Below are 106,563 nucleotides of genomic sequence, written 5' to 3' on the forward strand. Positions count from 1 at the left end.
TGCTGACTTCATGCACACCAGAAGACCACACTGGACCCCAGTACAGATGGTTGTAAGCCACTGGTGGTTGCTGGGGATCTCTGGATGAACCATCTGTGCTCTCACCTGCTGAGTCATCTCTCCAGTCCAGGGGGATTTCTTTACGGTCTCATGTTGTATCTTAAAGCACTAATCTCGTTTGGTGTGTGTTTGGGAGAGGTGCGTGTCACCACAGGCGACCCTTGTTTGTGACAGTTTTGTTGTCACTGTGTAAACCAGGCTAGCTGGCCTGGAGCTTCTTAGACGCATTTATTTCATCTTATGTTGTGAATGCTTTGCTTGCGTGTATGTCTGTGTAACACTGAAGTTAGTTACATGGTTGGGAGGAGAACCTGGGTCCTCTGTAAGAACAAGTGCTCTTGGGCTATGGACCATCTCTCCAGCCTCACGATTCAGTTCTTGGAGAGCAGGTTCTAATTCTCCCTGACTTTAACCAGGTCGAAGTCCTACCAAATTACTTCATTTGAAACAAAATTTATTAATTATGAATAAAACCTCACATTCAAATGTATTATATTTTCCCTGAGATACTAGATACAAAGACAAAAGGCTAAATTTCTTTTAAATTATTTTATTCTTGTATAAGCTAAAAGGAAATTTACACACTCAAATCTCAAAACCCTTGGGCATGCACATCAACCTTGTTAGAGGCTCTTCTACATCTCTCTCTTTTTTCCATAGGAATTTCCCCAAACATTTAAAATCCATAGTTTTTTTTTTCCAACTGTATATACAACCTAAACCATAGCAATCTATGATTATGTCATTTTACACTGTGCAAAATCCTCAAAAAATAGTGGTATGACAGAACAGGAAGATCTCTACAAACTCAATTTTAAGACATTCATATAATTTGGTCCTTCTCCAAATCACACCAGTTAAAACAGGTACATTCTCTTTCAAGCCCCCAATCATGTCCTGACAGTGATCCACACTCCACAACCAGCAAGCATCGATGGCGTGACCTCAGAGAAGGTCACACAGCAGAACGCCTGATGAAGACTGAAAACAAAGCCCAGGAAAGTGAACGAAAGCCAGGTCTTAAACACACCCATCACACACAACTGAAAAGCAAACAAGAATTTTGCAGCTTTTTGTGATAGTAAAAGTAACAGACCATAGGACAGGTAAGTCAAGAGCTGTCAGGCACGGGGAAAGACTGAAGGGGTTTCAGACAGGAAAGATTTGAGGTTTTCATTTTCTTTTTTTATTTCAAAAGTTTTTAAGAAGGACACCACCAGTGTATTTCACAAAGACATAAATGTATACACCCCAGCAACACAAAAGAATAAATCTTCAAAAATGTTCATCCCCAATTATTTACATTTTTTCTAATATAAATTTAGGACTTCGGTATGTAAATAAATATACATTACTATGTATACCTTTCTAGTGTGGCTTACCAACAAATCATCTGACTTGAATGATTTTATTTCTAAATTACAGCAGATATGCTTTTGATGGTAGGGAAGGGGTGGAATCAAGGAAGGTGTATTTAAAACTGTCCGATGGATGCAAGCAGCTACGCGTCTGCTTGTTCTTGGGAGCTCATGGAAGGTGTCAGAGTGGCTGGGAACATCAACACCTTGGCATGCATGAAGGTCAGGTCTGGAAGGCTGGCGATCACCTTCATGGCTTCCTCACTCAGGTGCTCCTCTCTTTTTGGTTTCCTATCAGCCAATGAGAAAAGACAAGCATGTTAAGGGGACTGTGCTGTAGAGCAAATGGAAAAGAATTCGTTGTCAAGGTCTGTGGTCCTGGGCGTCTGACCAGCTTCTCCTCTCCTAGCTGCGGAGAATAGCTGTTGCTGGTCCTGAGATCAAGCCGCAGACACAACTGTCCACATGCACATGTACTTCAGGCTGGAACCACCTACCCAGCAATAATGTTACCAAGCACAAGGAGAGCTGCGCTAAAGTCTTGGTAACAGTCTGCCACCTGGATTTCCCCTGCCTACTGCAAAAACTACCAATATTACCTAACTTGAAAGGTGTGGTGAAGCATGGTAAGTCATTTAACCTCAGGCTTTCTTAACCTAACGGGGAATTCCAGGAGAGAAAGCCTTCAGCTAAACTGGGATACGGGCAGCAGCATGAGAACTGGGTACAGGCAGGAACCTGGGGGTGGCAGTGGGGGGAGAGGGGTTTGTGTAAACCTTAAAGGCCTCTAGCCTTGTTGATAATGTCTATTTAACCGTATCTCCCCTCACTTTAACAAGCAGTTTGAAGCATATTACATCATGCACAAAAACTCTTGGTGAACTAGTGGGCAGGCTGGAGAAAATGCCCAATGAGCATCAAGCGCGACTGAACAGTACACAAAGCCATCCACACCATCCAAGCCCATCCAGGTTGTTCAAGATGCTCAAAGTATCATTATAGTCACACAGTTAATTTCAGACCAAAGATACCTTGAAAAGAAAGCCAAATTATTTCTTTTATGGTAATTGTACCAGCAGAAGAATCAATATTCAACTCAGTTTCTTAGAAAAACACAATAATAATCCTATATTTTAAAAAACTTAAAATTTACATTTTAGATTACACTTAATGGTAATAAATCAGTGGATGCTTGAGGAACTAGTAGATAACTGCATCACTTCAAAGTCAAACAAGCGTCCTGCATTCTAGTGTCAATCTTAGCATCACCAACAAGGCTTAGGGGGTGAAACGGTCAGTCTACAGCCATGCTGTCATGGAGCCTGCTGTCAGCAGGTGTCAGAGTCTTCTGATGTGCTGTGAGACCTCTGATGTACTCCAGCTGAAATGTTACCCCTGTATTCACAGGCCTTTAGATATAATTTCCAATTTATAGAAAACGGGGGGACTAAATAACATGGTGAACATTACTTGCTGAAAGCCCCAGAGAGAACAAGCCCTGTGTGCGTGGATTTCCCCATCTGTGAAGTGCAGGCAGGTCCAGGAGAGAAAGGCAAGGAACGTTCTTAACTACCAGACAACTGTGCAGATTGCTCTAGGTTCCACCAGTGGCTTTCAGAGGCAATATGAAACTGAGTATAAAAGTTTACACAACTGTAAGTTTGTGCATGCATTTGTAGTTATTTATGTCAGATATCCTTATTAAAATACATAAAGCAGATGCTTGAGAATTTGAGAACAATTGTATCGCTCTCTATTGCTTTCTCGCCAAGATTTATCCTTTTTTGTTAATGGACTGCATACAAATGAAAGTCCAGAAAGAGTGGCCTATGATCAGTTCATGCGCATGTGTGCGCGCACACGCACGCACACGCATGCACACATACACACACACACACACACACACGAAAAGAAACATGACAAGACCTTTTAAAAAGGGGAAGAAACTTTTCAAAAAACCATCAGGACAACTGGCTAGCCCTAGGTAGGGCAGAGGAGGGGAAGCGGAATGTAGACTTCTCCCACCTTTCACTATATTAAAATTCATCTAAAATGTATTTAGAAGTGGGGAGGAGGTAGCACATGTCTTTAATCTCAGCACTTGGGAGGCAGAGGCAGGCAGGCAGGTTTCTGAGTTCAAGGATACTGGTTTACAGAGTGAATTCTAAGACACTCAGGGCTACGCAAAGAAACCTAGTTTCAAAAATCGAACCAAGCAGCCAATAAGAACCCAAGACAAACCCAAAATGCATTAAAAACCCACAGGTAAGAGTATAAACTATAAACTCTGAGGTGTAAGATCTTCCTAATTCTGAATTAGACAATCATTTCTTCAACCAAAGCACGAGTAACAACAACAACAACAAATTGGGTTTCATCAAAACTAAAGGCGTTTGAATGTCAACACAGGGTGTGAAAAGTGAAAAGACAACAGAGCAGCAAATCCTGACAAAGGTGTGGACTCCTGAAGGCAGCAGCATGGACTCTAATAAGCTCATCAGAAGAGCTCAACAATTTTGCTACTAGGGAAATACAAATTACAATGCTGAGATACAACTTCTCACCCACGGGAATAGCTACAACCTATTTGGAGGAGAGAATGTGGAGAAACTGGAAAGCTCATGTTACTGGTAGGAATACAAAACATTATGTCCCAGAGCTCTGGAGGTGAATGGCAAGATGATCAGGTGTTCAAAGCCAGGAGGCAACAGGAGATCCTGTCTCAACCAGACACACAGCCATGAAGCCCCTGAGTAGTGTGCACATCTGCAATGAACCTAGGAGAGTGAGGAGCGCTGAGATTGAGATGAGCCTGAGTATGATCCTCCCAGGGCCCCTCTGACCCCCAACTCCCTTCCCTGGGCCCACTTTGCCATGTTGTACCAGAGTTCAATCCCAGGGTCTGTGCATGCTAGGCAAATGCTACTGCTGTGCTAAAACCCCAGCCTGAGACCTTAACTCAGGACAGAAAACCCACACCCACACCTACAACTGCAATAGGCAAACGTGTACAGGGGATTTTTATGATAATAAACATTTTCTGGGGTAATTTAATGATGAGAGTTGCACAACTTTGTGAATCTACTAAAAACTAGTGGATTTACAACAGTGAGAAGGACAGGTTTCATTTTGTTAATTAAATCAATAAAATCCAAAACTGAAAGCCCCAAAGTATGTCTGTTAGCCACTAGTTCTTTAGCTTATATAAATGTCACTTAGTGGCCTCTCTGTAGCTACTAACCAGCCGGCCACACACTAATTTAAATTAGAAAATAACCTTTTTCCATGTTAGGTCAGTTGGGCAAGAAGATGGAAGGATTTCACACTAAGAACTTGGATTTCTCTAACAGCAAAGCAAGTGCTGGTGATGTAGGTCCATGGTGCAGTGCTGGCCTGGCATAGCTCGGGCGTTGCTTGTACTTTGATGCTAATTCCGCTTTCCCAGGAGGGACTGCAGATCAGGAGTGAATCAGCAGTGAACCTCGCACACAGGTGACTCCTGTGAACTTCTCCCCACCTTAACTTGTAAAATAAAGGCTATGGCTGGTGACTGGGCAGTGGAAGGGAAGCTGGAGTTGAAAAGTTTCGGGGAGAGAGAGGAGGGAGAGGAGGGAGAGGAAAGAAGATGGAGGAAGAAGAAGATGATTCAGATGCTGCGTGTCTTTCCATAGCCACAGCAGCTATGAATACCATGCACGGAAGGAAAGACTAACTGGGGTAACTTGTCTAATCTAGGGGGGCAGTTTGTATCATTATCAATTGGCTCTGAAATTATTGTGTGGGCATCTTGTCAATTGAGAATTTATTGATATATAAATCTGACTGTTCAATTATCAACTTCTAGAGTTTTGATTTACTGGGTTAGCTTTCCTTCTACAGGGCCCTGGGAACAATACCCCAGCACAGCCAGGAACAGTGGCACAAGCCTGTAGTCCTGGTGGCTACTGGGAAGGTTGAGGCAGGAGGATTGCTTAAGTTCAGGAATTCTGGGCCATAGTGTGGTATGCCAATTTGGTTTGTACAAAGTTTGATATCAGTTGGTAGGCACTCCAGAGTTGGGTACCAGGTTGTCTAAGGCTCCAGGCAGAAACAGAGCATGTCAAATACCTACCAGCAATAAACAGGAGAATAAATGAGAAGACTGTATCACGCTCCCTCACACACTCAAAGGCTCTGAGACAAGAGTGTGAGGGAGGGCCCTCAGAGGGCTTAGCCGCACAGAGGCTTGCCTCCAACAAGCCTGACAGCTTGAGTGTGCTCCCTAGGACCCACATGGTGGAAGAGAGCACAGACTCCCACAGGTTGTTTTCTGACTTTCCCCTGTGCATCAGTGCTCAAGCACAGAACCCATCACCCCTGACAAAAAATAAACACGATTTTAGAAATAGAAAAAAGAGAGAAGTATTCCACGTCAAATCTCCTCCCCTAACCCAACTATGGTTTCTTCGCTCTCAGAGACAGAGCTTTGCTTTCTGGCCTAGGCTGGTCTCAAGTGCTCCTCCTGCCTCAGCTTTGAGTGCTGAAATTACAGGCTTCATCAGTATATCCACTGCAACTACCGCTTTAACCCTTTTTTATCCGCTAGCTCTTCATTCCACTCTACCTTTGATGTACTGTCAAGAGCCAAGACAATTTTGTTAACTTTTACTTAAAAAGAAATAAATCCTACAGACCAATACACACTGAGAAAGCCTTTTGGAATCATACTGTGTGCCGCCCGCCTGTCTTCCCCATACAACTAAGAATTGCTCACACTGCTAGGGCTGGAGCTCTGCTGTAAACATCTGCCCAGCATGCACGAGGCTTTCGGTTTGATTGGGGGGGGGGGAGAGAAGAAATAAAAAAAAATAACAACTTCTGCTCTTACAAAACAGAAACAAAACCACCACCTCACACTCCTCTGGTGATAGTTTATAACTTTAAATTCTAATAGTAACATGTGGTTATCTTTCTCACTATTTTCAAACAAAACCTTCTTCCAAATGAACCCCAAAGTTTGTAGCTTTTTTTCAGCTTACTTCATTTTAAATGTTCAAATGGGTCTGAGAAAATAGCCCAGTAGTAGAGTCTAGAGTCTGCAAGGCTCTGGGTTTGTTGTCTAGTGTCCTAACAGCAGAAAGGTCACATAATTATCACAGAGACTCTCTTTGGCAGCTACAACTTCCCTCCTAGATGTGTGCTGCAATTTTATTCTTTTGTTTCAGAAGATGCAGTAGCAACACGTTGGGCAGTACAGTCTGTCTAGGAGCCTTAAAGAAATGAAGGCACAGGGCTAACAACGTGGAGTAGAGCGCCTCCTACTGGCACAACAGTTGAACTCTCATGACTGCAGGGAAAGGGAAGCAGCAGTGGGACTGGCTCAGAAAGTAACAGCATAACTCCCACAACCAGGGTGCCAGCAGACGGCCTGCAGTGTCAGGGCCCAATGCAGGTCAGTGACAGCAATGGAGTGCACCTGTGGACACAAGGACCTACATGCTCCAAATCTATTTCCTGGAATGGTTAAAGGCACCTACAGCCATCAAATGAGTAACGGCAGCAGTCTTTAAAAATTATTAGTGTCTGCAGAATGGACACCTGTAGGGAATGAAGTAAAAGACACAACAATTCTTTAAGTCATGGTGGCATGGTGGCACACACCCTTAATCCCATCACTTGGGAGACACAGGCAGTTGGTTCTAAGTCCAAGGCCAGCTTGGCCTATATAACAAGTTTCATGACAGCTAGGGTTGTGCACCAAGTCCTTGTCTCAAAAACAAACCAACAAACAAACCAAAGAGATTGCAATCATTCAAGTTTAAGTTAAAAAGAATAAAAAAAATAAGATTTTTTTTAATAAAAGAATTAACTCTAAATGGTGTCTGTTATTCAATAGGAAATTCTAAAATTCCCAAAGTGGGCAACTGACACATACACATCTGGAAGATACAGATGGGTGATGATGATTTGGGAAGCAGAGAAGACAGCTGACCAATCAGCTCCTGCCCTGGCACTAGTGATGTCCTCCTGTCTGAACCACCTTCTACTAGGAACTGGCTTACCTGTGTTTAATTTGTCAAAGCACGGGTTACTTAACTGTGTTAAAGCCTAAGTATAAGGTCCACAGGACATTCCTTGTCTCTGGCTCTGACAGCAGAAGATAAGACTGTCCCTTGAGAGGCTCCCTAAGTTTGGTAAAGAAGTTGATGATAGCTCAAGTTAGGTGCACATAGTGAAAGTTCTGAAAATTAAAATATCTTTACTCTGTCTTAGCTTCAAAGTGAACACAGAGGCTAATGTAACCCCAGGAGAATAAAACTGGTTCTGGAAAATGCTTTCCTCCATAATTATGAAAGGATAGGGATGTTCCCAGTGGCACCAGAATCATCTTCTATGAGGGTGGGGAGAAGAAAACGTCATCTGTCAGTCATTTCCAACAAAACTCATCATTAAACATCCATTTGACATTCTCTAGGCTTTACGATACAGCGTAGCACACAAGCGCTGCCTCTTGCATACTTTGCTTGTGGCCATTTAAACCAGGATACAAAGTTAGGGCTAAGTTCAGGTTCATTTACCTGGTTGACGTGCTTGTCTTTTCCACTGTAGACATGAGCTTCGCAAATGCATCAGTCACTCTGAGGCTTGAGGTGGAGGTCTCCAGCTTAGCAGTTGTTAACTCATACAACTCTGGATCCACACCTTACAGCACAGAATGACAGTGAGTGAGGGCAAGCTGCATGGGTCATAGCGAGCGAGCGAGCGACAAGATGTAACAGCAACACTCTATCCACATGTGAGTCTGCATAAGCACCGCTCACTGTCATTGTCAGAACAAGCGCTGCTCTTCTGAATGTGAGCAGTCATTACTAAGCACGCTACATGAGGGCACACATGCTACAAGTGCGTGGATACCACATTGCAGCTGGTTCTGACCGCCCACCCTTACAGGGTTCCTGGGGATTGAACTCAGGTTACCAACTTGGATAGCAGGCACCTTTACCCACTGAGCTCTCTGTGTTCATCTAATTTTATCTTGTTTATGTGTATCTGTCTGCATTTATGTATGTACATCGTATGCATGCCTCCTGCCTGAGGAGGCCAGAAGGGCTGTTGGAGTCCCTGGCACTGGAGTCACAGACAGTTGTGAGCCACCACGTAAGTGTTGGGAATCGAACCCAGGTCTTTTGCAAGAGAAGCTTGTGTTCTTAACCACCGAGCCAATTAGCTAGCCTCATGTTTTTCTTTATTAAATGGTAGGCTCTGAAGTATCTATAAAAGGAATACATAAAAATCCCATTTTGAAATACATGTTGCATGTAGCTGATGCCTTTCAAATACCTCAAGAATTTCTATTCTATCAGTCAGTTTTGTATTCATTTCTGACACATAGTGTTTATAAATAGGAGTGTGCTGATATTCTCAAAATTTTTTATCTTATTTTAAGACAAGGTCTTACTCTGTTGTACTTTGTTGTGCTTTGACTCATGACAATTCTCCTGCCTTAGCTTCCTGAGTGTTGAGTTACCACACCTGACCTCCAACATTCTCATTTTTAAAAAATGTTTATTTTTATGTGTATTGGTGTTTTGTCTGCATATCTATCTGTGTAAAGGTGTTTGGATCCCCTGGAATTGGAGTTGAGACTGTTAGGAGCTGCTGTGTGGGTGGCTGGGGATTGGTTCCAGGGCCTTTGGAGGAGTGGCCAGTGCTTTTAACTGCTTTCTCCAGCTCAATATCCTCAATTTTTAAACTGGCTAATGAACCTAATTTTGAACCTTGCTCTGATCTCATCAAAAAAATTTTTTTTTCTTTTAAGACTTGGGTATTTTTCTTCCCGTCAGAGACTTGGAGATTAATATAAAATTGCTAGTATAGAAAGTGATTTGGTAATTTGGTTATCTTAGACATGACTAAAAAGATGCACAATTATTTAAAGCATCAATTTAATACTAAAAACGGATTGCATGCTCTTCAGGTAAGAGGTGGAGTGGCTAAGAGCACTACTTTGGGAGAAATGAGGACCCTTGTTCCCAGGACCTGTTACACATGTGTATCTGATGTAAGTCTGCTGGCCTGCAGCTACAGTAGTCAGCGAGAGGAACAGGGAGGAAGCTAAGGTGGGGCTATAGTTAAGCATCCCTTTACAAAAAAATGCTTAATAGCGTCTCCATTTTTTTTTTTCTTTCTTCTTTGAGACAGGCATTACAATACCACTCTGGCTGGTCTCCACCTACTGAGGTTCAGGTGATCCCCCTGCCTCAGCTGGGACTACAAGTGTGCATAGCTATACTTGGTTCAATTTTATTTTCTAAGAAAAGCCTACGAGATTAAGTGAAATGTATAATAAACTCATGAACAAGTTCTCTCCTTTCTGAACCAATTCTTCGATGAGCACAGATGGATCTCAGATGTTAGAAAAATCAAACAAGCAACAGCTTCCACAGTTACTGAGTCCAACGAGGAGGAAGGTGCACATTGACTCCCAAGGTCTTAATAGCTCATTAATGTACACTTTCAGGACATACTTTAAAAACCTCAGTTTTTCTACAATAAGCATACAGGCCAAAGTTAAAATGTATAAAATTGTAAATGTGCATATAAAGAACAATGAGCCCAAACTGTTTCGTTCTCTCTTCCACTGTTTAAGGTGAGCTTCCAAGTGCCCACAGTATTGAAGGTGAGGTCTGTGTGCCATGCAGAACAGCTGCATCCTGAGTGGCAACAGCAGATTATCCAGCACTGGACCCTCAGCTGCCAAGCAGTAAATGGCAGATTGAAAACAACAGCACTGACAATGACAGAAGAAAATCTCCTACCCCACACAACTCCCCTCCCCTCCATAATCTGCCCCAAACCAAAAAATGATTGAGATCTCTAACAATTAGAGTTAACGTTTTTTCAGAAACAAGCCAATTATTTACTATAAACTACCAAGAGTTTTTAATGGAATTTTTTTTAAAAGTAGAACCTTAATGAGGCACAGCTTAATTATACAATTAAAGTAGCCAGCCAAATTTTATGCCAACCTCAAAAAAAAAAAAAAAAAAAAAAAACAAAATCACACACACGATAGTTAACAGCAAGCTAAGAAAAAATGACTTTCCCATAAACAAGTTAAAACAAGGACAAATAAGTGGTAAGACTAAACACTAAAGAGGGGATTGGTACCTGAAGCTGGGGGAAGTTTTAATGAAACCCAGAGAAAGCCAAGGCAAATTTACTGTAAACAATTTTACACACCAGTTAGAGCATACTGATGAAAACCCAGAGTTTAAAGGTTTCCCAGGGCAGAGTCTGCATTGGACCATGCTGTGCTCACACCCACTGCACCCTTAACCTTCCCAGTCTTGCAGCTATACCCTGAGCCCAATTATCAGGCCATCTCCGCACTTCTTTAGGCAACCAGGTTATTTATGCTTCTATCAACGCTTTTTAAACAAATTTAAAATATAAGCACATTTGAAATCTAATCCAAGCTTTCTGTAGCCAAAAGAAAAAGTGACCTCTTTTTCATTATAATGCAGATTGATTAAATTTAGCTGAGAGAAAACTCGAATAACTCTTAGCTTCCCCCTTTATCTCTAGTAAGTATCATGACAATTTTAGCTCCTCCAGGCTGTTCCCCAAGTCAGATATTCTTAGTAGAGCTTTTAAGTAGTAAAGTATCAAATTGATGTAAGTAACAAGACCAAATACAGACTTTTTTTCATATACTCTCAAGAATTTTAACAACAATGAAAATGAAAACTAGGAGCTTAGATTTGAGAAATCTATTCATTCCACCTGAGATCTGTGGGCCTTCCCTGTGGCAGAGGGGTTCCCTAGCTGGATATAAGAGAAGGGCACCCTGGGGAAGGATCGCCCTTAGCTGACTTTGTTCTTCCTTCATATTTGTGGCTGATAAACCATTGACGTGGGTGGCTGGGCTCCCTAATAAGACTCACCCCAAACAAAACACCCCCAATTCTTAGGAACCCAGGGCTAGCTACAGAACTGGCCACCAGTGAGCAGATGGGGATCCTCAGTATGCATCCCCGGGCATTTACCCCAGCAGCTGTCTGAGCATCAGTGAGGACAGGGATTCATTAAAATCATATTCAATAAAATATAAACATTAAAATGCCATTATAATTTTGATCTTTTATTCGGTTAGAAAATGACAAAGTACATTAGTCCTTTGGTCAATGAACTAGGGCAGAACATTAACAGGTACTAGAAAGCTTAGTTTTTAGCTGTTAGGTTCATAGCAATTACTTTCTACTACTAACTTTTGTTAACATTTTTTATTCTCCATGGAGGCTAACAGTATGCTTTCTATATAAGAGCTACATAAAAATAGTAATTTTTAAAATATGGGACTATATAACTACATGCTAGATTCCAACATTTTTGATTCAATTTTGTATTTAGCAGCACTAGTAAGAACTAATTAAAATGTTAGAACTTGTAAAAGTTACATTACTATAGACACTATAATATGAAGTCATCTTTGTGTACTAAACGTTCTTATCTCGCTAGTGCTATTTTCAAATGGCTTTATAGAATATGCTTTCAAAATAAGCATATAAATACATTTTCCATTTAGAGTGGGTGAAAACCAAAACATCCTTAGCTGTCTAAAGCCATTAGGGTCATATTATTGCAGAAACTGCTTTCAGCTCTGAATATAACCCTCTGAGAAATTTTCCTTAGAACTGTATTTTGTGTAAGTAGTTTCTTGCCATCAGCTGTCAGAAAGGACGCTGGATGAAGGAAAGGCAGTGGGGAGAACACCGTCTACCTGTTTGCTTGTTTATAGGAAAGTCAAACGTCGTCATGCTTTTAGTAAGTAATCACAACTATGGTTAAACGCTCTGCTGACCTGGGATTGTGCTGCTGCTAGAGCTACTGTCATCCACGGGCCCAAAGAAATCAAGGTTCAGGAGAGTGGAACCTCCACTAGCTTGGAATTCAGTGACCGTGTTGGTGGGCAGCCACACAGAAGGTAAGCCAAGGGAGGAGGGGTTACGTGTGAAAAGGGGTAAGACACACACTTGAACATGCAGGTTATAATTAGTAGTCATTACACATTTTAAAAATCAACATTAAAACAATGTGTACAGCATTAGGTTTTTATAACTAAAGTAACAATTTAACTCAATGTAGATTTCCTTGTGTACAATGTAAATAATGTAACACTTTGTTAGGTTTTCGTGAGAAGTCAGTTCTTTCAATCCAAAATGAAAAGTATCAGAAAGACCAGAGAAGGCACACTAGTTAAAGGGAAACAACACTTAGTCTTAACCCAGCATGAAGTCACTACATGCCCCATCTTTCATGTTAGTTTCTAGGAGCAATTTCTGGTTTCTAATGAATGCTTTTCAAAAGAATGACAAAGTTGTGAGTTTCAGGACATGCACCAATACATGAACTTCTTTAACATAACGTAATATAGATGTAGTAACTGCCCTGCCCTGATGCACACGCTCTACTGTTCCCCTTTAACTCCGCAATAGTAATCACAAATAGTATACATTTTTAAAGAAATTGTTAATAAAGAGCATGATGATTTGACTAAAGACACCAGACAACAGCGAAAGGTACATCCAGGCTTTCCTTCAGCAGGACATTCAATAGATGGTTTCCAGGTATCCTAGGATCCCAGCTCTTAGGAAAAGCTGGTAAGTGTCTCAGGCAATGGCATGCTAAGTACCACTGAGATGACAGTGATAGTGTTCTAGACAATGGCTCAATTAATTACATAGCAATTATAAATCAGGGTCCATGGGAAAGCCACAGCATGGACTGGAACACTAGCACTGTGTGTGAAAGTTCCTATGGTACTTGCATAAGTTACTCCCTGTTTAGAGTTTAAAAGTCCTAAGAAAAAAAATCACTGATTTCTGGAACTGCTCTGTTAGCATTTGGAGATAAGTTTAAAAATAATCATGAAAATCATTCATCTTCCATTTGCATATAAGTACTCTATAAAACGCTACAGAGTCTGAAGACTACATTACGTCATAATCTGGATCTATCTGCACACTGGTCTTGGTTAAGTGAATAATTGTGCTTTGTGCTTTGGAGCAGCCGCTAGCCACAAGACTGTGTGTCCAAGAACAGTTCACAAAGGGAGGCTATAAAACATTCAAACAAATTGGTCCTAGCTAAAATATCATTTAAACTATCTAATTTTGACTTAAGATAAAGAAACTAAAACTTTACCTTATTCTTACTACCATTACTTGAGCATTAATATTGTTGGTAACATTAATGGCTGGTATCTTGAGCAATTGCTATTTAGAAAGAAAGCCTGAATTTCCAAAGATAAGAATAAGAAGTTATGTTCAAACAAAAAAGGAAATCAGCAGAGAGAAGTCTGTCTGAACTGTGTAGCTTTCTTAGCTCTAGCCCTGGTGCTAGAGGCTCTACGGAGAGACGTACCATCTAAAGGGTTAGTAAGGCCACTGCTACTCCAGTCAAACTGGACAGGTGGGAGAGACTCCTAGAGTTGAAACCAAAACAAAAAAACAAAAACAAAACAATCAAAATTAATCAGTATAGGTAGTAGCAACATAAAGATTTCTTAAAACAAAGCAACTCCCTCAAAAGTACAATAAGACCATTATGCAACAATGTACGTATTGACAAATTTTGGATAACTACAATTTCAGGCTATTTGCAAATATTAACAAGCTGAAATTGGAAAACTTATAAACAGTATGCTTATTGATACTATGTTTTAAACTGTTAAATTTCAAGAAAAGGATTTAAAACAGACTTTTTTGACTTAGTGATTATCTTTATTTAAATACTAGTCATGTAACACTAACATAAAATACAACATGGCAGAGAAGGAACTACATTGAAAGTGACATCTAAGATGAGAGTAATTACACTAAATACCTCATTCGAGATGGTCTTTACTAACTTAGCTCGTCTCATGACACCCAGAACAAGGAGGAACAGAGCCCAAGGTCTAGTTCTTTACAAGTTTCCTTATTGCAAAAGAAAAGAAACTGTGCACCAAAAAATAGGATGCACTTTTTTTTTGTCTGTTTTTAAGACAAGGTCTTCCTAAGTAGTTCTGGAGTACAGCTGGCCTGGTACTCACTCTGCAGACCAGGCTGGCCTCAAATGCAGACATTTACCTTCCTCTACCTCCTGAGTGCTGGGAACAAAGGCCTGTTCACCAGCACTGGATGGAATGTTCATTTTTAACGTGTTCATTTGCAGATATTTAATTTAAAGTGCGTGCGCATGTGTGTGTGTGTGTGTGTGTGTGTGTGTGTGTGTGTTGGGGGAGGGCGGAGGGAGAGGGAGAGGGAGAGGGAGAGGGAGAGGGAGAGGGAGAGGGAGAGGGAGAGGGAGAGGGAGAGGGAGAGGGAGAGGGAGAGGGAGAGGGAGAGGGAGAGGGAGAGGGAGAGGGAGAGGGAGAGGGAGAGGGAGAGGGAGAGTGCAAGGCCCAGGATCCTCCAGCCTCTGTCCTGCAGAGAACTGGGGTTACAACTTCAGAATGACATACCCTTTTTATTTGAGTGTGGGAGATTCAAACTTAGGTCTAGATGCCTGCACACAGGCAAGTATTTTTAACCCACTGAGCCATACCTCTAGCCTAATTAATATATTTTTGAGACAAGGTCCTGCTAACCTTCTCACGACAGTTTCAAACCTGTGGTCCTCATGCTTGAGGCTATTCAATAGATGTAGGTATATGCCCCACAACAGGTCAGGTATTTATTCTAGTCAAGTTCTCTGACTTAGAAATTACATGAAATCACATTTTTTTTTTTCTTTTTCATTCTGAGGCAGAGTCTTATTCAGTTGCTCAGGCTGGCCTTAAACTATGTAAAGACAGGCTGGTTTTTAAATTCACACTCCTCCTCTTCAATCCTCCGAGTGTGATCATAGCATGCACAACCATACCTTGGGAGATTTATGAAATAATGCACTGAATTCTTTTTTTGTTGTTGTTTTTTGGTTTTTCGAGACAGGGTTTCTCTGTATAGCCCTGGCTGTCCTGGAACTCATTTTGTAGACCAGGCTGGCCTTGAACTCAGAAATCTGCCTGCCTCTGCCTCCCAAGTGCTGGGGTTAAAGGTGTGCGCCACCACACTGAAATGAATTCTTATAAGTGATTACTACTCTAGGGTTTTCAATTTCATAATATAAATGGAACAACAGTAAATAGTGACTAGAAGGTAGCTGGCAAATGTTCCTCACGTTAAGTTTTTGTTTTCTCTTTTGGTGGCTATGCTGACAACACGTGTGGAAATAACTTGTGTTCTATCAGGCATTTCCACACCAACACACTGTTGCTTATTTCCTTGAATGCCGTTGGCACTGCTGACCATGCTTCCCTGTGAGGAAGGCCCTGTCACAACAGTATACTTACTTTTTTTCTGAGTAAAGACACTATTACCCGTAGGACAGGAACATGAATTAGTTCTTTGGAGGCAATATTATAATTGTCTTGGTAAAATAGGGACAGGTAGACTAATAAAAATCAAGTTCAGCCTGTCCAGCTTGGAGCTGAGAAGGATGTATAATCCCAAGTAAAAGGCTAATCAAGAGATGCCTGGGGTGGAGGGTGGATGGGAGGGAGTGTGACTGTGCAGTGTCTCTGTTCTATGTCTGTGCTGTGCACTAGCTCCCAACCTGCCTTCAATCCTCAGCTCCTACGGGAGCTCTGTGGGGAGTGAAGAGTTTTGTATGTTGACTGCAGGGCGGTACCTGCATTGACACCTGTGACCAAGATATATATAACTATATATAAATGAATCAGTATCTTATTCCTGACTGTACCTTATATCTATTGTAATTATATGAATGGTAGCCAAAGGCTACATAGGTAGACACACAGGTCTTTTCTTTGTTCTACCTTTGCAATACCATGAATATCTAATAATTTCATATAAGTTAAAAATAATGCTAGGGAAACCCTGGGTTATAACCTACCTGAAGATTAATAAAAACTTAGAGGAAAAAAAAATTAAAAAAAAAAAAAAAAAGCTAACTGTAGAGCAAACACACCTGGGCAGATCTAACTTACTCCATTTTTGGAAAAGAGAAACCTTTAGTGGTTATGTTCAACAGTGAATAACTGGGCAGAATGTAGGTTTATACAATAACATTATTTCTGGACAAATGGCTCTTTTGTAAACATTTATGTAAGTGATATCAATGAACTGGATAATTAGAAATATTTCATTGATTTGGTGGAATTTTGGCTATTTATGGATGTTTATGACATCTTGAGAACAACCAAAATTATGATAATGAGCCACTAAGTATGAATCAACATTTAGTGGAAATGAGGAAGATGAAAAACAGACTACTTTAACAAGGTGGTAAGCTATAATGACTTCACAAGTCAAGCGACCCAAAGAGAAGCGTGTGGAGAAAAGCCTTTGCAATAGCTTTATATGTAATGTGCAATGGATGATTCCTGCAGAGACAGAAGCACTGGAGAAACCAGACTGAAGAAACACAACAGAAACACGGAGGCTGGAGAAAGGAGCCCTCATTCCAGTCCTGCTGATCCACTGATTTGCAGCTTTGGGCACATTAACCTTTCCAAGTATGGTTTCTTACTGAAATGGGCACATGGTATGAGATAATCATCCTTGAACTCGGATTCACAACTAAAATAGCTCCATCAAGAGGCTGAAGCTGCTACTGATGATGGGTGGATACTATCAGTCTGACTTGACTTGAAACATGAGTTCAAGACACCCGTCCTCTGCAACAAAACAAAACAACAAAAAACCCACCCTGGTGTCCCCTCTAAGACTTTTACCTTTTGTTTGGTTTTATTTCTGATCTACTGAATTTCATTCTCTCAGGGTGTAATTATTAATCTCCCTCTCTCCTTGAACTCAATATTTACCTGCCTCAGTCTCCCAAGTGCTGGAATTACAAGTGTGTCAGTACACTTGGCTCCCAAGTTTTAAAATCCCTTAACAAGGGAATGCAAAGGTTGCAGAACTGCCAAATGCTGCTCAGATTGAGAGGGGAAACCCCAACCATAAAACAAGTGTTTACACTGGAACAGGGTATGGAACTGACAAGGACTTATGCAACTGTGGTTTGCTTGACAGTGCTGTTCAGTGATGCTGAAAATGAAAGCACACAAGGAATGTGTGGTACATGGTTTCTGGGGGTGAGTGGGGAGTGGGTGGAAAGACAGGTATTCCTGTCTGATATAATCTGCAGACTTCCACCATTACAGGCTATGGCCATTCACCTGAAAAGCACAACCACCGCAAGATGCAAGAGGGTTACTCTAGGAACCAAGAAAGCGCATAGATATTACACCTGGCATGTTAGTGGCTACATAAGACACACCGCTTTATACGAAGAAAATCCTTATAATGCAGTCAGGTGCTTCTGTTAACCTGAACCACAGGTATGGAGGCAAGCAAAGACTGTGCAGTCTGGTTAGCAGTTAGCAGCTCAGCACAAAATTCTAAATTAAAATACATGTATTTCATTTGGTCATCTGAAATATGCTTTTGGTTAAGGCTAAATTAAGCTATTTAAGAATATAACATGGCATAAGGTCATGACTAGAAGATAGGATGCTTCTAAGGTGTAGAGGCAAAATGACAAGCAACAGCTAACCAATGAAACAGGCAGTAGTTATGGGGATGCTGTACAGAAAAGGAAAGAGCAAAGAGGAAAGACTAACTAACACTCAGTGTCTCAGTATTGAAAATGGAAGCTCTGTTTCCAGTAAGTATGGCAAAGCAGCTACCACTGTAGGGATGGTGATGAGGCAGAAGTGTGCTGTGGCTGATGATGTAGGCCACAGACAGAGTAGGCTTACGAGTGTATGAGGGCAAGGAAAGGAGACGAGGCACACTGCCCAACCACCCATAAAGTCAGGCAGCATGCATGACAGCCTGCCACCTCCTAACACCAAGCCTGCAGTGCTCTGGCTTGGAAATGAAGTTTAATTTATGTTGTGCCCAGAATAAACCACGGTGCCTGGAGGGGTGGTGCACACCTTAATCTCAGCATTCAGGAGGACCTCTAAGTTTGAGGACAGCTTGGTCTACAAAGCAAGTTCCAAGATAGCCAGCCAGGGCTACGAAAAGAAGCCCTGTTTCAAAAAACCCAAACCACAACAAAACCCACAGTGGCATATAATAGTAAAAACAGATGTTTCTTCAAACACACTTGAAAGGGTTGGACCTATATTTATACATCATTTTCTAAAGTATGTTCTTCAAAACACTACTTCCACAAAAGTATGATCTTCTCCTCCTGAACCCTGCAAAACCTGTGGTCAAATAAATTTGAGAAAGAAATTAAAATTAAATAGCATTTACTGCAGGGCTCAGGGGTACTGAATGTGTATTGTGAATCTCCAAGGGTGGTTGTGAGGGTATAATATTTTCTCCAAACTTACTTTACCCTGGAACAATGCTTTAGTGGGCTACTGATATAGAATATACATTTTGGGAAGAACTGTACAAACATACATTTGTTAGATATAACTTGTAAGCGTTAGTACAAATGTTGTGTTTTCTAGTGTTTGAAAATCTGGCACTTACTATATTTGTGTCGGTATTTATGATCTTAAAAACTAAGACTGTGACTTGGACTGGTTTAAAACTTACTAATAATAAATCTTGTTTTGTATTTTATCTTCTTATTTTTAAAAATTACAGATTATTTCTTCACTGTAGCCTAAGAATGTTAAGTAACAATCTAAAACATGTCCACTTTCAAGTTTTACAAATATAAAATGAAAGACATATTAAGAAAAATAAGCCAGCATGTGTGATTACGCGTCTGTATAAATGCATAGCCACTTGCATACACATGGACAGCTTACCTGGAATGGATCAGATGTACACGTGTTTATTTCTGGTGTCATAACGGTTGTCTGACCAATAGAAGCAATTTTTTCTGCAGCAGATAGTGGTTTTAATGGTTCCTTGGTGGGCTCTAACATTCCCTGAAAAAGATATATTAGTCATTAATTGGAAATGGATAGATACAAAGCTTATAATAATGGCAATGTAAGAGAAAAGAAAAAATTCAAATAATATATATATATATATATATATATATATATATATAAAAGATTATTTTAGAATAAAATGTTTTGAAGTCAAATCTATTTTTTTAAATTTTTAATATTTATTTATTTATTTATTTATTTATTTATTTATTTATTTATTTATGGTTTTTCGAGACAGGGTTTCTCTGTGCAGCCCTGGCTGTCCTGGAACTCACTCTGTAGACCAGGCTGGCCTCGAACTCAGAAAGCCACCGCCCAGCTTCCATTTTTTTTTTTAAAAAATATTTATTTATTTTATGTATATGACCACACTGTCCTTGACACTCCAGAAAGGGCATCAGATCCCATTACAGATGGTTGTGAGCCACCATGTGGTTGCTATGAATTGAACTCAGGACCTTTGGAAGAACAGTCAGTGCTCTTAACCGCTGAGCTATCTCTCCAGTCCCAAATCTTCCATTTTCAATAATATTTTATTTTATGCTACTTAAGACACTAATATTAGCCAGGTGGTGGTGGCGCACGCCTTTAATCCCAGCACTTGGAAGGCAGAGGCAGGTGGAATTCGAGGTCAGCCTGGTCTACAAAGTGAGTTCCAGGACAGTCAGGGCTACACAGAGGAACCCTGTCTCAAAAAGACAACAACAACAAAAAAGACACTAATATTATATGAAAAGGCAATTATTTCTAACATAGTGGTATGTTGAAAGCATATGTCTTTTAGTGTGAATTTAATATGTTTAAATCTGAGCTGGTGTCTCAGTACTTAGATTCTGGGTCTGGCAAAGAAAGTATAGACAGACTGCCACTTCAGAGGGCAAGACACTGTATGTACTCCACTGGATCTGAAACAATTCAAACATACTTTTTTAAAGTAAAAAATGAAAATATTGTAGATTGATATGGAAACAAACAAGCAAATCATTTGGTATCAAGGTTCTACCAAATATGGAAATAGCTAACTCAGGTTAACAGCACAAAGCAGCAAGGCTTTGACATATATAAACCACAGCTGAGGTCCAGGGTAAATGTTTATGCTTACATCTTCTGGAGACCAGCCAAACAAAACCAAACAACCTGATGAGCTCTGAAATATTTATTGGTTTATATTTCATACAAAAATCATTTTTAACTATATGTGTGCATGTGTATATGAGATCAAAGCTACTAACCAGTAATTTCAAAATCTGTACATTTCTAAAACTGCCTTTCAGGAGACTCCCTACTCTCACTGAGGTAGAAACTAATAAAAAGCAATTTACACAATGAACTCCTCTTCTCCCCAACCTCCCAATTCCTAATGTTACTACATGTGGCAGGCCTCCTTCCATGCAGTAGAAGATGAAAGTAAGTTCATGGTCAAAGTGCTACACCACGTATATTAAAATATGCCTTAAATGCTTCTTAATTCGAACTACGATTTAAACCAGTGGTGCCCAAGTTGTGGTTGCCAATCAACAGCACCTAAAACCTGATCAACTGTATAAATTCTCAAGCTCTGCCTCGGATTATAAAAAAGCTTAAGATAGTGTGTCTTTTTGATTTTTGTTTCCTCTTTCTTTTTCTTTTTGAGACAGAATTTACTCTGGGCAGCCCACGTTGTCTGTAGATTAGGCTGGCCGGCCTTGATTTTAGAGATCCCCTCCCTAGTACTGAGATTGAAGGTATGCACCACCAAACCCCACCCACAGAAACCTGTGTCTTAAATCTTCCAAATGACTCTGATGAAGTTGGAGAACCAGACACTGAAATGACTATTTCAGGTGCAGTCTTCCATCTGAGATGCACCACAGAAGAAATAGAGGTGTCGTTAAGCTTTGTATCAGAGACATCACTGGAAAAAGCACTGGCCTGGCAAGCATGAGGGGCCTTACTTAGTTCACTGCTTACTCAAGTAAAAAGGGAGGCATGGTGACACTTGCTACAATTCCACTACCCACCCATAAATCTATTTATATTCACTAAATACATTTAGTGTTTTAAAACCTTAAAAGTAGTAAGTTTTTTATTATTACAGGCAATAAAGTTCAAAAATGAAGTGTAAGTTTTACTACCAACTCCTTAAAGCCAGCTAACGTGCATCAAGAAGCTACTGCTGGCAAGCTTACCAAATTATCTACAAGTCCCACTTAGACTAAGAGACTACACAACAGCCTCTGGAGTCCTACTGTCTGAGAAAAAAAGAAATCCAAGTAACCAACAAGTTAAAGAAAAGTTCTGGACTGTATTCATCTAGAACAGAGAAGCATACAATACAAGGTAAGTAAGTGAGCAGCAACTAATTTAAAAACAAAACAAAACAAAACCTCAGGCACAGAAAATTCCACAACAAACTGAAAAAAATCATAATGTTCCAGTTCCATGCCAATAAAATTAGAGCCTACTCACAGAAAGTAAGCTGTGGATAAAAACAAAACAAAACAATTGTACTTTACAGGCACATATAAGTGGTAGAATTTAGACTTCATTTTACAGTTGCTTTGTTGTTGTTACTTTGTTGTTCATTGAAACAGGGTTTCTTTCATGTAGCCCAGGCTGAACTTGAGCTAGCGTGAGAGAAGGATGAGTCTGAGCTCGCTCCCTCCTGACCCTCCTGCTTTCACCTCTGTAGTGCTGGGATTATAGGTCTGCACCACCACACTTAGCTTTCTTGAGTTTTTAAACCACATTTTCCCCTTACATTCAATTTACTCCTTATAATAACATGAGATTTTTGCTTAATAGATAGGACATTTTCATTTAGCAATAATTCACCCACAAACACCAAACTTTATACTATAACTCAGAGGCTGGGCAGATAGCTGTGTTTGCTGTGCAAACCTGAAGACCCGACCGAGTGCAAATCCTCAGGACCCACCTAAAAGATGGGTGCAGTTAGCTGTTCATGCATGCCTGTAATCCCAGCATTGTGAATCCTGGACAGAGAAAGCTGGGGCTTGCTGGCCTGTAGCCTAGTCCAGGTTCAGTGAGCAATCTGCCTCAAAGGAATAAGGACCCAATGTCCTCGCCTTGACCACACATGTAGACCCACTCCCCACAAGAGGCAAAATGTGACTGAATCTTGTTAAAGAAGCATTTTTCATTCTATTCTTTAACAAGATTCAGTCACATTTTGCCTCCCATTTGCTAGAACTAACTGGAATATCTGGGAAAAAAAAAAAACCACATTAACAATATTAATGGAAACGGTAAGGTCCTGGCTTATTTCCATATATTCTAATTTGGTATTTTCATGTTCCTGTGGACATCCACAGTCTCAATGTTGTTTTATTTAAAATTAATAACTGAATTAAACATATCTCTAATGTGCCAGGCATTTTATCTTCCATTTTTCTTCTTAAAAGTTTAGAAAAAACAGGCTGGGAAGATGGCTCAGCTTTAGTGCTTGCCTTATATGGGTGAGGACAGAGTTTAGATCCCCAGCTTCCATGTTTACACGGGCGGGTAGGAAAGCACACCTTTAATCCCAGCACCTTTAATCAGGAGGCAGAGACAGAGCCTTAGAGCAAACTAGCTAGCTACATTAGCTAAATTAGTGAATTCTGGGTTCAAGTAAGAGACTCTGCCTTAGTATGTTAGGTGGAGAGCAATTGAGGCTACCTGATTATCAACTTCAGGTCTCCACATGCACATGCAAACACAGATACATGTGTCCTACCTATATACATGCATACACACACTACATACACATGTAAAAAAGTTTAGAAAGAAAACCCATCAAAAGTATATTTTAGAAAGAGTTAAACATAAACATAATCTTCCATTTAAAACAACACATGATCTATAATGGAATATAAAAGTGTCTCATGTAAAGACATGAAGGATATATATTATGAATATTACATAAATATGTACCCCCTAAGATTACAACACCAAATCTTTAAAATATTTAGGGAGTTTGAAGAGACTGCTCAGTAGTTAGGTCTTGCTCTTGTAGAGGACCCAGATTCAGTTTCCAGCACCCACCTGTAACTCCAGTTCCAGCAGACCTGAAGATCTCTTCTGAGCTCTGTGAGCACCAAACACGCATGTAGTACACACACACACACACACACACACACACACACACACACACACACCAATCACACACATAAAATCTAAACTTTCCTTTTTGTGTTTCTGAGACAGTGTTGGCTGTCTTGGGACTCATTCTGCAGACCAGGCTGTCCTTCAACTCTGAGGTCTGTCTGCCTCTGCCTCCCCAGTGCTGGGGTAAAAGGCAAATGTCACCACTACCTAGACAAATTTAAACATTTTTAAAAAACAAAATTTACATATGTGTGCATGCATGTATGTACACATAAGCACAGGTTCCCATGGAGGCCAGAACAGGGTACTGATTCTCCTGAAACTGGCATTCTAGGTGGCTGTGAGCTGTGGACACTGAGAACCAAACTCAAGGCCTCTCACGCACCAGAGTTTTGTGTTAGTCAAGCTAGTTTAGAACTTATGTAGCCTGGCTAGCCTCAAACTTGTGGCCATACTCTGCCTCAGCCTTCCAAGCAGTGAAAAGCAGAGGCATCATACCCAGTCTTGAAATGCCTCTTAAAGCACACTTTCTAGCAAGTGTAGTGAAACACACCTTGAATTTTAGCATCCAGGAGGCAAACTCAGGCAGGCAAATCTCTGTAAGTAAAGGCCAGACTGTTCTACATGGAGAGTCCTGTGCCAGCCGGGTCTACATAGAAAGACCATGTCTCAAGATAAACTACTTTTTTTTTTTTTGCCATGCTATATAAGATGATTTTTTAAAATAAATGCAATAAATATCCTGTACTTACCAATCCTGCTGCATACATGGGCACTATAACAGGTTGCTTCTTATTGCCAGTGAATAGCTGTGTATATTAGGGAGGAAGAACATGCATTTAAAGAATGATTTGTCTGTCATACAATAAAATTATTTCTAGTATGCTTACAATGTTTTATTATACTGTGAATAATGAACTCAATAAGCTAAGCTTTATATATGGCTCATATGTACTGCATACTATATGTGTGCATATATACACGTGTACATACATACACGTACATACATACATATATGTACACATGTGTATATATATGTAACTTAGTCCAATTTTTTATTTTATAGTTAAGGGAAAACAAAAATTTTCAAAAATAAGAAGTACTTAGAGCCGTGGTTCTCAAACCTGTAGGTCATGACCCCTTTGGAGGTGAACAACTCTTTTACAGGTGTCACCTAAGACTATCAGAAAACACAGATATTTACATTATGATTCATACATAACAGTAGCAAACTTACAGTTATGAAGAAGCAATGAAAATAATTTTATGGTTGGAGGTCACCACATGAGGAACTGTATTAAAGGGTTGCAGCATTAGGAAGGTTGAGAACCACTAACTTCAGAGGAACATTATGATGTCTTTTTGGTTTGGTTTGGTTTGGTTTGGTCTGGTTTTTTCGAGACAGGGTTTCTCTGTGTAGCCCTGGCTGTCCTGGAACTCACTTTGTAGACCAGGCTGGCCTTGAACTCAGAAATCCGCCTGCCTTTGCCTGGAGAGGGCTGGGATTAAAGGTATGTGCCACCACCGCCCAGCTCATTATGATGTCTTATAATTGCCTAATCAAAACAAGTTAGCGTTTAAGCCAATCCTTTCTCTGTAGAGCTAGATAATCACAGCGTAAACAGGAAAATAGTAAATTTAAAAACCATACAGGTTTATTAAAGAATTTTTCAAGATTCTAACAAACTCACAATGTTTCGAGTGTCTATTCCCAAGGAGCACAAAAGCTTCTTGTTGCTATGTGAGCCACCCCACTGGTACCGCAAACCATGTGCATCATGGATGTCCTGCAGTTCGGTCCATACACCCCTCAACTCACTGTAAAGGCCACAAAGAAGACAACAGGTTACTCCAGCCCCTTCCCCGTAAACTTAACCTTCAGTACACTGATGATACACTATGCACTGTAGTGAATATCATATCTAACCTATCTGTGTCAACTGTATCTCAGTGCAATCAAGAGCTAGCACTAAAGATCATTAGAAAGGTAAGCTAAATTTATATGAAGGGATACAGTCCAGGAACTAGCCTGCTTTAAAAAAAAAAGATTATTTATTTTATATGTCTAGTGTTTTGTCTGCATGTGGGTATGTATATGTACCACATATGCGCCCCAAACCTTCAAAGGTTAGAAGAGGGTATAAGATGCCCTGAACCTGGTCAGCTGTGAGCTAGTGTTTTGGTTCTGGGAACTGAACTTAGGCCCTTTGCAAGAGCAGTAGGTGCTCTTAACTGTTGAGCTGTCTCTCCAGCTTGTTCTTTTTTTTTTTTTTTAATTGTAAAAACAAACAACAAACCCCAACATTTAAGGGCTGGGGCTATAGCTTATTGGCTGAGTTCTGCCTTGCAAATCCCTGGGTTCCATCCCCAGCACTTAGTAACTTGGCATGGTGGTGCAGGTCACGATCCCAGGACTAGGGAGAAGGAGGATCAGAAGTTCAAACTCAGCCTTGGCTACACAGTAAGTTCCATGTTAGCCTGTTATACATGAGACATTATTTCAAAAAATTAACATTTAAAAGAAAAAAATCACTCGGCATCCACCATTTTAATTTACTAGAGTTACTCAATATTTGGGTGTTTATTATTTTTGTGGTGTGAAACAGGTCTCACTATGTAGCTCAGGTGGGCTACAACCTACAGCTCTCAATAAGATATCTTTTACCATTTGGTTAAATATTATTAGGCTGGCAGTGACCATCTTTTAGTATTTTATTGTGTATATGATTGTATGGCATATTATTTCCTTAGGCTAAATCTCTTGGAAAGGAATTTGTACACCTTGTTCCCTCACCCCTCCCCATCCCCTTTTCCTTAGAAATCCCTAGACAAGAAGAAAAAGAACAAAACCCAATCTCAATCTTGAATGGAATCAAGACAAGTGGACACCTGTACAAGAAATGCTGCACCATAAGGAGAAACTAGCAAGTTACATGTGACTTAGTTAATGGAAGAGAGGAGACACTGGAGAAGGAAAGGATACTTCCAGAGGCAAGAATGAGAAATTATAAAAAGACTGGCCAGAAATGGAATGACTTCAAAATCAAATAATTTGCAGGAACCTAGGAAAGGGACAGAGGCCTAGGCGAGACAGCAGTTGTAAAGGCAAAACAATAAAGAAGGGTTTGCTTCTGAGGAACAAGCTACCAGTGGAATGCATGGAAAGACTCACATCTAGGCAGTTCACTGTAAAACTTCAGATCAGTAACAACAGCGTATACATCTGTATTAACAGAACATAGTAAACGCGCCATGTGCCTGGGAAGCCCTGAGGCGACAGTTATAGAGAGGCCTGGGCTGAGCCACTCTGAAACTTCGAGGGTGAGGAGGGATGACAGCCTGCTAAGTAAAATCTCGTCAAGTAAAACTGTGTAAATAGCTCTTAGGGGCAGAGAAAGATGTAGAAAATAAGACAGAGACTACGTGAAGTGCTCGGGAGCAGAAGGGTGTCAGGTTTCAGACTGGTTTAGAGTCTGGAATATCTATATAGACTTTATCAGTTGGGCATCTGAAATGCTCCAAAATTATAAACTTTTTAAATATAATGTCAATGTTCAAAAATGTGTAGATTAAAAAAGTCAACCCCTTCCTTTTTCAGTGGCGGAAATTAAACCTGGGGCCTTGCACAAGCATATCAGCAGGTAATCTACAACTGCTCTACACCTCTACACAGCTCCCACAAGTGTTACATGTCATAGCACTCCAAAGAATGGATTTCCAAATTAGGGATGCTCATCTTGCATAAGGTTTAGGAAGACACTGTATAAAAGAAAACAAGTGTGCATTTAGCATTTATACAGTTAAAAGGAAAATACAAGATTTAAACATTTTATCAGAAGGTGAGATATGTGTATATGGAGCTGGTGAGAAAAGCAGGTCTACACTGTCAGTTAAGCCAAGTGTGTGACACACGTGTAATCTCAGCACTTGGGGGCTCTTGAGTTTGAGTGCAGCCTGGGTTATATAGTCAGATAGTCAGCACAGTCTGAATACACCCCAAATTGTTTATCACACTAGGTAGTGCAGAGGTGACATAACAGGCTGATTCAAATGTTGATTTAAAGACATCAAAAGAAACATCTCAGAAGTAGAGAAACAGCGATTTCCCCCTTAAGTCTTTTTACACGATTAGGTCAATAATTATAGTATTTTAAAACAATGCTGTTCAGATAGCTTTACAAATTATAACAACTAAAACTAACAGTCACAGTTCTCTAAGAACAGTTTCTACTTACCCACGGTCAGCTAAGGCCTCTCTTGTTTTTGCTGGCGAGCTGTGTGTCTCCAGCAAGTGCTTCAGGGAAGAAACCTCCTCTTCCACATCAGGGACAAACACAGACGGAAAACAGGCTTCGAAAATTCTCTCCAACCGGTTGAGTAAAGCTGTCTGAATCAACCCCCAAAAAGTTCACTTTCATTTCTTCAGTTTTAATGATGACTCAGTTTTAATGATCTCACCCCCCCGCCCCCCCCCACCACACAGAAGGAAATCACTACTCAAGTACAGAAAATAGTGTCAACAACTCCACTAATTGATTAAGTAATCATGTTGTTGCTGCAGCAGGTGGCAAGGCCCCACTGGCGCTTTCTATGTCGTGTCTTAGTCTGTCACACAGTTCTACAGAGGAAAAGCCATTACTCTGTCGTCTAGTAAAGACAGTAACTTCCAAGTCTAAAAAATCTTCCAAAAGCCAAACAAACCAATACCCCCCCAAAACAAACAAAAAACCCCCAAAAATAAAAACAGAGCCCAACAATAAAAACCCCAGGCACCATTTATCTTCTCCATTACCCACAGCACAGCGAGCACTGAACGGTGCATGTAGGCTACCATGGCTAATAAGAATTACTTTTCTTGACATAAACCCTTAATTATGAAAGCCTTTTTGAAATTCCACTGCTGCAACAAATGAAGAACACAGTAAGAAAGAGGGTCTCAATTACAAAAAAACCCAAAAAACCAAAAAACCAATTGGGGGACTGAAGTCATTAAGAGCACTTGCTGCTCTTCCAGAGGCCGGGGTTCAGTCCCCACAAGTCCAGCTCTGGGCTTCTTGGGCACCTGTACTGACACGCACACACCTTACATTTTTACATGTATTTATCCCCTGTGTAGTAATGGTGGGTATGCTGTGGTGGGAAGCTGGAGGTGAGAGGCCGACTGTTGGGAGATGGGTCCCAGGAATTAACCTGAGCTCTTCTGGCTTGGCAGCAAGCACTTCTACCCACAAAGCCATCCTGCTGGCCTGAGCATCTCAATTTTTACTAATAAGAAATTCACCAGCTCTTCATCATTTTGACGTTCTATATTATCTTTAATAAATAAATCTCATTTCTCTACTTACCTTGAGGTAAAACCTACATATTTACTAGAGTATTTTTCACCATAAAATAAACAGATGAATTTACTTGGCATTTTGAGTATTTTTTATTATTAATTCAAACTTCTTGGATTTCAAATAATGATTTTTGGGGGGATATCACTGTATTTATTAAATATGTGCAACCTTACTCCCATTGTCCTAATTGTTTTCATATACATGTAAGATATTTTAAAACTGAGTACAATTTATTGTTTAAACATTAAGTAGAAATACAAACTGTTATAAATTAAAGCCTATTGGAAGAATAAATGTACTACTAAAATTGATAACAGAAAAATACCACAATATTTATTCCTCGTAATTGACACAAACAAGCTAACAGTTGATTTCTCCTCTGAAGTAGTCAGTAAGTGAAAGAAGAAACACAAAGGCATAATTTCCATAATCACATTTTCCAAACCCAAATTTCCCTTTTGGAAGCTGCACTAGAGCAAGCCATCATCACATTATAATTAGTCTCAAGGTACTCCTTTGCTATCTCTGCCAAAGTTCTCTGACACCCTCATTATATTCACGGGAGATGAGAAAAAGTCTCACTTTCAATTATGAGCCCTAAAGCAAAGGGTAGGTAGACTTCGGATCCCCAGGCTCTTGAAACTTGAGTGTGTCAAGGGGACCCAGCACTGACTGACTTCAAGGGGAAGGAAGGGACAGCCATGACTTTGAAGGAGATCAGATAACTATCTAATTGGAAACCTGATGAGCACTGCCCTCCTGGGCAAGGAAGGTAAATAAAAACTCACCTAGGACCACATTTTATTTACCTGAAAAGTAAATCTTTACTGTTACCATCTTTATTATCTTCTTAAAGTGAAGGGAGAAAAAACTCAACCTGTTACCAGAAGAAAACAGGAATCCTAAATACAACTGGCTAAGCAGTACTATACATAACACAGGTTTTAGGCATACTAGTGTTACCATGAACAAGTGCTCAAATGACTGCAGTGTATTTGAGAGAAGGAAATTCCATTAGCCTAATTACTTCAGGGTTTTTTTTTTCCCCTTCGAGACAGGGTTTCTCCGTGTAGCTCTGGCTGTCCTGGAACTCACTCTGTAGACCAGGCTGGCCTTGAACTCAAGAAATCCACCTGCCTCTGCCTCCCAAGTGCTGGGATTAAAAGTGTGCGCCACCACTGCCCAGCTCATTTTTTGTTGTTTTTCCTTTTTCCTCAGCATTCCCCCACAAATGATAGAAGCTACATAAAAAAATTTAAAACTGAGTCTAACATATCTTTAGAATTAGACATAAAATACAGCTGCTTCCAATCTTTTGTTAAACGAGGCAACACAAGGTTTAGCAGCAACCTTTTCAACAGAGAACGGTATAGATACTTCAGGCTTTGTAGCTCATCTCTAAAAAAGCAAGTATGAGTGGGCTCTAGAAAAAACTTATGTACAAAAGCAAGAAGTAAGGGACAGATTTGTCCCCTGGGCCATTCTTTGCCAACCTCTGAACTGGAGCAATAAATAAATATCAAATAGCTAACAGCATCAGCCACAGGGAAAGAGCTTGATACAACAACAATAACAACAACAACAAAAAGAACAGCTAAGAGAATTAAAGATTTTTGATTAAATTAAATTTGATGTGACATTTATTTTATTTTTTTAAAGCGAGAGTCTCATTGTATAACTTTGCTAGTCTAGTAACCACTACGTGGAACAGGCTGAGCTTGAACTCAAGAGACACTCCCTACCTTGCCACTCTACCTCTGCCTCTGTGTGCTAGAATTAAAGGCATGTGCCACTACAGGGCTTTTACTCTTAAAATAATCTATTTCCAACTACCTATGAAACCAAGGTTGTTGTCAGTACAAAGCCACATGTCTGCAGTACTACAGTGCTGACACAATTGTGCTGACACCTACAGAGGGGGCTGCACACCAGGCACTAAGACTCAACTTCTGCAAGTATAATCTAGAGATCTCAGGGCCCACCCCACAAAATAGATGAACAAAGAGACTATTAAATACTTTTGGTACTCAGTGCCAGTCAGAAGTGGCAATTTGTATCAGTTATTCTTAGTATACAGAAGATTCACATAACAGAAATATACTAAAGAAAAAGAGTCAAAGCTAGGCCCACTGCTCACCATTGATGCTTTCTAGCCCTATTTAATATTCTAAAGCATAATAAAAATCACTTGGCTCAACCTAGTAATTCCTATCACATAGAAATGTAGCAATAAATTAAATTCAACTATTCTGTATCTTCCCCCAAGAATCAGAAGTTAGCTTTTAAGTACCCTCCCTTTATTCCGTCCCCTGACCCCCTTTTCTTGTTTTCTTTTTTCTTTTTAAATTTTTTTTATGTATTATTTTCTTTATATACATTTCAAACGCTATCCTGAAAGTTCCCTATACCCTCCCCCTACCCTGCTCCCCTACCCACCCACTCCCACTTCTTGGCCCTGGTGTTCCCCTGTACTGGGGCATATAAAGTTTGCAAGACCAAGGGGCCTCTCTTCCCAGTGATGGCCGACTAGGCCATCTTCTGCTACATATGCAGCTAGAGATACGAGCTCCGGTGGGTACTGGTTAGTTCATATTGTTGTTCCACATATAGGGTTGCAGACCCCTTTAGCTCCTTGGGTACTTTCTCTAGCTCCTCCATTGGGGGCCCTGTGTTCCATCCAATAGCTGACTGTGAGCATCCACTTCTGTGTTTGCTAGGCCCCAGCATAGCCTCACAAGAGACAGCTATATCAGGGTACTTTCAGCAAAATCTTGCTGGCGTATGTGACAGGATTTCTCTATGTATCAGTCTTGGATGTTCTGGAACATACTCTAGACCAGGCTGGCCTGGAACTCACAGAGATATGTCTGCCTCGCCTCCCAAGTGCTGAGATTAAAGGAAGTGTCTCCTCTTAAGAGAGAGAGCCTTTTGTTTAAACTCTTGTTTGAGGAGGCTACTCCTTGCATATTCTAAACTTTGGATATCAGTGGATGATTTATTTTTAGTTGTCTTTACTGTATTACAAAACACAACGTGTATGAAGCATACAGTAGATATGTTTAAAATATTTAACTTTAAAATTAATTTTTATTATTTTATGTGTATTAGCGTTTTGCTTACATGTGTGTAAGTGACCCATGTGTGTGCCTGGTGACCCCTGGGGTCAGAAAAGGGAGTTAGATATCCTGGCACTGGAGTTACAGACAGTTGTAAGCCACCACGTAGGTGCTGGGAATTGAACTTGGATCCTATGCAAGTTTAACTATGTTCCTAATTGCAGAGCCAACTCTCCAAATCATAAGAATATAACCAGTATACTCAGAAGAAAAGAAAACTACCAAAAAGAATAGCTTCATTGTGACCCGATAGATATTTTCCCCAAGAAATTGATTTTTTAAGACACTATGATCAGACACTACTTAAACCAACAAGCATTTTTTTAACCATTAAAGTTTGAGCATTAAAATGATCACATTAAAGACTAGAGACGCTGAAGTAAAACACTGAATTTGATTTACTTTAATGAGTAAAAAAGAACTTTCTTTATACTGACCTATCTATATTTCAAAGCAAAATATAACTGGTTATTACAGAACATTTATTTCTACTTCTGACTTAATGGGACACCACCCAATATTTAAAAGTTGTAACTTATAATCTAAATTGTGACCTAAAAATATTTAAATTGTATCCTATGTGTATGGGTGTTTTGCCTGCATGTATGCCTGTGCACTACATGCATACTTGGTGCCTGTGGAGGCTAGAACCAGAATAATAGATGATTGTAAGCTGCTATATAGATGATAGAAATTGAACCCAGGTCCTCCGGAAAGGCAGCCATCTTTATAGGCCAAACTTTTTTTTTCCAAGTGGCTCAGCCTGGCCTCAAATGTGGAATTTTCTTTTTTCTTTTTTTTTTTTTTTTTAAGATTTATTTATTTATTATATGTAAGTACACTGTAGCTGTCTTCAGACACTCCAGAAGAGGGCATCAGATCTCATTACGGGTGGTTGTGAGCCACCATGTGGTTGCTGGGATTTGAACTTCGGACCTTCAGAAGAGCAGTCGGGTGCTCTTACCCACTGAGCCATCTCACCAGCCTGTAGAATTTTCTCTTAGCCTCCCAAATTCTGGGATTATAGGCATATAATACCATGATTGGCTGAACAGTGACATTTACTAACATACTCAAATACATATGAACTTGAATAAAGAATAAAACTCCAAAAATTTAGACTGGCTAAGCTCTAGTTTCCATATATAGGTAAGATGACATTTGTAAAGCAGACAGAATCAGTACAGTTCTGTTTAGAAATGTGAGAAACTAAATTTGGCAAAAGACCAAAGGTCTTTTCTCTGAAAACAGACATGGAATAGGCCTGATATAATGTACTAGAGTTTTTGCTTAATAAATCATACTTACATAGTACTTGCCATGTGCCAGACATTATTTTAAATGCTTTACAATTATTGGCCCATTTAAGGCATATAAGAAGCATTCTGGAAGTAATTATACATTATTTATTTAGTATGTATATGTATTACCATGTGCATGCAGGTGCCTAGGTGTTTGTGAGCCACATGGTGTGGGTGCTAGGAGCCAAACCCAAGTCCTCTGTAGAAGCAGCAAGTGTTCCTAACCACTGAGCAATCTTTCTAGCTCCAAAAGTAACAATATTATGTCTACTTCCTAGTTGAGAAAAATGGAGCATAGAGAAGTTACATTAACTTGCCTCAGGCCACATAAATATTAAGTGGGAGGAAAGCAGTTTTATTGTTGTTTTTGAGACAAGGTTTCTCTGTGTGGCCCTGGCTGCCCTGGAACTCACTCTGCAGATCAGGCTGGCCCTGAACCCACAGAGATACACCTCTCCCTACCATCCAAGTGCTGGGATCAAAGGTATATGCATCACCACTGTCTGGCCATGAAAGCAGGGTTTTTGTTGTTTGTTTGATTTTTGATTTTGTTTTTTTTATGTATCTTTGACTGTCCTGGAACTTGATGTGCAGTTCAGGCTGGCCTCGAATTTACAGAGATTGCCTGCCTCTGCTTCCTGAATGCTGGGATTAAAGGTATGCACCACCACTGCACAGCTCATGAAAGCAGTTTTAAGTTGAGCTTCTGAAAATTATAGGGGCTTTGAGGGCACAAACCACATCTTTAATTCTTAAATCCGGAACACAGTTGGGAGGATAATGTAATCAATGTATATTACACTTCATTTTAAGACTGCTCTGTCTGCAAAACTTATCTTCCTGTAAGCTATTTAAATCTTTTACATGCATGGGTTGGCATGTTTATCTAATTACAATGTACACTGGTAATAAGAGCTTAATGCATTCTTTGTATTGTGCTATGATTGATATTAGCAGTAGATTATGTGATGAATCTTTTAAAAGAAACCCCACCAGCTTGCAAACTGGTCTAGCCATGCTAAAAATCAGTGTGGAGAATTCTCAAAAAGCTAAACGTAAATCTACCATATAACACAACCACTCCTTGGCATATACTGAAAGGACTTAATACTGTACACTACAGATACTTGCTCAACCATGCTTGCAGCTAGTCTACTCACCACAGCTAAGAAATGGAAACAATCTTCAAACAATGAACGAATAATGGAAATGTGGTACATATACAGAATGGAATAATATGCAGCTATAAAAAAAAAGGAAGTCACAAACTTTGCAGATAAATGGATGGAATTAGAAAATATCGTGCTGAGTGAGGTAACCCAGATCCAGAAAGGCAAATGTCACATGTTCTCCCTCACTGGAAGTTCCTAGTTCTAAATCTTGAGATGTGGATACATATCCTGGAGTCACTGCAGAAACCAGGAAAGTAAAGTGGGACCACTGGCCAGAATAGGAGGACTGGAGGACAACAGAGAGGGGAGTATCGGGGTGGAGGAAAAAAAGGGCTGTAATTAGGGAGAGGAGAGGGAGATAAATGCAAAAGAAATAGAATAAAACAATAGGAAGGTGTCTGAAAAAAATCATAAAGAGTCATACTATTAATTATCCACATAAATAGCTCTAAAATATGCATGTATATATATGTGTGTATATATATATATGTATGTGTATGTATACACATACACACATATATACATATATGCATACCCAGGAGTGTGCTTGTGTGCACACACAGTTTAAATGAACATTTCTCATCCTGGCTGGCAATGCTACATCAGTGAGCCAAAGACCATCAAACAAAATGGCAACATCAGACGTGAGAAGCCCTATTATCAGTTGTTAGTCATGGTTGTCCAAGAGACTCTCCAAATATTACAGGTTATTTATTGCAATTGCCCTTGTTTGGCCCCAGAGCCCCTAAACTAGAACTGACCTGAAATGCTTCCCTCTGAGGACTAGCTTCAAGGTACCAGAAGGCTCCATATAAGCTTTCAAAAGAGGGAAGCAACTCACAGCCCTACTCAGCTACGAAGCATATGAATGACCAGCATGGCACAGTATCACAAAGGATGCAGTAGTGGCACCAACAGCTCTCTAGTTGGACTTAAGACCACTAACACCAGGGAAATCATGCCCGATACTGGAAACCAAGTAGAGAAAAGCTTAGGTTCAGGAGTGGTTTGTACATACCTTTAATCCCAGCATACAGAGACATGCAGATCTCTGAATTCAAGGTCAATCTACAGAGCAAGTTTGAGGACAGCTAAGCTTAGGCAGTGAAGAAGTTGAAAAACAGAAAGTAATGTAATAGAACAAGGGGCCATGTTCCAGCTCCAGTAAGCAGCAGAACTCAGCAGCTTTGACCATGTGGCTCTGGCTTTCGAATCCAGAGTAGAAGACTACTTTGACAACTGATGCTGGCTAGCTGGAAGTAAGAAATTAGCAGTGATTAGGAAGAGACCAGCATCACTGAGATGAGATCTTCTGGGAAGTGGTGAGAGCACCAAGATTCTGTGTTACAGAGATAGCCAAGTTGTTCCTTGTGCTGTAGCTGAACTTGCTAATGTGTAAGGATCACCCAGGTGGTACTGGTTTTGAAGGCATGAAGGGCATGACAGCAGCTGAGACTTGGCACTGTGACAGGCCAGGAAGATGACTGGTGAAGATACAGCCTCAGTTGAAGTTGATGGCCCAGGACTTAAGGGGTCATGCAAAGAAGTTGAGGCTTGGCATCATAAAGAGAGCCCACAAGAAGTTATTGATGAAGCCTAGCTGCAGTGGAAGACCCAAGTTTATTGGAGATGCCAGAACCATGAGATGATCATCAAGAATAGTAGCAGCAGTGGAGTCAACCAGAGCCTAGAGTGCTATAGAGGGCAGAGCTGGAGAAATGACCCAAGCCTTTTTGAGAAGCCCAGAAGATTGTGCGTGGATCCCAGATACTGGAACAAGAAGCTGTGTAGCTGAAGTTGCCTTGGATACCAGTGTGTTAGAGATGCCAGAGCCATGGGATACCTGCTGAGGAAAGCTGCTAACAGGGAGTGGAACTAGCCAAAGAGAAATAATTGTGTTGCATTAAACAAAGATCAAATGAGTTGGAGACCTGAAGAGAGCATTGACATACAGATGCTGAGTTTGGAGTTTGCCCAGATGCCTTTTGGTCTTGCAGTGGTCCAGTATTTCCTCACTATGGCATTTTGGAATGATAATGTATATCCTGTGATGTTGGAGGTAAGTGATCTACTTTTTATTTTAATTTTATAGAGGATTACAGTTAAGTAACTGGATGAACATCAGAAGAGACTTTGAACTTTGGACTTTTAACATTATTGAGACTATTATTGTCTATGGGGACTTTGTAGTTGGGCTAAATATTTTAGCATTATGCTATGGCTATGTATGGCCCCCATAGACTCATGTGTTTTAACAAGCTTATGGGGGCCAGGGAGTGGAACATGGTGGTCTGAATATACTGTGCCCAAGGAGTGGCATTATTAGGAGGTATGGCCTTGTTAGAATAGGTGTGGCCTTGTTGGAGGAAGTGTGTCACTGTGGGAGTGGGCTCTGAGACCCTCCTCCTAGCTGCCTGAACACAGTCTGCTCCTGGCTTCCTTTTGCTGAAGATGTAGAACTCACGATTCTTTCAGCACCATGCCTACCTGTATGCTGCCATGCTCCTACCTTGACGACAATGGACTAAACCTCTAAACCTGTAAGCCAGCCCCAATTAAATGTTGTCCTTTATAGGAATTGCTTTGGTCATAGTGTCTCTTCACAGCAATAGAAACCCTAACTAAGATACATGGATTGTGAAGTCATGAATTTTAGATGAGAACCTACAGTCACTACTTTATGAAACCAGCACAATTCCTAACTACATTCTAAATATTTGTCCTTATACCCTCAGAAAAGTGTACTACCTCACCCCTCATCAAGGAAACTCCTCTTTGCAACGGACAGAGACCACTACAGAAAACCATACCAATCAAAATGCAGCCTAGAGCCCAGTTCCAATGAACACATCTACAAAGCTGGACACAACACCAGCACCTAAGATTCAGAAGAGGGTGTGAAATGGTTTTAAGAGACAGAAGATAGGGAGTTTGCTCTGAAACTGTGTCTCCTATTAATGTCAGAAGGTACCCCCAGTAAGTCTTACCAACTTCAGTAAGTTGTAAGTTCAGTAAGTGTTGTTCAGCTTCTCAGCAGCGTGAGTGGAAGGACCCTTGAGATTTTATACTCTGTTCTTCTACTACTGAAATGCACATCTCTTTACAATATCTTGAATTTAAGACAAATTTTAAAAATCCTCTTAAGTTTATTTCCAATTATTTTTCTTTTTTGCTTATGAAGAAATACTGTTTTTTCTATTGTCAATAGTTTTGCTATTGATAACACTAAGTCTTACACAGAAGAAACTTAAATCAGAGTAATTTAATCTTCCACTTCAGAGGATACCTTATGCCTAGCCATCATTAAATATTAAGTAAGATATCAAATACAAGCTACACTTGTACACTTACCAATTCCTAATTTCAAACTAAAAAAAGAATGGCTACTGTAATATTTACCAGACTCTGAAAAGACAATTTGTTCCCTCTGTAGTCTCTGGACAAACCTAACATAGTACTCCTACTTGGTATTAAAGGCCAGATTGTCAAATTTTGTGAGGGGGAAACAGTAAAAAGGAAATACAATTCAACCAAATATTTAGTAAACAAAAATTGATAAATTTTACTATTTGTTTGTTTGTTTTTTGAGATGGAACTCACTATGAAGCTTAAGCTGGCTTGGAACACTCTATAGAGATCAAGCTGGCCTTGACCCCAAGTCCTTCTGTTTTAGCCTCCAGGGTATTGGGATTACTGGAATGAGCCATCACATAAAATCTTAATTCCTTTATTTTGATACTTCTATTTCCAGATATAAATTCAAATGTGCATGCAAAAGTCAAACACGCACAATGTTGGGCAAATGATTACAGAGGAAAAATGATCTGTTATATTCAATTTGAGAATGCTGATTTTCTGATGAAACACTAGTAACTTAATCTCAAAATAGCATAAGCCAAAATGTTTTTCACCACCTCCTTTTTTTTGTGATATCTTTAATTTTTTTGTAAGCAGAGAAGGTTTTTGTTTTGTTTTGTTTTTTTTTTTTTTTTTTTTTTTTTGTATAGTTGCAAGGGGCATGGCATGGCAGTAAAGAAAGAACTGAAGAACTGCCAGCCCACACCATTAAATTTTACTTATGTAAAAATTTTAAGAATTTATTTATGGGTATGAATGTTTTACCTGCATTTATTTATGTGTACCATGAGCATTCCTGGTGCCAGTGGAATTCAGAAGTGGGCACTGGTGCCTGGAAATGGAGTTACAGATGGTTGTGAAGCTCCTATGTGGGTTTTGGGAATCTGTACTCTCTACAAGAGTAACAAGGGCTCTTAACTGCTAAGCCATCCTTAGGTTTTATAACTTTATTTTCTCTTATGTTTACATGTGACTCCATGTGGGTATGTGCACATAGTGTAGGTGCAAGCGAGGGAGCCCATGTCCGTGGACTTGGAGTTCCAGGCAGTTGTGAGTTATTTGGCATGGATGCTGGGGATGAACCTGAATGTTCCAAAAGAGCAGCTCTCTCAACTGCTGAGACATATCTCCAGCCCCTGTATACCCTTCATTCTTAAAGTTCTCAAATTTCATCTAATAACTTTTTCAGTAATACCTGTTAGATGGCTAATAACAAAAAATAACTCATACCCTTCCTTCTTGAAGAAAATCTTAGTATTTACCAATGACCTAAATTCTCAAGTACCACTTTGAGTAACATGTAAGGTTTTCTAGGAGTTCACAGCTAAATCAATGCTTTGTTAAAAAGGCCTTTTTGCTATTTAATCAAGATTGCTGGCCAGATGTGGTGGCTCATGCCTGCAACCCAGTGTGAACAGGCTGAGAAAGGAAGCTGACTACCACGACCAGGAGACATTTTAAGAAAAACATTAACAAATCTAATCCCCTCTCAAAGGGCAAGATTAGGACTAATGTACTTTTTCAGCAGAATCTGAAGTCCAGGGAGGAAAGTCCAGGCCAGTTTCCTTCAGAACATCAGGTGAGGATGTTTAATCTGTCCTCACTTCTGACTCAGTCAGCTAGCAGGTCTATTGTATGTCCCCTTCCTTAGTAACGAAAGTGCGCGAAGCCTGGGCCAAAAGATCTCAGCACTTTTTAGTAAGTATTTTTGCTATCTCTATGCAGTTTACATTTTATTTTCACATAGCGAAATCCTGTTTGTACAGATTTTTCCCTCATTATACCAAACCATAAATAAAGCTTTCAAGAGTTTGTCAAGATGCAAAATCACATGTCACATTCCAATGAAGCCCATATACATGTATATCTATATGTGTACTCAATTATTAAATTACATATAAGGAAATTCAACATGAATGATGTAAGAAATTTCCATTTGAAGTGGCCATACTTTTAAGAATTCATTATCTGATGATGTTAAAAGTTCTAAGGCTACAAAGTAAAGATCATCCAAAACCACGGCCACCCTATACTTTACTGAGAAGAGACTAAATAGGAAAAGGGTTAGGTCAAAGCAACAGTCTTCATCTTGTATTAAAATCAGTTAATTTCTTATTTAGAATTATAAAGCTCTTCCTCAATAATGAATTATTAAATACTAACACTACACATAGCTAAGCCATGCAATAATTGAATTAGCAAACAAACTATTCAGACTCTCAAAGCGAATGACAAGCAGTGAAGTATAATTATTTCAATTAACAGACTGGTGAAATACTTTCAGTTTAGAATGGGTTTCTGTGCAAAAGACAACTGGGAAAATAGAGCATACTACCATACTCACAGTATATTAACACAAGCCTATGGACAAGATGTTCGCACCAATCACCACTATAAAGTAGTGACTTTTCTTTTCAAGAAAATGCCCTTTTTTTTTTTCACCGCCTGGGCTGAGGAATGGTAAAAACCAGTACAGAGAGTATAACTCAGGATTGGGAAACATTGATTTCAAGCGTCAAGTACAGGTGCTGTATTAGATTAAAATAAATATTAAGGAATCTTTTCTGAAAGAGAATTATCCAGAAAGAATTGTACACAGGTGCTGAGTAGTAAAAATATCTTCCCTGATATTTCTACTCCATAAGAATTGTCATAAAGCAAAAGCTACGTATACACATAAGCAAGAAATGATATAAATAAATTAATATGACAACAGCAGGTTAATCCACAGTCACTTCTTCCAGGGCTACTTTAAATTATCTCATGCCAGATCTTTCTGTGGCTGTTAAATCATGGAGTTTTAAGTCCCATTAGCTCTCTACAATCAAAACTGTACTTCAATCTAATTTTTAAGAGACAGAGTTAGCTGACATTTTATTTAAACCTCTAAAGCTTTTTGTTTGTTTGTTTGTTTTTTTTAAAAAGGAGTTAGTCGCCGGGCATGGTGGCGCATGCCTTTAATCCCAGCACTCGGGAGGCAGAGACAGGCAGATTTCTGAGTTTGAGGCCAGCCTGGTCTACAGAGTGAGTTCCAGGATGGCCAGGGCTACACAGAGAAACCCTGTCTCAAAAAAACAAAAAACAAACAAACAAACAAAAAAAGGGTTTTCCCAGTTGTCTTTTGCTCAGAAACCCATTCTAAACTGAAAGTATTTCACCAGTCTGTTAATTGAAATAATTATTAAAGATAAAAACAGAAGGAAAAATGGCTACTATTTAAAACAGATACTATCCATGGATAATTTAAATTGATAAATTCCTGTTAACTAGTTAAGACACTCCCTGTGTAGCAGTTTTACAATTTTTCAAAGGGTTGTGAAAAATCTAACTAATGTGCAAACCAGACCAACAAACCTCATATATCACACAGAAACCTCTTTGACAGATACTCAGGTAATTTTGTTTAAAGCTGTATTAGAAGTCTCCTTGGCAATTAATATGTTCTACAAATCAGAGGCAGTAAGTACATACCTGAACTGAAGTGCCTGGTTCCTGCAAATGGCCACTAGCAACTGCTCCTTTGGAAGCTGCTGAAGAAACACTGTGCATCTTAGGGGTTCCCAGAGTGCCCATAGTTTCATCTGTCCTCTGTGACTGCCAGACTTCCTTTAGATGATGAGACTCAGTCTCCTGCTGATCCCCAAAGGCAGCCCAAGAACAACCATCTTTCTGTTCATCCTCAAAAGCATTCCAATCTACAGCTTGGCTAGGACCTGCTGAACTGAAGTCTGCAAAATCATCCGAGTCTTGAAAAGCACTACCTTGAGTATTTGGCACAGAATCAAAATCTCCAAATTCACTGTCTTGACCATTTTTCAGTTTTGAGTCAGGTTTACTGTCTTTTCCACCAGACTCTCCTGCCAATGGACATTCCTCTGATAAGCCATCAGAAGTCTGTCTTAGGTCTGACTCAGTAAATCTCATTTCCTCTTGACAAGAAACAGCATTTGTATCCTCAAATTCTCCAAAATCATCACCTGGTTCACTAAGATGTAGAAAATGCTCTGAGGAGTCTTCAAAAGTGACGTCACTCATTGAATCTTGAGTACTAGTAACAAAGGGTGGAGTGGTGCCATTGGCTGTACCAAAGTCACCAAAATCATCCTCATTGGTATCATGACAAGTCACAAAGCCATTCCCACTGTCACCATTTTTCATGCTTGCAGCAGAATCATCCAAAGCATTTTGTCCTGTGGGATCAGGGTCTGGGCTTTTGGGATTAGTCAGCTTTCTGTTTTCTTCTTTGGAAGAACCAATTTCATTAACGTCTGAAGTTTTAACAGAATCCATGGATAAGTCAGCACACTTAGAGGCAAATAAGTCATTTTTTTCCATTTTACACCGCTCCTTTGTAATGGCTTCTGAATTTTCACTTGAGTCTACCAAGCTCCAAGCCTCAGACTGAATCCTTGAATTTAGAAACTCATCCTGTTGCAGTGTTTGAAGGTCTTGTTTTTCAACACTGAGCCCTCTGTCAGCTACGGCATGGATTTCTGAGACGCAGACCTGATGTTCTCTTTCAGTGTTCCCCGTATCCTCAAAGCTTCCATCCAAAGTCACTTCTTTCACACAGTTTAGTTCCTTGACTCTGGGGCCTTTGCTGTTTCCCTGAATGGTCAGTGTATCACCATCATTTAAAACTGGACATTCTATTTCTTCCAGTTGTGTCCTTTCTGTTTGGGAAAATGTAGAAAAATCTGCAAATTCCGTAGCATGACTAGCTGCAGACTCTAAAATGCACTCGGTGCCACAAGTGTTAAGAGGCTTCGATCCCTTTGAATCTGCCACATTGTCCAGGTCATCTGTTCCCTGAGGATTTACAGTTTCCAAACCTGCAAACCCGTTTGTTAGAATTTCCAGACAAGGAGGCTTTTCACCGTTGCAGCTCTCTAACTGCTTGGTTTGGTGAACAATGTTCTTATCAGTTCTAAAATCTCCAGGAGAGAAACTTCTGAGTTGCCCAGTGCTTGGTCCCTGCACCACTACTTTATCTAAGTCTTCCAGGCTTTCCATACCATCGATGGAAGGATCCAAAGTTTTAGATGGAATCATTTCTTTGCTGGTGGTAGAAAGTACAACATCAGATTGACTTTTCACAGGAGTAGAAAGTTCAGCAGTGATATCCTTATCATTACCATTCTGAACAGACTTAAAGCTTGTAAGGCTATCTACATCTTCTGAATATTCATGAATTGGCATAAAGTGGTTTGAAGGTACAAAGTCTTCCTTGGGACGAGTATAATCTGGTGTGTCAAAATCAACAAACCCTACACCAGAAGGGCTGACTTCCGAAAACCCACCAAACTCCCCAAACTCATCCTCCTCATCATCCTCTGCTCCGTTGTCTAGAGGTGGGGGGGAGGAAGAGTACATTCGAATGATGTCTGGCTCCATTATTCCGCAGCTTTCCAGTAGTTAGTTTATGCCTTTAAAAAAAGGAAAAGCATTAGTTTTGTTTATTTTCAAAGGCAGATTACATAACAAGGCTTTTCAAGTTTCTTTAAAACAATACAAAGTTATCTGGCAAGGTCACTCAGGGAGTGCCAGGAGGAGCATCAAGGTCATCCTGAGCCAGTCAACCTGGGCATTAGTCTCAAAAACCAAACAAGAAACCAAACCACCACCGCCAAAACAATGAAAATTACATTGCTCTACTCTGTGTATATGTATTTCCATGTGTGTATACAGGTACATATGTACCTCCGAGTGCAATTCACATACTGTCTCTCGAGCTCCGTCCACCTTTTTGATTTTTGAGACCTGATGTCCTACTGGTCTGGAATGTGCAGGCTTTAGGGAACCACCTATTCCCTATTCACTCCTAAGGTTCCAGTGGATAAAACTCAGGTTCCTGTGTTAGTGTGGCAAGTACTTTACCAACAGAGCTATCTCTCTAGTCCTATGCTGTATTTTTACAGCTATTTTTCTTTTGGGTAAGATTACAAAGTTATAGCCTATTTTTATTATTTCAGAGATTCTTTTTCTTTTTTTCTTCTCTTTTCTCTTCTTCCTCTTTTTTTTTTTTTTTTTTTTTTTTTTTTTTTGAGACCGGGTTTCTCTGTGTAACCCTGGCTGTCCTAGAACTTTACTCTATAGACCCAGCTGGCCTGTAACTCATAGATCCTCCTGCCTATGCCTCCAAAGTGCTGGGATTAAAAGTTGCACCACCACTAACTGGCTGAAATGTCAGAGAATCTTGAACGTATAAAAGTACACCTATAAAATCTTCTCTTGGGTACTTTCCTGACTTTTAAAAATTCTCATTCACCAGGCAGTGGTGACGCACGCAGTGGAGGTAGAGGCAGGCGGATTTCTGAGTTCAAGGCCAGCCTGGTCTATAGAGTGAGTTCCAGGATAGCCAGGGCTACACAGAGAAACCCTGTCTTGAAAAGCTCCCCTCACCCCCACCCCCAAAATCTCATTCAAGGGCTGGAAAGATGGCTCAGCAGTTAAGAGTAATGACTGCTCTTCCAGAGGTCCTGAGTTCAATTCTCAGCAACCGCATGGTGGCTCACAACCATCTGTAATGGGATCTGACGCCCTCTTCTGGTGTGTCTGACAGTTAGTGTACTCAAAATAAATTTTTAAAAATTCTCATTCAAAATTACTGGGACTCTTCGTGCCTAATATAGATTTATATGTATTCTCTCTCGTGTGTGTGTATTATATAAATATTTTATCTCTAATAATTGCTGTTAACGATGTTCTTCATTTTCCTTTTCAATGTTTATTTCTGGCCAAGTTAACCTGATAACTATTCATTCTTAAGTAGTTTAAACTCAGATGTGAAAATTGTATTCTCACACATATGTTATACACAGGTTCTCCCAATGGTAACACAGTCAGCAACCATAGTACAGATGTTTCTTGACTTATCATGGGCTATATTGTCACAACCTTACCATAGGTTGAAAAGATCATGTGTAAGAGATACATTTACCATGTGCAGATGCTCTGAGAATTTAAGTTTTCATTTCTCTAACACACAGCTAATACGAGTGCTGGGTCATACAGTATGTTCAACTTCATTTTTTAAAAACCCACAAAACTATTTTCTCAAATTTATTTTTATAATAACAAATCAATTTTCAATCTTATTTGCAATTTTCTTCTTTATTTTGCTATCATATAAGCTTAAAATTTTATAACATTCAATTTATGAATGAAACACATTTAAAACTTATTTTATTTTGCTGTCTAATCTAAAGATCCAAGAAGCCATCTCCTCCAGTTGGGCACAGTGCACAAGGGAAAGAAGGCAAGGGGAAGGAGGGGGCCACACTGACAGTCCAGCTGCTTAAGCTTGCCCAAGAGTACAGGGCAGAGACAAATTAAGAGAAGAAGCAAAGACTGTACAAGTCTGTACTAAGAAGAAAGCTGCTGGCAAAGGGGAAGTCTCACCTAAGAGACCCTGTCCTTCAGCAGGGATCAGTACAGTCAAGTACAGTCAAGAAGCAGCTGGTGATGACTGCCCACAACTTAGACCCCATTGATTTGGTGGTCGTCCTGTCTGCCCTGTGTTGCAAGATTGGGGGTGCCTTACTACATCATCAAGGGAATGGGCAGGCTGGGGTGGCTGGTCCACAGCAACTTCCACCACTGTTGCCTTTACACAGGTTAACTTGGAAGATGAGGGTGTTTTGGCTAAGTTGGTGGAAGCTATCAGGACTAATTACAAAGACAGGTATGAGGAGATTCACTGACAATGGAGAGGCAATGTCCCGGGTCCTAAATCTGTGGCCCTCCAGATGAAAAGCTGCAGGATCTCCATGACTCAGGCTAAAGCATGGTATCTGAGAAGAGTCTTGGTGAGGATGCAGTATTGATGGTGTAGCAGAAGCCAGAGGCCTCAAACCAGACCAATGACTCGATGACAAACATTTGCCAATAAGCTGTGTGGACAAAAGGGTGCACTGTGTGACACACCGTGACACACCACAGCTTCCATGGTCAGATAGTTGGTTGTTTTTTGTTTTTTTTTTTTTTAATTTTTACATTTTCTTTTGGTGAGGGAGTTAAACTTATGAAAAAAATAAAAAAATGATCTCTGAACTCAAAGAGAATACAATAGTTCAATAATTTTGGGAATAATTAAACAATTGAACTACTGTCATAAAGGATCCTACAGAGATTTAGATTTAGAATCTCAAGATGACATGCTCAGAAGGAAACCTCTCCACATCATTATAGCTAAACTGCTAAAAGTACATAAGGAAAGAACATTGAGAAGTGTTAAGTCACTTATAAAAGAAGTCCACCAGAATTCCAGCAAGATTATAAGCAGAAACTCTAAAGGTTAGAAGGTGTGGAATGCTGTATTTCAAGTCTTGAAAGTAACTGTCAACTAAGGTTACTGAAAAAGACACCCTGTGGCATATTTATCTTAAATTATTTTCATTATGAAATCACCTTAAGAAAATAACTACATTAGCTAAAATACTGTTGTTTGTTTTGTTTTTATTTTTTTTAAGATTTATTTACATATATGAGTATACTATAGCTGTCTTCAGACACATCAGAAGAGGACACCAAATCCCATTACAAATGGCTGTGAGCCACCATGTGGTTGCTGGGAATTGAACTCAGGACCTTTGGAAGAGCAGTCAGTGCTCTTAACCACTAAGCCATCTCTCCAGCCACCTGCTTTGTTTTTCAAAACATGGTTTCTCTGTATATGTCTGGCTGTTCTGGAATTCACTTTGTAGACCAGGCTGGCCTCTGCCTCCAAAGTGCTGGGATTAAAGGTACATACCACCACCTCCTGGCCTTCTGTTAGTTTTAAAAGGTTTTCTTTACTTGTCTAGTGTGTGTGTGTGCATGTGCATGCTCTTGAGTCCAGAGCAATACATTGGTGTCTTCTTCCTCCTTTGCTCTCTACCTTATTACCTTAAGACAATGTCTTTCATTAAACTAGGTGCTTACCTTCCTAGGTAAACTGACTTAGCCAGCAAGCTCATGGGATCTGCTTGTCTCCGTACCCCAATGCTGGGGTTATAGACACACATAGACATACATGCCTGGCTTTTTATATGGATGCTAGAAATTTAAACTTGGGCCCTCATTTTTGTATTTGTAGAGCAGCTCTTACCCATTGAGATATTTCCCCAGCTCTCAAAATGAAATAAAGTGTAAATAAATATTTGGAGGTTAGACTCAGCATTTAAAAGCATGGGCTAATTCAACTCCTAGCACCCATGTTGAGTGGCTCACGACCACTTGTCAGCTCCAGACGATCTGACACCCTCTTCTAGACTCCTCAGGTACCTGCACACATATACTAGTAAACACACAGACACATAAAATACAAATACACCTTTTTAAAAGATAAATTAGTATGCTAGAGAGATGGCTCAATAGTTAAGAGCACTGGTTGCCTTTGCAGAGGACCTAAGTTCAGCTTGCAGCTCCCACATGGTGATTCACAGCCATCCATAGCTCCAGTTCTGACATCCTCTCTTCTGACTGCTTCAGGCACCAGGTGCACACATGGTGCACATTCATACATACATGCAAAACATTCACACATGAAAACAAAACAAACAAAGGGGTATACTTAAATTAATGTATTACTTATACAAGCAATAACCCATTATCTATCTATCTGTCTGTCTGTCTATCTATCTAGCTGACCCTTTATCTTCTAAAACACCTTTGTACCCTCCAAACAGTTATTCCTCATACTTACTTTACATAGCCACAGTCTCCAGGGCCCATCTCTTGTAGCTTCTCTCGAGGTTCATCCATTTCTACTGCTAAATAACCTTCCATTGTGTGTATATGCCATAGTTTGTCATTGTCAGTGAATTCTTGGGTTAACCACACCTTTTGGTTATTGTGAATAATACTTCCAATAACACAAATATATAATATACTTTCTTTTTTAAAGTTTTTACTTTGAAGTAACAGATTTTAAACAGTTGCAAAAATAGTATGGAATCCTATGTACCCCCTATAGCAAAATTAGAAACTGGTTACATTATTAACATTATTCATCTTTCACTTTGTATTTGAGACAGGGTCTCACTAAAGTTGTCAAGATTGTCGAAGAGCTTGCCCTGTAGCTTAGAGAAATCTTGAGCTTAAAGCATCTTCCCTCAGCTTCAAGAGCAGGCAATTATTACGGGCTGCACTACCAGCTCCAGCTCCAGTGTTAGGTAAACAGCACCAAACAGTAGGCAAACCCATTAAAGTTGACTTCTTTTTTACTCTATATAATACCCTTGAGGTTCATCCTGTTTATCAAATTTGTCCACAAGGTCAGCAGTATTTCACTGTACAGATGTAATATTGTGCAACCATTACTTGCTGAATAACATTTGGGTTGTTTCTAGTATTTTCTGTTAAAAACAGAAGTATAATACAGATGCTAAGAACATCCATATACAGGTACTTTTACTAAAAGATGCCAAGAGTGTGATATAAGGACCTATGTTAAGTGTATATTTAGGTTTATAAAAACTGCCAAAGACATTTCAAGTGAATGTTCCATTTTACTCTCCTACGATATGCTGGACTTTCATCTTCCTCCTCTTCTTCCTCCTCTCCCTCCTCCTCCTCCTCTTCTTCTTCCTCCTCCTCACCTGCCTTGCTATAATTTATAGCTCAGGCTGGCCTCAATTTATGGCAATCCTGCTGCCTAATTCTTCTACATTCTGGGAATACTAACATCAGGCACCATACCCAGCAATATCTGATATTTAAAGAACAATGTATGATGTTTCTACATCTTTCTACAGAATCCACTCATAACCAAACTGCTTTTTACAGAATCTTTCACTGTTTGAAAATGGAATAATTAATTGGTTCAAGCCTATTTCAAAATCACCTGTTTGTAACCAAGGCAACAACATAGGCGATAGTAGGTTTTCTTTCTGTCACATTTTGGCAAGGTATTCTATTTTCTAGGGGTTATAAGCTCTCCTAGCCTTCTACACTACAGAGATTTCTATACTTCTCAATCCTCAGTTACCTGTTGAAAGAACATGCATTTCTATTTCCTCTCCAGCAGATCTTGGCTCTGGCTCATTTGCCCTTCAGAAACTTTCAGAAAGATCATGCCATTGCTTCTAAGTTTCAGCCAACCAGCTAGTGCAACTCTACTTAAAAGAAGTTTTATGTTTAATTAAAGAAGCAGTTGTACGATGAATTTTAAATTTATATTTAATTTAAACAATCCATTGTTTTTTAAACACTGAAAATATGGGGTTTAATATCTGCTTTTGCTTAATAGGAAAGGAAATGAGATACTTGAGTGCTGTACCTGGCATACAGTACTGTTTCTTCATGCTTCCTAACAGATGACTTTTCAGTACCATAAAATTTCTAACCAGCCATCTAATTTCTGTGTATTACCAGAGCAAATGGTCTGGGAGGGGAGGCATTCTACTTGCTATTTTTATGCCTCCTTGTTCTAAGGCATTTCGAAGGAAGTAAACACACGGGGGTATTGTGCTGGCAGTCCGGGAACTGTCAAACCACAGTAAACACAAAGAGTTGACACAAGCATCTCAGTGGGGTAGTAAACTGTGCCAACAGCAGTCAGAGTAGGGGAATGAGAATCTCAGCAGGGCTTATGAACTTTGAAAAGTTTTCATGGGAAATCACTCCTTATAAGGCTAGAGGTCAATGGAGGTGAGAAACAGTAATTAAAAATGTAAGGTAAAGCATACCTTCTGGGCTTGGGAATTCTGGTAAGGAAGGTCTCAAGAAGCCAGAGGAACAATCCAGAAGTCCAAGCAGCAGTCAGCACAGACTGGGGCCCTTTGGCAGACTGGCAGCTAGGGCAGCAGAGCATACTATGTGAAGATAGCTTGGTACTAATCTTTACCCAAGAGAAGCTGTGCTTGCTAAAGACTGTGGCTTCAAGTTTGAACTGGGCATGAAAAAGAGGAGATACTGAACTTGTGGCAGAGACCTTTAAAGTTAAGAGGCAATATAAAATGAACTTAGGAAAGCAAAGGGAAGCAAAGGAAAGGGGCACTATTAGCTTACACTACTTGGCTATTTAAAAATAGTCTTTCAAGGAAAACTATTAAACAACCAGATATCAAGACTTGATTTAAAGCCAAACGGTCATATGAGAACACAAAGCTGCCGTTACAGTGTGGTAAGCAGAGGACAGTTTGACTTTAAAACAATGATGCTAGAATAATTCCATATAGAACTAAAGGTTTCAGCAGGATTGAAGTCAGCCTGGGGTCACAAGAGACCCTGTCTTGGAAAGCGGGGGAGGGGGGAGGGTTGAAAGGGGGAAGGGGAAAGGGGAGAAAGGGGAACAGGGAAAGGAAAGAAAGGAAAAGGAAAAGCAAAGGGAAAGGAAGGGGATTTCATCTGATTCAAACACAAGAAACTGAAGAAAACCCAAATGTACCAGCTTTCTTTTGGAAGCACAATGGCCAGTGGAGAGGACAAGTGGTGAGGTGCTTGCTGCACAGGTTGAGAACCTGAGTCTGGAGCCAGGTTAAAATGACTCTAGTCCCAGCCCAGAGGAGCTAGAGACAGAGGAGAGGCTTGATGGCCACCCAGTCTAGCCAACAAAGCGAGCTCCAGGTTCCCTGAGAGATTGTTGCCCCCAGGGGTAAAAAGGTGAACCAGGAAGATACAACTTGATGTTACCCTCTGGCCTCCACACAAGCACAGGTCTTGCACATGTCCAATGGCCAGGGACATCTCCCACAGGAAGCATGCCAGACTTCCCCTACTTTTCCCTAATTTCCTATAACTTCATAATTTTAATAACCAGAAAAATATAACATGACATTATTAGTGATTTCAAGAAATCAGCTGTATACTTTTGGATGAACTAGGGAAGAATTTGAATATTGCTTTTAAAATTAGTTTAGGTGACTTGGCAAAGCAAAACAATCTAAACTGTATGTACAAAATTTCATTTTGGTGGGCCAGAAGATAGCCCGATAGATAAAGGGGTTGTTGTGCAAGTCTGGTGACCTGAGTTTGATTCCCAGAACCCATGAAAAGGAGGAAGAAGAAAGTCAACTTCACAAAGTTATCATCTGACCTCTAAGCAAGCATGATGGCATGCTTGCCTACGCTCCTCCCACAAGGATACATTTAAAAGTTTTTTTTTTCCATTTGGTAAAAGCATACATATAAATATGTGTAAATATATAAATATGTGGGAAATATATCTATTAGTTACTAACAGTAGGAGATCAGGCGCTAAGTATGGTAGCACAAGCCTACAAATCCCTTTACTAGGGAGGGTGCTGAAGGAGAACTGCCACAAGTTTGAGGCCACCTTGGGTTACACAGTGAGTACCAAGCCACCCCTTACTCTTCATAGTAAGACCCTGTTTCAAAAAATCCAAACCAAATCAAAACTAAGAAATCATTTTTTTGGATTTTTTAAAAATGTGGGCATTTTTTGGCTTGTCTATCTGATGTGATACTCTTGTATGCTTTAAGCATAAAAAAATATAACCACTGACTACTCACACACACACTAGAAGAAATAGCTTTTTTTCTTTTTCTCTTTGAGACAGGGTCTATGTAACCTTGGCTAACCTGGAACCTATACATACAGCAGTCTGGCCTCAAACTTCTGAATGCTGAGATCAAACGCGTACAACACCATGCCCAGGTAAGGAAGAGTCTGGAGGGTTAACAGAGAAAATAGCTGGCACTAAGGACAATACATTGAGCCACTGTCCAGGCACAGTAAGACATGTGATAAGATTGGATTATGGCCGGGTGTGGTGGCGCACGCCTTTAATCTCAGCACGTGGGAGGCACAGGCGGGAGGATTTCTGAGTTCCAGGCCAGCCTGGTCTACAAAGTGAGTTCCAGGACAGCCAGAGCTACACAGAGAAACCCTGTCTCGAAAAAACCAAAATAAATAAATAAATAAATAAATAAATAAAAATAAAATAAAATGGATTATGAGAGGCTAAACCTACTCCATCTTGGGACTAGCCTCTATCTTAAAAGAAAAAGAACCTGAGATTTTGACCTACAGCAGAACCCAAGCTATACCCAAGTACCAGGAAGGACCGCCTCCCGCCCCACAAGGCTTGTCCTTGGCCCATACTCTAGAATTATTCCCTAGCTATTTCCTAGCAACAGTCAATCAAAGATTATTCTGATTGTTTCAGATGTACTTTTAGACCGTTTGTGATTATTCATGGGTTTGCTTCAAAGTACCTTCCTGTTGGCTTAAACTCCCTTGCTTGCTTGCCATTCCCTGATGAGGGGTTGGGGTTGCACCCTCCCATTCTGCTGCTTCAGAGATGGTGGTGTGGCCCAAGCTCGAGCTTGACTAAAGAGATCCTGGTGTGATTGCACTGGAATTGTCTCCTTGGGGGTCTTTTGGGGTTCAGGAACACTTACTTCTTGGCACGATTAGAATGTAGCATAGATTAAGTATCAGAATAGGCTATGACACTGGCTGTATCTATAGACTTTAGTTTTTAAAGAGGACTGCCATGACAACTTCTCCACACTTAGCAATGGGGAGATTATAAATTTCAACTCAATACTGCCCCACCACTTCTCATTACCTCTACTATTGGTCCTGGCCACTGTGTCTGAGCTGCTTCACTATACCCAACTCCTCAATGAATACTGCTGCTTCTACTTTTGCATTCCTATGGTCTATTTTCTATACAGCATGTATGCATCCTTTGGTTTGAAGGTAGATTTGTGTAGGAGGGTGTGTGTGTGCACTCATATGAGATTGACTCTATACACTATACATGTTAAGAACAGATTCTACCACTGAGTTGCACTCTCAGCCCTAACATATCCTTTTAGAACATACATGGCAGAGGGTAGAGAGTTGGCTCAGGCATTTAGACCCCTTGTTGCTCTTGCAGAGGACCTGGGTTCGATTATCAGCACCAACATGGTGGCTTACCACTATCCATAACTCCATTTGTAGGGAGTCTGACACCCTCTTCTGGCATCCTTGGGCATCAGGCATACAACTTACATTTATAGAAATAAAAGAAAACAAAACATATTTTATCTGACATCTTCCCTTGGAAAGTGATGGCTTCCCACTGCACACGGTATGTTTATAAAGGGTTTCCAATGCTGCCTACCCATCTTCTATCTCTGATCTGACTTCCTGTTAGTTCTCCTGCCTGCTGCTCTAGACAAACTGCACTCACCTGCTGCTGTCTGTTTACTATTCTATGCACACTTTTGCCTCTACCATTCTTTCCTCCTGGTTCTCTTTGTGTAGGCCTTAAGTGTTCAACCCTACCATACATTAAACTGTGAGGCCCATCAATATCCTATAATCACCACCAGTCCATGACTTAAAAGTAAAAAGTAATAGTCCTTTATCCCCCACACTCTTCATATCTGCTACCTTACTGCTATATGTGCCTGTCCCAAAGACAAGCATGTGCACATATGCATACACACGCAGGAAACCAAAACTCTGGGAGAACACAGTTTTATTGCTGCTTGCTATTTCAGTATCCCCCAAACCTAGACAAGGCCTGACAGAGAACAGGCACTTGATGATTTCTTTAAGACTATGTGAAGAGCCTCTGCAGATATTCAGCTGAAATTATTCACAATATGCTATATATCTATACAAAAAGAATCAAAAGGAGGAAATTTACCTATTTTACCATGTTATTTTCCTCTGGGAACAATTCACTATTAGAGTGTTTGAAAATAAGTTCTGAACATATAGACACTTGGTTTCTTAGTGATTATCTTTGAAAGGTTTGTCTGTACCAAAGCTATTTGTAATAGGGGTGGTGGTGGTCAACCAGAATAAGACAGAATAGTGTATCTGTTTTCTCCTCTTTACACTTCTCAGGAACTCTTTCCAGTCAACAGTTTCTGACTTGTCTTTCTCAGGGAACTGGTCTAGCCTACTTACCATTGAGCCCCTAATCCTAGGGTACACCCAAAAACATAAACTGCGAGTGTCATAAAGGGCTGTTGAGATGTTTGGCAGCAATTTTAGATGAAGTCCCAGGCAAAAGAAGTTAAGGAAGAAAAACCTGGAAAAGCTTTAGTTCAAGCATTTTAGAGTTATTAAGTTTCTGCACTTTAAAATGAAGTCAATATAATAACACTGTTTCCCTACTCTCTCCTGAAACCCTGCTAAAGGAAAAAGTGACACTTTGTTTTGAAGTGAAATATTTAAAGTTTTAATTTTACTTGAAAGCCTGTTAAGCAATAAAACTTGGGGAAAGAAATGATCAGATGCCCACTACTCAACTGTTGACATCTTTCTTACTGACGCCAACCAAGTATGCTTCAAACAGTAAAGGAGCCATTTGAGAAGTCACAGCAGCTTCGTTCCAGACCCTTTAGCTCTCTCCAGTTCTCCCAGACTGACTTTTATACTTACTTGGTGTTTATTATCCACTTCTTTTTGTATAATGTTGGAGTGGAGCTCAGGATGCTACTCAAGCCAAGCAAGGCTTCTCCCACTGAGCACAGCACCCCCAGCCCACACATTTTTATACTTGTGATACACGCTTCATGAATCTGAGACAAAGAATGGTATAGTTCTGCATTTAAAAAAATACATAAATGTTATATTGCATCTTGCCCTGTCACTTACCAGCTGATTTGCCTTATGAAAATTATATTTGTGCCTCAGTTTCCTTGGGGAAAAAAATTGAGGTTAGCACTCTACATACTACCTATAGGGTTACTGTGAGGATTAAATAATTTAATGCATTGGCAGAAAGAATGTCAGTTTTTAAATTACATGTATTTATGTATGTTCGCACGCATTTGGAGGGCTAGAGGACACCCTGCAGAAGTTGGTTCTCTCCTTCCACCATATGGGTCTTAGGAATCAAACTCAAGTCACATCAGGCTTGGCAGCAAGTACCTTTAATTCACTCAACCATCTCACTGACTCATGAAAACATTTTTAAAGTATCTTGTTGGGCTAGGGACCCGGCTCACTGGTACAGTGCCTGCCTAGAATGCATAGGGCCCTGAGTTCATGCCTCAGCAACACAAAACAAACGGAAAAGTGTAAGGATGTAGCTTACAGGAAGCAATATGTATCAATGTTAGCAATTGTTATACAAAGCTGCAAAAGTGTATGCACATACACATGCATATACTAAATTAGAAAAGTTAATTACCAAAATACCATACATAAAATTCGGTTGCTGAATGTTTTCAAAATCACATTAAAAAAACCAAAACCAAAACCAAAAAAACAAAAATGAAGTTTAGATTGTGAAGTCTTTTTGACCTACATAACAAGGAACTGAAAGTGCTTAAAGAGAAAAGGCTTTTATTTTTTAATCTACAAATTGATGAAAGCTGGACATGATGGCATATATCCAAGTGCTTGAGATGCAGAGACAGGAAGATAAGGAATTTGAAGGTAGCTTCAGCTACATATGAGCTACATGAAACCTGCCTCAAAAACTAAAAACAAACTGCTGGTAACATTAAATTAGAACATAAACATTTAACTTAGATAATTCTTGAGGGTTTTAAAGTATCTAAATATGCAAGAGACTGCTATGAGACTTGAGGGGAAGGCTTGTCAATTCCTCAATGAAATGCTATTTAATAATTCCTTTTCAATTAGATTTCACAAAAAATAAACTACAAGTACTCAACTTTCACAGCTTTTTGCATCTAGCTTTTTATTAACTATAAGCAGGACAGCTTAAAAATAACTTTAAAATAATGTTTTATAGTAGAATCACCTAGATTGTGAGTTTTCATAGACAATTGGGTTCTACAAAATTTACCAATGCCATTATGGATATATCTTTGTGGAATTATTTTCATTATAGCTTCTAGGTCAAAAGATCAGATAACATTAAATTCAAGTGCCCTACATATTATGAGTCTTATTAAATTTTTTCCAGGAGCTTTTTAATGATTTAAAAATATGTCTCTAAACATCAATAGATAAATCTGATACACTATATCTAATAAGAATCTAGTAAGTGCTATTTACTGATCTAGAAATTACAATGCTGGATCTAACTTGCTATTCGTGTGAGAGATATCCATGTATATGGCTACCATAGGTACTTTGTTTTAACAAATACACTTCTGGAGAGTGTTAAAAATGATCCCTACAAATGCCAACGTTTAGAAACTTATAAAATATGGTAAACTAGGCTGCTTATATCAACGCATTAGAGTTGAAGCAGAGTTCCCCCTAGAGTTTAGTATATATTTCTCTAATAGTTCAACAAATGTAAAATCTGATTTGAACCTTTCCAAAGTTCCTATCCCCACCACTATCCCCCCCCCGCAAAAAAAACACCTCGTGAAAGATATTTATGCCCTGAAGTTTGAGTAAAGTTTTACTTCTTTTAGTAAGAACTCTGAAACAGAACCAACGCTCCTTTGACGCTCCCTGCCCCCTCCCCGTTAATATTTACATGTATGAGTCAGTTCTTTCCTCAACCGCAACAGATTCAGATTCAGAGGGACATCACGCTATAACTTGAATAAACCAACAAGGTGGGGGCGGTAGGAAGCACAACTAGTCTCCGTTTCCAAAGGGAAAAAGAACCCACCACCGTTCACCCTCTGTCCCCGGCAGCACCTGCCACGTCGGGAGCTTAAAGAATAATGGCTCAACTTTCGGACGCAAGGAGGGAGAAGACACAGATAATTTCCTGAGGAGTGCCTAAAAGGTCCTCTCCGCAAGGGACACAGCTCTGGGCCGTCTCTGTCCGTTGGAGCATTCAGAGACCCTTCGAGGCGGCACAGTCCTGCAGCAGCCGGCCTCGGGCCTCCGCGAGGCAGACAGTGTTTACACCTGTCACGAGGGAGGTGGGAGCAGGAGGACGCCGGAGCGGAGCCCCAAACTTCTACACAGCGGCCGGGAGGGAACCCCGGCGCGCAGCTCGGGGCGGGTGGACGGCGAGAGGCAGGGCGGGCCACGGCGGCCGGGAGGGCACGGCTGGCTCTCCTCGGCCGAGCCTGGGATGCCGAGCGCCGTGCCACTCGGCTTCGGGCGCTGCCAGCGGCGTTCCGCACCCGCGGAGAAGAGCAGAGCCCGCGCCGGAGCTCGCAGGCCCGCACGCGGGCCGACGCGGGCAGGCGCTCCAGGCCGGGGCGACTAGCCGGGCCGGGTCCTCCGCACCCCGGGAGCGCGGCGGCAGCACTCACCTGGCTCGTCCCGGGCGGCCGCGATGGGCATGGCTCGGCGGCCCGGGGAGGAACTGGCTCCCCGGGGAAGGACCGGTTACTCGGACGCTGAGCTGGTGAGGGCGGAAGGGGAGCTGTTCCCAGCCCTGTCAGCGGCGCGGCGCCATGGACGCCCACCCGGAGTTTCAGCGCTGCCGCGGGACCCCCATCCCACTACCCTCCGCCCTCTTCCGCCGCCGCCGCCGCCTCCGCCTCCTCCTCCTCCGCGGAGACCCCCGCCCACTCCACACACTCTCCCATCATGCAGCGGGGAACCGCTGCTGTCCATACGTCACTTCCGGGCGCAGGTGGCTAGGTCGGGGCCGGGCGCTGGTGGGTGCCGGGGTGGGGGAGGACACTCCAGGGGAATTAGTGTCACAGACTTCTTACTTCTGCGCAGGCGCCGTCGTGTGGAACGACGTTCGCCATTTTGGTTGCGGGCAAACGGTCTTTTTTCCGTACTCACTGAAGTGTGGGCTGGGGACGTCCTCCCTCCCCTCCCGACCCTCTGAGGCAGCGCTCCGGGCCACAGACCTGAGCTTCTCTCCGCCCAGTACTTTCCCGATGAGCCGGGGAGAGGGTTAAGTTCCGCCTTGGAATAAAACTGCAGACGTATGGAAATACGGAACCAGATCTCTGCTGAAAAACCGGCTGGACAACATTCAGCAGCTTGTCCTTTTTGCCCGGAATAAAAGACTTTCATTCCCTTCCCTTTTTATGTAAGCCAACAAAAGAGGAAGCTGTTATTTAACAAACGAGAAGTGATTGTCCTACTTAAGACGAGAAGTCAGCAGGCAAACTAACAAATGGTCTTCTACAAAAATCAGTCCAGAATTGTGTTGGTGTTTGGAGAAGATGATCATTTTCATACATCTTTCCAATCAACTTGTGCATTTGAGCGATTCTATACAATAGAGGTCATAAGAGGTTTTTGTTTCCATCGGTTCCTGAGCAATTGGTCTTTTTTTAATAACATCTCCCCGTCCTTTATTATGACTCTGTTAGAAACCATTCCACTGTAAAACTCAGACAAAGCTGCAGGATTTTTATTCCTGTCTCAGACGGTGAACCCTGGACTCTACCCTACAAACCCTGAGCCCTGCCGGGTTCTCTTTCTGCCCACGCTGAATTATTTAAAATAGTTCCCAAACCGCAAAGCTCAGCAGTAACCGAAAGGAACAAGGACTGAAAACACCCGTCATCTCAGAGAACTGTCTAGCCCTTTGACTGGAGGAATTACACACGTTGAAAAAGATAAGGACAATAGCAATTCATCATGGTTTATCCTGCCTCTGCAATGTTCTAGACAAATTAACTTGAAGAACTAAAATAGACCCTCATTTGTCTCCTCACAATTCAGTCATTGCAAGATAACAGAGACTGCATTGCTGCTTTGTGGTTATGCTGAATATTTTTGTTATTGGCCAGTCACTGAAGTGAGAAAAATCTATATGGCTTGTCAAATTTATTCCTTTTGTATTTCGCCCCCTGCTGGTGTAGCTCGTGTGCAAATTAAAAAAAAAAAGTATGTCACTGTAAAACATGTTTATTGTCTGAGAATGAAAGTAAAAAAAAATGCGTGTAAAACTGAAAATTAATTTATTTCAGACAAACATATGTTTGTTTTCACTTGATAAATCTACCAAATAAGTACTGACTAAGATCCGAAGGAAACGTTTGAATGATGATTTTCAAATAATTTAAACCAATCAAAAATGTTTAATATAGTGATTCTAAACATTAAAAGGAAACCGTGCAGTTTGGGAAAGTATCTTCCCGATTTCACAAATTATATGATTACCAAATGATTATCTTTGTTAGGTAAGTGAAGAGGCTAACTCTGTTTACTTAATTTTTTTTTTTTTAAATCCATGGAAGCTGAGTAGCTATTTGTTCAAATGACTTGGGAGCACAATCAACCTACCTGTAATTGGATACTCTTACATGTGATTATGACATTTGGCATCAAGAAAAGAAAAACGCCTGACCACTTCTAATTTTTTCTCCTATTCAGCCTTGTTAAACAACTGAAATCATAATAAATAGTAAAGTTTATACTTATATTACCCCTTTTAGTCAAATGTTACATTGTAGTGCTATTGTTTACCTCTTAGACACTCAAATTTCTTTGACCTCTAAAAGCTCTTCCAGGGGGGAGGCTCTGTGAATCATACCTTAAGTAGAGAAACCTGCATCACACACAACACAGAGGGAAAACCCCTGGTTTTCTACTTTTATTTTGAACCAGGTTCTCCTATAACCCAGGCTAGTTCTCAGCCTGTAAACTAAAGAGGATCTTGAACTGATCCCCTATCTCTACCACCCAAGTGCTGTGATTACAGGTATGTGTCACCATGTCCACTATTTTTAAATTTAATGAAGTAGATGAACTACCTCTACAATAAAGACTTTAGGAGCCCAAAGAAAGCAATAGGAGAAGACACTGGAAGATAGAAGCTCAATGCTTATTCACTGGAAGAATGAAGGAGTTTCACCCTGTTGCTGTACCTCAGGGACTTTCCAAGTTTTCTTTAGTGTCTGAAATCCAATCCCTGTCCCTTCCACTCTAAGGCTGCTCTCATGGCTGTCCCTTCTCTAAGTATTCACTAACAACAGAGCCCCCAGAAGACTGCTGGTGAAGTTCCCTGCTCTCTCTGGATGGATACTCTAACCATACCAATTCTCTTCCCTCTCAGAGCTCATAGTGAGCCTCACACTTCTGCACTTAAGCCTGGGATGCCAGCATTCCAGCATTTTATTCTCTGTTGTCAGAAAGAGAAACAGCTTGGACTATGAACAAAGAATTATCTTTGAGACAGAATAGACCAGGTGTGAACCTCAGCAACAGCCCAGAATCTTACTAAGAACCTTCCCCACCTGCAAAAATCAAAGAAGGGTCCCTACCTCACAGACCTGTTATCCAGAAGAGATGCACATTATAATGTATGTAAAATATCCCAACAATGCTAAGAGTCTGTCTCATAGTGTAAACTTTATTGTCATATCTTCCCCAAGACAATTTTAATTCTTAATTAATTCTCCACCCTTACTCCTTAGCTGATGACGTTGAGTAAAGTCTGAAGATATTCTTGACTATTACAGTTAAGGTGGAAGTGCAAGTAGAAGCTAACAGGTAGAAGCTGGGGACCCATCGAAACCTCCTGCAATGCAGAAGAAGCGAGTCTCTATAGCAAAGAACTATCCAGGATGTCAGTCATGCCAACTTTGAGAAATCTTGCCCTAGGGCATCCTTGGACTGTTGATATTGCCTCCACTAATTCAAACCACTAACACTGCTAATCCTAGGTCCCAGTCACTAAAAGTACTTGGACAGTTTAGGAAGTCTGAACATGTGCTAATATTAAATATAGCCTTAGGAATGAATTGTTAATTTTTCAGTACACTAATAAAATTATGGATTTGTACAATGATATACAACCATTTCTAAGTGTTTGAAATGCATAATTCGGTTTTAAATGGCTTAGGGAAAGAGATCCATGTATACACAGAGATAAAATGAATATAGCAATATTCTTGACTCTGAGTGATAAATATACCAGTGCTTGTCATACTCTGCTTTCTATTTTCATGCTATTTAGAATGTTTTTTGTAATAAAAAAGGGCTTTTAAAATACCCTAGCATACAGATGAACTATGGACTTATTTGCAAATTATTACACTCCCTAGACAATCACTCTTTTTTGTTGTTGTTGTTGTTTTGTTTTGTTGTTGTTGTTTTTTTGGTTTTTTTTTTGTTTTGTTTTGTTTTGTTTTGTTTTTTTGTTTTTCGAGACAGGGTTTCTCTGTATAGCCCTGGCTGTCCTGGAGCTCACTTTGTAGACCAGGCTGGCCTTGAACTCAGAAATCCGCCTGCCTCTGCCTCCCAAGTGCTGGGATTAAAGGCATGTGCCACCACGCCCGGTTTAGACAATCACTCTTAAACACGTTCCTCAAGCCCTGGAGCAGACCTTGTAAATGGTGATCTTGAAGCACATTTTAAAGATGCAGAAAGGAAAAAAAAAAACCAAACAAATGATGACTGCAACTCCTGAATCAATTGTAATTAGATTAGACTGTCTAATGTGCACAAATACAGTGGGATTCCAACTCTGCTCAGTAGGAGCAGAGCTAATACACTGTTCACAGGAGGACCACAGGACTCATCATGAGAAGCAAACCACTTAAGTGGCAGCAAAAGTCAGACTTCCTTCATCTAAGTGACAAAGGTGCTGCATGGACTTCAAAGTATCCAGATGACTCAAATGCTGTGAAAGAAACCAGGGAAGCAATCCATTTACAACACACACACTACACACCACACACAACATACACAACACATCACAAATACCACACACACATTCACATATACCACACACACCACACACACACACACACCAAAAACATACCACACACACCACACACACACACCACACAACACACACATAATACACACATCACAAATACCACACACACACATACTACATATACCACACACACACCACACATACCACACACACACACATCACAAATACCACACCCCACATATACCACACATACACATATCATATCCACCCACACACAACACACACATCACAAATAACACACACACTACACACACCACACACACATTTGGGAATAAAAATAGTGTCCTTCATTATAAATAAATACCTTTACATTGAAAACTTTAAGACACTGAAGAAATATAGCAGATGGCATTAGAAGATAGAAAGGCCTCCAATGCTCATGAATCAGAACTAATATTGTAAAAATGTACCTCCGACACAGGGGAATCTGTAGATTCAGTGAGGTCCCAACCAAAATTGTAGAGCCATTTTTTAGAGACACAGGGAAAATAATCTTAAAACGTATATGGAAGCACAAAAGACCAAGTAATCCTCAATAAAAACTGTACTGCATGAGGTGTCATCAGACCTGATTTCAGGTTATACTACAGAGCCATAGTAATAGAAACACAATGGTACTGACACAAAACAGATCTAACTTATAAAGTGGTATAATGAACATATGTAAGTCCATGGAACCACAGATACCTTATTCTTAACTAATTTCTAAAAGTAACAACTGAGAAAAGACAGTATCTTCAAGAAATGGCTCTGAGAAACCTGTGTATCAGCATGTATAAGAATGAAACTAAATTCTTCTCTCTCACTCTGCACAAAACTCTGAATGGATCAAGGACCCCAACATCAGACCTGATACTCTGAATCCTGAAGGGAAAATTAGGGAGTGCATTTTAATGTATAGAGTGTAGGGAAGGACTTTCTGAATAGGACTATGGTCACTCAGGAAATAAGACCAACACTTGATAAAGGGATCTCATGAAACAAAAGAACTCTGTACAGCAAGAAAACTATCAAGTAAAGCCGCAACCTACATAATGGTCAAAAATCTTGGCCAGCTATACATATGACAGAGATTAGTTTCTAGAACATCCAAAGAAGTAAAACACCACAATCAGGGCTGGAAAGATGTCTTAGTGGTTATTCCAGATGACCCAAGTTCAGCTCTCAGTCCCCACACTGGACTGCTCATGATTGGCTCTAACTGCAACTCCAGGGTATCTGAAACCCTCTTCTGGCCTCCAGGAAACCTATACACATATAGTTTACACACACACACACACACACACACACACACACATCAGTCCACATCCACCCTGCAGCTGGGCATGGTGTGGGAAAGCACAGTCTGAGATGTGAGAAAGCCAGAGCTAGGTCAGTGGTCCCTGGGCCTGTGATGAGGCCCAGGTCCATGGAGTTCTCAGACTCTTGGACATCTAGGTGCCACTGGGAGTTGGGAAGAGCCAAGAACAGAGTTGAGGGCCTGCAGGCTGGGGACAGAGTCTAGTCTGGGACTAGGAAAGGGGAGCACCGGCTTATTTCAGCTGTGATTGTCCTTAGCTTGGTGGAGGCAGGCTGGAAGCTCAGAGAGGCCTTCTATTGGACGAATAAGCTATGGCTTTGCAGTGGAATGTCTTCTCCATGCCTCTCCACAGCAGATCTTGATGAAAGAGACAGTCTGAATTGTTTGTTGGCTGTTCATGGTGGAAAATGGATGCATACTGAACCATACCCACTTCTCTGTGTGGACCTGAGATTAAATACCTTTTGCAGGGAGGAATGTCTGGGAAGGGAAGCTTATTGGCCTAACCCTCCTGGCCTCTAGGTACTTCATTAGCATGGAGAACTCTGTTGTGGGCCTACATGACCATAGATCATGTTTCCTTTTGTGAGGAGTGTGGCACATGTTTCAGGTCAGGGGAAGTTGCCTAAGTCTCAGGTGTGTGCCTACTGAGTCTCTGGGTCTCAAACTGCTCTACCTTACCAATCTTTCTGGCATGGTTTTACACATGCACACACATACAAATTCAACACCCCCACTAACATAAACAAACAACCCAACTAAAAATTAGTTATAGAAATGAAAAGAGAGTTTTCTCAAAAGAAGAAATATAAATGGCTAGTAAATACTTTTAAAAGTGTTCGACAAAAACTCTTATCCATCAGGGAAATGCAGATTAAAACTACTTGAGATTCCATAAGGCCCAAGTCAGAATGTTCATTATCAAGAACACAAATGACAGTAAGTGCTAGTGTGAATATGAGGGGAGCCTTATACATTGTTGGTGGCAATGTAGGGCAGCCACTTTGAAATCTATGTTGAAGTTTCTCTAAAAACTAGAACTAGAAACATCCCATGAACCCGCTGTATCAATACCGCATACATTCTTAAAGGAATATATATTTGACCATAGAGATAATTGTTCATCTATGTTCATTGCTGCTCTATTCATAATGGGTAGAACATGGGATCAGTCCAGACATCCATCCACTGATGAATGGATAGGGAAAGTGTGGTACTTACGCATAATGTATTTTTATTTGGTTATAAATAAAAATGAAATTATGAAATCTGGGGGCTGGTATGATGGCTCTGGGTAAGTGTACTTGCTGTGCAAACCTGATGGTCTGATTTGGTTCCTGGAACCCACATAAAGGAGGAAGGAGAGCACCCCTAAATTGTCCTCTGATCTCCACATGCATGCCATGGTACATGTGCCCACACATGTAATAATACTAGTAATAATATAGTTATAAAAGAAATTATGACAGTTGCAGGTGAATGGATGGAACTGGAAAAAATGAGTAACATAACCTAGATCTAGAAAAACAAACACCATGTCTTTTCTTTCAAATATAGATTCCAGCTTTGAATCACTACCTTTCTATGTTTAACTTGGAGTGATTGTGAAACGAGAAAACTGGGAAGGGGCTGTTGTGGTGAGGACACTCTGAGAGGAAGTTTATTAGTCAGAGTCCTCTAGAGTCACAGAATTTAGGTAATGTCTTTATAGATTAAGGGACTATTGTAATGACTTACAGTCTGTAGTCCAACCCAACAATGGGCAGCTGTGAATGGGGAAGTCCAAAAATCTAATAGTTGCTCAGTCCTACGAGGCTAGGTGTTTCAGCTGTCCTTCTGTATAAGCTGGAATCCTGAAGAAGTAGGTTCCAACAGATGTGCTGGCAAGTAAGTGCAAGCAGGAGACTAAATCTTCCTTCTACTAATGTCCTTATATAGGCCTCCAGCAGAAGGTGTGACCCAGATTAAAGGTGTATACCACAATGTTTGGATCTGGAATGTTCCAGGCTGCCCTAGAACTCAGAGATCTACTTGCCTCAGTCTCCTGGGATTAAAGGCTCATACTACTTTGCCTGGACCTAAACTTTTCATGGCCACAATTCTTCAAGAGCTCCATATCAAGATTTGAGCCAGAAGCTTAGATCTTCCAACCTCAAGATTTGGATCACAGGTATGCCCTCCATTTCTAGATTATAGTTCATTCTAGATATAGTCAAGTTGACAACCAGGGATAGCCATCACAGGGAATGATAGTAAAACTAATGTATAATGGGGAAGGGGATACCAGAGGTGGAAAGGTTTAAGTAGGGAGGGGAGTGAGAGAATACTGCAGATGAGGGAGATGAGGGGCATGTATGAAAAAGCCGTGTGGAAACCTTATAACCCAATTAAAAAATATGATTTAAGAGAAGAGAGATTTACTCTTCATGGTTTGATTTTGTTGCTCATGAGAACAGTAGTTCCAGGTGTGGTACCTTTGTCACTGTTGATCAGGAAGATCCAACAGGCCTCCAGGACAATACAGGCTCTTACTGTAGTCCTCTTGGTTACCCACAAGAACTAGATGATAAAACCCAACTGCTGAAGACACCACATGTCTTGTTTGTAAAGCAGCAAATAAATCAGGCTATAACTGAGCTGGAGAATTTCTCCTTACTAGCTATCTATCACAATGCTGGAAAGTGCTATGCAGGCTGCAGGGGAAGAAAAGGCATCAACATCTTACCCACCACCAACTCTACAAACTATATTCCCAACCTGTCAGGCAAGATGAGCCAACTTGTCCGATAGTAGTATGACTGTTAGGAGAATAACCAGCCACTCTTTACTTGGATCTGAGGTCCACTCAGCAGGAAGGAACCCATGCATGGTACTGCAGACCCTCTCAAAACACTTGCAGAGGCAGGTCAGTCTCTGATTTCAAGGCCAGCCTGGTATAGAGTGAGTTCCAGGACAGCCAGGGCTACACAGAGAAACCCTGTCTCAAAAATAAAAAGCAAACCAAACCAATAGACAGTGACCATAAGGATGACAACAAAGAAGAAGAAAGAGAGGAGGAGGATGGGGAGGGGAAAGAGGAGGAGGAAGAGGAGGAAGAAGAGGAAGAGGAGGAAGATGAGGAAGAGGAGAAAGAGGAGGAGGAACCACAGCTCCAGACACTCTTCCAGAAGTTTTCTCTGGTTTCCTACATGTCTCCCATCTCTCCTTCTCTAAACACTCTTAGTAACTTGCACACATCTACAGTATTGCTCTTATACTCATTGTAGTTTCTGCTCTCCCCATCTACTCTACTGCATTGACAACTTGGAGGTTTCCTTTTAGAGGAAAGATCTGCTCTTTCTCATCTCTGTTTTGCTGGCATCACACATTTGCTGGAAAAATAACTGAGTGGATCAAATGAATGGTATAGAATTCTGGGTTCCCTAATAGGCATCATTTCAGAGTTTTAAAAATCATTAATATTCTTGTCATAATATCACACCTATGAGGGTGTAGTAAATAAAATGGAGCAAATTAGGAGCACTGGTTTTGTAAAGTATCAACCATAAATTCTTTGGAAATTACCCCTATCTGTGATGTTAATGGATTCTTTCTCAACCTGGTAATGGTTTCCCCTTTATGCACAGCCAGAAAGACTTTCATTGTTATTCCAACAATTACTTTCATTTCTTTAGATGTGAAAATGTTGAGAGTGTGGCTTTAAAAAATCCATTTAGATAATATTCCCTAGAGTCCCTTAACTATTTGAGAAGAATTACGTAAGAGAATTCACTTTAGAAAGAGTGAGAGGATAGATATACTCCAATGTGCTTTTAGTCTTATGTGCTAGTGAAGTTAGCACAAACATGTGAGAAAGAACCTGTAAAATCCATTCCCCGGAGAGACAAGAGTGGGGATTCCAGACCTTGAAAGCTTTTCTGGATATCACATGACACTTTTATAATTCCATCAGTTTCAGGGGTAGATGATGCTCAAATGATTACTGAAGGAATGAGCACAGTGTCAAGAAAGCACTGGCCATTATCTGTGTCACCATCTGTGGAAACATGTGTACCCTGAAATTTTCAAGTACTGAGCTTAACACAGGCACACATTTAAATGAATCCAAGTTAACAACCATATTGTTTAGATTCTTGAGAAAAAGTAAAGGTAGAACTAGGGACTGTGAGACATTGACATTAACATGATAGAAATTAAGCACACATGTTGATGGGGACAAAGGAACAATCAGTTCACACAAGTGCAGTACAAACCATAGCACTAAGCCTAGAACAGTGTTTCTGACGCTCACCCTTGGCAGTTCAATAAGAGATCAGCAATTTAGATCTGCAGTCATGCAGATTCCAGTTCCTTCAGTCAAGTAGTGACATTAGCATGATCAAAACTACACCCACCTCTAAAATCAAACAAAAACATAAAGAAATTAAGTTGCTAGAGGATAGGCATGCATAAATTTGCCCAGGTATATTTAAAAATGGAATAAAAGTTAAGTTAATTTTATCTTTATTTATTTAAAAAAGTTTTTTTTTTTTTTAAAGATTGGGTCTTATGCCAGTGCCAGTCATTGGTAGCCCACGCCTTTAATCGAAGCACTAAGGAGGCAGAGGTAGGAAGATATCTGAGTTTGAAGCCACTGTGGTCTATAGAGCAAGTTCTAAGACAGCCATGGATACAAAGAGAAACCCTGTGTTGAAAGCCAAAAATAGAATAAAGATTGGTATCTTATTCAGGGTTTCTATTCCTGCACAAACATCATAATCAAGAAGCACTTGGGGAGGAAAGGGTTTATTTAGCTTATACTTCCACATTGCTGTTCATCACCATAGGAAGTCAGGACTGGAACTCAAGCAGATCAGGAAGCAGGAGCTGATGCAGAGGCCATGGAGGGATGTTCCTTACTGGCTTGCTTCCCCTGGCTTGCTCAGCTTGCTTTCTTCTAGAACCCAAGACTACCAGCCTAGATATGGTACCACCTACAAGGGGCATTTTCTCAATTAGTGATCAAGGGGGTGAAATGCCTTACAGCTGGATCTCATGGAGGCATTTCCTCAACTGAAGCTCCTTTCTCTGTGATAACTCTAGCCTGTGTCAAGTTGGCACATAAAACCAGCCAGTACAATTGGGTTTTATGCATCATAGGCTGGCCTTAAATTAAATGTGCAATCAAGGACCACCTTGAACTTTCTGATCTATCTCTTCCTCTTGAGTCTTGAGATTATAGGCACGTTTACCCATGTCCTGTTTGTGTGGTGATAAAGATCAAACCCAGGGTCTTGTGTGTACTGGGCAGGCACTCTACTAACTGAACTACATCTCCAGCCAAGGCCATATTTTTTATATAAAAATATGAATGGAAAATCTTAAATACTAAACTTCAGAGGTTGCTGGAAGGAGTAAGAGGTTAGGGGGATTGGGAAAGGAGGTAAGGAAAGGGAATGAAGTTAATTCATGAATCCAACACCCATCCTTCATTAATGTTGAATGTGTATAAAGAAGGAATCCTAATCATGTCAGCTGCGTCCTGCTGATGGGCATTTGCCAAAGATGAGTAGCCTGTTTCCTCTGGAGACACTTTGTTTGAATCAGGTTTTGCAATTTTCTTCTAATGGTGAAATAGTTGAGGGTAGGTTGGGTAGTGAACATTGTTCTTCCTTTCCATTGTGAGGGTCTTAAAGATAGCAAAGATAGGGTTCTTATAGCCATCCAGCAGCCATGGATGCTGAAAGGGGGGCTGGAAATGAAAAAGAGGCAGGAAGGCAAGAGAAGAATGAAGCCAAGACAATGTTCGGATCATCCTCCAAGTTTAATATTCAGCACTGCATTTATATAGGGACAGCCCACAGACCCATCCTTTGTTTCAGCTGGATTATGTTGCAAAGCAAGGCCAGTGGGCAGTCTATTCTTCTAAGTTCCTGTGAGAACTTGCACATGCAGCCAAGGCAGGTGACTCCACCAAGGTCAATATGGTCCATTGTGGCAAGCGCTCAAGGTCAGTTCAGCCTGTTCAATAATTCCCCCTTTTTTTTTGTGTTCTAAAGATGAGCAGTACCAGTTGCTGGATGGGGGCACAAGACTTACTTGTTTTCCATAATCCTGTCTAGGGTAAAGAGATGCCAGGCGACCATGCCTGTCTTAGGTCGGTATTTATATTGCTCCTTCTTACCCGTCATGGAGATCAAACATAGTATTGATGTATGTCTGTGTCTTAGGTTGATAGGAGCTCAAGAATACTCTTACTCATCTCTGACTACCAGCCTTCTATAGCACACTCTTTCCCATTCAGACCAAAGCCACAAAGGACATAGGAATATGCACTCAATGCATTTCTTCATAGCAATGAATAGCTGCCATGGTGAATAGCTAAGCTTGCTCAAAGTGATCCTGTATGAAGGCAATCAATCTGTTTAAGATACAAGGTCCAAAAATTAAAAGCAACAAGATTATAATTAATGGTCCAAGCAGTGTAGACATTAAAGTTGTAATAGGGAAGTGGAGAACCAGGATTCAAACCATCCCTGATTCTGTCCTTTTTCTCTTTTCCTTTTGGCTGGTTCTTCTCAAACTTTAGCCATAGAATCCTTTACTATTCCTGAATAATCAATGTAAAGCTAATATTCTTCATGGAGGGCTGTACATAGTCCTCCCTGTTGAAGGAATAAAAGATCAAGTCCTCTCCTGCTTTGAAGGACTACCTCAGGCAAGGGGGTTAGAGATGCTTGCAAGTGGGAAATAGAGGTTTCTATTATCTATATTTATATATCTACATCTATTGCTGTTCTAAGGAGCTCTCAAGTTTTTCCCTTGCAAATCCAGGCCAGAAATACCAGTAGCTGCTCCTCCCACACTCAGGGAGTTTCTGGGCATCCAAATTTTTAAAATTTAAAATAAAAAGTATGATTTAAAGAATTTTGTGGTGTACAAGGATATAATTCTCCTCATTTTAAAAAACTTTATAAAGACATTGTTTTAAAGTTTCATGGGCCTGTTCTACAATACATAGGCCTTTAGGATAATAAGGAAATATGAGTAACATCCACTTGCCATAATTGATTAAATACGAGTCCGCGAGGATTAACACTGTTATGTGTTACACAAAGAAATTGAGGACACTGAGAACAAGTCTTCAAAATATGATGTGCATATTTTCTTGAAATATTAAATTGTTGTCTCAAACTATTACTATTTTGATGATGTAAAGAATGAGATTGTTTGACTAATTGTTCTTATAAGGCCTAATATACAAATCTGCTGTGTGCCCAGGGGTCCCGGCAATCCAGTAAGAGCTCTTAGATGTCCTATAAAGTAAGGAACAGTACATGTTTCTTAAATTAAGTTGTATTTGTATAAATAATATAATTTGAGAATTAGCAGTATCTAAAAATGGAACAATTTCAAGCAATTGTAAACCATGAGCTATATATTGGCTATCAGTATATAAATTAAAAGCTTGGGTTTTCAACATTTCAACACAGTGGCTACAGCATGTAATTCAATTATTTGTGAAGCAGGAGGGAAACTTGAGAGAAGAAACATGTGATCCAATCACATATGTCTTTCTCCCATTAGACAAGCTGTTTATAAATACAGTAAATGCATTCTTTATCTGCTGCATGTGTAAATATACAGGAAATAAAAAAGTATGCAAAGAGGCAAATTCTAACAACTTGTCTTTTGGATAATGATTACCAAATTTGCCTAAAAAGTTTGCCATGCAATAGGCCAAATATCAGTATTCTGCAATAACCAATTTAATTGCTATTTGAAATAAGGAATAAATGTTTCATCAAGTTCTTTCCCAAAACACTTTCGTGACTCTATCCTACTATTCTATATTAGGGTACAACAGATTCATAATCGGTATTCAAACTTTACTTGCTGATGAAGAAAGATGAATCCACATTAATTGTCCCTTTTGACAAAGGACTGCTGTGAAATAGCCAACAATTGATCATAGTCTATATAATGTATCTGTTGTTGGCTTCCTCTACTTTCTGCAAAGCTATTCATCCCTTATCAGTTAATTGTCCAGGGGACTTAGGATTTTCATTCCTCCTTGAGAATATTAAACAGAGTTTTAAGTTCTCTTGTGGCAAGCTTAAAGGGGAGAGGTCTTAGCCAGGTAACATCTCCTAACAGCTTTTGAAAATCATTTAAAGCAATTAAACTATCTCTTATTATTTGAATTTTCTGTGCCACAATTTGTTTAGGATACAACTGATGTCCCAAATATTGAAAAGGATATTGTCTTTGAATCTTTTCAGGAGCAACAACTACTCCCCAAAAATTTAAAGCTTGTTGTTTAAGAAGAGCAAAAGCTTGTAGTAAAACTCCTTCAGAGGGACCAGCTAGTAAAATATCCATATAATGAATAATATACACTGAAGGATTCAAAATCCTAACCTCTTTATTGAAGTAGAAACAAATTTTTGACGTAATGTAGGACTATTTGCTATTCTTTGAGGCAAAACTTTTTAATGATATCAGTTCATGGGTTATTCAAAATTTCAAGCAGACACACTAAATGTAAACCTATTACAACCATCAAGGTGCAAAGGAATAGTATAAAAACAATCTTCTAAACCTATAATAATTTTATACCTACTTTTGAATGGCAGCTGGAGTATGTAAGCCAGGTTGTAATGCCCCCATAAGTTCCTAGCTTCATTAATCTTTTATAAAGTTTGAGTTTGAACTTTGTTTTGGATTAATGGAATAACCAGTCTCTTGGAGGTGAGTGAGTATATCAGCTCCAGTGTCTATTAATCCTTCAAAACGTTTTTCTTCAATTAGTAATTTAAGGTTAGGTCTCTTATTAGTAATAGATTGGACCCAGTACACATCAGAGGAACCAAAGCCACTTTGTCCTCTCTCACTCTTAACCAATTTGGAGGGTAGCAGATGCAATGGAACTAAAATAAGTTGATCAATTCCTTTATTAGCAGGCACAGCTATAATGCCACGGGGGAAGCAGCCATAATTCTAATTTCTCCTGCATAATCATTATCTATAACTCCTGAAAAGATCTGTAGTCCTTTCATAATACTGCTGCTTTGGCCTAAAAGTAACCCCCAGGTCCCTGGAGACAAGGGCCCCAAAAAACCTGTAGGCAGGGTTTGAACTCCTATATCTGGGGTCAGTACTGTGTAGGTGGTAGAACTGAGATCCCATCCTGTGCTTCCTGGGGTTGCTCTGATTAAGTTCAGAAGTGGATTTTCTTGGCTAGGAAGAAGTCTCATGGCCCCATAAGCTGTCTGTTGTGGGTGCCTTGGGGTCTGAGGCTGACCCCTCCTCCATTTCCCAACAAGGGATGGCTTTGTTTATCAGGTTGAGATATAGATTCATTGGCCCAGTGATATCTCTTCTTGCATTGAGGGTAGATTCCAGGGGAGTGATTCTGCTGCCTGACTATGCCTCTATTTTTTAGACAGTCTTTCTTAAAATGACATTCCTTACCAGCTGCAGTCATAGCCAGACCCTGATCTTATAAGGGTCCAATTTCTGCACAAAAACAAATGTATCCAGATAAGTCTGTTTTGGCTTAGTATGGCCGGATGGCAACACACAGGCTGCATTAGCACTCTCATGAGCCAATTGTGTAACAAAAGGAGCTCCTGCCTGAGGGTCTCTAAATATTCTACCAGCTGCTTTTAGCAGTTCATAGATAAACTCTCTTCCGGTTCCCGTCTGGCCCAGAGCTGATCCTGTGCCACAGCGCTACATATACAAATACCATCAGGAGAGAGCTGGTCTCCTAGGAAAGCCAACACACCTAAAAGCATAGGTAAGACCACCACTTCTGTTCAAATTCCTGGCCCAAGAGGGACCCTCCCAGAGCCATCAGGACACAGAAACCAAGGAACAGCTGGGGACAGGATCCTCCTAGTCTCTCAGTCAGAGACAGCAAGACCAGCTAACACCAGAGATAACCAGATGGTGAAAGGCAAAGGCAAGAAGATAAGCAACAAAAACCAAGGCTATTTGGAATCATCAGAGCCCAGTTCTCCTACCACAGCAAGCCCTGGATACCCCAACACACCAGAAAAGCAAGACTCTTATTTAAAATCACATCTCATGATGATGATAGAGGACTTTAAGAAGGACATAAACTCCCTTACAGAAATACAAGAAAACACATGTAAACAGCCCTTAACAAGGAAACACAAAAATCCATTAAAGAATTACAGAAAAACACAACCAAACAGGTGAAGGAATTGAACAAAACCACCCAGGATCTAAAAAATAGAAATAAAACAATAAAGAAATAGCAAAGGGAGACAACCCTGAAGATAGAAAATCTAGGAAAGAGATCAGGAGTCATAGATGCAACAGGATACAAGAGATAGAACAGAGAATCTCAGGTGCAGAAGATACCATAGAAAACATTGACACAACAATCAACTAAAATGCAAAATACAAAAAGTTCCTAACCCAAAACATTCAGGAAATCCAGGACACAATGAGAAGACCAAACCTAAGGATAATAGGTATAGACGAGAAGGAAGATTTCCAACTTAAAGGGCCAGTAATTATCTTCAACAAAATTATAGAAGAAAAATTCCCTAATCTAAGGAAAAAGATGCACATAAACATACAAGAAGCCTAGAGAACTCCAAATAGACTGGACCAGAAAAGAAATTCCTCATGTCACATAGTAGTCAAAACACCAAATGCACAAAACAAAGAAAGAATGTTAAAAGCAGTAAGGGGAAAAGGTCAACATATAACATATAAAGGCAGACCTATCAGAATTACACTAGACTTCTCACCAGAGACTATTAAAGTTAGAAGATCCTGGGCAGATTTCATACAGAGTCTCAGAGAACACAAATGCCAGCCCAGACTATTATACCCAGCAAAACTCTCAATTAGAGTAGATGAAGAAGCCAAGATATTCCATGACAAAACCAAATTTACAGAATATCTTACACAAATACAGCCCTACAAAGGATAATAGAAAACTCCAACACAAGGAGGAAAATTACACCCTAGAAAAAGCAAGAAAGTAAATTTTCAACAAAGCTAAAAGAACATAGCCACAGAAATATAAAAATAATATAAAAAATAACAGGAAGCAACATTCACTGTTTCTTAATATCTCTTAACATCAATGGACTCAATTCTCAAATAAAAAGACACTGACTAACAAAATGGATTCGTAAATAGGACCCATTATTTTGCTGCATACAGGAAACACTTCAGTGTCAAAGACAAACACTCCTCAGAGTAAAGGGCTGGAAAACTATTTTCCAAGCACATGGTCCCAAGAAACAAGCTGGAGTAGCCATTTTAATATCAGATAAAATCGATTTTCAACCAAAAGTCATCAAAAAGGATAAGAAAGGACACTTCCTATTCATCAAAGAAAAAAAATCTACCAAGAAGAGCTCTCAATTTTGAACATCTATGCTCCAAATACAAGGGCACCCACATTCATTAAGGAAACTTTACTAAAGCTCAAAGCACACATTGTACCTCACACAATAATAGTAGGAGACCTCAACACCCAACTCTTATCAATGGACAGATCATGGAAACACAAACTAAACAGAGACTCACTGAAACTAACAGAAGTTATGGACAAAATGGATTTAACAGGTGTCTATAGAACATTTCATCATAAACCAAAACAATGTACCTTCTTCTCAGCACCTCATGGTACCTTCTCCAAAACTGACCATATAATCGGTCACAAATCAGACCTCAACAGATATAAGAAGATTGAAATAATCCCATGCCTCCTAACAGATCACTTCAAATTAAGGCTGGTCTTCAATAACAACAAAAACAACAGAAAAACCAATACACATGAAAACTGAACAATGCCCTACTCAATGATAACTTGGTCAAGCAAGCAAGAAAGAAATTAAAGACTTTTTAGAACTTAATGAAAATGAAGGTACAACATACCCAAACTTATGGGACACAATGAATGCAGTCTTAAGAGGAAAACTCATAGCTCTGAGTGCCTCCAAAAATAAACAGGAGAGAGCATACACTAGCAGCTTGACAGCACACCTAAAAGCTCTAGAACAAAAAGAAGCAAATACACCTAGTAGGAGTAGATGGTAGGAAATTTTCAAACTCAGGGCTGAAATCAACTAAGTAGAAACAAAATGAACTATACAAAGAATCAACAAAACCAGGAGCTGGTTCTATGAGAAAGTCAACAAGATAGATACACCCTTAGCCAAACTAGCCAGAGGGCACAGAGACAATCCAAAATAACAAAATCAGAACTGAAAAGGGATATATAACAACAAAAACTGAGGAAATTAAAAAAAAAATCAGATCCTACTACAAAGTATTCAACAAAACTGGCAAATCTGGATGAAATGGACAATTTTCTAGACAGATACCAAATAACAAAGTTAAATCAGGATCAGATCAACCATCAACAGTCCCATAACCCCTAAAGAAATAGAAGCAGTCGTTAAAAGTATCCCAACCAAAAAAAGTGCAGGATCCCCAGGAAGTGGTGGTGCATGCCTTTAATCCCAGCATTTGGGAGGCAGAGGCAGGTGGATTTCTGAGTTTGAGGCCAGCCTGGTGTACAGAGTGAGTTCCAGGACAGCCAGGACTATACAGAAAAATCTTGTCTCAAAAAACAAACAAACAAACAACAAACAAACAAACAAACAAACAACAACAACAAGCCCAGGACCAGATGGATTTAGTTCAGAATTCTATCAGACCTTCAAAGAAGACATAATACCAATACTCTTCAAACTATTCCACAAAATAGAAAGAGAAGGAACACTACTCTATGAAGCCATAGTTACACTGATACCAATATCAAAGACCCAAGAAAGAAAGAGAACTTCAGACCAATCTCCCTTATGAATATCGATGCAAAAGTACTCAATAAAATTCTTGCAAACAAAATCCAAGAACACATCAAAATAATCTTGATCATTCACCATGATCAAGTAGACTTTACCTCAGGGATGTAGGGATGGTTCAATATATGGAAATCCATCAGTGTAATCCACTACATAAACAAACTCAAAGGAAAAAAAAAACACTTGATCATTTCATTAGATGCTGAAGAAGAATTTGACCAAAGTCATCATCCCTTCATGGTAAAAGTCTTGGAAAGACTAGGAATTCAAGACCCATTCCTAAACATAGTAAAAAGCAATATACAGCAAACCAGTAGCCAACATCAAACTAAATGGAGAGAAACTTGAAACAATCTCACTAAAATCAGGAACTAGACAAGGCTGCCCTCTTTCTCCCTATCCATTCAATATAGTACTTTGAAGTCCTAGCTAGATCAATTAAACAATAAAAGAAGGTCAAAGGGATACAAATTGGAAAGGAAGAAGTAAAACTATCACTATTTGCATATGATATGATAGTATACTATACTAAGTATCATATGCAAATAGTGATAGTTTTACTCCGAAAACTTCATCAGAGAATTCCTATAGCTGATAAACAACTTCAGCAAAGTGGCTGGATATAAAATTAACTCAAACAAAACAGTAGCCTTCCCAAAGGATAAACAGGCTGAGAAAGAAATTAAGGAAACGACAACCTTCACAATAGCCACAAACAATATAAAGTACCTTGATGTGACTCTAACCAAACAACTTAAAGATCTTTATGACAAGAACTTCAAGTCTCTGAAGAAAGAAATCAAAGAAGACCTCAGAAGATGGAAAGATCTCCTATGCTCATGGATTGGCAGGATTAGTATAGTAAAAATGGCCATCTTGCAGAAAGCAATCTACAGATTCAATGCAATCCCCATGAAAATTCCAACTCAATTCTTCATAGAGTTAGAAAGAGCAATTCTCAAATTCATTTGGACTAACAAAAGACCCAGGATAGCAAAAGCTATTCTCAAAAATAAAAGAACTTCTGGGGAATCACCGTCCCTGACCTCAAGCTGTACTACAGAGCAATTGCATCGTATTAGTACAGTGACAGGCAGGTAGATCATTGGAATAGAATTGAAGACCCAGAAATGAACCCACACACCTATGGTCACTTGATCTTTGACAAAAGACCTAAAACCATCCAGTGGGGGAAAAAAAAGACAGCATTTTCAACAAATGGTGCTGGTTCAACTGGCAGCCAACCTGTAGAAGAATGCAAATTGATCCTTTCTTATCTCCCTGTACAAAGCTCAAGTCTGAGTGGATCAAGGACCTTCACATAAAACCAGATGCACTGAATCTAATTGAACAGAAAGTAGGGACAAGTCTGAAATACATAGGCACAGGAGGAAAGTTCCTGAACAGAACACCAATGGCTTATGCTCTGAGATCAAGAATTGACAAATGCTACCTCATAAAATTGCAAAGTTTCTGTAAGGCAAAGGACACTGTCAATAGGACAAAATGGCAACCAACAGACTGGGAAAAGATCTTTAACAATCTTACATCGGATAGAGAGCTAATATCCAATATATACAAAGAACTCAAAAAAGTTAGACTCCAGAGAATCAAATTACCCTATTAAAAATGGGGAACAGAGCTAAACAAAGAATTCTCAACTGAGGAAACTCGAATGGCTGAGAAGCACCTAAAGAAATGGTCAACATCCTTAGTCATCAGGGAAATGCAAATCAAAACAATCCTGAGATTCCACCTCACACCAGTTAGAATGGTTAAGATCAAAAACTCAGGTGACAGCAGATGCTGGTGAGGATGTGGAGAAAGAGGACCACTCCTCCACTGTTGGTGGGATTGCAAGCTGTACAACCACTCTGGAAGTCAGTCTGGTGGTTCCTTAGAAAATTTGACATAATATTACCTGAGGACCCAGCTATACCACTCTTGGGCATATACCCCGAAGATTCTCCAACATATAACAAGGACACATGCTCCACTATGTTCATAGTAGCCTTATTTGTAATAGCCAGAAGCTGGAAAGAACCCAGATGTCCTTCAACAGAGGAATGGATACAGAAAATATGGTACATTTACACAGTCCACTACTTAGTTATTAAAAACAATGAATTTATGAAATTCTTAGACAAATGGATGATTCTGGAGGATATCATCCTGAGTGAGGTAACCCAATCACAAAAGAACACACTTGGTATGCACTCACTGATAAGTGGATATTAGCCCAAAAGCTCCGAATACCCAAGATACAATTCACAGAACACATGAAGCTCAAGAAGGAAGTCCAAAGTGTGGGTACTTCGGTCCTTCTTAGAAAGGGGAACAAAGAATCACGCAGGACCTGAGACTGTATTAATTAAGGAAGCAGGCAACCTGGCCTGATACGGGGCTCAAGTCCCTTCTGGCCAGCCCACTGGAAGTCCCTGGCCCGGGGGAGTCTCTGGACACCCGCAAGGACCCACACAGGATCCGCCACGGGATCCTAAGACCTCTGGTGAGTGAAACACAGCGCCTGCTCCAATCCAATCGCACAGGACCTGAGACTACATTAATTAAGGAAGCAGGTAACCCGGCCTGATACGGGGCTCAAGTCCCTTCCGGTCCACTACAACACCGGGGTCCCTGGCCTGGGGAGTCTCTGGACACCTGCAAGGACCCATACAGGATCCGCCTGCCACGGGATCCTAAGTCCTCTGGTGAGTGGAACACAACTTCTGCCAGGAGGCAGGTTCAAACACCAGATATCTGGGCACCTTCCCTGCAAGAGTAGAGCTTGCATGCAGAGAGTACTCTGACCACTGAAACTAAGGATAGAGCTAGTCTTCCAGGTCTGCTGATAGAGGCTAACATAATCACCTCAGGAACAAGCTGTAACCAGAGACAACTATAACAACTAGCTCCAGAGAATACAAGATGGCAAAAGGCAAACGTAAGAATCCTACTAACAGAAATCAAGACCGCTCACCATCATCAGAACTCAGCACTCCCATGCCACCTAGTCCTGGGCACCCCAACACAACCGAAAAGCTAGACCCGGATTTAAAAGCATATCTCATGATGATGGTAGAGGACATCAAGAAGGTCTTTAATAACTCACTTAAAGAAATACAGGAGAACACCGCTAAAGAGTTACAAGTTCTTAAAGAAAAACAGGAAAACACAACCAAACAGGTAGAAGTCCTTATAGAAAAACAGGAAAACACATCCAAACAGGTGATGGAAATGAACAAAACCATACTAGACCTAAAAAGGGAAGTAGACACAATAAAGAAAACCCAAAGTGAGGCAACGCTGGAGATAGAAACCCTAGGAAAGAGATCTGGAACCATAGACGCGAGCATCAGCAACAGAATACAAGAGATGGAAGAGAGAATCTCAGGTGCAGAAGATTCCATAGAGAACATCGGCACAACAATCAAAGATAATACAAAACGCAAAAAGATCCTAACTCAAAACATCCAGGAAATCCAGGACACAAAGAGAAGACCAAACCTACGGACAATAGGAGTTGATGAGAATGAAGATTTTCAACTTAAAGGGCCAGCAAATATCTTCAACAAAATTATAGAAGAAAACTTCCCAAACCTAAAGAATGACATGCCCATGAACATACAAGAAGCCTACAGAACTCCAAATAGACTGGACCAGAAAAGAAATTCCTCCCGACACATAATAATCAGAACAACAAATGCACTAAATAAAGAGAGAATATTAAAAGCAGTAAGTGAGAAAGGTCAAGTAACATATAAAGGCAGACCTATCAGAATTACACCAGACTTTTCACCAGAAACTATGAAAGCCAGAAGAGCCTGGACAGATGTTATACAGACACTAAGAGAACACAAATGCCAGCCCAGGATACTATACCCGGCCAAACTCTCAATCACCATAGATGGAGAAACCAAAGTATTCCATAACAAAACCAAATTCACACATTATCTTTCCACGAATCCAGCCCTTCAAAGGATAATAACAGAAAAGAAGCAATACAAGGACGGAAAACATGCCCTAGAACAAGCAAGAAAGTAATCCCTCAACAAACCAAAAAGAAGACAGCCACAAGAACAGAATGCCAACTCTAACAACAAAAATAAAAGGAAGCAACAATTACTTTTCCTTAATATCTCTTAATATCAATGGACTCAATTCCCCAATAAAAAGACAGACTAACAGACTGGCTATACAAACAGGACCCAACATTCTGCTGCTTACAGGAAACCCATCTCAGGGAAAAGGACAGACACTACCTCAGAGTGAAAGGCTGGAAAAAAAATTTCCAAGCAAATGGTCTGAAGAAACAAGCTGGAGTAGCCATTCTAATATCGAATAAAATCGACTTCCAACCCAAAGTTATCAAAAAAAAGACAAGGAGGGACACTTCATACTCATCAAAGGTAAAATCCTCCAAGAGGAACTCTCAATTCTGAATATCTATGCTCCAAATGCAAGGGCAGCCACATTCATTAAAGACACTTTAGTAAAGCTCAAAGCACACATTGCACCTCACACAATAATAGTGGGAGACTTCAACACACCACTTTCATCAATGGACAGATCGTGGAAACAGAAACTAAACAGGGACACAGTGAAACTAACAGAAGTTATGAAACAAATGGATCTGACAGATATCTACAGAACATTTTATCCTAAAACAAAAGGATATACCTTCTTCTCAGCACCTCACAGGACCTTCTCTAAAATTGACCATATAATTGGTCACAAAACAGGCATCAACAGATACAAAAATATTGGAATTGTCCCATGTATCCTATCAGACCACCATGGCCTAAGGCTGATCTTCAATAACAACATAAATAATGGAAAGCCAACATTTACGTGGAAACTGAACAACAATCTTCTCAATGATACCTTGGTCAAGGAAGGAATAAAGAAAGAAATTAAAGACTTTTTAAAGTTTAATGAAAATGAAGCCACAACATACCCAAACCTATGGGACACAATGAAAGCATTTCTAAGAGGGAAACTCATAGCTCTGAGTGCCTCCAAGAAGAAACGGGAGAGAGCACATACTAGCAGCTTGACAACACATCTAAAAGCTCTAGAAAAAAGGAAGCAAATTCACCCAAGAGGAGTAGACGGCAGGAAATAATCAAACTCAGGGGTGAAATCAACCAAGTGGAAACAAGAACTATTCAAAGAATTAACCAAACGAGGAGTTGGTTCTTTGAGAACATCAACAAGATAGATAAACCCTTAGCTAGACTCATTAGAGGGCACAGGGACAAAATCCTAATTAACAAAATCAGAAATGAAAAGGGAGACACAACAACAGATCCTGAAGAAATCCAAAACACCATCAGATCCTTCTTCAAAAGGCTATACTCAACAAAACTGGAAAACCTGGACGAAATGGACAAATTTCTAGACAGATACCAGGTACCAAAGTTAAATCAGGATCAAGTTAACGATCTAAACAGTCCCATATCTCCTAAAGAAATAGAAGCAGTCATTAATAGTCTCCCAGCCAAAAAAAACCCAGGACCAGATGGGTTTAGTGCAGAGTTCTACCAGACCTTCAAAGAAGATCTAATCCCAGTTCTGCACAAACTATTCCACAAAATAGAAGTAGAGGGAACTCTACCCAACTTATTCTATGAAGCCACAATTACTCTGATACCTAAACCACAGAAAGATCCAACAAAGATAGAGAACTTCAGACCAATTTCCCTTATGAATATCGATGCAAAAATCCTCAATAAAATTCTCGCTAACCGAATCCAAGAACACATTAAAGCAATCATCCATTCTGACCAAGTAGGTTTTATTCCAGGGATGCAGGGATGGTTTAATATACGAAAATCCATCAATGTAATCCATTATATAAACAAACTCAAGGACAAAAACCACATGATCATCTCGTTAGCTGCGGAAAAAGCATTTGACAAGATCCAACACCCATTCATGATAAAAGTCTTGGAAAGATCAGGAATTCAAGGCCCATACCTAAACATGATAAAAGCAATCTACAGCAAACCAGTAGCCAACATCAAAGTAAATGGTGAGAAGCTGGAAGCAATCCCACTAAAATCAGGGACTAGACAAGGCTGCCCACTTTCTCCCTACCTCTTCAACATAGTACTTGAAGTCCTAGCCAGAGCAATTTGACAACAAAAGGAGATCAAGGGGATACAAATTGGAAAAGATGAAGTCAAAATATCACTTTTTTCTTAAAGATTTATTTATTTATTATATGTAAGTACACTGTATCTGTCTTCAGACACACCAGAAGAGGGAGTCAGATCTCGTTAGGGATGGTTGTGAGCCACCATGTGGTTGCTGGGATTTGAACTCAGGACCTTCAGAAGAACAGTCGGGTGCTCTTACCTGCTGAGCCATCTCACCAGCCCCAAAATATCACTTTTTGCAGATGATATGATAGTATATATAAGTGACCCTAAAAATTCCACCAGAGAACTCCTAAACCTGATAAACAGCTTCGGTGAAGTAGCTGGATATAAAATTAACTCAAACAAGTCAATGGCCTTTCTCTACACAAAGAATAAACAGGCTGAGAAAGAAATCAGGGAAACAACACCCTTCTCAATTGTCACAAATAATATAAAATATCTTGGCGTGACTCTAACTAAGGAAGTGAAAGATCTGTATGATAAAAACTTCAAGTCTCTGAAGAAAGAAATTAAAGAAGATCTCAGAAGATGGAAAGATCTCCCATGCTCATGGATTGGCAGGATCAACATTGTAAAAATGGCTATCTTGCCAAAAGCAATCTACAGATTCAATGCAATCCCCATCAAAATTCCAACTCAATTCTTCAATGAATTAGAAAGAGCAATCTGCAAATTCATCTGGAATAACAAAAAACCTAGGATAGCAAAAGCTCTTCTCAAGGATAAAAGTACCTCTGGTGGAATCACCATGCCTGACCTAAAGTTTTACTACAGAGCAATTGTTATAAAAACTGCATGGTACTGGTATAGTGACAGACAAGTAGACCAATGGAATAGAATTGAAGACCCAGAAATGAACCCACACACCTATGGTCACTTGATCTTTGACAAGGGAGCTAAAACCATCCAGTGGAAGAAAGACAGCATTTTCAACAAATGGTGAGGGCACAACTGGTTGTTATCATGTAGAAGAATGCAAATCGACCCATTCCTCTCTCCTTGTACTAAGGTCAAATCTAAGTCGATCAAGGAACTTCACATAAAACCAGAGACACTGAAACTTATAGAGGAGAAAGTGGGGAAAAGTCTCGAAGATATGGGCACAGGGAAAAAATTCCTGAATAGAATAGCAATGGCTTGTGCTATAAGATTGAGGATTGACAAATGGGACCTCATGAAACTGCAAAGCTTCTGCAAGGCAAAAGACACCATCAATAAGACAAAAAGACCACCAACAGATTGGGAAAGGATCTTTACCTATCTTAAATCAGATAGGGGACTAATATCCAATATATATAAAGAACTCAAGAGGGTGGACTCCAGAAAATCAAATAACCCCCTTAAAAGATGGGGCTCAGAGCTGAAAAAGAATTCTCACCCGAGGAATACCGAAAGGCTGAGAAGCACCTGAGAAAATGTTCAACATCCTTAATCATCAGGGAAATGCAAATCAAAACAACCCTGAGATTCCATCTCACACCAGTCAGAATGGCTAAGATCAAAAATTCAGGTGACAGTAGATGCTGGCGAGGATGTGGAGAAAGAGGAACACTCCTCCATTGTTGGTGGGATTGCAAGCTTGTACAACCACTCTGGAAATCAGTCTGGCGGTTCCTCAGAAAATTGGACATAGTACTACCGGAGGATCCCGCAATACCTCTCCTGGGCATATATCCAGAAGATGTCCCAACCGGTAAGAAGGACACATGCTCCACTATGTTCATAGCATCCTTATTTATAATAGCCAGAAGCTGGAAAGAACCCAGATGCCCCTCAACAGAGGAATGGATAAAAAAAATGTGGTACATTTACACAATGGAGTACTACTCAGCTATTAAAAAGAATGAATTTATGAAATTCCTAGGCAAATGGTTGGACCTGGAGGGCATCATCCTGAGTGAGGTAACCCAATCACAAAAGAACTCCAATGAAATGTACTCACTGATAAGTGGATATTAGCCCAGAAACTTAGTATAGCGAGATATAAGGTACAATATGCAAAACACATGAAACTGAAGAAGAAGGAAGACCAAAGTGTGGACACTTTGCTCCTTCTTAGAATTGGAAACAATCACCCATGGAAGGAGTTACAGAGACAAAGTTTGGAGCTGAGACAAAAGGATGGACCATCTAGAGACTGCCATATCCAGGGATCCATCCCATAATTAGCCTCCAAACGATGACACCATTGCATACACTGGCAAACCTTTGTTGCAAGGACCGTGATATAGCTGTCTCTTGTGAGACTAGGCCGGGGCCTAGCAAACACAGAAGTAGATGCTCACAGTCAACTATTGGATGGATCACAGGGCCCCCAATGGAGGAGCTAGAGAAAGTATCCAAGGAGCTAAAGAGATCTGCAACCCTATCGGTGGAACAACATTATGAACTAAACAGTACCCCAGAGCTCTTGACTCTAGCTGCATATGTATCAAAAGATTGCCTAGTCGGCCATCACTGGAAAGAGAGGCCCATTGGTCAGGCAAACTTTATATGCCCCAGTACAGGGGAACGCCAGGGCCAAAAAATGGGAATGGGTGGGTAGGGGAGTGGGGGGGAGGGTGTGGGGGACTTTTGGGATAGCATTGGAAATGTAATTGAGGAAAATACATAATAAACAAACAAAAAAAAAAAGAAAGAAAGAAAGAAAGGGGAACAAAATACTCAAAGGAGCAAATATGGAGACAAAGTCCAAAACATAGACTGAAGGAAAGGCCATCCAGAGACTGTCCCACCTGGGGATTCATCCCAGATACAGTCACCAAACTTTGACACTATTGTGGATGCTAAGAGATGCTTGCTGAAAGGAGCCTTATATAGCTGTCTTCTGAGTAGCACTGCCAAAGCCTTACAAATACAGATTCGGATGCTCGCAGTCAACCATTGGGTGTGGGGTCCCCACTGGAGAGTTAGAGAAAGGACTGAAGGAGCTGAAGGGGTTTGCAACCCCATAGGAAGAACAACAATATCAACCAACCAGGCCCCCCAGGGCTCCCAGGGACTAAGCCACCAACCAAGGAGTACACATGGCTCCAGCTGCATATATAGCAGAGGATGGCCTTGTCAGGCATCAATGGGGGGAGAGGTCCTTGGTCTAGGGAAGGCTCAATAGATGCCCCAGTATAGGGGAATCAAGGGCAGGGAGGAAGGTGGGTGGAGGAACACCCTCATAGAAGTGGGGGTAGGTGGGATAGGGGATCCTGGGAGGGGGGACAACTGGGTAAGGGAATAACACTTGAAATGAAAATACATTTTTAGAAACAGTACAGCAAAGGCATGTTATTTAAATTCTAAATCTATTCAATTTGTTGTGTGCCATACCTTAAAACTACTTAATTAATATAAAAATTAAAAAGTTAAGAAATAGCTTTGTTTCAGAAATATATTTTAATAAAAAGCAAGTGCCCAATTCCACAATTTCACTACTTCCTTATGGGCAATTGCCAGTGTCAATATTGTGAAAGTATATATAAGCATATGTATGTGGTCACAGATGATTTGGCCATACAAACATATCTTAACAATACTGTATATACTATCTGGTGAACCATATATTTTTTTATTGGCTATATGTTCAGCACATTTTTCCATTTAAGTATACAAAAAGCCTTTACAGTGTCTGTGATGCATATTGCAGAATCAAAGTACTTAACTAACCATTCTCCATTGAGGTTGTACTGGCTAATTTTGTATCAACTTGACGCAGTTGGAGTTATCACAGAGAAAGGAGCTTCAGTTGAGGAAATGCTCCATGAGATACAACTGTAAGGCATTTTCTCAATTAGTGATCAAGGGGGAAAGGCCCCTTGTGGGTGGGACCATCTCTGGGCTGGTAGTCTTGGTTCTATAAGAGAGCAGGCTGAGCAAGCCAGTAAAGAACATCCCTCCATGGCTTCTGCATCAGCTCCTGCTTTCTGACCTGATTGAGTTCCAGTCCTGACTTCCTTTGGTGATGAACAGCAGTTATGGAAGTGTAAGCCAAATAAACCCTTTCCTCCCTGACTTGCTTCTTGGTCATGATGTTTGTGCAGGAATAGAGACCCTGACTAAGACAGAGGTATATTAGTGTGTCATCTTCTCCTGGTGCAGCTTTAAGGGCTGGTCCCACTACTTTCTACAATGACACCTGAAAAGTCAAAGGGTACACACATTCTGTTATGATGCTTATTCCAACTTCTTAAAATTAGACAACACATACTTATGAACATCAAAGTATGGCTCAAAGCTGAAAACAGTTCCATTATCCTCAGAAGAGTCACAATGGGTTTACATATTATTAATGACCTAACATGCCATAGGCTATACCACCCAAGAAAGGTACAGTTGCAGCAGGTAGCTAGTAAGGAAAGAGCTGGAATAGTGAACACAGCATTATTACCTTGTCTGCAGGAGAACTTGGGTTCCGAACCACATGAGCCAACCAGGCTCTGGAAGACTGCCTTCCACACCCAACTGCCTTCCCAGGAGAATTTGGTTTCTGAGAAAAGCTTGCTTATGGACAGAAAGTGAGGAGGAGGAATCAGGAGCCTGTGGACCACCTAATATTTACTCTTGCTATAAAGTAGTGGGTTGACATTCTAGTAAATATTTTGTAAGTGCGGTCCTTTTGAGTCAAGTTGCTAAAGCTGTTGTGCTCATTAAGCCTTAGCAAACATCAAAAGACTACCAAGGAGCAGACTATGATGCAATCACACTAGAGTCTCCTTATTCAAGCTAGATTGGGCCACACCACCGTCTCTGATGCAGAGGGACAGGAAGGTGAAGCCCCAAGCTCTCGGTGGGACAAGGTTTTATAGGAAATGGCAAGCAAGTGAGGGAGTTTCTAGACTGACACTCATCTGATTGAGGGACTATTAAGGAATTTTGTTGCCCTTTAAAATAATTGGCTGGTGCTGAGAGTTAAACCATAAACTTAACTTCTGTTTTCCTCCTGACTGGTGGTTGTTAGGAAGTGAAGTGCCAGGGCAGGGTTGTAACCTGGAGGCGTAGGTTTGTTGAGGAGTAACCTGGAAACTGTTGCTAGAGAGTTCAACCTTAGGTGAAGTTCTCTAAGATGGAGTCTGAACCCAAGATCTGGTCTCTCAAAGCCTGTTCAGGTGTCCTGGAGAGCAGGAATAAGAATACTGAGCCCACTTCTGAGGATGAAGGGTGTGAATGAAGTTAGCACAAAAACATCCCACACATACTAATTTGATGTTTTTTTTTTAAAGTTAACTTTGTTTTTTATTTTTAAATTATATTTATTTAGTCCATTTTCAAGACAGGCTCTCACTGTGTAGCAAACCTGAAATTTGCTATGTAGAACAAAATCACTGCAGAAACTCACTGAGCTCCTCTGCCTTTGCTTCCAGAGTGCTAGGGTTAAAAGACTGTCACCACTCTGGGTTCCAATGGTGGTATTTTAGAAGTGCTTCGTCTTAGAAGGCAAAGGTACTTACTATCACTATCTTATCATGTTAGAGGGCTCAACATGGAAAAGTAATAAGAAAATGTTTATATGATGATTGAGAGAGAAAACACAGAAAGAGTGGCAGGCTGCTTGCCTAGTATGATTGAGCCTCAGCGTTTGATTTCTAACACAGCAACAACAACCACAAATCACAACAGTGCTAGATAATATTGAAAGACCCCCCGCGGGGAGACCCTTACTCAAGTCTTGGGAAGGCGCGCACCCAGTGAGACGCTGAGACCAAACTTCTTGTAACCACACGAGGCTTTAAAGGCACACAAACAACAAAGGAGCTCTCAACCAGCATGCTGGGGTCGAAACTCATGCTCCGTGCAGGGGACAGAGGAGTTCGATCCTGGCCCAAACTTTTCACAGGCTTATAAAGGCAAAAACCACAAACTAAAAGGGGGAGCCAAAAGAATTGGCGTGGGTACACATGATTGGCTCATTTAAATGTCAGCGGAGTGATTACAAGTTAACAGGGTAGTACGTGCCAGCTAAGGTGTAGGGAGGCACAAGGGCTTGGGACTTATCGAGGTCAGCAGGACACCTGTTAATGTATGATTTATGGTGGACTAGAGGGAGGCACCACCCGGGAGGCGCCATCCTGCTAGATGGCCATTTGGTCAGTCCTGATTGCCCTGGCCAATTCCTGCATTTTTCTTTATCTTTTATGGCCGGACGTTCCCAGCTACAGGGTGGGTCTGGCTGTGCCTAGACCCGCCTGGGTCTATTTTTTACAACATTTAGCCCTGAATTTCTTGAACTTAGATACTACAATACTATAAGATGTAAAATTATAAATTTTTACTTTTCAATATGAATAGCCAAATAGAGAGTTATAAACTCACTACGGATAAGTCACTAGAGCTTATCAAATTACTGGATGTAATGAGAAACTGTTATACATAAATTGTTAATAGTATTTTGTTTTTAAAATCTGGGTCTGAGGAAGTGTGTAAGTCAGGGTTCTCTAGAGTCACAGAACTTATGTATGCCTGTATATATTAAGGGAAATTATTGGAATGATTTATAGTCTGTAGTCGCCTGCGGTCACACAAACTGGGTTCCTGAGTGGGAGGCCAGAGCTGTAAATGAGGAACAGTGGAAAGAAGAAATGAGACCAAGACAGATTTCTGATCAAGGCCCAATGTTTACTAAGAGTTTGTGTTTATAATGGGGGAAAGCCCATCTCCTGCCACGCCAGGCTTCTTGATGATTTGTTGCCAAGTTGTTAGCACTAGTCTGCCAGAGCTGTTAGCATTAGGTCGCCAATTCCACAGGTTGTCAGCTATCTCAGGAATATCTCAGGAAGACAGGTTCAACCTCTTAGCAGTAGTGGCTTCTGGGAGAGAGCAGCAGGCAGGTGACAGAACAATAGAACCATCTAGTTGGAAGGCTCCACCCCAGGTGGTCTCATTCACAGTGGCCTCAAGGTCTGAATCAGCTTGCTCAAGGCTGAGGGAGGCCACAGTCTGTAATTCAACAATGGGCAGCTGTGAATGGGAATTCTAAGAATCTAGTAGTTGCTCAGTCCCATCAGGCTAGTTCATCTGGTCTTCTGTATACATTGGAATCCTGAAGAAGTAGGTTCCAGCAGACATGCTGGTAAGTAAGTGCAAGCAGGAGAAGAGTGAGTCTTCCTTCTTCCAATGTCCTTATATAGGCCTCCAGCAGAAGCTGTGACCCAGATTAAAGGTGTGTACCACCAAGCCTGGGTTTGGAACTTGTTCTGTCCCAGGCTGGTCTTGAACTCAGAGATCTGCTTGTCTCAGTCTCCTGGGAATAAAGACGTGTACTTGTTGTAGTTGATAATCCACTCTAATCTCTCTGGTGGAGGTGTACACATTTTTTTGCAACCCTCCCCTGTGCTCTGTGCTCTGGATTCTCAAATGAAAAACATGTGCGTGTGCACACACACACCCCTTATATTTAATAGGCCTTATTCCGCTCAATGGCTGATTTCCACATTGCTAACGCCTCCCCGCTGATACTCCTGAATTATTACTTACTAAAATCTATATTCCATCTTTGCTACCCCCAGACCCAATGGAGGTGGAGGGTGGGGGGTGCCTGGGGCCACTTTTCCCAGTCTCATATATGATTGTATGCTCTCACTTCTGCAGCTCTCAAACCTGGATCTTCTTCCTTTCCCAGCAATGGCGATTCTCCCCTTCCTTGGTTTCCTTGCCCTTAAATCCTAAAGTCCTGCCTCTGTCTGCTCAGCCATTGGCCTCCAGCAACTTTATTTACCAACCAGAACCAGCTGGGCACAGGGACCCTCAGTGTTTCACATGTGGGATTCTCATGCAAGTCCCAAGTAAGACCATGCAAGCAATAAGCCAAATACACATGTACTATCTTCCCTGAGCCTAAGATTTTCATGGGCACGAAACCTCAAGATCCAGAGCATATGTGATCCCATGTCAATATTAGGGTTAGAAGCCCTCCATTTCTGGATTCAGTCCAGATGTAGTCAAATTGACAACCAGGAATAACCATCCCTGGAAGTTTTTCTTTAGATACAGTGAAGTGGAAATTTCTGGTTTCTTTGGAGATTCAGTTGTGTCATGTGATGGTTTTCTGGAAGCTGTCTTATGAGAGGATCTTTTGCTGAGAACAGACACAGCATTTTTCTGGAAGCTGTCTTATGAAAGGGCATGCGATGTTTTGCTGGAGCAGATGTTTGAGAGGGTGCATAATGTCTAGAAAGAATATAAATATAACCTCACAGAGAGTGAGAGGACTTGCATTGACTTGCCTTGCAATGCTTTGCTGGTCTTCACTGACCCTCACTTACTGTGACTTTTTTAGAGAGAAAAAAGCTATTCTGGCTCCTTCAGAGGACTTGTGCTAATTCAGCAGAGCCTCTTGGTTTCTTATGGATTGAGCTGCTGCTACTGATGCGAATTTGGTGTTTGCAATTAGGTTGGTGGGCTAGAAGGAAGGTTGAAGGATTTAAGAACCCTTATTAAAATAGGTTTTGAAAAATCTAAGCCTACAGTACAGTGTCAGTCACAGAAACTTATAGATCAGAATTCAGCTCCCTAATATATACATGCACACACAAACACACATGCACACACACATGTACACACACACGCACACATACACACTCTCTCACACAAACACACATTGAGTACAAGATTCATTAGATATGGTTTATTTCCTTTTTCTAAGATTTATTTATTCATATTAGTGCTTTGCCTGCATGTATGTTTTTGTACCACATGCATGACTGGTGCCAGTGGATGTCAGAGGAGGACATTGGGTCTCCTGAAACTAGAGTTTCAGATGTTTGTGAGCTGCCATGTAGGTCCTGGAAACTGAGTCTGGATCCTCTGCAAAATCATCCAGTATTCTTAACTACTGAGTCACCTCTTCAGTTCATGGTTTATTTTATTTTGTTTTATTTTGACAGGGTCTTTTTCTGTAGCCCAGGTTGGCTTTGAATTTTTGGCAATACTTCTACTTCAGTGTTGGCATTGCTGGTGTAAACCACAGTGATCAGCAATTAGGAATAAGTTAACAAGAAATGAACAAGGGACTATAGAAGAAAAAACATAAATCTTTACTGAAAGACACTTATGCAAAAATAAATAGCTTTAGTACATCCACCAAAAGGAAAATTTGATATGGTAAATGTTTTAATTTTTCATGAAAAAAATCTACAAACTGAATGAGTTTCCAATAGCAATCTAAGCAGGTTCTCTTCAACGGGGACTGTGTCTTTATTTTTTTATCTTTATTTATTTATCTACCACCTATAAGATAATGTCTTAGGATTTTCATTGCTGTGAAGAGATGCTGTACTGGCTAGTTTTGTGTCAACTTGACACAGCTGGAGTTATTACAGAGAAAGGTGCTTCAGTTGAGGAAATGCCTCCATGAGATACAACTGTAAGGCATTTTCTCAATTAGTGTTCAAGGGGGAAAGGCCCCTTGTGGGTGGGACCATCTCTGGGCTGGTAGTCTTGAGTTCTATAAGAGAGCAGGCTGAGCAAGCCAGGTGAAGCAAGCCAGTAAAGAACATCCCTCCATGGCCTCTGCATCAGCTCCTGCTTCCTGACCTGCTTGAGTTCCAGTCCTGAGTTCCTTGGTGATAAACAGCAGTATGGAATTGTAAGCTTGCTTCTTGGTCATGATGTTTGTGCAGGAATAGAAACCCTGACTAAGACAGATGCCATGACCAAGGCAACTCTTATAAAGAAATCATTCAGTTGGGGCTGGCTTACAGTCTCAGAGATTCAGTCTACTGTCATCACGGTGTCCAGGCAGACATAGTTCTGGAAGAGCTGAGAGTTCTTACATCTTGATCCGAAGGCAGCCAAGAGGAGGCTCTCTTCCACAATGGGCAGAGTTTGAGCACTAGGAGAACACAAAGCCCAGCCTACACAATAGCACTTCTTCCAACAAGGCCACACCTCCTAATAGTGCCACTTCCCATGGGCCAAGCATATTCAAACCACCACAGTTTTCTCTGTGTATCACATTGCCTCTTCCTGGGCAGTTTCTAAGCCTGGTAATTTGTCCCTTCCTTTCAGGTGGTTTCTTTTATTCATTGCTACCTTCTAGGTTATATCTTTGACTCCTGCTTGACGTCTCAGTGCTCCTGATACTGTGGTAACTGGGACTCGGTGTTGAAGTTTCCCTGTGCGTCTCCGTTTGAACCCATGTTGATACATGTTTGGTTTTACATTCTTCAATTTTGTCTTCTGTGGCAAACTGAGGCACAGCAATGCTATGAACAGGGTTCGGGCCTCAGAAAAGCAGGGAGCTTATTGCTACAGAATAGCTGACTGAAGAATTTGTTTTTCATACATGGTGGAAACTGTAAAGTATATTTGTTTCTTACAAGGATATGAACAACTGCCATCAATTCAGTCAAGCAGACCCATGATGGCCATACCATTCAATAGGATTTCTTGTTTGGAGAGTTGTTGGTTCTTCTTTAGGAAGACAAAGCAGCAGAGAATCAAAATATGGACTGAAGCTTTAAAGTTATTGGTCTAAAGTGTGTTTTAAAAACAACCATGTAGTTATAAATTAAAATATGTCAGAGGCTGCAGAGATGACTCAGAGGTTAAGAGCACTGGCTGCACTTCCAGAGGTCCTGAGTTAAATTCTCAGTATTCACATGGTGGCTCACAACCATCTGTAATGAAATCTGGTGTCCTCTTCTGGCCTGCAGGTATGCATGTAGGCAGAATGCTGTATTCATAATAAATAAACAGATTTTAAAAAACCACATCTATCATTTTCTTAGCTTGCTTCCTATTACTGTAAGAGAACATTCTGACCAAGAGCAACTTGGGGAGGGAAGGATTTATTTGTCTTATAGGTCACAGTCTACCACTGAGGGAATTAGATAAGGAATACAAGGCAGGAACTGAAGAGAAACCAGGAAGATATATTGCTTGCTGACTTGTTCCTCATGGCTTGCTCAGCCTGCTTTCATATACAATGCAAAACTACCTGTCCAGGATTACCACTGGCCACAGTAGGCTGGGCACTCCCTTATTAACCATTAAACAAAAAGAATGTCTTCCACAAACTTGCTGACAGGCCAATCTGATGGAGGTATTTTCTTAAAAGAGGTCCCCCTTCCTTAATGACCCTAGCTTGTGTCAAGGTGGCACTCAAAAACAATTTAGAAAATACAGAAAAGACTACACTTAAATTTGAAATAATAGTAAAAACAAAAATCCTAAGTTGGGGCTAGAGAGATGGCTCAGTGGTTAAGAGCACTGTTTGCTCTTCCAGAGGACCCAGGGTTCAATTTTCAGCACATGGCAGTTTTAGACCATCTGTAACTTCAATTTCAGGGGGTCCAATGTGCTTCCTGACCTCTGTGGGTACCAGGCACACATGTGGTACACAGACATCCGTGCAGGCAAAATACTCCAACACATTTTAAAAAGTAAGTATATTTTCCCTTAAAAAGGGAATTGGTTTATGTTGTAGGACCCTGGTGACTCACCAGCCAAAAATAAAGACACCAAGACCTTTCAATATTTCAAAGCTTAGGCCTTACAGACTCTAGCTATACCTTCCAGGCCTGTGGTCAGTCTCTCTCCTCTCCTGTCTCCTGGCAAAAAGACCTTCCTGTTTCTTCTTCCCAGAGTCCTTTGCAGCAAATATCATATGGGATGGTGGCCTCAAGGCCCACAGCCCTGAATACCACAGCAGACAGGGCATCAACAGGGGCTACAGCCTTGTTCCACCTAGCTGAGGGTCTCTGCAGCTCTGCATACTCGTGGTTGCCCACTTTCACTTCCATGGCAACCATAAAAAAGAAATGAAGAATGTTAACAGATTTGAGAGCCATGAATAGAGTAATCCATCCAATGGATTCATTACATCCTGGAGTTCCTTTCCCTTCTTTATTAAGCTAAAGTTTGTAAATCATACCATTGATACATATTCAGGGTTTCAATGCTGAAGAGCATAGGGCCCTTTAAAGGGCCAGGCACACAAACTAAATCATTATACATGTTTATGTAGAAACACTATGAAGCAAATTACTTGTATCTGGGGCATCTTGTTTGCTTGTGTTACATTGTATATATCCTGCTCTTTGCTGATACAGAAGCTGAAGTAAGGACCTAATGACCCTAATGAAGTAAGGGGTTTCCCAGGGGTTTCCACCCATAGGTCATGGAAGCCAGTAAAAACAATTGTGGTTGGTGGTGGTCATTCACAAACTATTTTCATTTGTTGCATGGAAATATATACACATTAAATCCAAAACATTTTCTCTCTCCTTAAAACCATTCAGTATGGTCTCTAGAGTTCAAGGTGACAAACACTAACTAGATCTGTAATATTCCTTCTGCAGTGGTTTAAAAACAAAATAAATTTAACAGTTTTTCTGAGAGTTTGTGGACCAAAAATTCAATGAGGAGCTCTGTTTCCACAATATATTAAAAATAAAACAAAATGACCAAGACCTTCTGAGCTGAGAAACTCGATGTTGAAAGAGGTTATCATACTGCAGCCAAAGTGACTTTCACTGATAACATGTCCCCAAAGTAGCAGTTCCTCTTCCTGTGGTGTAGGGTTTATCTTTGGGTTAACTTTCCTCTTCCCAGCTTCTCTGGCCTAGGATTAGTGCTAGTTCTCCTCTTCCTCCTCCTCCTTCTCCATTCCCCCCACCATTTCTATGGCTAGATCTGCTGAAAGTGTACACTCACCCCACCCAGCAAGCTACAGGGTCTTGGGTCTTGGCCAAGCCACCCTACTTGTTGCTCTTCAAGCAAGCCTATGGGATGCTGACTTAAGATGACCATAGAGTTTTTGTTTTGTTTTATTTAGTTTTGAAAAAAAATGCAGTCATCTTATTCCAGATAGAGCTTTGGACAAACTACCTTTTAAAAACTGCAATATATAATGGACATCTCCTCCTCCTATCTAGTCATACATGCTTTCCTCACCTCTCCTTTCCTTCCCTTTTTCCTCTTCCCCCTCCTTATCCTCTTCTTCCCCTTCTTCTTCCTCTTCTTCCTTCTCCCCATCCTCACTAATGCAGCTGGCTGTAACTTTATGAAACAACTCTCGTGCTAAGTAACTGAGGTGCCTGTGTGATGCTTTGCTGTGACAGGATGGGGCAAGCCTGGTGTTGGTTATGATACGCTGTGTGGTCAGAGAGCACTCCCAGAATGCATTTGGACTCTGGGCATGGGCTGGGAGTTGCAGGGGGAGATTGTGAATTGGGTGACCGCAGAGATGACAGAATGCTGCTGAATCTGTTGGCTCTTCTGTGTCTTCACTTGGGAAGGTATCCCCAGACCAGCTAGAGACCAGCTAGAGTCTTTAGTTGTAGACTAAGAAGTCTGCAGCAATAAGAAGGCTGTTTATGCACATGCTTGATTCAGATTTCAGGCCTTAGCACAAAAGTTTGCTCTGCAGTCACTCAGGTGTTCTTAGGAGATAAGTAGCACAACTGAGGAAAAGCCAACCTTGGGAAATGTATACTGTCTAGCTGTGCTTCTGCCCAGTTGCCCTCCTCCCCCAGTCTGTTTATGTACTCCATCTTTGCACTCTTTACCTGTTGACAGGTATGTGCCCAGGCATCTTGCTGGTCCTGTCCTGCCCACTTTGCCATCCATGAACTTATAATGCACACCCACAGAGTGCAGCAGTGCTCTGCAAATGGGTGTGGCCTGACTCCAAGCCCTACTTTCTTTACCTTTCTTTTTAAAAATATTTATTTATTATGTATATGAACACTGTAGCTGTCTTCAGACACTAGAAGACGGCATCAGATCCTATTACAGGTGGTTGTGGGACACCTGTAATTGAACTCAGAACCTCTGGAAAAGCAGTCAGTGCTCTTAACCACTGTACCATCTCTCTAGCCCCTGACTCTCTCTTAATTGTGTAAGTTTATGATTACTTTTTTTTCCTTATAGAATTCACTCTTTGAAGCATCATTAGTTGGAAATGAATTGGAGATGGGTGTCTTTTGTTTTTGGTTTTTAACAAAGTACATTTAACAAAGAGCAGCATAACACTAATAACCCAGGGCAAAACGTAATATGACAGGTGTGTATTAGATAGCACCAATCTCCAATAGCAAAAATAATGAAAATTCTAGATTCCTGAGCATCTGTTTGAGTCTCTAAATTAAGTGATTTCTATCTTCTGTGACGAGACAAGGGAGGAGGGGGGCTTTCTCTCTATCCTCTCTACTGTTGCTCTTGGGTGGTCAAAGCATGGCTCTACTTTTCTGTCCTTGGTTCCCCTTTGAGCATCTTGCACAGGATTTTCTTCTGCTTGGGCTCTTCAGGGTGGCATCACCCTGTCATTCTGGAGTAGGTGAATGCTTCCCATTGTTTACCAACTTAGCTGCTGCCATTTGCTAGAGACTTCAATCCACGGAAGCTGTTTAGAAGCTGGAAAGAGGTGTCCCCCAACAATGTACCCTATTTCTGGCATTTTACCCTAAATCCATTCTTCCTGGTAATCATTTCTTACCCCCATGGCAAACCATGTCTTTTCTTGCCAGGGCTCACAGACATCAGCTCTCCAGGAAATGACTTTTGCAGTCTCTCCACAGAGGCACAGGAAGAGAGAACTGGTGTCTCATTGCTAATTGACCACACTGTGGTAGAGAAGGCCATGATGTAGGAGTAAAGACTTTAGAGTTGACACAAATACGTCTAACAAAGACCAGCAGCTGCTATCACTGGCATGGGTAGAAAGCCGACTTTGTGTGAAAAATTCAGTAATGGAGTCACCAGAAAGTCGGTATGTGGAGGAGTGACCTAGGGTGTGGTGACAGATCAGGATACCGAGAGCAATACAACTCACGATTGATGGGTATGAATGGACACACGTGTGTGTGCGCAATGTGTGCATGCATGTGTGAGTGAGTACATGTGTGTGCGCATGTCTGTGTGTGTGTGTGTGCATGTGCCTTAGACACTTAGCCAGAGGTTCTAACAAGCTGCCCAACAAGCAGACACCCGAGAGATTTCTGAGGCCATCAGTCTGGACTAACACGTTGCCCACTTTGAGGCTGTCAGTCTGGACTAACACATTGTCCAGGCACGTTTCCTCTCCAGATTGTTAAGTTGGTCTGTTGACAAGCAGCCCTCCCATGTCTCGGAACCATCTTTGATTTAGGACCATTCCAAGCCCTGTCCATCATTCTCACTCTCCTCTCCACAGATGACACGATGCCGGCCCCAGCTCTTCTCCAGGTTAGATTTGTCTTTGTGCTTTTCCCTTACCTTCATTTTTTTCCTCTCTAGTTGGTGAGAGGCCATCACCCAGCAGCACCTTAAAGTTCTCATTCCCCACCACCTTGAGACACACCTTAGTGACCCAACTGCAGAAGCCTGAGATGTGCACAGTGCCTTCGTTATCTGATTGCTAACCCGTCTTTCTTGTTTCTTTTACAAACCTTTCTGGAAGGTATAGGGTATGCTTGCTGGGTTGCTCCACTTTTCTTAAAATTGGAACCATCACGTTGCTTGTTGAAACTGGCTTTTTTTAAAATGAAGGATATATATTTATTAACAGTGAAAAAACATTTACCCAAAGTGAACATTATAAAATACAGAGTACCTCCATGTTCTGGGTAGTTCATTTTTGTAGCATTATCTCTACCTACATAGAGTTCTGTTTTACTTATTTGGGATATGTGTGTGTGTGTGTGTGTGTGTGTGTGTTATATGTATATCACTAACCAGAGTCTTAACTTACACATCAAGATAAACAAGAATATTAATTTAATGACTTTTGAGTAATGATTACTAGGGAAAACATATTACACACATTATTTGTTGTCAATCCCTGGATATTTTAAAACTAAGTTAGTTACTAAAATATAAAAACAGGGGACAAGATAGTAGCTATGTTGGCTAGTTTTCTGTCAACTTGACAAACTAGAGTTATCTGAGAGGAGAGAACCTAAATTAAGACGATACCTCCATAAAATCTACCAGTAAGGCATTTTAGTTTCTCTCTCTCTCTCTCTCTCTCTCTCTCTCTCTCTCTCTCTCTCTCTCTCTGTCTTTCTTTCTTTCTTTCTTTCTTTCTTTCTTTCTTTCTTTCTTTCTTTCTTCTGTTCCTCTTTTCTCCACTTAAAAGGTCAGGTAGAGAAGGACTGCTAATTCTGCAAACCCCAGAATTCACAGGTAGCAAAACCTGGCCATGCACCGAATCTGCTTGGGGCCTGAAGGGGGATGGATGTAGAGTATATTGCAAAAGAATTCCCTGTGGGTTGCCTCCTTGTAGGGCCTCAGGTCCTGGTGAAGGGCCTCATCAAAGGTGGTGGTCGAGTTTTTGAATCCTTGGGGTAATTAATCTAGTCCATGTCAGCTGACCCATAGTCCCATCTTCTAAGTCTTTCCATTCAAAGGCAAAGTATTCTTGACTTTGGGGTGCCAAGGGCAGGCAGAAGAAAGCATCTTTCAAGTCTAAGGCCATGTACCAAATACTGGAAGGTGGCAAAGAACTCAACAGAGTGTAGGGGTTAGGCACAGTAGGGTGGATGTCAGCCTCTCTGTGGTTTACCTCTGGTAAGTCCTGGACTGGGTGGTAATCATTAGTGTCCGGCTTCTTAACTGGCAGGAGCGGAGTGTTCCAGGCTGAATGGCACTTACACAACACCCCAAGCTGGAGGAGCCTGGAGATGTGTGGCTTAATTCCTTCTCGTGCCTCCTGAGACACAGGGTATTGTCTGAGAGAAAAGGGGGGGGGGTTAGAGGGGGGATGGATGACATTTTGCTTTGCCCATCCCTGCCAGTTCCACTCAGGGAACGTTTCCAACCCCCAAATCAAGTCCTGGTTCTGAGTAAAGGTGGTTTAAAATAATTATACTCATCATCTAGTCTGGTTTTCAGAACGTGTATAGGCTCTCCTGTTGGGCCAGTTAGTTGTGGCCTGTTGGGCAGGAAGTGTATCTGGGCCCCCATCTCAGAGAGTAAGTCTTGCCCCAACAGAGGATAGGGACAGTCTGGGATGACCATAAATGAATGGGATACCTGGCCCATCCCTAGATCCACTGATCTTCAGGTAGTCCATGAATACATTTTCCAGTGGCTCCTTGGACCCAAGATTTTTTTTGGAAGAGGATCAAGAGTTAAGCCCCTGTGTCCATTAAGAATTGAATGGGTTTCCTCTCCACTGTCAGAGTTACCCTGGGTTTGGGGAGGGGGTCTGAACCCCATCTATCCTAGTTGTTGTCTTCCCCCAGGGCTAACACCTTTGCCATTTGGGGGCGCTTTTCCCAAGGCCTGAGATTTCCCGACCCCAGCTTCCATCTGTTAGGGCATTCTCCTGCCCAGTGGCCACTCTCCTTGCAATATGCGCACTGGTCCTTTTCAAGAGGTTTTCTGTCTCTCTTTGGTTGGAGTCTCTCTTCTCTGCTTTCCCTGACTACTGTAGCCAAGATTCTCTGTAAATTCCTTTCCTGTCACTTTTTTTTTTTCATCTCCCTCTCATCTTTTTCCTTTCTCTGCTCATTCTCCTCCTCTGTCTCCCTGTTATGGTAAACTTTCTCAGCAACCCGCACTAAATCCCTCAATGATGTATCCTGTAGTCCCTCTAGCCTCTGAAGCTTCTTACTGATATCTCTGCTAGCCTGGTCTATAAAAGCCACAGTCACAGTAGCTTTGTGCTCCTTGCTGCTGGGGTCATAGGGTGTATACTGACAGAATGCCTCCATGATTCACTCTAGAAAGGCAGTAGGTGACTCATCTGATCCCCATCTGACCTCATGTACCTTGGTCAATTTTGTGGACTGCTGGGTGGCTGCCTTGAGACCTGCAAATGGAGCCTGGCAGTAGGACCTTTATATACTTCTTATCTTCTGCCATATTAAAGTCCCAGTCAAGTCTAGTCAGGGGGAACCCACTGTTGATGACAGCCTGGTCATTCGATGGTACCCTCTGTCTCTGAGGGGACATTCTTTCTTGCTTCCTGCATTATCCTCTCTTGCTTTTTGGTTGTGAAGAGCACTCTCATGAGTTGTTGGATATCATCCCAGTTGGAATGATGAGTAAATAAAACATTCTCGAAGAGATTAATCAGCCCCTTGGGGTTATCTGAAAGGGGGGGCGTTGGGTCTTCCAGTTGTACAAGTCAGCTGAAGAGAAGAGTCAGTATTGCATGGCCTGATTGCCATCCTCATCTATGAGCCAGTAGCCTCCGAGGGAGAGAGACACTGCTGTATCGGGTGAAGCAGCCCCTTTGCTCTGGGTCCCCATGGCTGTCCTGGTTCTGAGGGTCCCTCCCAACCCTCCCCCTTTCTGGGGTGAGAGGAAGGGGAGGTAAAGGGATACTGGACAAGGGCTCAAGGGCTTGAGGAGGGCCCGTGGGAACTGGAGCCATGGTAGGAGGATAAGGGGGTGGAGGATCCATCAGTAGCAGATCCATTGTGGAAGGGTCCTGGAGGATGTTCTGTACTTGTTGGTCTCTGCGGGGTTCTCCTTCATGACCAGGACTTTCAAGAATCTCGGAGACAAAAAGTCTTTTATCCAAGAGGGAGGGTCCTCCACTAGATCCTTCCAGGGCATTTGGTCTGGGTGCTCAAGGGATCCTGACCTAAAGACTCTTTCCTCTATTGATTTGATCACCTGCAAGTTGAAGGTCCCTACAGGTGGCCACCCTACCCTGAAGGTCGGCCATTTGGATGAGCAGAGAGTGACTACCTTGCCTTTCTTTACTGCCACTGACAAGTTTTCTCCTCTTTCCCTAACTTCCCTCCAGTGTTTAACGAGAATGTTTTACAGGGTACATTCAGTCTGTCCCATGTCCAAAAATAATGTCAGTCCAAGTTCAAGAACACAGAGAAAGTCAAACAATACACAGACAATTCTTTGCTGATACTGTGTCTTGCCCTTTCCAAACGGAGCTGAGTTCTCCTGACTCCCTTGGGAAGTGGGGGTGGGGCTGAAGTGTCCTCCAGACTGCCCAAGGTCACAGAGTTAAGGCATGTCGGCCTGCTGCAATTGACTGCACCAGACCAGAGAATTTCCAGCAGACACCAAGCTGACAAGCCAAAAGACAGAGAGAAAGACAAACATTTAAGGGTAGGCGCGCCTGTCCCTGAGCTTGGTCTTTTCTCTCAGCATAGGAGTTGACCTTCAATTAGTCCCTCAAGGCGAGTGACTAGAAGGCGACCCCTGAATGGCTAGTACAAGCAGTTTTTATACTTTTTAGGGGCACAGGTTACATTAGTGAGGTTACAGTTCAAACTTATTGGCTAAGCATATTGACCTTTAAATCTACTGGCTAGCAAGCATGGGTACATCATAACATGCATTTGAACTCTATCTGGGACTTTCCAGAGGGTCAGGTGACTATCAGTCAGCACATTCTGTGTTTTTTTTTCTGAGAATTCTTTATTCAAGAATGTTCCTGTGGAGAATGGAACTTGGCCTATCCTTGACCCCAGATAGTAGGGGGGAAGGTGTAAGGAGGGTGTGTGACTGAAAAAGCCCGTCAGAACACTTTACAAAGCATCAAGCATCTACTTTAGTAAGAACAATTAAAGACTTTTGTGAGGTTGATTTAACTTGTCCAGTCTGATGAGTTCTGGTCCTGGAACTCACTCAGTGAAAGGAGAGAACCAGTTCCTACAAGATGGCCTCTGATCTCCATACTGGAGCCATGGCATACATATGCCCCTTTACACACACACACACACAGAGAGAGAGAGAGAGAGAGAGAGAGAGAGAGAGAGAGAGAGAGAGAGAGAAATGCAGTTTTAAAAGACAAAAGAAGAAAATTTGCATCAAATTAAAGAGAATTAAAGAAACATTACAACTAAATGTGTCTCCAGAGTCTAGACAACAATAAGGGGTATGGGTGAAGTAATCCTGGCCAAATTTGAAAAAGTGTAGGTCTTAGATTCTGTTTCTCTGCTGTTTGAATGCTGCCAGCACACTGCCAAGCCTAAGTGTGAGTCCTTGGTCCTGCAGTTTCCCTCTGGGGTATCAGACATCTCTGTATGCCAGACTGAGGATGGGGAAGCACAGCCTGGGATGGGTAAGTCCACAGAGCTCTGGCCTGGCTGGGAATGCAGAGAGTATTACAGCTCTCCAAAGAGGAATAAGTGGGTTTGGGTGGCTTGTACAGGGCAGGTAGATGGGGGTGGGGGTGGGGGTGTCTCCTGGATCCTGTGACAGCTACAGTGGTGCTGTCTGAAGCAGCACTCTGTTCTGAGCCCCTTTAGGCAATGAGAGCTTGGACAGGCAGTGGGAGGGGGGTCAAAGATCTGAGGATGTGTGCTTTGGAGAGTGTCCTTCCCCAAGTGTTACAGCTCTATAAAAACAGCCAGTCTCAGCCAATCCTTGGTGCATTAACTTGTCTGCTTTATTCCATGCGGACAGGGACATGTGAACCATGTGTAGGTGGGGTGGGTGTTAGTTTTCTATTGGCTCAAGTTAAGATGTTGGTGATGCCTTATTTGCATAGGGAAGGACTCAGGTGCTGCAGGACATGACTGCCTGCCTATGGTCCTCTCAGCTGGAGGTCGTGGTTCCATGTTTCAGAACAGGTACAGAGACCAGGAGGGAGTGGCTCCACTCCTGCTGTCTCAGATCTCAGAGATTGCCTGGGCTTGAACACCCTCCACCTCACCAGTTCTTTAGCAGGCTGGTGGCCCAGCCCACATGCCCTACAAACAAGCTTTGCAACAAGGTTTCAGTGTCAGTGTGTTGAGTTATACTATGGCTGTATAAAAGAATGTGTATTTAGAAAGTATATACTGTAGTATGGAGAGGTAAAAGCCAGCAAGTCTGTCATTTATGCTCAGATAGTTCACGGAAAAAAAGAAAATTATACTTAGAAAGAGACAGAAAAAAATTTATAGTAAATGTGGTAAAATATTAACATTTGGGGAATTTAAAAATACTATATGGGAACTGGGTTTAATCCCAGCACTCAAGAGGCAGAGGCAAGACGACCCTGAGTTTGAGGACAGTCTTGTCTCACCTACACGGTGAGTTCAATCAGTGATGGACCAACCTGACTCCATCTTAAGATTAGAAGCCATATGATTATAAGGTCAAAATAAGTTCATTTCTGCTTTCTGTAAAACTTAAATTTAACCATGTATCAACCCATTTTTTTGAATTTGACATGTTCTATACCCTATACCCTGATAAGATGTTCTGCCAAATGAGTTTGAAATATTCATCCAAATTCCTGCATAATAAAAATAAAATCCCTCAACCCTTGGAAATCTATTAGCCTTGCAGTTTTTAAGCTATATATAAACTCCAATGTCTCCTGTGTTCACTGCTGTTGTTTCAAACTCTACTTTAGGAAGAAAGCCCTGTCAGACTGAAAATAAAGCTTGTTCAATTAGACTAAAGAATTTGGATAAAGATCTTTTACTCTTGTTTGGTGGGATTAACATCAGGGCTACATAGAGAAGCCCTGTTTCAAAACACAAAAAGAAGATGAAGGAGGGGGAGGGGGAGGGGAGGAGGGGGATGGGGAGACAGAGACAGAGATGGAGAAGAAGGAGGAGAAGGAGGAGGAGGAGGAGGAGGAGGAGGAGGAGGAGGAGGAGGAGGAAGAAGAAGAAGAAGAAGAAGAAGAAGAAGAAGAAGAAGAAGAAGAAGAAGAAGAAGAAGAAAGAGAAGGAGGAGGAAGAAGGGAGGAGAAGGGGTGGAGGAAGGAAGGAAGGAAGGAAGGAAGGAAGGAAGGGAGAAAGAAAGAAAGAGAAGTCCATATGAGAATCTTTGCACTATTTTTAGACAATCAATTATTTCACAATATAAAGTTTAAAAGTATCTCATAACAACAGGGCTATTTGTTGAAGACAATGGGCACATATCAAGAGCTTCTAAGTAACCTTCAAAGCCCTTTGTATGCATAATACTCTGTAATCTTCATATTAACCCTGTGTTATGGTAGGCTTATCTTCAAATTAAACGGAGAAGCAGGTTGAGACAGGCTGAGAAACTTGGTCAAAGAGTACTTATTAGCAATGGTAGAGACACAGCAAAACCAGGGCTGTCTGATCCCCTGGATACAATTACCAAGGATGCTGGGCAGTTCAGCTCTCAGGGCAGGGGTGGGTGGGTGTGGGCAGGGGTGTGGGGTGTGGGGGTGGGTAGGGGTGGGTGTAGGTGGGTGGTGTCTCTGTGATATCACAGCATATAAACATACCCAGGTGGCTCTTCTGAGACTTAACCACAGAAAGGCAGGTAAGAGACTAAAGTAACTTATTTCTACCTCGGTCTTTGTCCTTCTGAATGCAAGCAGGTAAGGCCCAGAGACTAATTCCGGCCAATAAAAGGCCAGTAGAGGTGATGTAACCCATTATGGCAAAGGGCAAGTATGTAGGGGTCAAAGTGCTTTCCCCAAGCTCTGGCTTCCCCTTCTAGTGCGTGTGTTTAAGTGGAGAGCCTTGGGCTAGAAGTAACCTGTACCCTGGAGTCTCTGCATGGTAAATCTGCTCCTGGATTTCATGTGAGTAGAAGTAAGTCTGCTAATTGAAACTATTGAGGTGTGGTTGTCTACTGAGGAACAGATCCTAGCCTCTCCTACATGGGCAGAAAGGCCTGAAGGTCTGCAAGAGCTTGATTGACAGTTGAATGAAGGAAGTAACTGGGGGCAACTCTAAGGAGAGAAACCAGGGAGGCAGAGAGGACTCCTCTGTGATTGGAGATGTATGTCCTGTTATGGGAGAAGAGCTGTGGTCTACTTAGCCCAGTTCATCATTTTCTAAAGTCATTTGGGGTTAGCACTGCCAGAGTTTAACTAAACGCTGGTTTGAAGAAAATCTGAAAACCTAGACTTAAAATGGGGACTCTCAATTATTAACATACCATCTCATAGGACAAAGCTGAGCAGCAGCCATCCTTGCTAGCTCCCAGGTGTCCTAAGTGTTGCTGTGCCTTCTGTCCTAGGCTCCTACAGTGCAGCTCCTTCTCTTTAGAGCTTTGCCAAATTCCACCTTCTCCATCGCAAACCCTTTCCAGGTCCACCCCTTTAAACCGTACCTCTTCTGTCCTATGGGATACTCTCTCCTGATCTGGGATGTTTCTTTCTTTATATATTACTTACCATCTTAGAAAACAATACACTCTGGATGGAATCCCACCACTTTGGCGTCTGGAGCAGGAGGATCTTGAATTTAAAGCCATTCTAGGCTACACAGGGAGGGCATGTTAAAAACAAAATTAAACTAGATTAAATCACAGACTTTAAAGACTTACTGATTGGCCTTCCCTGTACAATAAAAATATATGAGGTGAGGTTAATCCTCTGCTTGCCCAGAGCTGTATGCTAAGTGGCTCCTGGAGCAGCAGCTGACACACATGAATATGCAACAAGTATTTCCTAAGCAAGTGATTTTAAAGGGAACCTTACTGTGCAGGCTGGACAAAGTACTTCTGTGAGATTTTATACAACCCATGTACCTCATTTACAAATTCTGTTTCAGATCCTTATGGAATGGGTTCTGGGAGAAAGTGCCTTTTAAGGTAACAAGCCATATCCTGCCTCCAACAATGTCAAGGTTTGATTTATTCTGTTCTCTGAAAAGAGCCACAGTAGGTGTGAGGAAAAGCTTTGTGAGTTCCAGGGAGCTCCATGTGTGCCTGTGCCTTCCCAGGACACATCGACAGAGATTCATTGTTCCTCTGTCCCTGTCAAGGATTCTGGATTTGATCCTACCTGCATTTCTCCCTCAGTGCTTGCTCATGGCCAGCCCTGGTCTTTATGGTTGTAAGAGACAGGTACTTCCTGTCTTTAATAACGTCAGCTCAGTTCTGAACTGTGAATGAAGATCTGATCAAGGCAATGTGGCTCCGAGTAAGCTCTTCTTTTTTTTTTTTTTTTTTTTTTTTTTAAAGATTTATTTATTATATGTCAGTACACTGTAGCTGTCTTCAGACACTCCAGAAGAGGGAGTCAAATCTCGTTACGGATGGTTGTGAGCCACCATGTGGTTGCTGGGATTTGAACTCAGGACCTTTGGAAGAGCAGTCGGGTGCTCTTACCCACTGAGCCATCTCACTAGCCCGAGTAAGCTCTTCTTATGCTTTCTTAAGTTTTCATTTTCATTTTATTTGTATGTGTATGGGTGCTTTGCTTGTGTGTGTGTCTGAGCACCACTTGCATGTCTTGTGCCCTTAGAGACCAGGAATGGCACAGTCCCTGGAGTTGGAGTTGTATATGGTTTTGAGACACCATGTAGGTGCTGGGAACTGAACTTGGGTCCTCCATAAATGTAGCCAGTGCTCTTGATTGCTGGGCCATCTCTCCAGCCCCGTTTTCACGTGTGTTTATAACTCTCAGACTCTCTACTAACAGAAATGAAGGGGTTAAATTGAAACGGGCTCAAAAATCTCATCTAGGACTTAAGTGTTTTAGATTTTTTGTTTGTTTGTTTGTTTGTTTGTGTTTTTTTTTTTTTTTTTTTTTTTGAGACAGGGTTTCTCTGTATAGCCCTGGCTGTCCTGGAAGTCACTTTGTAGACCAGGCTGGCCTCGAACTCAGAAATCCTCCTGCCTCTGCCTCCCAAGTGCTGGGATTAAAGGCATACGCCACCTCGCCTGGCTGTGTTTTAGATTTTTAAATAAAGATTTATTTATTTTATTGTGTGTGTGTGTGTGTGTTATGTGTACTTGCGTGTATGTATATGATCCACATGTGTGCAGGTACCAGTGAAGCCAGAAGAGGGGGCTGGATCACCTGGAGCTGGAAATACAGGTGGTTATGAGGCACCACGTAGGTGCTGGGAACTCAACCTGGGTCCTCTGTTAAAGTAGCCTGTGCTCTTAACCACTGAGCCATCTTTATAACACCAGCATTTTGGAATTCTAACAGATTTAGGGTACCAGATCTGTGGTACACACAGTTTAAGAAAAGAGCTGAAATGAATATAGTTCTTTATAGCCACCCAGTGCTGCCTGCCTCATGCATGCACTGTCCCTAACTTCTGCTGCCAGCTGTCCACATCTTCTCTGTGGCTAGTTGCTCCTGCCACATGTTTAGGAGCTGTTCCTGTTAGCAGAGCTGTTTTTGTAGTAACTCTAAAGCCATCCTTGTATTTCTTGCTGACCCCAGTGACTTGTGTCTACCTAATCCCTATTCTGTAATCCCTATTCTGTGCCTTACTGATGTTGCTAACCTGCAGCCTA

The 106,563-nt window shown here is 41.0% G+C and overlaps 1 protein-coding gene and 1 long non-coding RNA gene across 5 annotated transcripts; one reads left to right on the forward strand and one right to left on the reverse strand.

The window, feature by feature from the left end:
- Positions 1-594: 594 nt before the first annotated feature.
- Positions 595-57,106, reverse strand: Aftph (aftiphilin). Of its 4 annotated transcripts, none has more exons than XM_006514625.4 (10): positions 56,817-57,106; positions 41,196-43,150; positions 27,675-27,826; positions 25,131-25,257; positions 24,192-24,248; positions 19,222-19,344; positions 13,824-13,884; positions 12,262-12,432; positions 7,976-8,099; positions 595-1,709 (listed from the first exon to the last, which is right to left on the reverse strand). In XM_006514625.4, the coding sequence occupies exons 2-10, from the start codon at positions 43,116-43,118 to the stop codon at positions 1,562-1,564; spliced, it is 2,886 nt and encodes a 961-aa protein (XP_006514688.1). In that variant the 5' UTR covers positions 43,119-43,150; positions 56,817-57,106; the 3' UTR covers positions 595-1,561. The 4 variants fall into 4 exon arrangements, with proteins under 4 accessions (XP_006514688.1, NP_001277474.1, NP_852076.1 ...); NM_001290545.1 differs by having other exon boundaries at positions 12,262-12,342; positions 56,817-57,067; NM_181411.4 differs by lacking the exon at positions 12,262-12,432 and having other exon boundaries at positions 56,817-57,067.
- Gm46272 (predicted gene, 46272) lies at positions 56,143-58,900 on the forward strand. Its single transcript, NR_168691.1, has one exon. It is a non-coding gene; the product is annotated as a predicted gene, 46272 (long non-coding RNA).
- Positions 58,901-106,563: the final 47,663 nt, after the last annotated feature.

The sequence above is a fragment of the Mus musculus genome, chromosome 11 (genome assembly GCF_000001635.26).
Source record: "Mus musculus strain C57BL/6J chromosome 11, GRCm38.p6 C57BL/6J".
NCBI lineage: Eukaryota > Metazoa > Chordata > Mammalia > Rodentia > Muridae > Mus > Mus musculus.

Bases quoted from the DNA above. Each gene is read 5' to 3' on its own strand.
- Aftph (XM_006514625.4), bottom strand. From the start codon at position 43,118: ATGGAGCCAGACATCATTCGAATGTACTCTTCCTCCCCCCCACCTCTA. The intron at 24,249-25,130 runs GTGAGTTTGTTA...TAATATACACAG, and splicing joins GAATAGACACTCGAAACATT to CTATTCACTGGCAATAAGAA. The intron at 8,100-12,261 runs GTCAGCAGAGCG...CTGTGCTGTAAG, and splicing joins TAGCAGCAGCACAATCCCAG to GTGTGGATCCAGAGTTGTAT.